The following is a 120895-nucleotide window of genomic DNA, read 5'->3' as shown; positions in this document are numbered from 1 at the left end:
AGAAAAACCTAAAGTAACATTGTTGGTGCAAGGAATAAAAATAAAATTTCTGTGTGACAGGAGCATGTAGATCAGTTCTCAGTAATCCTCAAACTGACTACAAAAGAACACATTTTAATAAAAGCAGCAAATCGAAGACTACATGTTAAATACATGATCCAAAATCAGGACACAGCACACAACATCAGTTTGTACTATCAGACTGGTGTCCAGTTAATCTGTTGGGAAGAGACTTACTCACTGCTTTAAACATAGGGATACATCCTACAGCGAAGGGGTAAGACCTGTCAGGCTACAGAGTGATGTTTTCTTAACTGAAAGTACTCAGCTACCAAAGCATTATTACACCTTATACTCACAGAGGCCCCCATTGAACTTGGGGAAAATGACAGGTGAGGTAGCTGTTACACAGGCCATTAGACAGATGCCAGACAACATGCACTGTGCAATGTACTTCAGACACAAACCAGGGTCAGACAAGATGTATGAAAAACAGTTTTTCAAAAATAAAACTGCTAGGATTGGACTAACCAACCTCTATTGGAACAAAGCAGGATATGTAGGAGCAGCATGCAGACTACAACCTGAGGAAATTCAAATTGTGGGTGAGCCCACACATTTCACTAGCTAAGTCTCCAACAGCTGAATGAAAAGACTTAGGAGCATTTTTAACCAGGACTGAAGAGGTAGGGACCCCCTAGGAGCCAGTCCCAGGTGACCCTCATGTTTTCTACAACCACACTGTAGACACACATAGCAAAAGATTGAGCTGGTGTGCAATTACAACAAAAGCAATTTTATTTCTTAAAGCAAACACATCTAAGTGTAAAAGAATGAGTAGAAGTGTTCACTCTAACAGCAGAGGAAGAAGATGAAATATAGCCGCAAGCGGCGATGATCGGCCCTCGCCTCGAGCGGACCGCCTCCCCCGGCGCGCCGCCCCCGCGAGCGAACCGCGTCCCCCAGCAAACCGCGTCCAGAACGAACCGCCTCCCCCAGCGCACGGCCTCCCCGAACGAAACGCCTCCCCAAGCACCCCCGCCCTCCGAATTGACCGTCCCCCAAGAACCGGCGAACCCCCAAAACCCCACCCCCGAGGAGACCGCACATCCCCAAGTAGACCACGTCATTCAGCGGACCCCCACGGAGATCTGTGCCAAATTCGGTACAGTTCTGACAAAGTAAGTGCAAGAACATAGGGGGCGCCATCCGCCCCCCCCCACACCGCCCCAAGTAGACCATGTCCTCTCCTGGAGCCCCACGGAGGTCTGTGCCAAATTTGATACAGTTCTGACAAAGTAAGTGCAACTGCATAGGGGGCGCTATCCGCCCCCCCCCACACCCCCTCCAAGTAGACCATGCCCTTCACTGGAACCCCACGGAGGTCTGTGCCAAATCTGGTACCGTTCTGACAAAAGCTGGACATTTTGCAAAATTCCCATTGGAAACGAATGGCGAGATCCGGTCACCGCCAAGGCAACCACATGCAAAATAGAGCATGGGTCCGATCGGCTTTTATGATCAGGACGCCCTAAAGGATGTGTGTGCCATATCTGGTACAAATCTGACAAAGTAAATGGTTTGGTTTGAATGGCAATTTTCAAATCGTTATACAGGGGGCGCTATAGGGCCTATTTCGATTTAGTTTAATCAGATGGGTCCAGGGCGGCAGGGACTACAATTCATCAATTGGTCCCATTCCAATCCGACCATGCGTGTGAGAGTTATTACAAGTTGAAGAAACGGCGGCGAGCCAAAAACCTAGGCCAAATTGCAGCGCCCGCCAAAGGAAAACCGTAATACTTATTCAAAGAATTTGGATAACTTTTGCAGCCCCATGGGTCTAGGTGACGCCGGCCAAAAATGAGCTTGATCGGTCAAAGCCCAAGGACGAGTTCGAAAGAATACGAGGTGAGCAAAATCAACGAACTCAATAACCTTGAGATAAACCCCCAGCTGGTGGACTTCCTGTCGGTCACACGACCAGGACACAATAAGCTTTTTTGCCTGGCCTGACATGAAGAAGATGTGTGCCAGGTTTTGCGACTGTACGATGAAAAAAGTGTCACATGACCTCCCATAGGCCCAATGTATCTCGACCTCTGTCGGGGGCGCCGCAGAGCCATTCTTTTGAGGTCGTTTATGAAACCCATAAAATATCAAATTGTGATGCGATTCTGAGGGGGGTGCAAATTTTGGTGAGTTTTCACACACGTTCAGGGGGTCAAATAAGGCTGTAAACGCTTCTTCATCCCTTGCCAATTGAGCGATTATAATAGTCCCTGCGCTGGGACCCCTGGTCCTTGCTCGGGCCTAATTAAAGGAAATTCCCTCATATTTATGGTCTAGAGGAGCAGCAGATGTAGGGGAATCAAAGGAGTAGAATCAGTTAAAAAAAACACCAAAAGGTACTTTCAGGCTCTTTCAAACACAATATCCAAAAAAACCTGAAGATGTTGAGGGGATTAAACCAGTATTTGACTCACTGTTAAAAGCAGGTGTTATCAGAGTGTTCAGATTCACCATGTAACACACCATTATTTCCTGTTAAAAAGGCTGCCCCATCCACCGGATGGGATGTGGATTCTCCACACCGGCTGGAGAATGGTGCAGGACCTACAAGCTCTAAATAGAGCAGTAATACTTAGAGCTCCACTGGTATCAGACCGACACACCCTGCTGAATGACATCAAGACCATTTCAAAGTGGTTACTGTCATTGATGTGGCAAATGCATTTTTCTCAATTGAAGTTAACAAACAATGCCAATTTTGGTTTGCATTTGAGTTTTGGGGCAAAAGATGGACTTAGACACGGATCCTGCAGGGTTATTGTGAGTCTTCTACCATCTTTTCTCAAGTAATGTCTGCTAACTTAGCTAAGTTTTCACCTCCTGCAGGAAGTCAGGAAGTATACTTTTGTATGTAGATGATATTTTGATATGCTCTGAAACAGAAACACAAGAACAATGTAAAACAGACACTCTGCTTAAGTTTCTAGCAGAACAGGGACACAAAGTGAGTAAGAACAAACTGCAGCTGTGGAAAAAGGAAGTTAAATACATATGTTACAACCTCTCACAACAAGGAAGAGCTCTAGACTCATATAGAAAAGAAGCTATACTTAAAGCACCAAACCAAAGCACCAAACCAACCCAAACTAAAAGACAGATGATGATATACCTATGGCAGCTTATGATAACATAAAATGACTGAAATTGCAGAAAAAGCTTTAATGATCTTAAAAAGACCCTGACCAGCACCTCTGTTTTAGGACTGCCTAACTATGAAAAACCTTTTATGCAAACTGTTGATTTTAAAAATGGTCACATGACTTCAGTGTTGACTCAACCTTATGAGGATAAAAACAAGCCTATTGCTTATTATTCTACCCAACTGAATGCAATAGCAAGAGCAATGCCCGTGTGTATCCAAGCTGTTATTGTAGCCTCAATGGCAGGCCAAGCATCAGCAACCATGTTCCGTCCTCTGACACTAAAGGTTCCATATGCAGTCTCTGTCCTGTTGTTGCAGAACAAGATAGTATACATGTCACCGCTAGACATTTATCCTGCATGACTACATTGCTTTCACAACCACATCTTACTATTGAGCAATAGTACAAATCTCAATCCTGCTATATTAATGCCAACAGCTGAGGAAGGTGATCTTACATGATTGTATTGCTGAAAATGAGAATAAAGTGTTGCCCAGGGCTGACTTAACTGACACAGCATATAAAGATACTGAAATGACAATGTTTGTAGATGGATCTTGTAAGAAAAGTCCAGACAGATCTAATGCTACAGGTTATGCCGTTGTAACACTTAAAGAACTGCTTAAAGCTGAACCACTGCCATCACACTTATCAGCTCAAGCCGCAGAACTGATTGCTCTAACAGAAGCTTGTAAATTAGGAGAAGGAAAAGTAGTTAATATCTACACTGAGCAATTATGGAATTTCAACTGTACATGTGTTTGCTCAGCAGTGGAAGAACAGAAGAATGATTAAATCCTCTGGTAGCCCATCACATAAAAATACTTTATTTTACAACTTCTTGATGCTGCACACACAGGAGGAACAGATACAGTTTGCATTGGAAACCGCAACGCTGATGTAGCAGCAAAACAAGCAGCCCATAAACTACTGCCTCTGCAAGCCACTGGTACAGTTGAACATACAGAATAGTGTACCCCAAAATGAAAAAGACTTATGAATGAAAAATGAGTGTCAATTAGATGACAACAACATTTGGAGATGTAAATATAAAGTAGTGTTACCTAAAAGTTTATTTAGATATGCAGCTGTACTGACGCATGCTAATGTGCATACGTTAGCAGGAGGTATGGTAGGATTAGTAAACAAAGTATTTACAACATATGTCTTTATAAACTACTCTAAAAAATTGTGTCAACAATGTGAAATATGTGCAAAAAATAATCCACAGGGACAGATCGTGACAAAAATTGTGGAAAGTTTCCACTACCTGAATATCCTTTTTAACACCTCTGCATGGATTTTATTGAACTAAGTAACTGTGAGGGAAAGAAATACTGTTTTGATGCATTAACCAAATTGACTGAAATGTTTCTAGCAAAGCATCCTGATGCACTAACAGTAGCTAAAGCACTGACAACCACTATTATTCTCAGATTTGGAATTCCAGAAAAAATCTATTGTGATAATTTTGTAAAACAGGTAATTAAACATCTTACTACAGTGTTAGGAATTCAGGTGAAGTACCACTGTTTCTATCACCCGCAGTCAGCAGGGCTAGTGGAAAGAACAAATGGAACAATTAAATCAAAGCTGAGGAAAAGTATGGCAGAGACAGAGAAAACCTGGATGGAATGTTTACCAATAGTGACGTTACACATGCACATACCACCAAGTGTGAACGGACTATCACCATTTGAAATGTTGTATGGCAGACCTTATTATCTTCCAGAGCTAAAACCATTCATTGAGGAGGATGCTCAAATGACTGAGACCATTGCTGATTACATGGCAAAAATGTTAAATAATAAAAATGTATATGTTATTAATGTACAACAGGAGGGCCCTGAGCCTGAACCAGACTCCAGAGTGAAACCAGGAAACTGGGCCTTCACTGAAGTCATAAAAAGGAAGCATTCACCACGCTAGGAAGGACCTTACCAAGTACTGCTGTCCACACCTACGGCTGTGAGAAAGACATTCCTGGATTCATCTAACAATGAAAAAAGGTAAAGGTACGGTCTAAGTAATTTTCTCAAACCAGCAGGGACTCACTCTAAACTCCAACTGAAACTGTGGTGAAGTCTGGCTATTGGTTCCACTCATCTCAAACCAGTGAAGAAACCAACCATTAGTGAGGAGTAGAGTGACCTGGGTAAAGGCCTGCTCAGAAGTACACTTTACCATGGAGAGTCCAACATATTGACCCTGGCACCCCTTTAGACCATTTGGAGGGGTAAGACTGAAAATAATCATCTTGATTGTTATTTTGATGATTTTGCTTCTCTTTGAGAAGGAATTGCAACAGCCAGAGAATGCTACTAACTGTGGTAATGTGCAACAAGAACAGCTAATATGGGCAGACAAGTATATCTGTGTCATTGACATAGGAGCTACTTGGTGTCCAACATGGCTTTATGTGAGATGGAATACAGGAATTACACAGTGGGGATACAGACCATATCGGTCACACAGGAAGTGGAACAAAAGAAGGACTCTATTGCAATGACTTTCAGTAGTCAAGGGCACAACTCTTCCCCATTGCACAAAAGGCTAATGTAACCCATTACTTTTGACCATCAAGGACCCTGTCACCATTGACTCAGACCTCTCTGTGCTAGGGGCCAATATTCCTGGAACTGATCCCCTGGGGCAATTCCGGATCAAGGTATTCTATCACACACATCATGAGACAACTGGGCTAAGAAAGGCTAAGGCTAGAAACCAAGTTGCAGCAGGGTTTGAATCATTCCTATTTTGGTGGTCAACCATTAATAAAAATGTTGACTGCATAAACTATTTGTCTTACAACAAGCAGAGATTCATCAATTACACTAGAGATGCTGTCAGAGGCTTAGCAGAGCAGTTAGGTAAAACTAGTCTTATGACCTGGCAGAATCGGATGGCAGTAGACATGTTGCTGGATAAGGAGGGAGGTGTTTGTAAAATGTTTGGATCTGCCTGTTGTACTTTTATTCCTAACAGCACTACCCCAGATGGATCTGTCACTCGAGCATTAGGACTGCAAGCCTTATCTGAGTAGCTCGCTGAGAATGCTGGTATTGACAACCCCTTCACATCTTGGTTGGAGGGAATCTTTGGTAAATGAAGCGGAGCAGTCTGGTTCAGTCCATGCTCATCTCAATGGCTGTGATGACTGCTATTTTAGTTACCAGTTACCTGTATCAGTCCATTTCACAGGATGACCAGGACCCTGAAACTCCTCCAGAGCCAAGGAAGACATGACTGTGACCTTCACCGACTATGATAGATTTGTCTTAACTTCTGAACTGTAAGACACAACATTGAAAATTCTTACAGCAAGTGATGTGATGATGACTGTTTGCCCATAAAGACAGGAAGTTATGACATTTGTTTCTACGTTATATTTCACCATGATAATCATATTAGATTTGTGATCTTGCATTGTTTTATCATAGTAACTCTGATTTGCGATCCTACTTTGTGTAATACCATAATAGTAATGATTCTGATCTTACTTAATGTGTTTTAGCAAGTTTAGTTTTATTTGTAAGTGTGTTCTGTCACTTTGCATAATCCACAAAATACAGTGGTTTTGGTTTTGTGCTAATTTGCAAATGCAATGTAACACACTAAACTACAATAGTGAACATTATGAAATATGAATATATGTTCATTTACTGCATTTATAGTTAGAGGTGTAACCAATATGAAAACCACAGCGCTGTCTATGGGTGAAAAACAAACACTTGTCGAGGGCTACGTGTGGAGGGTGGTTAGAGTGCCTGACCATGAATGAGGTGACGCTGGTTCGACTCCTGGACCAGGCGTTCTTTGTACTGCCTGTTGTCACTTACTCTCCTTCCTATATTTCCTGTCATCTCTGCACTGTTCTATTTATAATAAAGGCAAAAATGATTAAAAAAAAGCAATTGTGAAGCTGAGAGAAGATGGAAAAGCAATCACAGTCATTGTACAAACATTGGCCATAGACAGTGCAACCATTTGGAATGTCCTGAATAAGAAAGAAACTACTAGTGTACTAAGTAACAGCCAAGGAATACAGCAGCACTTGATAACAGAAACATTGTGAGAGCTGTAAAGAAAGACCCTAAAATAACAGTTAGTGACATCAGCAACAACCTCCAGAGGGCAGGAGTGAAAGTATCATAGCATACTGTTTGCAGAAGACTTCATGAACAAAAGTACAGAGGCTACACCAGATTAAACCACTTATTCACAAGAAGAAAAGGAAGGCCAGGCTGGAATTTTCCAAAAAGACAGAGAAAGTTTTATGAACTGATGAGACAAAGATTAACCTTTACCAAAGTGATGGAAAGGCTAAAGTTTGGAGAAGGAAAAGGATCTGCTCATGATCCCAAATATACAAAGCTCATCTGTGAGACAGTGGAGGTAATGACATGGCTTGGGCTTTCATGGCTTCTTCTGGGATGGGCTCATTAATCTTCATTGGTGCAAAAGGAACTCAGAAGTCTACTGAAACATTATGTCTGCCAATTTAAAGACACAAGCAAACTGATTGGGAGACGATAATGTCATGCAGCACGATAATGACCGAAAACACACTGCCAAAACAACAGAATTCTTGAGGGGCAAAAAATGGAAGGTTTTAGACTGGCCAAGTCAATATCCAGACTTAAACCCTATAGAACATGCATAGTACTAACCAGGCACAGCCCTGCTTAGCTTTCAAGAACAGACGCTATCAGGCACCCACACTCAGCCGCTTATCAATGTAATAACGTTTCAAATGTTGTGAGGCATCTGAGAAACCCTACAACAATAGATTCAGTTGCTAATTGCCATATACAGTAAAACAAAATTCTTCATGCTTAGAGATTATAGCCAATTTGTTATTGGACCCATTGAGTGCACATGCACACTTTTTGGACATTTTTTTTTTCTATTTTGGTTTTACTACTTTTACATTTTAAGTTTGTTTTTCCAACTGTTTTTGCAAACTGTAACTATACCCAACAACTGCATTTGAATTCTAATTCCATGATACTGCTTGCACCCCTGTCCCCTACCCCTTTAACTTCCATGATGTGGCCATCACCCTGCAGAGCCACAATCCTGGCAATGGGTATGTCAGACCATGAAACAATGAAAGAATGTGGCCTGGTCTGATGAACCAGGTTTTTTTTATATCATATAGCAGCAGCTATATATACATAGTCTATGTATAGATAGGTAACTTCATGTTTCATAAACTTTCACTATAACTGGTAGTGAAAGGGATGCCTTTTATCTTGAGCACCTGGCTCCCTGCACAGCCCCATTTCTGTCTGCAAGAGATCAAACATTAAATGTTAGTGTTGCCTTTTAGATAATAAATGTCCAACTGAAAAATTCTATTAATCATTAGGTTGACAGTTGTCAGGACAGTCATAGAACAGTATATCAACTGTTTCAAAATGAGGGAAATTACTAACCCAAAGAAATCACTTGCTGTGTAAGTGTAAATACTGAACAAAGTATAGAAAACTATATTTGGAAGAATAAAGATGTTTGGCAAATTAGGATGCAATGTATTAAACTGATTACAACTGGATAAACTGTTTTTATCCAGTCATTTTTGTGGTTGACCATCTCATAGCTCACAGCCTATTTAACTATAGAGGACTGAGATGCTGTATGTCTTGAAGGAGGGGCTTTGTAAAGCTGGAAGTTGGTTGGTGGTGGAGGGCAGAGTCACTGTCAGGAACTGGGTAGCAACAGCAGCCCAATTCCTCTGGCTTGATGTTGGTAGGAGGAGGCAACAAAGCTCACTAGATGAGATGTAGACAGAGACTAACAGGGCGGCTCAGCATCAGGCCACCTCATATGGAGCACACAAGTCTGATGAGGACAGACAGACACCAGCTTCTGCAGCCCAGCTTTAGGGAGCCTGGATGGCTTAATAATATCACATACGACTGAGCCTGTATTCTGTCATGAGGTGGCACATTACCTCAAATGATATTAAATCACTTAGCTTTTCTGGTCCTAAGCACAGCACCTCAGCCATTCCTGTATTATTTATCTTCAACACAATAAGGCATCACACTGCTGCGATGCATGCTGCAGATAGTAGGATTTGTTCTGAATAATGCTAGCCTTCATTTGATGGCCACTCTGTAAGAGGCTGAGGCAGACAAAAACCACCAGTGCAAGTGAGCTGCGAAAGTCTGGGCCTACAGGAGTCTCTTAGAAATACAGCACCAAGAGCTTATTAGTCTTGGCAGGAATTCTGCGGGCAGCATAACATTTCACAGGCCAGGGAAGTGTAGGTAAAATGAAATGGTAGTCCTGTTGTGCCACTTACCTGCTGTGGGTAGTCTGCAGGACAGACTAAGGTATGGCAGGCGGTCTGTTGCAGGCTACTTGAAATACGGGCTTCAGCGATCCACCTGGCTGTTCCCACGGAAAAATAACTAACCGGAAACAGTTGGTAAATATGAAACATGCAGCACCTAACAATCTACTCCAAGTCCAAATATTTTAAAGGGTAGCCTATTTACGAAAGCCTGCTGTGGACTCTGTGTAACAAACAAAGGGTTTAAAGAAGCCAAAGCTGCGTTTTCTCTTTTTTCTTGTGTATGTCATGTCTCCGTGTTTTCCACACATGCTCGTGCCAGTAAATCCCCAGTCCTAGTGATAGCAAAGAATATGGGTCCATCACTTTTTGCAGAGGGTTTATTAGTAGTCGTATGTCCAGTCGCTTTATAAACCGCAGTCAGTGGTACCCTATTGTAGCACTTGTACATCGATATTTTATCGGACCTTACAGAAAACAGCAGACGCCCTGTGGAACATCTCCTGGTCGTACTTTTCGGCACTTCCTTTCGCTTTATTATAGTCAAAACGGGGCTCACCGCATGTTTATTGTTTAACAAATCCTTTAGCATGTCAAAACAATACTGGGGCTTCTGCTCAGGAAAAGTTTGTTGATACAACAGCCGTGTAGAGGCCTGAAAACCCCGAGCAGGCAGGTTTTGGCTGCAGGATAACACCGACACCAATCCTCATTCTGTCCCGCAGCCCTTCAACGTCCAGAGATCTCACAAGCAGGTGGAAACATTATGGATAGAAATATCCTCAATGAAATGCAGAATTATAGCAAGAAAGGTTAGCGTTAAGCAGGTTTCAGAAATCAGCGCAACATCCATTCGTTGGAACAAGCAAATCCTGCTGGTATTGGCAGTGATTTTAATCCCGTTTGAATGCTCCATGGGCAGGGGCGGCCCAATGTATTCTGGGGAATGCGGGTAGAACGTTCCCACTAACCCCACCAGGAAACCTCTAACGCCGGATTACAATTAATTGTTTGAATATTTCTGTCAGCTCAGTTTGAGTTGGTATGCCTGTCTGTTTTTGTTAATTATTTAAAGTAAACATCAGTTGTGGTAAGAATTAGGGTTTACAGTGGGTACGGAAAGTATTCAGACCCCTTTAAATTTTTCACTCTTTGTGTCATTGCAGCCATTTGCCAAAATCAAAAAAGTTCATTTTATTTCTCATTAATGTACACTCAGCACCCCATCTTGACAGAAGAAAACAGAAATGTAGAAATGTTTGCAAATTTATTAAAAAAGAAAAACTGAAATATCACATGGTCATAAGTATTCAGACCCTTTGCAGTGACACTCATATTTAACTGACATGCTGTCCATTTCTTCTGATCCTCCTTGAGATGGTTCTGCTCCTTCATTGGAGTCCAGCTGTGTTTAATTAAACTGATTGGACTTGATTAGGAAAGGCACACACCTGTCTATATAAGACCTTACAGCTCACAGTGCATGTCAGAGCAAATGAGAATCATGAGGTCAAAGGAACTGCCCAAGCAGCTCAGAGACAGAATTGTGGCAAGGCACAGATCTGGCCAAGGTTACAAAAGAATTTCTGCAGCACTCAAGGTTCCTAAGAGAACAGTGGCCTCCATAATCCTCAAATGGAAAAAGTTTGGGACGACCAGAACTCTTCCTAGACCTGGCCGTCCAGGCAAACTGAGCAATCGTGGGAGAAGAGCCTTCATGAGAGAGGTAAAGAAGAACCCAAAGATCACTGTGGCTGAGCTCCAGAGATGCAGTAGGGAGATGGGAGAAAGTTCCACAAAGTCAACTATCACTGCAGCCCTCCACCAGTCGGGGCTTTATGGCAGAGTACCCCGACGGAAGCCTCTCCTCAATGCAAGACACATGAAAGCCCGCATAGAGTTTGCCAAAAAACACATGAAGGACTGCCAGACTATGAGAAATAAGATTCTCTGGTCTGATGAGACCAAGATTGAACTTTTTGGTGTTAATTCTAAGCAGCATGTGTGGGGAAAACCAGGCACTGCTCATCACCTGCCCAATACAATCCCTACAGTGAAACATGGTGGTGGGAGCATCATGTTGTGGGGGTGTTTTTAAGCTGCAGGGACAGGACGACTGGTTGCAATTGAAGGAAAGATGAATGTGGCCAAGTACAGAGATATCCTGGAAGAAAACCTCTTCCAGAGTGCTCAGGACCTCAGACTGGGCCGAAGGTTCGCCTTTCAACAGGACAATGACCCTAAGCGCACAGCTAAAATAACAAAGGAGTGGCTTTGGAACAACTCTGTGACCGTTCTTGACTGGCCCAGCCAGAGCCCTGACCTAAACCCAATTGAGCATCTCTGGAGAGACCTGAAAATGGCTGTCCACCAACGTTCACCTGACAGAACCTGATAGAACTGGAGAGGATCTGCAAGGAAGAATGGCAGAGGATCCCCAAATCCAGGTGTGAAAAACTTGTTGCATCATTCCCAAGAAGACTCATGGCTGTACTAGCTCAAAAGGGTGCTTCTACTCAATACTGAGCACAGGGTCTGAATACTTATGACCATGTGATATTTCAGTTTTTCTTTTTTAATAAATTTGCACAAATTTCTACATTTCTGTTTTTTTCTGTCAAGATGGGGTGCTGAGTGTACATTAATGAGAAATAAAATGAACTTTTTTGATTTTGGCAAATGGCTGCAATGACACAAAGAGTGAAAAATTTAAAGGGGTCTGAATACTTTCCGTACCCACTGTATAAAAGACTCACCATGTCTTAATCCATACCTATTTCATGTCAGCCCAAGTGTGAACCAGGAGGGACTACACACACACACACACACACACACATATATATATATATATATATAAAATATTAGAGCTGTCAATCGATTAAAATATTTAATTACATGACTGTCATGAGTTAACTCATGATTAATCGCAACTTTTATCTGTTCTAAATGTACCTTAAGTTAATACTTTTCAAGTTTTTAATACTCTAATCAACATGGGCATGGACAAATATGGATGCTTTATGCAAATATATGTTTATTATTAGTGAAACCACCCTAAACATACAGCATAAAGAACATAGACAAAGACAGTAGATATGTTTTTCAAAGAATTTGATAATGTCTATTAAACACATGGAAAAAAGAACATAGAAAAAACACAAGTTCCCATTATTTCTCTTTCTTTGCACTGAGCCAGTTGCTCAGACAAGCCAACTTAATTCACATAGACAATAAACACGGACAACTTTTGTCTTGTCAACAGAGCCATCAGACATCGTTTTGTAAATGAATTTACCGTACAGAAGACCTTTTTCTTTCTTTCTATGGCTGCTTTTTCGATTTCTCTCACTGCGGCCTAGACCATCGGTCAAACAGGAAATGCATGCTGTGTTAATTGCGCGTTAATAAAATTAGTGCCATTAAACTGCATTTGTGTCAACACGTTATTAACATGTTCATAATTGACAGCCATTTTATATATAATATAATATATATATATATATTTATAAATACTATTATACAGTGGGTACGGAAAGTATTCAGACCCCTTTAAATTTTTCACTCTTTGTGTCATTGCAGCCATTTGCCAAAATCAAAAAAGTTCATTTTATTTCTCATTAATGTACACTCAGCACCCCATCTTGACAGAAAAAAACAGAAATGTAGAAATTTTTGCAAATTTATTAAAAAAGAAAAACTGAAATATCACATGGTCATAAGTATTCAGACCCTGTGCTCAGTATTGAGTAGAAGCACCCTTTTGAGCTAGTACAGCCATGAGTCTTCTTGGGAATGATGCAACAAGTTTTTCACACCTGGATTTGGGGATCCTCTGCCATTCTTCCTTGCAGATCCTCTCCAGTTCTGTCAGGTTGGATGGTGAACGTTGGTGGACAGCCATTTTCAGGTCTCTCCAGAGATGCTCAATTGGGTTTAGGTCAGGGCTCTGGCTGGGCCAGTCAAGAACGGTCACAGAGTTGTTCCAAAGCCACTCCTTTGTTATTTTAGCTGTGCGCTTAGGGTCATTGTCCTGTTGAAAGGCGAACCTTCGGCCCAGTCTGAGGTCCTGAGCACTCTGGAAGAGGTTTTCTTCCAGGATATCTCTGTACTTGGCCGCATTCATCTTTCCTTCAATTGCAACCAGTCGTCCTGTCCCTGCAGCTGAAAAACACCCCCACAACATGATGCTCCCACCACCATGTTTCACTGTAGGGATTGTATTGGGCAGGTGATGAGCAGTGCCTGGTTTTCTCCACACATACTGCTTAGAATTAACACCAAAAAGTTCAATCTTGGTCTCATCAGACCAAAGAATCTTATTTCTCATAGTCTGGGAGTCCTTCATGTGGTTTTTGGCAAACTCTATGCAGGCTTTCATGTGTCTTGCACTGAGGAGAGGCTTCCGTCGGGCCCCTCTGCCATAAAGCCCCGACTGGTGGAGGGCTGCAGTGATAGTTGACTTTGTGGAACTTTCTCCCATCTCCCTACTGCATCTCTGGAGCTCAGCCACAGTGATCTTTGGGTTCTTCTTTACCTCTCTCACCAAGGCTCTTCTCCCACGATTGCTCAGTTTGCCTGGACGGCCAGGTCTAGGAAGAGTTCTGGTCGTCCCAAACTTTTTCCATTTGAGGATTATGGAGGCCACTGTGCTCTTAGGAACCTTGAGTGCTGCAGAAATTCTTTTGTAACCTTGGCCAGATCTGTGCCTTTCCACAATTCTGTCTCTGAGCTCCTTGGGCAGTTCCTTCGACCTCATGATTCTCATTTGCTCTGACATGCACTGTGAGCTGTAAGGTCTTATATAGACAGGTGTGTGCCTTTCCTAATCAAGTCCAATCAGTTTAATTAAACACAGCTGGACTCCAATGAAGGAGCAGAACCATCTCAAGGAGGATCAGAAGAAATGGACAGCATGTCAGTTAAATATGAGTGTCACTGCAAAGGGTCTGAATACTTATGACCATGTGATATTTCAGTTTTTCTTTTTTAATAAATTTGCAAAAATTTCTACATTTCTGTTTTTTTCTGTCAAGATGGGGTGCTGAGTGTACATTAATGAGAAATAAAATGAACTTTTTTGATTTTGGCAAATGGCTGCAATGACACAAAGAGTGAAAAATTTAAAGGGGTCTGAATACTTTCCGTACCCACTGTATATACTCATATTTATAAAACACAGCGGTGGACAAAGTACTCAACTTCATTACTTGGATCAAAGTATAGATCCTCCTGGTCAAATATTATTCCAAGTAAAAGTTGCTCTGTCAAAATATTACTTGAATTAAAGTACTGGAGTATGTTCTTTTCAAAAATACTCAAGTACTAAATACTTAGTACAAGTTCTTAAAAAATATGATTTTTTTTTCACAATACATTTTCAAATGAGTGCAGTCAAGAATCTTTCTCACACTGTAGTTATTATTTGCAGTATTTGTACTACTTCAGTGCATTGAATATTACATATAGTTTAGATTAGAATAACTAGAGATGTGTTTGTACAGAATCAGTAAATGTGTAACTGAGGAATCTTTCTTTAGCGTAAATCCATTAATGGACCAAACAGGGACTAAAAGTCTAAAACAGAGGTTGTAAACTAGGACTAAACCTGGTCTAACCCAAGTCTAAACTGAGATGAAACCATGTTAAAATCAGGACTATCCAAACAAAGACTGAAGGTAGCAATAGTAAACAAGTACTGAACTTGGTCTAATCTATCCATCCATTTTCTTTTGCTTATCCTACAGTTTTTAACTGAATTTCCAGACTTCTTATCTGATGTAGTGCTTAGTTCAGATAAAGTCATTATAGTGGGAGATTTTAACACTCATGTAGATGTTGAAAATAGTCTCAGCACTGCATTTAATTCAATATTAGATTCAATTGGTTTCACTTAAAATGTTAATAAACCCACCCACTGTTTCAATCACATTTTTACCACCATGCCGCCATGACGTGGCTCAGGGTCCAGAGGTGCAGGGCACTGGACCTCAACCGGACAGCGCCCAGTTGTTGTCCCTCGGTGTGGGCACCTTTACTCAGACACCAAGGGAGTGGAGCAGGTGGCTGGACCTGGACTGGAGCTGGTGTGGAACCTCAGTGGGGATGACTTCATCAATGCACTGAAGTTCTGGACATTGGTGTGGAACCTCAGCGGGGATGACTTTGCCGGCGCACTGAGGTTCTGAATGATGTGCTGTAACCTCAGCGGGGACGACCTCATCGACGGACAGGTTCTGGATCTTGGGCTGGATCATGCTGCTGGAGAGGCGACTGGGGCTCTGCAGGCTGAAGCTGGGGTCCTGAAGATTGCTTCTTTGGGCCGCGGCGCCATCGCCAAGACTTTAGGCCTGGAGAGCCAGGACTCTGGCTGGGCAGCGCTGAGGGACACTGGCACTCTAGTCGTGGGTTCTGGCAATCTAGTCGTAGGTTGTGGCATTCTAGCCGTGGATCCAGGCGGTACCAAGGGTTGAAGCGAGACCAGGCACCACTGCCTAGCCTTGTGGAGCGGAAACCAAGATGTCTCGCACGTCCTCAGTATTGAGCGAAGGGTGGACAAGAGGGCAGCCATTGTGGCGGCTGTTCCCTGCTTCACATACTGAGGAGGGTGCCGAAACTCCTGCTCAATTTGGGAGCATATGTCCCTTACCTGCTGGTACTCCTCAGAGGTATGCAGGACACTGACAAACAGCCTCTCCTCTGGCGTCCTCCAATCAGCGTCTGCTGGGTCCATTATAGGTCAGAGCATTCTGTTATGAAGTTGGTGTGGTGGGTGAAGGGATGAGGCGCAGGACCCAAGTGCAGAAAACAAAAATAAAAGTCCAAAACCAGAAACAGGCCTTCACTCCATGACACAAAAACTGTATTTAGTACAGTAGTTAAGTAAATTTACTTTGTTACTAACCCTAACCCTAACCCCCCCCCATTTTGCTGTGCTGAAGCCTCCATGTGAAAACATCTACGTACATCATGAAGACACTTGAGAGAGTCATGCTTGATCAACTCATGCCCATGTTCAGACCATGCCCTTCAGTTCACCTACTCGCCCCAACTAGATGTTGAAGATGCCATCATCAATCTGCTCAATCGTGTCGGTACCCACCTGGAAAAGCCAATGGTTACTGTGAGCGTCACGGTTTTTGGCTTATCCAGTATGTTCAACACCATCATTAAAACATCGACCCAACAGTGAAGTACAGTGGACGGAGTTTGGCATTGTGAACAGAACAATTACTAAGTTTACCAAGGTATCCTACAGGATAATGTCAGGGTGGCAGTCCACAAGCTGAAGCTCAGAAGAAGCTGGGTGATGGATCAGAACAGTAACCCTAAAGAGCAAACTGTATCTACTACAGAATGGCTTTGAAGACACAAAATCTGCCTTTTGGAGCAGCCCAGTCAGAGCCCAAATTTTAATCCAACAGGAATACCATGGATTGACCTCAGAGCCGTTCACACCAGTCGTCCTAAGAATATGGTTGAGCTGAAGCAGCTCTGTAAGGAAGAATGAATGGTCCAAAAGTCATCCTGAATGTTTTGCAAGTCTTATCCACAGCTACAAGAAGCTGCTTTAGGTTATTGCTGCCAATGGTGGTTCAGCCAATTATGACATTACTTTTTCAACGATTACTTTGTGTAGTCATCCCAATCTTTGCTTACATTATTATTTAGAGTATACAGTCAGTATGTAGATAAACCTATTAGGGAGATAGAACAACATTGTTTATTTTGAATGACTGATGAATAGACTTGAATGGCTTTCACTGAAACAGCAAAAACTCTGTCATACTCGAGTTTAATTTGTTTTTTAATTCTCGCTGAATGACCCTCTGAATCTGTCTGCCCAAAACATGTCTTTATTGATTCAATATGAACTCCAGTAGGCTCACTACCAAAATGATACCAGCTCCTCACTTTCACATAGTTTCAGTATATTTTATTCTAAGAAGGGAATTTTGACTTGTGAATCATCAACTGTTTTTGTTACTGCAGCACCCACGGGCTTAAATTTGACCCAGAAAATTGATGATTGAGGTCTCACTGAGTAACGCATTAGGCAGCAGGTAGTCCATATACAGAAAATTTCATAACACACGTCTATTGATAAGATCTCATCTCTAATAAGATGAACTCCCCATTATGCGCCAAGCTCCTCACTTCTCGTCTTTCACCTCACCACTCCTCTTTTCATTCTTTTTTCTCTCCTCTCCTCTCTTTCCTCTTCTCTCCATCCTTTCCTCTCCTCTCCTTCCTGGTCCTCTCCTCTCTCACGTAGTTTGTGCTCTTTCTCTCCTGAAATGATTTTATTGTGATCTGGTGCTACATTGTTTACAAATAAACTGAGCTGAAATGAAAATTGAATTGAATTAAATAAACTACATATAGTATTTAGATGTATTTCAGAAAGCAGGTTTTACAAACTGAACTGGAGAGGGAATTGGCATGGGAAAAAGTTGCTGACCTGGTAAATGCATAAGTTTGAAAAACAGTTACATTCTGCAAAGTCCTTTCATTTAACTCTTACAACACTGTGTTTCTATGAACAGTAGGCTACAGATGAAAAAGTGGTGGAAATGTGACAAAATTTTATATTCATTTATGTGTGATCCAATGGGCTAAAGCACCTGGCAGCAGCTCAAAATTAAATGTAAAATCATTGTATAAAGAAACAAAGTCTACTGTATAGGCTCATTATCATAACCTTACAGACACCTTACAGAAAATGAACATTGGAATATTCAGTGGTTTTATTTCAACATGCAGTAGCTTTCATTCCAATCACAATGCAGTTTTAACATGTACAGTATGCTGTTTCACCTGCAAATCACTACAATCCTCTTTGACATAAAGCAATATTTAATCTTTGTTTTCAATATTTCAACTTTATTCTCAACATTTCCACTATATGCTTAACATTTAAAATTTATTCTCCATGTGTAAATAATAAAAAAAAAACTTCTCTTGTGGTTATACTCTATTGTATCTTGAGGCCTGACAGCATGGGATTCGATTAATAACATGACAGTTCAAATCCACTGTGGAGTGGATAAATAAAGGACTGTGTAGCACGTAGACTTAATTCAAAACTGTGGATAAATTCATGCTGAACATGTGAGGAGAGATCTCTGTCGTCCTTTTACTAACTGATTGATGATAAAAACAAACAGTAACAATAAATTATTGGTTACTGTTTAATCTGGATTTTTATCTGATTCGTCCAACACAAACTTCTGAAAATGAATGCACTCTGATCAGTGCTTTAATGTGAACTGTATGAAGAAGGAAATGAAATGGCATGCCTGACAACTTCTGCAGACTCTGCAGGAACGAGAAGACAGAAAGTCTGAGTTTCTTAAAGAAAATCTACCAGAGAGCAGGGTAGTTTCACAGAGTAAGTTACCGCAGTAACTGACTCCGAGTTTAAATGATCTCTGTTTCTGGAACAGAAAACTGAGTTTCCCTTAACTCGGGGTTAAACAACTAAACCCACTTTCTGGAATAGACCCCAGATTTGAATACATAACAGAATTTTGATCAGCAAAATCATGTGGCTCATCTCATACACACTTTTTTCCTCCAACTACAGAACTAAAATTTTCTAGAGAATTATAAATTAAATACAATACTGACAAGCATTATGATTATGAGATTTTAGTGTGGTGGTGTTGTATTTCATGTATAGTACACAAAATGAAAATTAGATGCTTCACAAAGACAAGGTTTACCACGCAGCTGTTGTACTGGATGGCACAAAAAATATTTACAAATAACCACAGAAAAAACGATGCATTTTACTGATACAAGACATGTGTGTATAAAGAAGGTTTCAATGACGAAATGATGAATAAATATGCAGATGAGCCTGATTATATCTAGTCTTTCCATGATTCATTTATTCAAATGAAACATTTTGAAAACCACCTAATCTAACACAGCAACTAAGAAAATATGAGTTGATGTCACCATAAATCATTCTTTCATTATCTATACCAGCTTAGTCCTAATTAGGGTCACGGGAATCTGCTAGAACCTATCCCAGCTCACTTTGGGTGAAAGGCAGGTGTACACCCTGGACAGGTCACCGGTCCATTGCAGGGACTTTTCATTAACATTTTCATAAATATACAAAAAACATGACATTAGAAATATAACATCACTCATATAAAAGTGAAGTGAAGTGAAGTGAAAGTGACTTGTGTAGACAAGTATGGTGACCCATACTTGGAATTTGTGCTCTGCATTTACCCCATCCCAAAGTGCACACACACGGAATTAATTTAAGTAATGTCTTCTCTTGTAATTAAGGGAATGATTAAGGAATGAAAATACATTTCAAGGTTTAGTTAGTACTGCCTAACACAATGGTTTCATATCATCATCGCCAAGCCATGAGTGCATATGTGTAAGGTTGTGTTTTAATGTGCTGGAAGACCCCATCGAAGATCCCAAGGTCTTGAATATGGTCTGTCATGAAATGAGTCATTGTCATCAGAGTCCAAATTATAAGAATACAATTGTGACATTACTCAAGTCACAGTAAAGTTTGTAAAGCATTTTAATAGGAAGCATATAATTATTTATCAACAATAAAACCATTTGAAAATAACATTATGAACAAATATGTTATATTTACATTGTACATTAAAGCTAAAACTCTTTGGCAAGTCACAATGGCTCACAGCCAGTTTATTTTAGTTTAAGTCTTCTGTTTTCATGTCAGTGTGAAGAGATTAACAAAATCATCCATGCAAATGGATTTAGCGCTTCTTGTTTCAACTGCTAAAACATCAAGATTAAGCAAATCATTGTAGATCTCATAATATTTCAACTTATGTTTTGAAAAACTATATTCACAATCTGAAGTAATAATTGGAATATGGACTGCAGTTTTACACGGGAGTACATGAAAGACATTTTAAATGGAAGCTGTTGTAGTAGCTATTGGACCCACAAATTTCATGTAAACTGCCTTATTGCAAGCGTGTCGTGCTGTGTGTGCTGTATAGTTCCTCTACAGATTAGCAACAGACTCGCTTTACTCTAACACACCTAAAAACTAACTAAACTCTCTAATCAATTCATTAACCGCTATACATTCCGGTACTAGTTAAGTACCGGAGCGTTTGTTAGCTAGTAACATGGCTTCTCCCTCTCTGTCTCTTTCCTGCTCGGTGTGCCACGTTTAGTTATTCTTCTGCCTCCTTTAGTGATAATGATACTTATAATAAGTGCAAGGTTCTTCTAGGTTTGGAAGCGAGGCTCCGCACCTTTGAAGAAAAGCCAGGTAGCCTAGCCCCGTTAGCAGGTGTGGAGCCACGGAGCTCAGGCTCAGAGTCTGTCAAGGGCAGCTCCGGAGCAGCCCGGAGAATTAGCCTGGGTGACGAACCGACGGAAACCTACTCCTAAGCAGAAGCTCACGACTCATCACCTGCCTGTTCACCTGTTCAGCGACACACCCGCTGAGAAACCGACTCTGATAATTGGCAATTCCATAGTCAGAAACTAGCTAGAGACACCAGCGACCATAGTCAAATGTATTCCTGGGGCCAGAGCAGGCAACACTGAGTCAAATCTGAAGCTGCTGGCTAAGGCTAAACGTAAATATCGGAAAACATACAAATCAAATAAATGAAATGTTAACAGAAGAGGAGTTATTCATAAAAACGTAAGAAAAATTAAGACCACTCCTCTTATTGAACAGAAAAACAGAACAGGCAGATGTGGACTATTAAATATCAGGTCTCTTTCATCTAAATCTCTGTTAGTAAATGATTTGATAACTGATCACCAAATTGACTTACTCTGTCTTACTGAAACTTGGTTACAGCAGGATGAATATGTCAGTCTGAATGAATCAACCCCCCACAGTCATAAAATTGTCATGTTCCTCGAAGCACAGGTCGAGGTGGAGGAGTAGCTGCAATCTTCCACTCAAACTTATTATTAAACTTTCATTCTCAGAACAGTTATAACTCATTTGAGAGCCTCACTCTTAGTCTCTCACATCCAAACTGGAAAACACAAAAACCAGTTCTACTTGTCATTGTGAACCATCCACCTTCCCTTACTCAGAGTTTTTAACTGAATTTCTAGACTTCCTGTCTGATTTAGTGCTTAGTTCAGATAAAGTCATTATAGTGGGAGATTTTAACATTCATGTAAATGTTGAAAATAACAGTCTCAGCACTGCATTTAATTCTATATTAGATTCAACTGGTTTCATTCAAAATGTTAATAAACCCACCTACTGTTTCAATCACAAACCAGTTAACCAGACTTCAAGCATGTCTAAAGGACATAAAGGCCTGGATGACCAGTAACTTTCTACTTTTAAATTCAGAGAAAAAAGAAGTTATTGTGTTTGGGTCTAAAAACCTCAGAAATAACTTTTCTAAAATTATAGCTACTGTAACTCATTACTATCTGGATGTCCCAGTATCTCCATAAAAAGCCTCCAGTTAATCCAGAATGCTGCAGCCAGGGTCCTGAGAGGAACTAGCAAGAGAGATCATATTTCTCCTATATTAGCTTCTTTTCATTGGCTCCCTGTAAAATACAGAATAGAATTTAAAATCCTTCTTCTCACATACAAATCACTTCATGATCAAGATCCTTCATACCTTAAATACCTCATAGTACCATATTATCCCAATAGACCACTTCGCTCTCAGAGTGCAGGTCTACCTGTGGTTCCCAGAGTTTCCAAAAGCAGAATGGGAGGCAGAGCCTTTAGCTATCAAGCTTCTCTCCTGTGGAACCAGCTCCCAGTCTGGGTTCAGGAGGCAGACACTCTCTGTACTTTTAAGGCTAGACTTAAAACCTTCCTCTTTGACAAAGCGTATGGTTAGGGCTGGCTTCAGGTAACCCTGAACCATCCCTTAGTTATGCTGCTATAGGCCTAGACTGCCCAAGGACTGCACTGAGCTCCCCTATCCTAACCCTCCCCTCCCTTCCCCTCCCCTCTCTTCCTCTCCTCCCCCCTCACATGTATATTCCACCACTGAGTGTCACTAACCTTGTGCTCTATGTCTCCCCTAGTTTGTGCTCTCTCCCCCTCTCTCTCTGTTCTCTCTCTGTACCTTCTGCAGGTGTCCCTGGTCCTGGAGCTGTATATCACTGATGTGCAGTTACTGGCCCCACCAACCTCCAGTGTCTATGTGTTATTTATTGTTGCTGTTCTTTTCTCTCTCCTCTATCCACTCACCCCAACCGGTCGAGGCAGATGGCCGCTCAAACTGCGCCTGATTCTGCTCCCCTTTTTTGTTTTTGTAAAGTGCCTTGAGATGATTTGTATTGTGATTTGGCGCTATACAAATAAAATTGAATTGAATTGAATAGACAAAAATTGATGAGTGTCATTTGCATAGCAATGATAATTAGTGCAGTGCTTTCCAATAACCTGGGGGAAGCATGTATAAGGTGCAGAGAATCAGTCCAAGCAAGAACCTTATGGAACTCCATAACTCACTTTTGTGTGTGTGTTTTTTTTTTCCAGCTTCTCCCATTTGGGGTCACCACAGCAGATCAATTTGTCCTCATGATTGATTTGGTACAAGTTTTACCCTGGATGTCCTTCCTGATCCAACCTCAGTTGCTGATGATAGTGGCCCCTGATCTTCCAAGTTGGTCTCCCATCCAAGTACTAACCAGGCACAGCCCTGTTTAGTTTCCAAGATTGGACGCTATCGGGCACTTGCGCTCCAGTGCAGCTGCACCCATAACTAACTTTTGTGTGTTTATCATAAACATGAAAGAATTGGAATCTTTCTGATAAATAAGATTTAAATCAATTTTGTGCTGTTCCTTTGATCCCAATTATATGCTCCAGTCTCTGTAATAAGATGCTGTGGTCAGTGGTGTCAAATGCAGCATGAAGATTTAGCAGAACAAGTATAGATTGTCACCCACGCCTGCCCTCCCAGCTGCGCAGAAACTGCCTGCGGACAGCTAAGAGGCCCTGTGCTCGGTGACTTTTGTTCAAAGGTGTGGAGCCACATTTCCAATTCTGTGATCCTGACCCCCAGTGCTATAAGAACCTTACACTTATTACAGGTATCATTATCACTAAAGGAGGCAGAGGAGTAACCAGACATGTGCCACACTGAGCAGAAGAGAGCGAGAGAGAGAGAGAAGCCATACTACCAGGTAACAGAGCTAACTGCTAGGCTAGTGAACGTGAAGTAACAAGTTAAGTCATGTAGGAGACTTTAGTTGGTGTGTAGGTAAGTTAAACAAGCTGTATATAGCCATACATCGTAACACTTTAACAAGAAGTGAATTTACTTACCCAGGAAACAGGTAACTGCTCACCAACAGTTTACTGCACATTTACTGACACCAACAGGAGAAACAATGTCTGGAGACACAAGAGCGGAGCTTGTGATAGCTGGTGAGCATGATGATACATTTACATTAATGCAAATTACTAACTGCTTATGTTAATTTTACATTCTAAGATGGCAGCACAGCAGCAGTTCACAGCGGCCACTCAGGACCCAATGGTGGTAAAATCATGTATTAGCCTGACCTGGCGACACATCTTCAGCACATGGATGTCAAAACTATTTACATTCATGTCTAGCATCTCTGTTATGGTAATTTCAGCATACAGTCCACTTGTAAACACTCCAAACTGGTTCTGATGGATGTGAGAACCTGGCCTGCTGGAGCCATCTCTTCTCTTGAGCACACTGACTGGCACCTTTAGGAGGCTGCAACCAAAAGCAACAACATCGACCTGGAAGAGTACATGTCATCGGTGAGCATTTACATCAGCAGGTCACTGTCTCCAGGACCATCACCATACACCCCAACCAGAAGCCATGGATGACTGCAGAGCTGCACAATCTGCTGTGGACCCATGACAGAGCCGTGATGAGCAGTGAGAGGCAAAACACTCTGGGATGGCAATGCTTCCCTTCCAGACATTTTGAACAGCTTCTATGGCTCTCACTCACCTGGGCAATAAAGACAACTGAGTTTGACTACTGTTCATTGACTTAAGTTAAGCATTTCACACAATCATCCCTCAGCATCTAATAGGAAAGCTGAGCGTAAAGGGCCTGAACACCTCCCTCTGCAACTGGATCCTGGACTTCCTAGCGAAAAGATCTCAGTCAGTCAGGATCAGTAACAACATCTCTAGCACCACCACACTGAGCACCAGAGCCCTAGATGTCCAAATACATTGCCAAGTTCACTAATGACACAACCATGGTGGGTCTCATTAGCAAGAATGACAAGTCAACCTACAAAGACGAGGTGCAGTGACTGATGGACTGCTGCAGAGTCAACAACCAGTCTCTGAACATGAGCAAGCCCAAAGAGATGGTTATGGACTTTAGAAGGACACAGGATGGTCCCATCAGCCGCTCCCCCATGGAGATCATAAACAGCACCAAATTCCTCGGTGTCCACCTGGCGGATCCTCTGCTGGTCCCTCAACACCAGCACAATGGCCAAGAAAGCTCAGCAGCAGCTTCACTTCCTGAGGAAGCTGACAAAGTCATGTCTCCCTCCCATCCTCCCAACATTCTATAGGGGAACAATCAAGAGCATCCTGTGCAGCACCACTGCCTGGTTCGGAAATTGCGTCTGGAAAACGGTACCAGAGCATTTGGTCCCTGAGAACCAGGCTGTGCAACAGCTTCTTCCCACAAGCAAAAAGACTATTGAACTTGCAGGGAAAGAGCTGAATCCACACATACACACGCACTCACCCACCCTCAAACACACACACACACACACACACACACTTGCATCCGACATTGCATCTTTGCACACTGAACTTATATTCAACGTTACATCACACACTGTTACTTTTAACATTAACGCTCTCCATTATTTTTCTGCTCTTCATCTGTTGTACTGCCCTTTTACTGCCCTGGTCGGTGGTACTCTTGTGTTCTGTTTCATACTGTCCAATTTGTCTGATGTGACTGCATGTATCCAATGTTTACTGCCCAGAATGCTCTGCTGTTTGCACACTTGAACTTAATGTATAGTGTAGTCTTCTGTTCTTTTATACAGTAGTAGTTTTTTCTGGTACTCTATGTATAGTGTAGTCTTGTGTTTCTTTTATACAGTGGTAGTGTGTATTTTCTCATGTTGTTTTATGTAGCACCTGGGGTTCTGGGGGATGCTGTCTCATTTCACTGTATACTGTACAAATGTATATGGCTGGAATGACAAATAAAAAACCTCTTAACCTCTCCCAACTAATTAGCCATGGTCTGTGACATTCATTGTTAGGCTTAACTAAATTTTCAGTGGGGTAAATCCATTTTTGTTTATCCTAGAACTTCTTTATCATCATGTAGTGCACTTCTCATGTAGAGTGCAAGCTCCTGAGTGCTTGCTCAAAGGGAGATAGTGCAGCTGGTGTTTTCAACACATTTTTAAATGCAACATATGAAAAGTACCTAACTGTAGCGTTTAGCCAGTATGTTCTCTGCCTGACCAGTGAGGGGTAATCAGTTTTGTCTTAAAGATATCTACAGATATTTTTTTTACATAGTCACCTTTCCTCTTTGTATAAGTTACCTTTGCTTTGTCATGTGTCGTGTAATCAAAGCAATGTTAAATTAAATTGTAATTCCACCAAGAACCATAATGTTTAGGTAAAATAACATTTGTAAATACATATTGTATTGCTTGAGTGATGTTTATTAATAAGCTTTATCAAATTCTCTTTGTTATTTTTTGTACCCTGCATCTGATGTGCATAATTTAATTTGTGGCTATAATATTTGCAAAACTGAAAAAAGTGGTGCACAGAAGAGTGCAGCAAGACCATCTGATGAAGTCCTGAAAACAGAGGTTACCTAATAAGGTTAATAATAATGGCAGTGCTTTCTAAAGGAAATTTAGATTTGAAAGGACTCAGGCTTCCGTTGTGCCTCAGTGGCATTCTGTTAAGTAGATGACCTTTGACAACACAAAAAATAACCTCAGAACAAGGTGTTTACACCAGAATGTCATAGTTAGAATGTCATACAGCATGTTACTGGGCTTCCCCTGCTTACTGCAGTTAATGCTTCCTCTTCAAAAATGTATTTTTGCACCATTTGAGGTTGACTGAGATGATGAGTTTACACAGAACAATCTGACACCAGGAAATAATATTTCTGAAGAGTTTTAAGAGTTATAAACAATAATGAGGCATTGTCTCACAAAGTCTGGTCAAATCTATTACAGAAATCTTTAAAGAAGAAAAAAGAGAAGTTCTATAAATATATATGACAATATTAACTGCTGAGAGCTGGGAACATTGGAAGTTGGTTGGTCAGATCATAAGGCAGGTTTTTACTGCAAAACTATGAATAACCAGCATTGGTCTATTTTTATTTCATTAATGTCAATGTCAAATTAATATTTACTTTTTTACAAAACAGACACCAAAAGGTAAGACAAACAATCACAATAAATAGTTACATATAAGAGCATATATGTCACATATTAGGGACATATATATAAAATCTACATTCTTAATAATGGACTGCCTCTGTAAAAAAAAATTTTGCTTTTTTTTATATATTATGAAATACTGGAAGCCACTGTGTTCAAGTTCAGTATTTACTATTCAGGTTCAGTATGTACTGTCTATGGTGAACTTTAGTTCTAATCCTGAGATGTGATAAAATCACAGGTTTAGCAGGAGACATTTTTCAGCAAAATCATGTGTAGGTCTCCACTAGTTATTGATTCATACAGTACACAGGGATGAGTACGGTATATTTCTTCACAGTGGTAAACTGCATTAGGTTTTTGTATGGCTGAAAGAACAGCTTGGAAGTTCAGCCTATTTCCCTTATTAAACACAGTGATTTTGATGTCGTCATAAAATACAATTCACATGCTTACATTTATCAGGGTGTCCTGGATGGACACCCAGGGTCTTTACATGGCCTTTGCACACACATAGAAAAACATTTATAAAATGTCATTGGGAAAGTCCCACTAGTACTGTGGGTACTAATTTAGCAGCACATTACACCCCCAGCATCTACATTTCACTGGTATTTAAAAGAAAAACTGCAAATTCTTTGTGAAAATTAAGACACTGATCCATTGGTCAGTAAAGGTTTGAAGAAAAGTCATGTTGTTGCACATAGTGGTTGTTATGGATTTTATAACAGAAGAAAAATCACAAAACATCTGCAGACCAAAGCCACAAAACATAATTTACATAATATAATGTACATTATTAAAGGTAAAAATAAATAGAGCTATGGCCCATTTGAGATTAGTCCAGTTATGTTCAGTATGCCAAACTGACATGACATGATGATTTGTCATTTGGCAATCAAGGAAGAACAGATCCGGAGTGGGTAAAAATGTTTTGTGTTCACTCATCTAGTTTAAGCAATTGCATAAAGCAGTATATTTAAACCACTGATTGAGTTAATACAAAGAGAAAGCTGACAGAAAGCCTGTTTTCTTTGAAATTTGGAATTCAGGACTTTCACTATAAAATGTCACCAACACTGCTAGAATTTGTCAATGACTGAAACAAATACTCACCCCCATTCTGTGCGGAATCTGCTGAGTAAGCCCTTAGATCCAACACCTATAGCAAGGGAAAGAGTGAATCATCGGTATATCGACAATATGATTTTCAGTCTGAATCATGTAGACTAGAGGGCAACAATACAGTACATATGCACGTCTAACAGAACTTTGTCAGCGAGATTCAAAGCAGTATTGTCGCCCTAATCATGTGCTTGGGGATAGTGTAGGATCAAAAAGTACAGTCATCGAAGTTTTTCTCACACTTGATATTTGCACGAGAATGCAGTTCACACAGTAAGATATAGCATTGACTTTTTGGAAGCTTGTGATCTGCAGCACTGGCTACAAATGCCATAATGTTTCCAGCACACATCAGCATCACTACTGTGTGACAGTTTCTCAGAACTCAAGCCAAACAAATTAAGCTTCTATAAACATCTATAGAGCCCAAATTGAAAATTATTATGAGCCCAAACATTGCCTAGTTCTAGATTAGCATTATGCATAGATAGTAATATCATGCCTAATGAAAATATTATTATATATTATTATATTATTATTCTTTCAAACTCTTTTTGAAGCACTTATTTGTAACACTTACTTATTTTCACTACTTATCCCACATGAATAGTCAGACCAATTTATAAAAACCAAACATTTCAGGATTCTGCTGGCAAAAATTGCAGTGTTCATGTGAGACAAGTCCAAAAATGAATTATGGACACATATTGGACACATATTTACATGATTTAACAGCAGAGCAACCATGTTTCCTACAGAACCAATTTACATCTTTTGAAAAAATGTGTTTATATAATTAATGTTATATAAAGTTATGTAAATATAAATACAAACATAAATGTAAATCTAAATGCCAGTTATAAAATAAAATGAAATCAAAAGCAAAATAACATTTAACAGCAATTAGTGGAAAAGTTTTCCATCCACCTGAACTTCCTCCTAATATAGTATATAACCTATATAGTCCTCCTAAAGTGGACTTTATAAGTTCTATATTCTGTCCTAAATCACCTAGCTTCCTCCTTTCCTTATGGTTGCTGGTTCTTGTAACCTCATGACAAAATATGGATTCAACAGATGTGTTTTGTAGAGTCATTTAGATTGTCATAATGTCCAGTACTTTGTACACCCACCATTCCCCCTCCTAATCTCCCTCTGAGTTCTGTGTGCAGCCAAAATGTTGCTTTTCCTGAAAGAAAATGGTGGGTCGGAACATAAATCAAGCAGTAATTACACTTCTACCACAGGTTATTAGAAAAAATATGTAATGAACAAAAGTCTAAATAGTCATAATGCCACAATGACATTAAACAAATATGTAGCAGTGTTCATGTTGGTTTTAATTGTGAGGGTACTCATTAACATAAGTATATATATATGTTCATGACAGTGGATTAACAAACCTTTAAGGGATCATACAGAGAGTGACCTCGGGACTGAGAATGTTCTGAAGCATCCTCAGTTGGTTTTGAGTTTTTGATATGGTTCGGCAAAACTGCAATGAATGTTGTGAAAGCAGGAAAAAAAAAAAACATTCACATGAAGACAATGACATTTTGTTTAAAATGCTGCAGATAACTAATTTTATTTAAATACATTTCTTTCATTCATGCTTCAACAAAATTCCATTTTATCAGCATATGTGTATGACACATACGCTGATAAACACCTTAATCTGTAACACCTTAATCTGAATGTTGGTAACATTCATGACACAGCATATGTGCATGACACATATGCTGATAAACACCTTAATCTGTAACACCTTAATCTGAATGTTGGTAACTGGAAAATATCTAGACACAATTGCATTAGATCTTAAATTTGAAATGAATAAATATGTGTTAGGATTCGTGTAGTGCTCAGAGTAGTGCACCAAGTTAGTAACCTGTGTGAAATACAGTGTCTACTGAAAGCTTGGCATTGTTGCTAATTAAATAACATTTGGACCAGAACAGATTAAATGTGGCAAAAGATTTTCCTATGGCTGTATGAACTTTTGCGCAGATGGCCTGTTTGTTGTTTTTGCTCAGGTAACTGTTCATTTCCCAACAAACATTTTTTTTTTCGGTTGGCAGAGCGGCCTTTGGAAAGTGTACAAGTTTTTGTTGCTGGCTGTGTTTTGATTTGCTGAGAACATGGGCTTTAACTTTGCCTTATCTCCTGCTGTGTATATAAGTACTGAGTGAATATCTTACAGCTTTAATGTGGCCTCTTACTCCGTCATCAGGTGAGTGTGTGCCTTTGGTCTAGTGATAATAATGAGTACCATAAACATTTTAAAAAATTATTCATGATGAAATATTTCATTTAATACATTAAAAAAAAAAAATTCAAAGAAAATTAAAAGTAAAAATATATATGTTAACTTTTCACAATGCAAACATTATCTATCAATGACTCTTTTTAGTTTTTGTTACTTGTTAGTTTCTTGTGTTTGTAACATAACCATTTTCTAACAACCATGTAAGCTTTTTCACATTGAGCTCAGTATATCATAATCTAAAGTTTTAGAAAACCATATTTCCTGTGGAATAACTCCCCCTCTGAATCATTTCAAAGCATTTCCCTCGAAGAACCTGAGAAAAGGCAGACAAGACAGCAGGAGGTTCTGTATGCAGGTGACACGGTAAGCACAAATCTTGCTGTTTTATTTCACATCAGCTCATTTGTATAAGTACAGTGATTTGGTCACACTGACTAGAAAAGACTTGGTATAAATGGTATTGGATTACTGGTCATGTGAGAGCAGTACAGTCAGTGAAGGAGTAACTTTGTCAGTGTGGTCTGCGTGCAGTTGATATTTTTTAGTATTGTCATGCTAAAACTAGAAAAACACAAAATACCTTATTTAGTTGAAGGAACCAAAGACGTCTTTTTGATTTGTTATTATTATATTATTATCATTTTAAGATTACGATCTATGCTTAGTCGAATAGTCATAGGGAACTCTTGCCGAATCCTTTGCCCCTCGGTAGCAACTCTTTGTTTTTTACAGAAGTCAGATTACACTTCAAAAGTAAATGTTTTGAAACTTTTGATTGGCCAAAATTCCTTTCACACATGTACGCAAAATGATCATTTAAAGCTTTTTTTTTTTTAAATAAACAATTATAATAATGATTTATATGCTGAGTACAGCTACAGTACAAATCAAGATATATATTTGTATTCATCTGTAAAGTACCTTTTGAAAATCTGAAAAAATATTACACATTAGGAAAATGTTTGGTTTGCTATATCATATTTGGTTGTAGTCCTTCATATGTATATTAAATTGTGGGGTAGCAGGAAATGTGAAATGACGTCGTGATTGCATGAGAAACAATAGCAATAAAAGTAAATTTATGCTGCTTGGATTTAAATAACTGCCAAAAGTGAATTTTATAAAGATCAAATAATATATTTATGTAATACAAAACATATTTATATTTTAGGCGAGTCATATTTTATACAACTCAGTATCACAAACCAATTTAACGCAAGGGAGTGACGTAATACAATAGCATACAACAGCATACAACACCCCCTGCCTTTCGACCCTCAAATCTAATCAGGAAATACTGTCCCCCTAATAAGAAAAACAAACCTGCAAGAGGAGGCATCACTCTTGCAGGATCAAAGGCTTTACACATTTAAACACATAGTAGACTTAATATATTTAAAAAATATTAATCATATCAATATATGTAATACGTACAATTTGTACCTGAACTCTAAGATTTGAAAGGAATAATAAATGACACTGATTGATTCCCAGAAGGAATTACAGGATAAGGGTGTTTTTTATGAGCTGACTTTAGTCTTGTGACTTAATCTACAGATAATGACAAAATCTACTATCCTAAAAAACAAAGGGAATTTATTATGCATAAAACTAAATTAATTGTTTTAAAAGTCCCCATTGTAACATAATTCAGGCGTTTATAAATGATATAACCATATTGTTTGAAAACAATTTACTAAATCAATTTAATCCACACAACAGGCCCAGCACAAAGATTGATAACAGGTTGTAATTGCGAGCCTTATGATGACATTTTTGTGATATATACAGTTTATAAACCAGTTCATTAGACTTAAGGATAACATTAATGCAATTTCTAATGCACTTGATGATGATTATGATGATGTCATTGACATACTGAAAATGGTAAGTTAGTAATGGTTTTCATTCATTGTGGGGACATGACATTAACTTTCATTCTTTTCCTTGAGAGTTACCCTAATCTTAATCAGAACCACTTCTTGCCTAACACCATTCTTTCCCTAAACGTAACCTAACCAATTGTTACTCTAAAATTCAATGATTGACACACACACAGCTTTTATTTATGAAGATGACTTAATTGCCCCAACACCATTTATATCATATCAACTCTTATTCAGACCAGAGATGATTTGATCTTGACCATGACACTGGTCATGTTCATAAGATTTTGTTCATCCTCTCTGATGTGTTATTATAGAGCACATATGCATTGTTGGAAAAATGCAGTGAAAGTGAAGATGTGAATAACAATCAGGCACAGAAGTGGGTATTTTTTGCATGCTGTGTAACACCTCAGGAAGTTTTTCTAAAGCTGCAACCATCTTCTCAAAGGAAATGGAGCAGCAGAGGCAAAGAGCTGTCATTTCATCTTTTTAGCTAGGGTACATTGGTAAAACTTCCAAACAGAATATATAAAGCCTTTCCTAATTTACAAAATGTTTTTCTTTCTTTCCTTTCTTATTGTGTTATATTATGAGCTCACTGTTATTCACTCCTCTTGTTTCAAACCACAAATTGTATATGTCAACAAGATGATAAGGAAAGATAAATATAAAAATGTGAATGAAACATGAAACATATACAATGTACATCCAAGATAAGAGCAATACTGTTAGTATAATAACTGTAAATGGCAAGCAGGTTTTGATTTCATGTATGTAGACTAAAGTATATGGAAATACTAAGTTTATGGAAAATATTACATATCCTGTATAAGCTTCAAAGACCATGCAGGTTTTCAAAAGATCTTCAAATTAGCATTTCTACCAATTGAAAAGATCAGGGGGTAAGATTACCTGGGGCTATTTTTTTTTTAAGGAAATAGGCAGTGGTTAGTTGGAGAGGGTATAGCTGCATCTATAAAAAATACTTTCTTTACTAGTGGTTTGTCTTATTATAGCCTAAACATTGTATAGGCCAGGACAGACTCGACCATTTAACGTTATGTTAATTAACAATTGGTTTCCTTTTTATATATGTTCTTGAGTTGCTCAAACAATTTTCCAGTATGTAATTTATTTCATTTTCCACTATTGTTTATTTGTTGCATTTACAGTATATGTAAATATTTATATACATGTCAGGTAAGTTACATCTTACGAGCCTCGAGAGTGATCATCTTCTCAATGCTGTCTCTTGTGGAAAATAATTACTACTCCGTAGTCAGGCTGTGTGCATTCTGAAGGAGTGGCTCTGGAGAGGAGTCAAAACCAAAATCAAACTTCCTCTTGCTGGTTTTTCCAGGATGACTAACTATACCTGTAAGGCTAGACTATGTTTATTGTCATAGTTACCACAATAAACATGTGGTTGGGACTACAGAATAATTCTGGTCATGGCTGAAAGACAACATCTCAGTAGGGAGTAACAACTGTGTATTTTAGAAGGGATATAAATTACTATAAATTACTGGGTACTTAAAAATGTACAGGTATAACAATTAAGCAAAAATTCAGATTAGCCAAATATAATTTGATACAATGTACGCACATCTGCCCACAGCTCAAACATATATACATATACCAGCACAATAGCTTGGCTGATTATGTATATCAAAAATCTGAAAAACAAGATTCTCCGATACATTTATTTCAAAGTGATTGGGATGTGCAATTTGAGATATGGGAGTATGTGAGTAATAAACCCACACACTGATAGTAGTACCAGTATGAGGCATCTACAACTTTCCAAACTGTAATGTGGCTGCTTACAACATCCAAACAGGAAATACTTCTTCAAACCCGTTCGTGGCTGACTCACAGAAATGCCAACCAAATATAAGCCATCAGATCAAATCTCTTTGTGTGCAGTGTCGTGACTAGGCCGCTGCTCACTGACAAAACAGACAGAGACTTTGATGGGCTTTTTCTAGGGGAGACAAAGTGAAGAAGGAAAACCAAAATGAGAGAAGACAATGAAAAGCCACAAACATAATGAGTGCTCTCACTTTCTACTGAATTCCTGTTTCTGTAGGTGTGCATTTGCACAACACATTTAGTGATGCCTCTTTGGTGTATATCTCTGATGTGACAGTGAGATAGCTGAAAGAAAACACTCTGAACGCGTCACAAATACCTACATAACTATTACTTGCTTCATACAGCATGTTATGTCAAAAGCTTTTGTAGTCTACTTGCATACAAGGACTGTCATTCTCAGATATTGAAAATGACTGAATTAATTTATCCATCTGATCAACTAACAAAACATGAACAAGAAAACTTAGAATGAGAAAATGAAGGCAAAAAATGCAGTAAACATTTTTGCTACAATCAACTTATAATTTGCTGTAAAAGGCTCACTGCTTTCATGCTAAGTGTGACATGATCAGATGGATGAAGATATATGTTGTTTATTAATGTATTTGATACACGCAAAATTGATACTGAATATATCATGAATTACCCAATTACCCAAGAATCTAAATCCTTTGGTGCCATAAAACTGAAATTATGAATTATACTTATGGTGATGACTGGAAATGCAGAGGCAGGAGGAGGTTCCACTGAAAAAATTGTTTCTACTGCTCAAAGCACCTAAAAAATAAATAAATAAATAATAACAAATGAAATTAATATGAAATAGTTCATTTTGGGGATTGTGAACTTGAACTATGAACATGAACTAGTTTATTTTATCGTGCTAACTGAGCTTTGAGCTAGCTCTTGTAAAGTATGAACTTGCACAACACTGCTAGCGGTCATAGGTAATTATGACAATAGCAAAGGAGGTTAGGTGATGTGTTTGCAAACTCCTCATTAGAAATTTAACATACATGACAGAACAGAACATTAGATTTTAACAGAACAAACAACTTTTGGTTTTGATCTCTTTTTTGGCACAATGATACCCAACCTGTCAGCGTCACTCTGGGGACAAGATCCAAGAAATTCAAATCACCTGGCTTTGCATCAACATAAACCCTGACTCAAACCATAAAGGTCCATTTTCAGCATTACCTCCAGTAAATGTCACTCCGCTGTTACTGAACAAGAAACCACTAGCAGGAAGTGTGACTCTTCCCCATACTGGTTTTGTTTCACAGTGGTGGAAAGCAACAAAGTACTTTTACTAATGTACAAGGTAAAAAAAAAAAAACAACTAATACTAAATCATGAAATTTTAGGGGTCATTCACATGTTCTGTATACAAACGTGTGGAAAACTACAGCCGCGCAGCGTCTTTTCTTTCGAGGGAGCACTCTGTCTGCAGTTCCAAAGTAACCATGAGCTATTAGTATTATTATCGTTGATAACTGACTAACTTAGATTTTGTTGATAACACAAGTGAAGGCAATCATATTTTGGTGAGTTACTCCAAAAAAGATAGTATCTGATTTGATAAAAAACATCCAGCCATCTTCGAGATACACAACCAGTTGCAGGTGATATACTGTGCTGCAGTACAGCATGTGTGTGTTTGTTTGTTTGTGTATGTGTGTGTGGCTGTATATGTGTGTCACTGCACCTGCTGTGAACAACCACAACCTTTCTGTCAGACGGTTTTGTACAGGAAAGCTTTCAGATCTAATGTTTTGAACTACTAAAGACTTTACATGGCGGCAATGAATGCTGAATGCTGATTGGCTGGAGGGTGTACATTATTTTAAGATAACCACATGCTCTAAGTTAGTCCTTATACTTACATGACTACAGGTTCTTCTACATACAGAAGCAGTAAAATTTTATTAATACCTTGACACAGTTGCGTTGTCCAAAATAAACATTATACATAATTTATCTTAAGATGGCAACAGAGACCTTACCATAGCATAATTAGTGTGCACAAAAATCTGATTTGTGCTTTTATGTAATTGCATTGCTAATGTAATCAGTGTAAAATGTATATTGTATGTATAAATAAAAACGTGACCATGCTCCTTCTAGGCCTCATGAACTGACTAAAAATTTACAATTTTTTGTCCTACACAAACTTCTGAAATACCTGCCATGTGAGAGCAGATAGCGTGTAGGACTTCAGTATTTACCTTCATAACTATTTTTCCTATGCTTCTATTAGTTAAAAATGATATCTTCTCCTTTAATACAATGTTTGGAGTAATAACGCTACACTTTGAATCATCTCATTAACACAAAGATTTTTGAGGATTTTTCTTCGAGAATGTTATTGTGTTCTTGTCGTGTGCAAACCATAAGGAGCACTGACAAAATAAATCCAAAATGTTTTTCTCTTCAAAAAATGTTCATTTTAACTGCGTAGACTTCTGTGACATGCAACAAGGATAATCCACCACAGGGCACCTCCCAACCTGTCTGTAGCAGGTGATCCAAAATGACTAGTTTTGGGAAGTGTAGGCTTGAATGCAAATTAGTCCATACTAACCACAAGGATGGCTAAGCTACAGAGAAGCCATCTTGAGAAGACATGGCTGTTTGTGGAAGCACAACATTGCAATCTACTAATAATTTACCCAGGGTCTGACCCAGAGTCAGACAAGGCTCCTGAACCAGTTCTGTCATCTCTGCTTCAACCAGATGTTTCTACAAGGTTGGTTATAAATTATGTCACATTTATTTTGTGTTTTGTTATGGTATCCAGTGACAGTGCTATTTTATGCTGTTAGAAAACAAGGATAGTTGCATATTAGGAGGAAATCAGCAATAAAGTCAAACATATTAGGACTGACAAAGTAAATAAGGGAGGTTTCTGTGTGCCACTACGTGTTTGAACTATCTGCATGTAAGAAAAATGTCACTCTTTTCATGTCATCAGTCAGAGGTTGTTTGAAGTTACAGAAAACATTTCCTCAAAACATTTACCTCAAAATTTCTGCAGCATAACATCTGACAATTACATTATAATTATATTAATAATGCACCTTTTACTTGTACTGTGCTGTTAACTTACAGTATAAAAGGAAATATGATTATTTTTGCCTTTTTGCATTTAAATGTAATATCACATGATCCCATGAATTAGGTTTTATTACACATAATGGACAATTGCACATGTAGTGAGTATTTTTGTATAAGATGACCTTTCACAGGTTTGAGAAGGTTTGTGTCTGATATTAAGTCCACCCCTTTATAACATATATTTATTGATAAATAGCCTTATACATATTTGGTTTCTGTTTTTAACCTCTACCTTTTGTAGTTGCACCAGATGTTTGACACAACTGATAATTTATGAAGTTATTAGTACACTAAAGTTTACGGAACCAACACTTGCTATGTAACGATTTTGTTGATGATTTCTTTCCTGGCACAGGTGTACGTGTGGAAATTGGGCCACTATGACTACAAATATATCTACAGGAAGGTACCATGGGTATCATGACTACTTATCCTTTCAACATTAAAGTATTTACAGTCATATTATCATCATTACCTTTAGTAAACTTCTACTTCATATTTGTCTCTGCTAGGTCACCAGAAGAACCCAGCCGCATGAGAAGCCAGGATTATGGATGGTGGACAATCCTCAAACTTGTGTGTTTAAATGTCTTCTCTCTGTAGAATGCATTTAATATCTATAGAACTGAACTATGGGCCCTTGTGTCTTTGGGGAATAGAGCAGTATTTCCTATATTATTCTTTTTCAATTAATTGTACATAGACATATTAGTGATGAAATCTAACATTACTAATTCTAAGTTTATGTCATATCAATTAATAGGTAATGTAGATTATAACTAAAGCATACAAGAAAAAAAATAGCAATGACAAATACTTTATTGTAACAAAAATATTAGAGCCACTGCCTGCTGTTTCTCTGGCCTTTCAATACTGAACACAGAGCTTGGGGATGGGGATCTTCATCATTGTCTCTGCATAAGGGGCTGGGTCCAGAAACATCGTCATCCACATACTCAATAAAATGATGTTCAGTATCTAAAAAGGTTACACATTAGTACTATTTCAACTAGTACTTGTGATTGTGTTTATGATAATAAAGTTCTCTGTTTTTTCCATTGTTACATGTGTGTTTGTTACCTTTTAACCTAGTAAAAATTTAAATGTAAGCTGGTGAAACTTACTGAACATTTCTGAAATTCAGTGTAATAGAGGATTTATCAAAATCAGCAATTTCGCAGATGTTAACAGGAGTTTATTCCAAACATTTTCTAAAGATCTTACTAAAGAATGTAATGTACAAGTAATAATGTATGTAAAATAATATACAGTGGGTACGGAAAGTATTCAGACCCCTTTAAATTTTTCACTCTTTGTGTCATTGCAGCCATTTGCCAAAATCAAAAAAGTTCATTTTATTTCTCATTAATGTACACTCAGCACCCCATCTTGACAGAAAAAAACAGAAATGTAGAAATTTTTGCAAATTTATTAAAAAAGAAAAACTGAAATATCACATGGTCATAAGTATTCAGACCCTGTGCTCAGTATTGAGTAGAAGCACCCTTTTGAGCTAGTACAGGCATGAGTCTTCTTGGGAATGATGCAACAAGTTTTTCACACCTGGATTTGGGGATCCTCTGCCATTCCTTCTTGCAGATCCTCTCCAGTTCTGTCAGGTTGGATGGTGAACGTTGGTGGACAGCCATTTTCAGGTCTCTCCAGAGATGCTCAATTGGGTTTAGGTCAGGGCTCTGGCTGGGCCAGTCAAGAACGGTCACAGAGTTGTTCCGAAGCCACTCCTTTGTTATTTTAGCTGTGTGCTTAGGGTCATTGTCCTGTTGAAAGGTGAACCTTCGGCCCAGTCTGAGGTCCTGAGCACTCTGGAAGAGGTTTTCTTCCAGGATATCTCTGTACTTGGCCGCATTCATCTTTCCTTCACTTGCAACCAGTCGTCCTGTCCCTGCAGCTGAAAAACACCCCCACAACATGATGCTCCCACCACCATGTTTCACTGTAGGGATTGTATTGGACAGGTGATGAGCAGTGCCTGGTTTTCTCCACACATACTGCTTAGAATTAACGCCAAAAAGTTCAATCTTGGTCTCATCAGACCAGAGAATCTTATTTCTCATAGTCTGGGAGTCCTTCGTGTGTTTTTTGGCAAACTCTATGCAGGCTTTCATGTGTCTTGCACTGAGGAGAGGCTTCCGTCGGGCCACTCTGCCATAAAGTCCTGACTGGTGGAGGGCTGCAGTGATAGTTGACTTTGTGGAACTTTCTCCCATCTCCCTACTGCATCTCTGGAGCTCAGCCACAGTGATCTTTGGGTTCTTCTTTACCTCTCTCACCAAGGCTCTTCTCCCACGATTGCTCAGTTTGGCTGGACGGCCAGGTCTAGGAAGAGTTCTGGTCGTCCAGAACTTTTTCCATTTGAGGATTATGGAGGCTACTGTGCTCTTAGGAACCTTGAGTGCTGCAGAAATTCTTTTGTAACCTTGGCCAGATCTGTGCCTTGCCACAATTCTGTCTCTGAGCTCCTGGGGCAGTTCCTTCGACCTCGTGATTCTCATTTGCTCTGACATGCACTGTGAGCTGTAAGGTCTTATATAGACAGGTGTGTGCCTTTCCTAATCAAGTCCAATCAGTTTAATTAAACACAGCTGGACTCCATTGAAGGAGCAGAACCATCTCAAGGAGGATCAGAAGAAATGGACAGCATGTGAGTTAAATATGAGTGTCACTGCAAAGGGTCTGAATACTTATGACCATGTGATATTTCAGTTTTTCTTTTTTAATAAATTTGCAAAAATTTCTACATTTGGGTTTTTTTTTTTGTCAAGATGGGGTGCTGAGTGTACATTAATGAGAAATAAAATGAACTTTTTTGATTTTGGCAAATGGCTGCAATGACACAAAGAGTGAAAAATTTAAAGGGGTCTGAATACTTTCCGTACCCACTGTATATGGGCTTATATGGGCATGTAATAATATGGGCTTCATAAAGCATTTTACTTCATTCATTCTAATTGCGTAATTAGCTGGTAGAGGCTAACATTTGGGTCTGAATCTATGACTACAAATTTTCTGCTTGGTTTGTGGTCTTTAACATAAGCGACTGAAGCTGAGCACTGATTTTTCACCCATTTTTTTATTTCATATATATTTTGTATATTTTATATGGTTGTCAGCTGATTATATCACAACAGTGTGTCATAGATATAATTATGGTCAGTCGTTTTGTTGTTTTTTCATAATCTGAGCTAATAGGGGAATGTAAAAGTGGCTCAAAAAATATTAATATAGTTCAAATATTTTCTTTGCACAGAAGTGTAATTTCTGATCTGTGTCCCTACCATGTCTGTCTGTCTAGTCATATATAAATGGATGTTAGACCAGATCAGCCTGAGGCAAACCCAGCTGACATTGGGTGAGAGATGGGGTACACCCTGGACAGATATCAGAGGGCTGATAAATTGAGACAAGCTCACATTTACACCTATGGGCAATTTAGTCACCAATTAGCCTAACTCCAAACTGCCTCTGTTTGGAAGCCAGATTACCCAAAGCGGATCCACGCAGACATGAGGTGAACATACAAATTCTACACATAAAGGGTCAAATAGGATTCAAACCCAGAAACTACTTGGTCTTGCTGGTCTCAGTAATCTGGACTCAGGTATATTTCTGTTTATTCTGCTGCCAGGGGCTACACCAAAAGGTATTTATTCAGTCACAATAAACAAAGACAGCAGCTACATTTCCCCATGCCACAACACAGGATAGCCACATTACAAACTTGTAGCCTGTGTGTGAAATGTACCATGCACCGCTATCAGGCTACATGCCTGTGTAATAATACACCTACGTTAATCTCAACACAAGTTGAACCACCCTGCCTTCTCAAACAGCTAAACAGAATCCAAAAATACTTCAGTTTTTCAGTATTCTATTTTTTTTCCATTGACTATTTCATGGTCAGAAAATTAAAAAACTAAACTGTACACTATTTCTCAAATAAAAAAATTGAAGTGAAGTGTTACATGGATAATGCAGCTAAAGTAATTATTTTAAAATGTTTTCTATCTGAAATTTGATCTTACCCATGCATTCATGTGAAATGGGCTTTTTTTTTATCTCAGAAGAGGAAACACACTACTCAAAAATTTCAGGATACAGTTTTAAAGTCTCTACAGCGAAACATTAATATCTCCCTGTTACTGCAGAAATGCCAGAGACGTCCAGTGAGAGTGTGATATGTGTACAGCACCAAGGTCAACCACATTGTGACAAGATGAAACAGCTGGAGGAGGCAGCCCCCCTTTCTACTCATTCTCCTCCACCTCTTCTTCCTCAAAGGAGGGACAAAGTATCACCACCTCCATCAGGAAGTCAGGTATGTCATAAATGACATCATACAACCTTGCATGAGCAAACTTTACAACTTTCTAAACACAGATATACATAATATACCTTACTCTGTTGAAGGTGGAGGTGGGTTAAGTGTTCAAATTCTCAGCAGGTTATTTATTTGCTGTAAATATAATAAGATTCTTGCTGCCATTTAATGTTAGTATACCTACATGTGACTTTATTTATATTAAAATTAACACTTTAATTTAAATAAAATCATATGTACTAACATTATATGCCATTATATGCTATAGTAAAATTAACATTTTAATATAAAAGTAAAATTTATTTTGCATGTAAAAAAAATGTGATGTTTATTCATACTATAACTGTGGTAGCAGCTAAGTAGAAAAAGCAGAACATTGGTCTGTACTTGTCACAAAGTATCTACTAGTAGAATTAGCATTATCAAGTTTGCGTGGGCAAACCCATGCTTTACATAAATAAATTTTATATCTGTTCAGTGGCAATAAACGTCACACCTTAGACTCACAAATAACGGTGCTATATTCAGGGAAATTTAGATAAACCGTAACATTAATAATGATAAACCACAGGGCTAGGATGACGTACTGACACTTTGTGACAAAACACATATCAGAGAGCCTCTCATAGCAGAACCACTAGCCAACCTGTAACAGAGGTGTCATCCACAGACTGACTCTCTCAAATGCTTCTAGTGACTGTCAAAGCACCACCAGAATCCTTGACTTTTCCACAGAGTCTGGCAGAAGGTTGTCATGGCTGATGAGCTACCGTATTTTCTGGACTATAAGTGGCACTGGAATGTTGGTTGCTTTTAGCAAAAAAGGCCTTATTGAAAAGAAAAAAACATACATAAGTCACTTCGGTGTACAAGTCGCATTTGTAATTAATCTAATTATAGCCTAATTTAGCCTATGAAGAATGTCCGCTAGGCATAACAACAAGCAGAAGTGCATTACAATACATTATTCATTCATCCGTATCAAGTAATGTTGAAGCTGAAGCAGCGTGTCCACCAAATCACTTGGCTTGCCTGAATGCCGACACTCACCCCAAACTTTGTTTCATATGGCGGCAAGCCGTTTGAGCATAAATTAGATATCCTTGATATCAGATGTTTATTTCACATACTAGTTCAGTCTTTGTCAGAACTAGTTCGACGTTTGATTGCACTAGTTGGACATGTGATTGCACTAGTTGAACAAGAACCCTTACTAGTCACGCTTTCTCAGCAACTAGTGGCATTTCTGTCCAGCTAGTTCCATGAAAAGCCCTACTATCAATGCCAGTCACTGCACTAGTAGGACCAAAGTCCCAACTAGTCAGCTTTTTCATGTACTAGTGGCCCTCTGGACGACACTAGTAAGGCTAAAAGTCCTACTAGTTAACTAGTGTGCTGAAAGAAATGTGACAAGTTTACTAGTCAAGCATGAGTTTGGCTCACTAGTGAACTAGTGACCAGTATTTGTCTGCACTAGTTCACTAGTGAGAGCCTAAATCTTCACTAGTTCACTAGTGAGGGCCAACATGCACACTAGTTCACTAGTTAAGACCTCTAGGCCTTACTAGTGAACTAGTGAGGCTAAATAATGCATACTAGTTAACTAGTGAGGTTAAAACCACACTAGTTGTACTAGTGACAGACATTTTCATGTAACTAGTAAGTTTCAAAATGTTGAACTAGTGGAAGCCCAAATGCTCACTAGTGAACTACTCAAAGTTTGTTTTACTTTACTAGTTAACTTCTGGGCGCAAAATCTTTAGTAGTTAACTAGTGAAAGCCAAGTCGATCACTAGTAAAGTAGTTACACTAAATGCTAATGAAGAGGCAGGGAAGTGACATAAACCTAACCTTCCTATTGGCTCTCCTGCAGTTCAATCAAACCAAAATTTAAATTTAACTCTGTAAAGCCTGGCTTGCTCCTCTGCTTCACTGCTTTGTTGAACATTTTTTAAAAGAAATACCAGGAGAGGAAATACCACTCTCCAATTTAAAGTAAACTTTGATGGAGGTGGCAACAGTTAAAACTGAAGTTTGTTTACAAGGAACCATGTATAAAAATGTACTATATTATTGCTGATTAGTGGCAATAATCCATCTAAAATACTATGTAATAATGTTGAAAATTAAGAAAAAAATATAGCCGGAAGCGGCGATGAGCGGCTTTCGCCTCGAGCGGACCGCCGGCGCGAGCGACCCCCGGCCGGCGAGAGGTCGAACCGCTCCTCCCGGGCGAAGTGGCTCACCGGGAGCCCTTCGGACGAGAGCGTATAGCAAGCCGTTTGAGCATAAATTAGATATCCGCCATAGTGTCTGTGCGTTTTTGTGTCTCGGCACATCTGGATATGTGTGCATGTGTTTACAACTGCTGCTTTGATTACCGTGGAGATGTAAAGTATTTCGGTGTCTGTCCGTTAGACGGACATTGACCGGAAAAAATCCCCCGCCTCGGGTTTCCGGCTCTGAGTCCCGCTCTTATGGCAAGCCGTTTGAGCATAAATAGATATCCTTGATATCAGATATCCTTGGTAGGAGATATCCTTGATATCTGATATCAGATATCACTTATTCTTAACCTTGATATCAGATATCAAGGCAGATATTCTTAACCTTGATATCAGATATCAGATATTCTTAACCTTGATATCAGATATCAAGATATTCTTAACCTTGATATCAGATATCAAGGTTAAGAATATCTGCCTTGATATCAGATATCAGATATTCTTAACCTTGATATCTGATATCAAGATATTCTTAACCTTGATATCAGATATCAAGGATATCTCCTACCAAGGATATCTGATATCTGATATCAAGGATATCTAATTTATGCTCAAACGGCTTGCCATAAGAGCGGGACTCAGAGCCGGAAACCCGAGGCGGGGGATTTTTTCCGGTCAATGTCCATCTAACGGACAGACACCGAAACACTTTACATCTCCACGGTAATCAAAGCAGCAGTTGTAAACACATGCACACATATCCAGATGTGCCGAGACACAAAAACGCACAGACACTATGGCGGATATCTAATTTATGCTCAAACGGCTTGCTATATGAGTCCGTTTACTATTTAGTGGGTCTATGAAGGTTAGGAATTAAGTGGTGTATCGTGATTGATATTTTAACTAGGTTAGTGTGATAATCAATAGATCATCATTGTTTTTTGTAAAGTGTCTTGAGATGATTGTATTGTGATTTGGACCTATACAAATAAAATTTAATTGAACTGAATTGAATCATCCTCTAGTGTAAAATTAAATTTATCAAATGGAATCTCTGACAGTAAAAAATGTTACATTTCACTGACAGCTACTTTTTTATTTCTCACAAATACAGATCAACTCAAGAACAGTTTTGTAATTAATACAATAAATTTCATTTTAAAATAACAGCAAACCTAATAACATTGATAACAGAGGAATATTGTTTTAAAATTACTTTGTGTATTAAATTTACAAATTAAATTGCCATTCCATAATAATACAAAATAAAATTATTCAAACACTTCCTGAAATTAGTTTTGCTAAAACCCAAGTTACTATTCAGAGCAGGCACTTTAAGGCTTTTCAGAACACAGTTGACCACTGACCAATCAAAATCTTTGTCCCGTCTGCCTCATTTGCATTTAGTCCACTAGTACAACATTGATTTTAAAGTGCCACTAGTAGCACTAGTGGCTGCATGTTTTACTTTACATGTTAACTAGCGAGGGCCAAATGTCCACTAGTTAGGGGCTTTTGACCTTACAAGTTCACTAGTGACATAGAGACAGAGTCACTAGTTGACTAGTCAACATAAAATGCCAATTAGTCAACTAGTTAATATTTATTGGTTCTTACTAGTTCACTAGTGAGATTCAAATATTTACTAGTTTACTGGTAAATACCAAAATGTCTACTAGTTCCACTAGTGGGGATCATTTTAGCCTTACTTGTTAACTAGTTAAACACACAATCTGTTACTAGTAAGCTAGCAAGGTCCAAATGGAGTAAGTAGTTGACTAGTGGCAATGATGTTCTCCTCACTAGTTAACTAGTGGAAGACATTTTGCCTCACTAGTGAAAGTCTGTTTCAGACATGTTCAGACTATGACTGAACATGTCAGACATTTTTCCTACATGTTAGGCCTTTTCTTTAGCTAGTTTAGCATTTATTGGCACTAGTGAGCGACTATGTGCAACTAGTGAGACATTTGTTTAACATGTTGGTCTTTTTGTTGCACTAGTTAAAGTTTTTGGTATACTAGTGTAAGTTTTCATTTGACTTGTCTGCAAAACCTGCTCACTAGTTGACATTTCTGTGCAACTAGTTAACTAGTGAACAGTTGCAAACATCATACATGTTAACTAGTGACACTTTACAACATTACTAGTTGCACTAGTTGAGCACACAAATCGACTAGTGAGCATTTATATTGGACTGGTAAGATCAAAACGTCAACTAGTGTATTGAAAATATCAACTAGTGCATCAAAAAGACCAACATGTTAAACAAATGTCTCACTAGTTGCACATAGTCGCTCACTAGTGCCAATAAATGCTAAACTAGCTAAAGAAAAGGCCTAACATGTAGGAAAAATGTCTGACATGTTCAGTCATAGTCTGAACATGTCTGATACAGACTTTCACTAGTGAGGCAAAATGTCTTCCACTAGTTAACTAGTGAGGAGAACATCATTGCCACTAGTCAACTACTTACTCCATTTGGACCTTACTAGCTCACTAGTAACAGATTGTGTGTTTAACTAGTTAACAAGTAAGGCCAAAATGATCACCACCTGTGGAACTAGTAGACATTTTGGTATTTACTAGTAAACTAGTAAACATTTGAATCTCACTAGTTCACTAGTGAGCCAAACTCATGCTTGACTAGTAAACTTGTCACATTTCTTTCAGCACACTAGTTAACTAGTAGGACTTTTAGCCTTACTAGTGTCGTCCAGAGGGCCACTAGTACATGAAAAAGCTGACTAGTTGGGACTTTGGTCCTACTAGTGCAGTGACTGGCATTGATAGTAGGGCTTTTCATGGAACTAGCTGGACAGAAATGCCACTAGTTGCTGAGAAAGCGTGACTAGTAAGGGTTCTTGTTCAACTAGTGCAATCACATGTCCAACTAGTGCAATCAAACGTCGAACTAGTTCTGACAAAGACTGAACTAGTATGTGAAATAAACATCTGATATCAAGAATATCTAATTTATGCTCAAACGGCTTGCCATAGTTTCAGCTGCAAACTTTATTACCTGCATCTTGAAATCTGTAGTATAGTTCTTTCTTTGGGAAAGCATTTTTACTTGTTACACTAGGAGTTGAAACGCGTGAAATGTTTATACTGTTTCAGTGGTACGGTATTATCTTCAGTTAAGTCAAAAACTGCCAAGAGTGGCATCTAATGCTAATAACTACTCGATAGAATGAAAGTGCATTAACATATAAATCAATTCGCTAAATAAGCCGCAGGACAAGCCAAAGAACTAAAAAAGCTTATAGTCCGGAAAATATGGTAGCTCTGTCTTGGTCCAAGCTACAGTGAGAGCCATCATCAGTCAGTCTTGCCTGTGCCTCCAGACCCTAAATATCACCTACAAGGCCATGCTTCCTACAGCCACTGTAGCAGTGTATTCATCAGACTGAAACGGTCCAGTTAAGAGGGGTGAATCAATTTGGAACACTTGTCCAAACAAACCTGAAAGAAAAAAGAAAGAGAAGTTAAGAATAAAATGCCTAATTGTTGACTCCATTGTCAGTCACATGCTGTAGCTGACACTGGTGTTTTCCTCTCAGTGTCTGAATAGAATGGAAGGTATAAGGCTAAAGCAGCAGAGGCCATCAGTGCTGTGCCAAGTTTCCCAACCAGCTTCTAGCCAACAACACGGTATGCAGACACACCAACTCACCTCAACACTAGCAACATCAATATTATTTATGTTTGACTGTATATATTTGCACAAACAAGGTTAGCCTTTATATAAAATATGAAACTCAGCTTTAGAGACACAATCACTTACATAGGTGCTTGTTGGTATTTTTACTTATTTTTCTGAATAATTTAAGTAAATGAGGATTTTAAGTAGAGCATTTGGAGCATATTTTTTGCATGTTTCCAATAGATCAAAAAACTAAAATAATGCGTTTTCTTCTGCATTCAGAAACTAGCACAGCTGTCTCCATTTGCAAGGAAGAAGTGGATACAAGCCGTGTTCCCCAGGTTTCTTCACAACAGATGGGTTTCTCGTTCAGACAAAACCATTACTGGCATCCTTTGAGGAGAGACTGCCCAACGCACAGCTCCAATGATGACAGTCTTCATGATGGGTGACTGTCTCACTTCACTGAATGACAATTAATGCTAATGAAACCAAAATTGTTGTGCTGACTAAAATATGCTGCACGGAAAACCTCAATATATATAGTATCTGCATAGTAGAATCAAAGTACAGCAGGCAGTTTTCTGCCCCCTACGTTATATGGGAGGGGGTTCTGCAGGAGTATGGAATCTACTACAAGTGAGAGCTATGGTGCAATCTCATCTTCCTCCTAGACACCTCATCAAACTTGTATGAAACGCTATAGTTGACACAGAACATTCTGGAGTCAGACTCAAGCTGGCCTGAGACCATATCAGGATTGGCCAGAAAGAGCTGGAAGATGTTGCTTAGCTTGCTATCATTGCAACCCAGACCCAGTGAAGTATTCTGAATATATGGATGGATGGAAGAAAAAATGAGTGGTGTGTGTTCCATAATACATATATCCTCCAGTTCCTCCTGGGTGATGCCATAGTGTTCCAAAGCTAGACAACATTCTCTCCAGTGTACTTTCTAATCTGGTGCGCTTATTGGCAGGATACTACTGTTTGTTACTTCATTCCAAAATTATAACTCACCAACAAAAAAATAACACATTTGACTATTTTCACACCTCTGTGGTTAAATGTACACTGTGGTTTCCTACTTCAACTTCATCAGTTTGGGTGATCATTTACATTTGAACTTGGGCTAATCTTTCCAACATGTTTGATCATCAAACAGCCATTGCTTATATTCTCAAAGGTGCTTATTTTCCAGAACCCAGTAATTTAGTTAGGGAGTGTAATGTTACCATACAGTAACCGGTAGTTGTTGACGACAGGCTGTACACAGCAGTCTACTGTTTCAAACTTACCTTGTTGGTCTAGCCATCCACCCTGAACTCCTTGAGAAAGTTATCTGGAGCTATACCAATATGTCCCACTATGCCTTTTAACAAAAAAGTTGTCAAAAAACAGTTAGGAAGCCAATGGTATGAAGTTACAACAACTGAAGCATGAGTCCAGAGACCCTGATACAGTGGGAAACTCATTTTGACTAAATGTAACTCATTCAGATACAATCCAGTGTGTGGGCATTTTGGTTTCCCCTTATGTTTTCCAATAATGGGAATATTGTTGGAAATGTTAATGGGATTTCCAGCTTTGCCAGTCTAACTCTCAATCTCTGCCTACACTACACCTATGTACACTAATTACTAACATTAGGCCTGTTTATCTGCAAAAATACACAGACATAATGGCATGTTGCAGTTAATATTTTTCTGCTCCACACATAGAGCACTCAGAAAATTAGAAGTTAAACCATATACCTCTGTGACCATATGCTCCACATGAACTTACTGTCCTTACAGTGGCAGGCAGGTACAAGAAAAGGATAAGGAGATAGGCAAGCTAGATGGAAAACATAAGGGAAATATTTAAATGTTAAAACACTATCTTCCATGAGATTGCCATGGTCTTGGACCAACCTCAATAACATTATGCCCTACCTTAAAATATGAAGAGTTAAAAACTTGCTGGCACAAATGATACATGGAATTTTTTTTTTTAAGATGACACTGTATTAAACATAACATTTAGTTTGTAAATATGTCTGCAGTAGATCTGCCTGGCTAAAAAAATCACCAGTGAACACAACATAACTTTCATCCATTATTTTTTACTAATTACAGCTAATTTTAAACAAATTCTGCAAGAACAGTGCCAGTTTTGTGAGGAAGCTGAATCATTTTTCTTTGTGCAAATATCTTTTAAGTTTCTGCTCACCACTATGCCAAGAGGTTTTCCATGTGTTCCATTTGAAAGTACTTTCAGTTACATCGATGGTACATGATATCATTAAGACATTTCTTTTCTGTCTAGCATTCCTGAGGGGAACAGTGCTCTCTTTGTGAGTGGCCTATGCCGCTGGCCTGGCTGTGATGCAGTATCTAAAGATTTTGCTAGTTTCTTAAAGTAAGTAATCTGCTGAATATTACATTCATTTGTCTTTAATATGTTGTTGCACTTTGTGACTGTTTGTTTTCAGCCTTCTGGAAGTACTGATTAACCACTCTCAAGTTGAGGTTAATGTAAAGTAATAATAATTTAAGGCACATTTTTAAAAAAAACTACAGACACTATGAAAGCAAGCCACTGCAGATGCTATGTTGTTAGGGGGCACAAAATCTTTAATGCAGCTAGGCTAGCACTTTCCTATATGAAAAGATTTGCTTTGTTGAGAATGCAAAGGATGTTTTGAATGAATCAATGTGACGCAGTAGGTGCACAAAGCACTCTCCAAGGTCCTGTCTTCAGTTTTTGGGCTGAGCTTGGTAAAATGTCTAATGTAAAACTCAGTCAGTAGCTTTTGTCTTTTGAGATAGATAGAAAAGGGTAAAGGGCAACAACGTGTGTGCTTTAGGTGTGCCTAAAAACCCCAAAACACTGTATAGAATTAGATTATATCGGATTCAACTTTATTGCCATTGTGCAAAGTACATGTACTATGGCAATGAAATGCAGTTAGCATCTAACCAGAAGTACATAAGTGGCATATATACAATAAATTACACATAAAGGTAAATCTCATTAGCTGCTACATCTATTATTATGACCTTGTTCTCCTGTTTGTCCACCACTACAATATCCTCTTCGTCAGCCATTACCAATTTGTCAGTCTGTATGTGGAGGTCCCACAGAATCTTAGACTGGTCATTCTCACCCACCTTTTATAAATACCAAGGACTGAAAAAAGAGTTAGAAAAGATGTGGAAGGTGAAGGCAACAGTGGTTTCTGTGGTAACTGGAACACTTGGGGCTGTGACCAACAAACTGGGAGAGTGGTTCCATCAGATCCCATTAACAACATCTGAGATCCCTGTCCAGAAGAATGCAGTCCTAGAAAGAGCTAAGATACTGGGCAGAACCCTCAAGCTCACAGGCTTCTGATAGAGGCCATAAGCTTGAAAGAGAAAAAGACTGCCCACAGGGGTGAGTGGGGAGGTTTATGTTGATGACTTGTTTAATATCAGGCAATGGTTAGGCTGTGATGCCTAGATAGGATGAGGGCCAAGGTCTGGTTGTAGTTCACTTAAGGAGACACAGAGCTCAATAGATGAAAAGAGAACATTTTAGACCTGTCTGTTCAGACAAGAAGTGCTTTTCGTCCGATTTCATTTGAACAAGTGTTTTTAAAAATAAATTAAAACAAAATAAAACATTTGTCTTTTAAATTTATTTTGTCTTCTAGGCACCTCCATTCTGAACACAGTCATGGTGACAAAAGCATTGCTCAGTGGAGAGTCCAACAAGATATTGTGCAGTGCATGGAGAGTCAGGTGGGAACTTAAGAAACTGAAAAAGTATCCAAATACATTATGAATGCTGTTGTATCCCCAACACTAGATTAGTTACTGTAGTATAAGGTGGCATGGCGGTGTGACTGTTAGCACTGTTGCCTTTGTATGGAGTTTCTACCTGCATGTGTTGGGTTTTGTTTGGGTATTATAATTGTATAGAAGACAGCAATAGGTCACTGAAGCTAAATTACCCATAGTTTAGTCTCATACTATGATTTAATTGATTCTACCTTAAGCTATCTTTGCATTAGTTGCTACATGAAAACATTGAAGAAATAGACTATTTCCTGAACATTTTGTATGTCACATTAAGGGAATACGAAGCTTTAACAATTAGAATTTTAGTCATATTGGTAAAGACTTTTCAAATCTTGAACAGAGCCAGGCTAGTTTTTCTACATTGTATAACTTGTATGTTACACTGCCACAGATGCAGTTGAGTTGGTGTTCTATTTGATGAAAGACAAACCCAGTACAAATATGAACTAATTGCAGCTGTGTACATTTTTTGGACTCAAGGCTCCCATTAGGGCTATGCAACAAGCTATTTTCCGGCTTATTTAAAGTCCTCAAGGCATTAAGTATGAACATGACAAAATGTTCTGTTTTTGATTTTTTTCCTCAGGTTTTCAGTGTTTCATCTATTACACGAAATAAAAATAAATAAATACATAAAATGAAATTAGTGACAAAATCTAAAGTGCAAGTTCTGCTGAAAATAGAATGTGCAGCATTCCTTGATGGCAAAATGTATCGCTATCAACATAAAGCAAGTGATGCCCAGATGGCCAGTAAATACTACAGGCATAAATGCACTACATAGTTTTTTAATGGCCTTTTCATACACTTTAACATCACATTATCACACGTTTTGCATCTAAAAAGACATTTTACAATGCATGCACACTTGAACCAAACTCATACACACCTCATTTTGTGTGTATGAATGTATAAAATGTGTGTGCCTGTTTTTTTTTTTTTTTTTTTGAAAAGCCGTTCAGTTGTACAAAGCAGTATACTGCCAAAGAGATGGACATTAAAAACCAGATTTAGATTCATAGATTCTGGCCAATTAATGAAGTTGCGCCATTGGGTGTGCACAACATGCGCTGCTGCCATGTGTCTATGGGACTGTTTCTGCTCTGTTGCCTGCGTAAAAATAATTACATTACCATTGCCAGGACACTGCAAACATACTGCAGTAAAAATGTGTGACACTTTAAATTGCTACATCTGCCTCAAATCAATTTGAGGCATAAACTGTCAGGTGATGAACCATTGGCTTCTGCTTAGTGCTATGCCTCTGTCAGACTGTCACCCAAGGGTGATCAATCCACATATGGGGAGCTCCCAGGGAACAGCTAGCAGAGACTTTGCTAGGTCACTCTGAACCATCTAGTAGGGCTTTTTTTAAAAGGTGTGGAGCTGTGCATCCAATTCAGTGATCATTCTCTCCAATGCTACAAGAACCTTACACTTATTACAGGTATCATTATCAATAAACATGATGCACACAGTAGTCCGGTTTCCTCCCACAGTCCAAAAAATATGCATGTTAGATTGGTGAGAGGAGAGGAGAAGACAGAAGAAGTGGAGAGGGGAGGGAGGAGCTTGATAGCTAAAGGCTCTGCCTCCCATTCTACTTTTGAAACCTCTGTGAACCACAGGTAGACCTGCACTCTGAGTGCAAAATGCTCTATTGGGATCATATGGTAATATGAGGTCTTTAAGGTATGAAGGAGCTAAGCCACTATAGGAGAAAAATGATCTCTCCTGCTAGTTCCTGTCAGAACTCTGGCTGCAGCATTCTGTATTAACTGCAGACTTTTTATGGAGTTACTGGGACATCCATCCTGACAGTAATTTGTTACAATAATGTAGCCTTGAAGTAACAAATCCATGGACTAGATTTTCAGTGTCATTTTTGGACATTTTGAGTCATTTTGTTTCTAATTTTGGCAATATTGTGCAAGCGAAAGAAGGTACTTCTAGAGATTTGTTTTCTGTGTGAATTAAAGGACATGTCTTGGTCAGAAATAATTCCAAAGATTTTCCACAGTAATACTGGAAGCCAAAGCTATGCCATTTAAAGTAGCTACATTGTTAGATAAACAATTTCTGAGGTTTTTAGGTCCAAATACAATAACTTCTCTTTTTAAAAGTATAAAGTCATTGGTCATCCTAGCTTTTATGTCCTTTAGACATGCTTGAATCTCTGTAATGAGATGCTGTGGTCCATGTGTCAAATGCAGCACTAAAGTCAGCAGGACAAGTACAGAGATGAGTCCATTATCTGAGGTTTTGAGGAGATTGTTGGTGACTTGCAATAGTGCTGTTTCTGTACTATGATGTGCTCTAAATCCTCATTGGAAATCTTCAAATTGTTCATTCGTGTGTAAGTGGTCAAATAGCTGCTTAGCAATGGCTTGTGTTGAGTCGTCAGAACAGCTGTGTGTCTGTGTGCTGTTTTTCACTGACAACAGGACAGAGACTGTGTTTAGAAATTTACACCAGGAGAAATATAGACATAAAGCCTGAAAAATATGGAGGTTAAAGGTGGCATGTACGCTGGTGTGAGGAATATGGAGAGATGATGTCACAGACCCAGATGTGGAAAAGACACAGATTTGTAGGTATGCTTCGTGTTATTCCCCCTTGTAGCACATTTCACATATTGACTGAAATTGGGAAGTACATAAGCATGTTAAGCATATGGCCAAGTAAGTGTTAGCATTCAGTGGAATGTAGCGCCCTGGCTTGTGGCTTATTTACAAACATTAAGTTTTCCAATGATGATAACTTCCATATATTGCCCAGAAAAAGTAACCAGTTGCCAAATTTATCCAAGTATAGATAGTAGGGGCGGGACAGCCTGTACAGAAGAGCTACTGTAGACAGACTGTGGTGCTGAGATGGATGGTAGAATTGGAAATTTAGGTTAAGTCACAAGAACTGAAAACAAAGAGCAGTACCAGAGGGAAATAGGAGTTTGGCCAATAAACGACTTGAAAAGAAGGCCTGCACTCTGACCAGGCTGCAAAGTGATATGGATGAAGGTGAAAATAGGCGCTGAGCATTCAGTGAGTGGATGACTGTAGTACAGTTTATGGCATTTTTCAGAGTCCCAGTAAATCTACTTTGTAATAGTAGCAAGATGGATGGATGGATGGATGGATGGATGGATGGATGGATGGATGGATGGATAGATAGATAGATAGGTGAAGATTCTCAGTCGTCCAGGGGAAGTTATCTAGAGGTTGAGTCATGACAATGACAACTGGACTCAATTTTTAAGTCGAAACGTTTCACCACCCATCCAAGTGGCTTCATCAGTCTGAGAAAAAGCTGGTAGGAACTTCCAATTTATCTTCCAGGTTGGTTTCACTCCACCCCTAGTCACTAGGTGAGCTATGTAAATCAGATGAGAGTCAAGCTATTTTATCATGGTGTGGATGGAAAGAGGAATGGAGTAGGAGTTATCCTGAAGGAAGATTTTGCTAGGAATGTTCTGGAGGTGAAGAGAGTGTCAGACAGGGTGATGATTCTGTAGCTGGAAGTTGAAGATGTGATGTTCAATGTTGTCAGTGGTCATACCCCGCAGGTAGGATGTGAGTTAGAAGAGAAGGAGAAATTCTAGAGGGTGATGGATGAGGTGATTCAGGGTATCCCTAGTGGTGAGAGAGTGGTGATTGGGGCAGACTTCAACAGACATGTTGGTGAGGGAAACAGACGTGACGAGGAAGTGATGGGTAAGTTTGGTATGCAGGACAGGAATGCAGGAGGACAGATGGTGGTAGACTTCACAAAAAGGATGGAAATGGCTGTAGTGAACACATTTTTCCAGAAAAGGGAGGAGCATAGGGTGACATATAAGAGTGGAGGCAGGAGCACACAAGTTGATTACATATTGTGCAGACGTTTCAACCTGAAAGAGATCAGTGACTGCAAAGTAGTGGTTGGGGAGGGTGTAGCCAGACAGCATAGGATGACTCTGGTGGTGAGAAAGATGATGTGATTTGCTGTATCAATTTCCAATTTTTCGACCCAAACTTGTTCAGCAATCACTGGGGGACGCACCCCCTCCCCCACATCCCATATTAGCTGAAGAGTGATGCACACCCATACAACACACAGCTCACACAAACATGTATGTTTAGTGTTGTCTGTATTGTATGCTCTTTTGTCTATTTGTCTTTCTTGCTCTATATAGTCCTGTCAAATAAAATAAAATAAATAAAAAATACTATCAATATGGAATTGGTAAATGCAATTGACTATAAATATGGAAGGAATTAGTGGAATCATGGGATTAGGGGCAGTGATTGTGAGGAGTTACTTAAGTAGTCAGCTTAATATTTTTTAGCCAGGAGCCTCAGAGCTGAGAAAAAAAGATGATAAAAAACTCAAAACCCAAAATTAGAAAGAAACTACAGCAATAATCTTTTAACCAAAGATGTAAATATCTAATGTAGTTCAAAATCATTGAAGCTATGGGTAGAGGGTATGCCACACTTGCCAGAGTCAAGCAGGAAATCAGTCCTCGAGATAAAATCTTTTTCGAATTCCTCAGATTGTTGACGAAGAATAGTGGTTAGGCTGACTTGAAGCACAATCATATGGACTGAGCTAGAAGGAGTAGGAAGAATAGAAGGTAGCTTATACTGAATCACTGTAAGAATATCCTCATGGAAAGAATCCAACATTTTTGACAGGAGGGTCATCATTAAGGTGGGGACAGGAGAGGAAGTGGCACAACAGAGTGAGATGAATCCTTGGGAATTATTACACCTGGTGGGTTATGGGGTGAGGATGTAGAGGCAGAGTGACTAACATGAGATTGCAGGGGAGCAGAATGGCATGTAGCAGCCAAATGCTATGGTTTTGGTCGATGGGTGTGCCAGGGGAAAATAGGAGTACAGTCTGAAAGGAATGAATAAAAGATCTTAGAGGGGGAGAACTGAGCAGCAAATGCAGAAAAATAGATATGAGAGATATGACAGAATTAAAACGCAGTGATACATTGATTTTTTTCAGCGGAAGCTGAACAGGGGGCTGCTGTTTTTTCGGCCCAGCCACAGATGCAAATGGAAGATTCTGGCAGTGTGTATGAAATGGTGTCAACAGTCAGGGCAGGACTAGTGTAGGTTACAAAAACAGAAAAGGATATGGGAAGCAGTGTATTAGGGAGATCAACAATTGAGGATTTAGGTGTAACAATATTGCAGTGACTGAATCCAAACCAGGCTGTGGTGATCCATGTTTGGATACTACCCTAACTGCAATAATGCATTTTTGACTTGAGACTAGTCCAACAGAAATTATTCCTAACTTAACTAATGGCTAAGAAACTGTCTGTGGGTGTCAGGTCATGAAATCACTTTGACATAAATTCAGCTTTGGTTTTTCAGCTCATCCTGGAAAAACAGAAACTCACTGCAATGCAAATTCATCTGCGCCTGTTTGAACACAAATACACTGATTGGGTAAGTTAGTGCTAAATGCTCTTAGCATTAATAATTTATTTCAGCTTGTTTTGCTTAAGAATATTTGAGAGGGCTGTCAAAATTAATGCTTTATTAACACAACGAAAAATTCATTTACATTTAATTTTATTAATGCGCGAGTAACGCAGCATGCATTTCCTGTGTGATCCGTGGCCTAGTCTGTAGTAGGAGAAATCAAAAATGCAGCCATAGACAGTAAACAGTGCAGCAGCAAACAGAAATGGAGAAAGAAAAAGGTCTTCTGTACGGTAAATTCATTTACAGAACGATGTCTGATGGTTCTGACGACAAGACAAAAGTTGACTGCATTTATTGTCCATGTGAATTGAGTTGGCTTGTCTTTTTGAGCAAATGGCTCAGTGCAAAGAAAGAGCAATAATGGGAACTTGTGTTTTTTCTGTTTTTTTTCTCCATGTTTAATAGACATGAACAAGTTCTTTGAAAAACATATCTACCGTAAGCCTGAAAGTTAAGTTAAGTTAGATTAAGTTGCAATTAATCGCAGTCACAATCACAATCAAGTTAACTCATGACAATCATGCGATTAATCATGATTAAATATTTTAATTGATTGACAGCCCTAATATTTGAATATTTAGCTGAAATACTTGAATTTCTTATAAGATATTTTCTCTTTAAAGAATGCAAATAAAACTATCTGTGCTTGTCCATCTCCATCTTTGCAAGTAGAAGACAACTACTGAGTGGCCATACAGCCTTCCTCTGTTCCTGTCCCAACCCCAGGTAACAGATGGAAACAGAATGCAGCAGTGGGACATTAAACATCTGGAGTTCTCCCAGCACAACTACAGAACCACTGGCTCTGCCCACCTTCTGCCAGGTAGCAACATTTATATTGAAGTTCATGACAAAATATTTAATAAACAAGAAGTTACACATGAGAGTTGCCAGTGTTATCTGATATAGAAATTAATCTTATAAGTTAAATAATTTGGTCAATTTTTAATTTTTAACTTTTTAAATTGCGACACTGTTTGTAAGAACTCATAAGCTGATGACTTAACTATAATAGAACTATAATAATACCCAAAACAGAAAAAAATGACAGTTCAAAAAATCAAAATTATAAATTCGGTTTATAAGATAACACAGATAGATCCCTTCAGTTTTAAATTATGCTTGAAAATTATGTAGGTATATTGCTGCTTTTCATGATCTGAAAACATGTTCTATGTTACAAAATTTGTCAGCTTCCCACCAACACACTATGCTATTTAAAGCCACTAGGCTCAGAATATGAACTGAATGACCATATGACCATAAATATTTGTGCTTGATGACATGAGTTAATGGCATAATATTGTTCTCATACAGACTTGGTTCCCAGTATTGAATGTTACAAATTCAACAATATCAGGCCCCCGTACACCTACGCCTATTTAATAAGATGGGTAAGTTACTTTTGAAGGAAGCTAATATGGTTTTTTGTTTATTTGTGTGGGGTTTTTTGTGAAAGTGGTCCTTTTATAATTGTTGTTTGCTGATTTCGATTTATACTCTTTAGGAGTGTTTTTACAACTTTTCCATGGCAACTGTTCACTTTATCACAAAAATTTCGTTTACCCAGGGCCAATGATCTGTGAGGCCAAACTTTGCAATAAATAATATACCTGTAAGTCTTTTAGAGAGGGAAATGGTGACTTTTAAATTTAAACAATCATAGTGACACCTCACCACACTAGTGATATCTCAGTTAAAATTTGTTGGATTTAATGTTGTCCACTTTTTACAAGAGTGGTTAATTTTTCCACACATTAGATGACATTTTGCTGCTACCTATCCCTGTGTGCTTCTCACTCTCTGATTTTTGCAGTCTATCCTTGAGTCTCCAGACAAACAACGCACTCTGAATGAGATTTACAACTGGTTCACTACCATGTTCTTCTACTTCAGGCACAACACTGCTACCTGGAAGGTTTGAATTATTGGGCATTTACTTTGATAGCTACATAACAGTATTGGGGTCTAATTACAGTTGTCACGTGGTATATCATCTGTGCACACTAAAAGGCAATTGAACCTTTTTTTCGGCCCTGTCACATTGGAATTATGATACAAATATGTTACAATATATTACGTTTGTTTAATTTGTTTGTAATTTTTTGAATTGTATTGTGTTCCAGCTTGGTTAACTGAAATGTAACGCAGTTGCTTTCTTTATTATTGAAGGATTTTGTAAAGTAACTTTGTAAAGTCCAGTGGTTCCCAAACTGGGAGGCAGCATATCTATGGGGGGAGTGGAGCTATTGTAGGGGGAGGTACGAGGCATGATAACATAAAATAAGGCCTTCTGGAATGGAGGAACTTTTTCATATTTCTTAGAACATTTGAAGGAAATTTGAGTTTTTTGTGTCAGTTCTGCGAATGATAATTCTTAGAAGACTGTTTTGGGGGACTTTTTTAGCTCCTACTTCAGAGTGGGTACTTTTTGGTACAATTGGAACCACGAGTGATGTATATTTGCATTGATTTGTCAAATACTAAGCTAATGCAGCAAGCAGCATTTTTAAAAGTTACTTTTTGTAGCCTAAACAACAGTTTTCACATGTAAAAGAACTCACAATGGACCCACACTGAGGTCCAGGCTGCCCACATGACAGAAAATTCAGAGATCTTGATGAATCAAAGCAAAATGTGAAAATTTTCGCTAGCATTGTTGTTGAATGTCGTGTAGAAGTGACATTGATATATATAACCATCAACTGGCTTACATTGTTTCAACATTCCTACTGACAGTGTGAATGGACAAGTATATGACAGGGCTTCCATCTAAACACAACCTTGTCACTGTCTTGTTAGACTGTTTGTTTGCACAGCACTAAAAGCATTAAAAAAAAAACTTAGCTTCCAAAGCAAAGACGCAGGGTAATGAGGAGAGACAACAGTGTGTTGCTGTATTGTGTGTCTGAAAATACTAACATTAGCTTCTGACATTTTGATAGTGAACAAGTAAAGATGCCATGAATTTATTTGGTTAAATAAAATTTAAAAAGGGGGTTTAGGGGTTCTATAGAGTACAGACTAGGCCAATATATTCTTATCTAAAAAGAGGGGGCCCTGCAGAAAAAGATTGAAAACCCCTGGTAAGGTCAGACAGAAGTGCACAATGATGCAACAATTAATTGCTCATGTCAACATACCATGTTCATCAGGAAAAGCACACTGTGTGTAGTGCTCATTGATGGCTCTCCCCTTAGTTAGACAAACAACTGTCCGAGCAGAACTTTGTTCTGTTGGTGGGATTAAAAATGGGGTAATGGTGTTTCAGCATACTGTCAATAGCTAACTATCTACATGATGTTGTGTTAGTCTGACTAATTGAGTCAGTCTGACTTAAACTAGACTTTTAAAATACTTGCAAATAAGTTAGTCTGACTGAAATCATACTTCAAATTTCTTAAAGCTGGACTAACAGACCCATTTAATGCGTTTGGGATTCAAGCTACTTCTACATAATCAGATTGGTCATCACATGATTGGTCAACTGGGAAAGGGTCCAATACAAACAAGTGTAAGGGAGCATATTGCCACCTTTCATAGCAGAGCCAGATATAATTAGGACATACTGGGACAAGGACAGTAGTCCAATTAAATGGCCTAGTTGTGCTATAACAGCAGCTCAAATTAGCTTTGCATGTAAATGTTAAAATATTCACAACAAAAATATAATATTGAACACAGATCAATTGTTTGCAGCTGCACAGGTCTGCCTAAATTTTATGATGGAGGTTAACCTGGAGGTTGTCTCGCTCATGATTGGTTTTGTGTCAATGTAAATATACATCACTCGTGGTTCCAATTGTACTGAAAAGTACCTACTTAAAAAGAGCTAAAAAAGTCACCCAAAACAGTCTTCTAAGAATTATCGTTCTTAGTTTCTGCAGAACTGACACAAAAAACTGAAACTTCCTTCAAATGTTCTAATTATGTTTATTTTTATCATTGCTTGCATTTACCAATTTAGGCAAATCATACAGAGATAGGGATTAGAATAAAAGGAAAGGTCAAAGAACATTATATTATTTTTGAGTTTGTGCACAAAAGTTGGTTCATTTTCCAGTTAAAAGCTATAATTGTGGGGTTTATCAATATGTAAGTAATACTACAGACAATTCAACATACAAAAAACAATGAATATAAAAACTCAGATTTCTTCCACAAGAACATAAATACAATTTGCCATGCTTCTATTACAATTGAATTTTCCCATTCTATCCAGAATGCAGTGCGTCACAACCTCAGTCTACACAAGTGTTTTGTCCGTGTTGAGGGAGGAAAGGGAGCTGTGTGGACAGTGGATGAAACAGAGTACCAGAGGAGGAAGGGGCAAAAGTATCACAGGTACAAACATTCTCACAACAAACACACAAAGAACCTGCTCTATACTCTATTCAGCATTCAGTATAGTGTCAAGTGTTCTTCATAAGCATAGATTTGACTGTTGGCTTACTATTGAATAGGTGTTATCAGCATATATCAGACATATTTATACAGGTCAGTAGGAGCCTACTCACTTACTGGAGACAATACGAGTCAATGGCGATTAACTGACATTGCTAATACTAATGCTGTACATTTTTGATCATTTTATTGCCTAAACCTAACCAAGACATTTTATTGCCTAAACCTAATTGAGGCATTTTATTTCATAAACCTAATCAGGACATTTATTGCCTAAACCTAACCAAGGCATTTTAATGCCTAACCCTAACTGAGATGTTTTATTGCCGAAACCTAACTAAGACGTTTTATTGCCTAAACTGCTGAATCTATTACTGCTACCTACTGAACCTACCAGTAGGCTCAGTAGGTTCCAGTAGGTGAATAGGGACCTACTGACCTATATAAATAGGACTGATGTACGCTGAAAAACACCTATTCAACAGTAAAACAACAGTCAAACCAGGTGCTTGAGGTATTAAATTTGGCTAAATTCTCCCATACCAGTTAAAGCTTTCTTAGGTTACAAGAGGAAGGTACTAAAATTTATTTCTTTATTACAAAAAATTTAAATGTTTAAGTGAGGAAGAAAAGAATGAATTTGGGAAAATAGAGAGGATGTATCTGTATATTGACAAAAGAAATTAAAGGTGTGGCTGCAGATCAGTTTGTATGTGTGTGTTTTCAGGGACTGTCCTGTAAAGTGGCTCTCGTCCTACTCCAATTACTGTCCAGAAAACCCCTGAACACCAGGAGATCAGCACTGAGCTGCTGGAGTCACATCTCATTTAGTGGTATACAGAACTGCATGAAGAAGAAATTTAAAATGTCTGTTTTCATTTTAAAATCACTTGTTAAATATTACTACTGTATATGTTTGTTACATGAAAAAAATGTTATCTTTGTTTACACCAGTTTTTGTGCTCACTGATTTGTAGTCCTTAATTGTTGCATAATAAAGTCAACATTTGTGGGTGTTTTTCATTCAGCTTGACGTTACTCATTTATAAAATGGTAGCTGCCTTTAATCATTATGTCAGAGATCAGACATCTTTTACAGAAGCTGTCCACAGATGTCAGAGATCAGACATCTTTTACAGAAGCTGACCACAGATATCAGAGATCAGACATATTTTACCTGAATTGTCCATCATTGCTCGTTATTCCACCTTATACCTTAGATGAACAGATAGCATTCTCCTACATCTTGGCATCTGTTGTCTTTAATGTGTGAAATTAATTTTAAGGATTTCCAAATATATATATTATTCAAAAATCTACCATTAAACTCCCTAAAGTTTTTTTCCCCCTTCCCATATTAACTTAAAGATTATGTCATGCTTTTAGCTAAGGTTTGTATGGATCACGACCCCATCAACACAAAACCCCCAGAACTCGAGTATAAAAGTAGAATATGAGTTTATTGGAACACAAGTTAACAGAAATCTGGGAGAGATGGATGACCAAAGGAGATGGTCATCGCTCCTCGAGAGAGATGAGAGACAGTCCACTGCAGATCATGACATACAATACTCCGAATTAGAAAAAGCGTCCCCCTCGTCGAGTCTAATTCCACCTCGCGGGTTCCGCTGTACAGGAATGAAGACTGACTCCTCTTGAGCAGCTTCCAATAGTCAATAATAGTTAGAACGACTGTGGGTATGGTAAGCAGACAACCCGGCGACTTGTGTCAGCACGATCCCTGCTATTTAACTACAAGTCCACAGGTGACACACATCAGTAATCATACAACGTTCAGCTATTTCAGCCCCAACATTTCCCGTTGTCCCTTCACAATAAGACCACGGGACAGGAAATCTAGTTTCCTGAATGTCACAGATTAATTGAATACACATGTGGAACTGAGTCAAAATGAACTACAGTACATGTGCTTAAAGTACAAGGTGGAAGGAACCAGACAACAGTGAAGTTCTAAGACACAGACAAAGACACAGTTTAAATTATTTGACCATAAAAGAGTAGCAGCAGCTAATGTCTTCGGTTTCTTACATCCAACCATTATCTATTCCCACTTATTCCTAACTAGGGTCACAGGGATCTGCTGGAGCCTATCCCAGCTCTACTTGGGTGAAAGGCAGGGGTACACCCTGGTACCCAGTAAAACAGAAAAACATAGTTGATGGTTATTTCGAAAACTTTCAATAGTAGAACTTCATCTAGTTTGAAAGCCCCAGAAAATGCTAGCAATTGGACCCTGAGCTAAGATTTTTGATGTAGGATTTATAATATATTTCCAAAGTTTAAGTTGAACAGACATGTTGTTTTGTTAGAGTTCGGAATAGTAGGCTTCATTGGTGTTAGAGAGTACGCACTGCATTTCACCTTTAATTTTTTTTTAGTCTGTTTTATATTTTTTTATGGATTTGCATAGAACTTTGTCAACTATCAACTTTTGTTTTATTGAACGTCACAGGTGAAACTCCAAGCCAGCAGAGGGCAGTAATGGACTAACAACGCAGTCTTTGCTACCACCCCTGCTTTTCCACAAGAACGACAAGGAAGCGCTTGTTTGTGTAATAAAGACTTTATATACTGACGTGTGTTTTAGCTGTCTTTCTGTTTTCTGTAAATGGTGTTCCATTGTAAGTGACACGGTGAACCAGCTGACGACAGACTGCTGTTAGAACTACGGGCTTCCGTGGACAGAGAATGGCAGACGAAGCTCCTTTCCAGTTTTTACATAACGAAGTGATACAGTACATTTACAAGTCATCTGTAAATGGAGAGACGGTAAGACAGCAAGAAAGTTTTCTCTTCGGTGGAGTTGATGATGATGATCTGAACAGTTAGCGGTTGCGGTGTTTATTGGTTGTCATCTGTCATTCATTCAGGAGAATGGAAGAAAAATCACCAAACTGGAAAACATGGGATTTAGAGTCGGCCAAGGGCTAATAGAGAGGTAACAAGATAACGTGTTCTGTTACTAACGTGTTCCTTTTTCAAATCTGTACAATATAACATTATGACATGCACTCATCTGCTTTTAATATTGTTTTATTTTTTGTTTTCATACGTCAGTGTGGTCATTACTGAAAAACACTCCTCATCTTGCACATTTCTATTTCACCACTACCACACAGACAAAACACAAGCTCTAACATAATAACCTACTGCACTAAACTGATTACTGACACAACAAGTAGGCCTGGACTATATATGTGTGTACATGTGTGCAAATCATTTCAAACACTTTGTGGCCAAAACATTATTCCTGTCGGTGAAATAACAGTCAACTTCAGTCGGTTTTCAGGTGTAGACTAGTTAATTTTTTTAATCTCTTATGTTGTTGGTGGTAAAGAGCTCAAATGCTGTAAAACATGGTGTTAATATTCTGTGATAATACCTGTCACAATACTAGCTGATTTCAACTTACAACTTAATACAAAATGTGTTGAAGTCTGTCTTTGGATAAAACCAACTCAGTAACATTTCAAGAAGTGAGTAACATCAGAATTGAACCCCTGGTTTTTTGAGACAAAATTCAATGTTTAAAACAATTCCATTTTTTTTTTAATTGAATGAAACACTAGAGGCATAGTTGATTTTTTTTTTTTTTAACCAAAAACACTATAATAAAACATGGACCGCTTATTTGGACTAAAAGTGCAAAATGCAAACTTACTTTCACTAACAAGTTTTCTTTCTTTATTTTAGAAAAACAATCAATACAACATGACATGACATGACAACCTCTTTTTGTGACTTTGCAAACATTGAACAGTCTTTTTGCCTGTCAGTTCTGGTTATTCTAGTAAAAAAAGCAATATAACAAAATATGAGGGATTTGTGAAGTGCAAACTGCAGACTTAAATCACTTTTTTATAAAATAAATAGTTGTCACCTGAAAAAAAAATCCCTGAAGAAAAACAATTGTATATTGAACAAAAGTTCAATATGCAACTTGCATGCTAAATAAAATCAGTCAGGTGCCTGACAGCATTTTACGTGTTTTTAGCAAGGAACACAAGCCTGTCCACAGCATCAGGCTTGAGACATGCACTGTGGCATGTTGCAATGGTCCTACCCATGCTAAAGACCCTCTCTGATGGGCACTTGTAGCAGGAATAGAGAGGTACTTCCTGGCCAGATCTGAAAGTTTGCCTCAATATTGCTTTCACCACTGAAATGGATAAGTGTCTTTGTCTGTATCTGGGGACAACAAGTAGGACGTCAGCTCAGTTTCAATTTTATCTGCCTCCGACTGTGAGGAAGGTGCCACTTTCTTTGTGAAGAAGCTTCCTATAGATTTTTCCTCTTCAGCTCAGACTGAGCTTCTTCTTGCTGCAGCATTACACTTGTCCCAGGTCGTGGTGTGGTTTTTTTAGTGGGTAGAGACATCAACTCTGTGATGGATTTTTTATTTTTATTTTTTCAGTCTTGTCAATATCAGTGTAAGCTGTGTGGAAACTAGGGTCCATCAACGAGGCTATGTCCAACAATTCATCAGTAATAGAATGATTGTTTGTAACTGAGGTACACCAGTATGTTTTTTTTTTTTTTGTGAGCTTAGTGTCTTCCTTGATTTGGTGGGTTTGGCAAGTGGCCGCCCAAACTGAGCCCTTTACTGCTGGAGGTTTCTTCTGTTAAAGGGAGTTTTTCCTCTCCACTGTCACCCAGTGTTTGCTCATAAGGGATTTGTTGGGGTTTTTTTTTTGTTTTTGAGATGATTGTATTGTGGCTTGGCGCTATACAAATAAAACTGAATTGAATTGAATTGAATTGATTTCCTGGTTGAAGGTGACTGCTTATGAACACATGGAGCACAGGTTTGATCCACGAAACGCTCACATGTGATCCTCTGCAGACAGAGCATCAGTAAAATCTTGCACTGGTTTTATGGCTTTGTTCACAGACTCCAACACATCTATGTCTTGCCATGTGGGCACAAGATGTCTGCTGTTCTTAACTGACCCCGAGACATGTGCAATGGCTTTCTCTTGTTCCACGTGTGGTAGAAATTTCTTTAAGTTTGAGAGTTGCTAATTCTGAGAAAACAACCACAAGTGTGATGAATCATCTCAGGTTTAATCACGGGTCCGGAGAGGACGTCTTTGCAGAAATCTTCTGACTCTCTGTGTTACAACACCAGGTTTATATACAGTACTGTGGTCTAATCCTGAACAGACCCCCACATTGTTTATTCAGGTATCTATCTTCAGTCTTCTTACCATCAAAGAGACAAATTGTTGGCAGTTATTTACAACCCTCTACCCTAAAACACTAAACCAATAAAGAGACAGAACCACATAGCATCAGAGGGTCAAGCAAACATTCAACCCCCACACTGGTTTAAGTCAGTGACCATTTGCTCTGTTGTAAAATCCTCACACATGACACATTGTATCATTTTTTGCCTTGAACACCACGAGATTGGGATCTCTGATAAGCTGATGAACAGGCAGTCTGAGCTCAGTCTGTGCTTTAGCCAAATCTCTTCTTTTTTCCAAACTGAAGGGAAAAGCACCAACAACTTTCTTACACTTTCAGGATGGATGCGCTGTCCGTTCTTATGGCAACACATTTATTTTCTCTTAAAACAGATAAGAGAAACACAGGTCAATCAAGGAGCATGTCTGTTGCCGAAATTCATCACATACTGAATATTATTTACTTGTTCATGCCAGACACCTTGCCAGAGAATCAGAAACAATAACACGTTATAGTGTAAATGTTTATGCAGATACATGTCACTGGACACATTACTCTTTAAACCACACTAAATTCTCAAGAAATATCTGCTGCAAACCCATAAACATCACCAAATAGATAGTACTTCACAAATGTTCTTTCAATGTAATGGCTGACAGAGCCATGCTGAATGAGGTCTTAACATGTCTGTGAAGAACCTGTCTTCAATTTACCAGGCTGCCCTTTCATCTGTTCCCAGCAAATTAAGGAACAAATCAAATGTCTGCCAGGAGGGACACTCTTGGTGTCAAGGTCTCTTGGTGCATCAGAGGGGTCACATGAGCATACAATTAGATCCTAACGACCCTCACCTGAGCTCACTTCTGTCGTTCACCTAACGAACCTATTCAGGCCACGTGTGAAGTGAAACCAACTCAGGAGTGTGGGTTTAATGACTTTCACCTGATTTACATAGCTCACTTAATGAGCCTACGGGAGTAGGGGTGGAGTGAAACCAACCTGGTAGATAAATTGGAGGTTCCATACCAGCTTTTTTGTTAGACTGATGAAGCCACTTGGATGAGTGGTGAAATGTTTCAATGTAAAAACTGAAAGTCCAGTTGCCATGACTCAACCTCTAGAGGTCTTGACATGTTAATATGTAATCACAAACACGTTATTCTTTAACTTTAAATGCACATCACTATACAGGACTAATCCATGTTTGTACAGATCTAAACAGTTTATCATTATACCTCATCTTGCCTGCTTATTTCAACTATATGTATATTTAGACAATTTCTCACTCGTCACACTGAAAGTTGCTAGTTTTTAACTCTCCATTTTGGGTTTGACACTCTTAAATGCAGTCAAATTCAACATTTTTAATGTCTCAGGCCAGAAATTCGACTCTATAGGAACACAATGCACTGTTGGTTTTTACCAGAGTAATAATTATCAGCTTACCTGTTTCTCATCATGTACTGAATACTATTTCCTTGTTATTCAACTACTGATGCACTGATGAATAAAGTGTGGGTGCCCCCTGCTGACAAACCTGAGTTTAACAAGATTAATTTTACTCTCAACACAGTGTAATCCTGTAATACAAAATAAATAGTCACAGGAATGGCCATTGTTCCTGGATCAGACAAAGTTAAAAATGTAAAGGGCTTTTTTGAATTTGAATCTCTGAATTTCCCCCATGGGGGATGAATAAAGTATCTATTTTTATTTGTCTCTTTTAAGCTACTCAGGGCTCTCCCCCATAACATATGTCTCCTGGCATATCCGGGAACAATTAAAGCATTTCTTTAAACACCTCAGCCATCCATGGCCTCCAGTAACCCATACTCTGGCCCCATACTGTTACCTGAGTCTCTGTTACCTTGCAGTTTCATGGTACCAAGGATGGTTGACCCAGTGTATCATAACTCAGTACCACAGGCTTATGTCTTTGGTGAGCTCAAAGTGTTTTTCTGTGACTGGAGTCCCTCTATTTGTGGTCAGGGGGTAAGAAGTCACAGGGCAGCTGGAGGTTTCTGTGAACCACTTTGTTCCTTCCTTTACTGTTTTTTGGACTGATCTCATAAATGTCCTCAGCTTTTCTCCCCTTCACCTTATATACCTTATCTTCCAAGTAGGTCTGTATTTTCCTGTGGGTCCCTCTGGGGGTGAGGTTTCTGTGGAGAGCTGTGTGTTAACTGGGTAGAGATCTCTTTCCTGAACTTTCCTGTCATAGAAAACTTTTCCCTTGAGTGCAAAGTCATTGAAGACCTTGTCAGCTACAGTTTTGGCTTTGTTCCTAATCACGTAGGCCTGTGAGAATCTTGTAAAATGATCCATGACCACTAATATATACTCATAACTGTGCTTGCATTTATCCCAAAGCAGGAAGTCTATGGAAACTAGCTGGAATGGATAGGTGGTCTGGATTGGCAGTATACAAATCTTTATACTCGGCTTTTTCTTCTTGAGACACTTGCACACTCTTGTGACAAAATGTTCTACATCTTTACTCATCTGTGGCCAGTAAAACTGTTCTCAAGCAAGGTCAAGCATTCTTTCGACTCCAAACTGACCCATATCCTGGTGTAGTTCTTTAAAGACCAATAGATGGTAAGCTTTGGGAAGCAGCAGTTGTTTTTGACGGGAAGTTCTATGGTACAGGACACCATCTTGGCCCACATTAATTTTTAGCCACTGTTTCAGCAGTATGGCCACTGCAGATTCTCTGCTTTCACTTCAGTTCTACTTGGCCTCCTGTTATGTGACTTATACCAGAGGACTCTTGACAAGATTTTATCATCTCCCTGCGCTTTGCATATTTGTTCTGGGGTGAGAGGTGAACTGATTACATCTTGACTGGCCTCAGCTGTGCAGCTGCACAGCTGCGCATGTAGTCCTCAATATCCATGGTATCCGCTACAATCCATCTGCAGCTAATATGTTCTTGCCTGGGCAGTACCGGATAGTGAAGTTATAATCGGCCAACTCCCCCATCCATCTGTGTCCTGTCATGTTGAGTTTTGCAGTGGTGAGCACAAATGTCAGTGAGTTATCTGTATATACAGCAAACGATGGGGCGTTGTACAGATAATCCCAGAAACGCTTGCATATGGCCCATTTTAACACTAAAAGCTCTGCTTTCTGGAGTGCAGATGATACCTATTCTTTGATGGACTCAGGGTGCGAGAGCAATAGGCGATCACTCTCATCTTCCCCTGCTGTCTCTGGTATAACACTGTGCCCAGACCAACTTGGGATGCATCACAAAGTAATACAAATGGCTGGGTGAAATCTTGATATCCGAGGACAGGGGGCTTGGTGAGTATATCTACAAGATGATTCGCTACTTCTTCATGAGAGCTGGTGCACTGTATAGGTGTCTGTCATGGTAAGTTTTTCTTTCGTGTTTTACTGGGCCCCCTCATGGTCGGGTGTGGAGCGTGATTTTTGTGGTTCGAGATGGTGAGAAGGTTGTATAGTGGGTGGGCCACATGGAACAAGTTGGGTATAAAAGATCTGTAATGAGAGAGGAACCCAAGCATTTGGCATACATTACCTACAGTGACAGGTTTCTTCTCTTTTAGAGCTATCACCAGAGCCACCTCGGCAGGGTCCACTGTGTAACCCTCTCCCGTCACCAGTTTGCCAAGAAATCTCACACTCGACTTGAATAGTGCACACTTCTTTGGGGTCAACTTTACACCATGCTACCATTGGCGAACAAGATGGATGTGCTCCAAGTGTTCCTCAAAGCTGTGACTGTGCACTAGATTGCATCAAGGTACAGGAGGCAAATCGTGTCCCTCAGATCAGCCAAACAATGTTCCATGCTCCTCTGGTACTCTGCGGGGGCCCCGAGCTCAGGCCAAAGGGTATGCGGACCCATTCAAAGAGCCCCCATTGTGTGATGAACGGCTCTCCTCATCCAGATACCCCTGTTGGTACGCCTTAGACGCCTGGTGTAAGACGGAGAACCATGAGCTTTCACCCAGTGCTTCCAACATATCCTGAATCCTTGGGATCGGATGGCAGTCGGGGACTGACTTGCGGTTGATTTCCCTAAAGTTAACACAAAGGCGGAGAGTGCCGTCCTTTTTGCGGACACACACCACCAATGACGAATAAGGGACTCTGTAAGGCATGATCCATCCTATTCTCAGTAAATCCTGCAAGTACTCCTTAACTTCATTGGGAAGAGGCTTTGGGACAGACATATAGCTCTTTTGCACTGATATCATGGAGAGTAATATGCATCTTGAAAGACAGTATACAACCCACATTGTCACTATCATAGGCATTCCTGCCGCAACACTGTCCTTCCCGCCTCCTGCTCTCCCTCTGACACATGGGAGAGATCCATAGGCGGGGTCCCATGATGTTGGTCTTCTAGCTTGCTCGTTACTTAGCTGTGGTGTCTCTGTGTTGTCCTTCATTTCAGCTATTGTCTCGTTCTCTTCTGTTTGCACAGGTGCCGTATATATGGCCTTGACGGGTTCCAGGTATCCAATCACTCTCTGACGGTCCAGACAGATGGTGCGATCAGTAGTGTTGGCCATGGACATGGGTATGTATGGGACTCTCTTTTTAGGGATCTGCACCAGTCCATCATTGTAGATCAAGCCTTCTGGTGGAGGATTAAGCATATCCAGTGAAAACATTTGCTGGCCTTAGGCTTGTGAACTTACACGTGCTCTTATGTAGACCGTGGTAACTTAATTAGCTGGTAAGGACACTCTTTTTCCACCAGTATGAACTACACCAGTCTCTGCATCAACTTGACCACATGACAAGCAGTTTTTACTGTTATTGTGAAGACTTTACTCATTTTCTATACCAGCTGCCTTTTCCCACCTTTAGTCACTGGCAACTACTGGGTCACTTGACAATAGTATTGGCACTTGTAAATTTGTTGTGGTGGGGTCATTGCCTAGTCTGAAACTGACTTCAATCCAGCCATTATATGGAATGGGAGTGTTGTTAGCAGCAAGAATTGTCAGTGTCTCATCCTCCAATAACTCTGAAATGGGTCTGACGACAGTGTGAGGAAGGTGGTTTTGTTGCCAGGGTTCATTCACGATGCTGGACTGGGCTCCCGTGTCCCACAGAGCTCTAACTGGGCAATTGTCCATCACACATCTGCTTCCTACAATGCTTACCAACTGTGGCTGGTGTCGAGGTGGTATGTAGTTAACCACATGGTTAACCACATGATGGGGCAATGGCTGCTGTTTTTTCAAAGGCTGTTCCTGGTTGCAAGATTGGGCTAGGTGGTGGCTGCTCATTTTGGGGCACTCGTTCTTGGACTACTGCTGGCCCAGCCTCAGCAGTCCCTGTCCATTTCCTGATGTGGTTCTGTATCCACGAGAGAAGTGGCCTTCCTCCCCACATTTAAAACAATGCCAACACTGCTCGCCTATTTGCTCATCTCTTCAATTCTTGCAGTCTTTCACTCTCTGCTTTTGATCAGGAGGATGGGGGTTTTCTTCGATTACAGCCAAAAATATTTGCTTAATTTCTTTGTGAAGAATATCTGTTGCGTATTCAGGGTGTCAGGCTTCGACTCATTCACTTTCACTGTTTTGATCGCTGCTGATGAGTTGAACTCCTTAGGTTTAGAGGTGCTCTGAGCAGATATGGGTTTTGTGAGTCTGAGTGGAGCCCTTACACTTTGGAAGTTTTACCAGCAGTGGATCTTTTTTGTTTTTCTTGTCTCTCACTTTCAACTTTTGCAGCCTCATCAACTTTCTGTATAGGTTCCTCATCTGTTATGCTCACATCACTGAGATAAGGCAAAATCTGGAACTTCACTGCATCACTCAACAGCCCAGTTTCTATCGAGCGGAGGAACTTATGCAGAATGACGGTTCTGCTGTATTGTTCATCAGTGTCCTCATTTGCTGCTTTCTATAACAGCTTCTCTTTAAGCTCGATTGCATGGAATACAAAGTTGAAAGCAGTTTCTTTGGGTTCTTGTGCGATGTTAAGGAGCTGGTGCTAAAGTTCTGTGGATCTATCTACTCCATATTGGCCTTTCAGAATAGTGAGAAGTGCACGCTTGATCTCTAACATGTCCCTTAAACGCAACCCCGAACTAACAGCCCTTATTACTGCTTCCACCACTTCAGTCTGTAAATGTCTATTTATTTCTATTCCCATCTCAATCTGGCGGACCAAGCTATGACAACTTATTTAATTTTCCATAGGTTAATAAATTTTCCATAGGTTAATAATACACTGTGGGCAAATTCACTACCCTTTTGTTATGTTCGGGATAAAAACATCCACTAAAATAAACTGCTGTAAAAATATATCAGATAAATATTTTTTTCAACTTTATTTGCTTAAATCTATTAATCAACTTCAGTTCTGATCAAAACCACTAAATGTTTAAAAAAAATCCAGGATTTTTACTCTTCAAATGCCAATTTCATAAGTGATGTGAGTGATTTGGGGAAAATACACATATAAACAATGCTATGATAGCCTGAAAACTACTTGAAGAAGAAGAAAAAACGAAAGCAATTTTAAGTAAACTTTCAGAAGAGCACAAAAAACTGATATAGCTAGAATTTTAGTGGTAACTGCTACCCAAAACGTTGCTCAAAGAGGTTACAGGGAGAATATGGATTCAGACACCAAGGGGAACTTTCTGGCTTTACTAGAGACTCTAGGTAACCACAACAAAATCATTAAAAAGAAACTGAAAGGAGTAAGTATACCAACCACCACAGCCAAAATGAAATATTGGACATTTTGTCAGAAATGGTATGCTCCACCATTATCAGTGAGGTCAAGGACAGTCAGGTGTTTGCTCTAATGGCTGAGGAAACCAAAGACATAAAAAATAAAGAACAAATTTCTCTTGTTCTCAGATGTTACTACAGAAGGACTGTAAAGGAGAGCTTCATGCATCAAGATGCCGCAGGACTGACAGACAAGATCATACAGTGGGTACGAAAAGTATTCAGACCCCTTTAAATTTTTCACTCTTTGTGTCATTGCAGCCATTTGCCAAAATCAAAAAAATTCATTTTATTTCTCATTAATCTACACTCAGCACCCCATCTTGGCAGAAAAAAACCCAAATGTAGAAATTTTTGCAAATTTATTAAAAAAGAAAAACTGAAATATCACATGGTCATAAGTATTCAGACCCTTTGCAGTGACACTCATATTTAACTCACATGCTGTCCATTTCTTCTGATCCTCCTTGAGATGATTCTGCTCCTTCATTGGAGTCCAGCTGTGTTTAATTAAACTAATTGGACTTGATTAGGAAAGGCACACAGCTGTCTATATAAGACAGCTCACAGTGCATGTCAGAGCGAATGAGAATCATGAGGTTAAAGGAACTGCCCAAGGAGCTCAGAAACAGAATTGTGGCAAGGTAAAGATCTGGCCAAGGTTACAAAAGAATTTCTGCAGCACTCAAGGTTCCTAAGAGCACAGTGGCCTCCATAATCCTCAAATGGAAAAAGTTTGGGACGACCAGAACTCTTCCTAGACCTGGCCGTCCAGCCAAACTGAGCAATCGTGGGAGAAGAGCCTTGGTGAGAGAGGTAGAGAAGAACCCAAAGATCATTGTGGCTGAGCTCCAGAGATGCAGTAGGGAGATGGGAGAAAGTTCCACAAAGTCAGCTATCACTGCAGCCCTCCACCAGTCGGGGCTTTATGGCAGAGTGGCCCGACGGAAGCCTCTCCTCAGTGCAAGACACATGAAAGCCTGCATAGAGATTGTCAAAAAACACATGAAAAACTCCCAGACTATGAGAAATAAGATTCTCTGGTCTGATGAGACCAAGATTGAACTTTTTGGCGTTAATTCTAAGCGGTATGTGTGGAGAAAACCAGGCACTGCTCATCACCTGCCCAATACAATCCCTACAGTGAAACATGGTGGCCCAGCCAGAGTCCTGACCTAAACCCAACTGAGCATCTCTGGAGAGACCTGGAAATGGCTGTCCACCAATGTTCACCATCCAACCTGACAGAACTGGAGAGGATCTGCAAGGAAGAATGGCAGAGGATCCCCAAATCCAGGTGTGACAAACTTGTTGCATCATTCCCAAGAAGACTCATGGCTGTACTAGCTCAAAAGGATGCTTCTACTCAATACTGAGCACAGGGTCTGAATACTTATGACCATGTGATATTTCAGTTTTTCTTTTTTAATAAATTTGCAAAAATTTCTTCATTAGTGTTTTTTTCTGTCAAGATGGGGTGCTGAGTGTACATTTATGAGAAATAAAATAAAATTTTTGATTTTGGCAAATGGCTGCAATGACACAAAGAGTGAAAAATTTAAAGGGATGTGAATACTTTCCGTGCCCACTGTATGTATCATAGAGAGATATGAACTAGAATATAGGCAGAATTTGGTTGGACGATGGGGCTTCTGTAATGTGCGGAAAGAACTCTGGTGTTCAAGCCAGTCTTAAAGATGTGGCAAAACATGCATTTTATGTCCATTGTAATGCTCATTGCCTCAACTTGATTATTGTTGACACTGTTAGAGCAGACTCAGAGGTTGACTGCTCCTTTTCTCTTGTGCAGAAACGATACGTGTTTATGTCTGGACCGCCACGAAAAAAAGCTAAGTGATACAAGGTGGGCCTGTCAACACATGGCTTGTCAAACTATTATGGATAGGCTGAGCAGAATGAGGAAACTTGTCGCACAAATATATTTTACCCTGTCCTTGATAACATGCTCAGCGAGATCAGTAGACGGTTCTCTAAACCAAACTGTGAAATAATGAAGGGCATTCAAGCCTTAAATCCTACAAGTGCTACATTTTGTGATGAGGAAACTGTTCTTTTGCATTCATTTATGAGAGCAACATTGAAGACCTCAGACATAAATTGCCCTTCATAAATAAAAAAATAAAAAAATATAAAATATATTTCTAGAACTAACTCGACAAATGGTGAAAAAAGTGCAAATATGAAAATATAAAAAAAACGTCACTGTATCTCGGTACTAGTGGCTGCAGTCAGCTGCTTGAAAAATTTGAGTGGCTTACGAACGTGACAGGGGTGTAAGGTCTCTTCAAATTATTAGCTTTCATACTGTCCGCTGCTAGAGTTTTGAGACACAACAGACAGTGATCTTAAGAAAAAATGATCTTTTGATTGACAGTGTTTGTGCAATACTGCAAGACTGCAGAATGTGATCTTACACTGTCTTTTAAAAAATATATGTTTTTCTGAACATTTAAATGTGTTTAATTTCTTCCCTTCCCTTCTTCCCTTGTTCCCTGTGCTTGCGTGGGTTTACTCCAGGTACTTAAATTGCCCATAGGAGTGAGTGTGAGTGTGTGTGGTTGTTTGTCTTTGTGTGTCTATATGTGGCCCTGTGATGGACTGGTGACCTGTCCAGGGTGTACCCCTGCCTTCCACCTGAAAGAGAGCTGGGATAGGCTCCAGCAGATCCCTGTGACCCTGGTTAAGGAATAAGCGGGTATAGATAATGGATGGATTTATATTAACAAATGAATTTAAGTAGTGATACATATGTTTAAGTATGTTTAGTTTAAGATAGTTACTCCAAACAACTTGGGGATGCAAAGAAAATTAGTTAAGTAAACTAATGATTTTTAATAAAGACTAATGATCGTCTATACACGGCCAAACCTGATGAATGCCTGATCCCGTCTGATCTCGGAAGCTAAGCAGGGTCGTTCCTGGTCAGAAACTGGTTGGATAACCAGTGGGTTGTGTCAGGAAGGGCGTTCAGTGTTAAACAAGGAATTCTCCAGAATTCCTCCAGAATTCCATCATTGCCCTGTTATTGGCTATTTAATGTTAAATGAGCAGTGCCATAACTCCTGAATGTAATCTAAATCTGGTAGCTGTGCTAGAAGCAGAGGTAATGTTTTCAGCATTACATGTCAAAAACTATGAAGGTCACAGTTGTAAAATCTGGTAGACAGCTACCTTGTGCTTAACATACTAAAAAATTATAGCTGTCACACCCCCATGTGGCTACCTATGTATCGACGACTGTTGAATCAAGAGCTAGGCTTACTGGTGCAAACATGAATATTTGAGATCAACATTGTTACCACAGACATGGCATTGAGTGTGTGCAAGCAATGCTGAAGCTTGATACTATAGTGCATAGGTCACTAACAGGCGGACCGCCGCCCCATACAGCCCTACAGCCAAAACAGAAGATTGTGATTTAAAACCTAACGGGGCGCTTCTATTTCCACCGGCGCAGCTTTTTTAGACTTTACGGTAGTGGAAACGCACAGACCAATTGCATGCGAGTTGAGCCATCCCACGTGATACCACTCAGCCAATCAAGTCTGTGCATCCCAGGCGGTAAACATTACGACTCTACATTGTAAACAGCGCTAGAGGCAAGTTACACATGAAAAGACAGTACAAAGAAAAAGAAAGATAGCGATACATGTAGAAAACAAAGGGAGAGAAACTGTAAAGTGAGACGGAGAAAGAGAGAGAACTTAGTTAATGAGAGAACATTATACATATCTACAGCCATACATATATGTTCAGTTGTATGTTACATGACAATAAATATTGTCAGAAAGTTTTTGAATTGTACTGAATTCATTTGATTTGACAGTCAGGTATTGATTACATGCAGATGTTGATAAAACTACTAGGCTACTTAAATACATATCACACTAACTAGTTAGACATTATGATCTTCCGGACCTTTGCTTCAAGAAATTTTCTCCAACTGGACCTCTTTAAATTTTAGTTGAATACCCCTGCTATAGTGCCACCAGTTGAAAGAAATTATTTGGCAGACTTTTAAAAAAAATGTCTAAAAAACTCAACTTAGTATAGAGCTATGTGAGGCTCTAGGTCTTCAAATACTGTAAGACAGGTGTGAGCAATCCATGTTCCTCGAGGGCCAATGCCCTGCTTGTTTTCCAACTATCCCTGCACTACCTACTGCTGATTACCTGGATCAGATGTGTTCTGCCAATTACAAGTTGGACTATGGCCCTCAGTGCTGTATTTTCCCTGTGTGAAATTTGTTTTACTTACTTTGTTTTTTGTGAATTAAAACAAATTAAATATTTTTTTAAGTTTAATCAAGTGTTGTTGTTGCAGTACGAGGTATTACTGCAACAACAACACTTGTTTAAGTAAATTGTGTTTTCTCAAGCTCTAGTCTTGATTAAAACAGGTTTTCCTTTTTTCTAGGCTGACAAAAGACACAGTACGGTTCAAAGATGAGCTGGACATAATGAAGTTTATTTGTAAAGACTTTTGGACCTGTGTGTTCAAGAAGCAAATTGACAACCTTCGAACCAATCACCAGGTATCACTGAGTTCTCCATCCCCCTCTCCATCTCTGTTATTATTCATGGACTATTTTTTAAAAAATAGAATATGTTAACAGAATGCACTCTGAGCCAGCAGTACAGAAAAGACTTAGTCCAGTCAGATATTCAGTCAGGGTCAGTCCTATTTAATTTACTGTATTCTGTATATAATATAAAGGCCTGTCTGTATAATGCAGTACAGGTCACCAGCAGAACACAGTAATCATATGCCTCTCTGAAACAGTTTCAACAAAACTACTCATTATCACCTTCATGGAGTATTGACTGCAAGAGTGTTGGATTAGACTTTTTATTTTTGCCTAGTATAGTTTTGCCCAGTCTCCTGTCACCAGCTGTAAATTCTGTGCACTTGATGTCTGTCATTGCCGATGCTGTTTTCATGTGTTTCAGGGCATCTATGTGCTCCAGGACAACAAGTTCCGATTACTAAATCAGCTGTCAGCTGGGAAGCAGTACCTGGAACATGCCCCAGAGGTGCTCTGCCTTTATTTCATTAAGCTTTATGTCTGCTTCTCATTGTATTAAATGTCTTCTTGTTTCCTTCACTAGTGTGTTATCAATGCACCTGGATCTGGGTTCAGTCTGCAGATGTACAACTTTGGGTGCACTGGAGTTTGTTTTCGCGAAAAGGGTGTGATGTACTGTATTTTACTGTATAACAGGCTATTAAAAACTAATGGCATCAGAGTAGTGTAGTGATCTCCTTCACGATGATAAAATTAAATGTAAATTTATTTCCTGTTTTTATGATTTCCTTTAAATCAACAGTGATAACAACTACAGAAATCTCTAGTATAAACTTCAGAGTAAAAACGTTGTTGGTGGAATATCGGAAATATTACACCTCTATCATGTCATGTCTTCCTACTTACAGCAAATAATAATTAGAGCAACTCTCAAATGATCACTTGTTTGATTCTTATTTTATGGTACATAATTTATCTACAGTTCCCATGACACAAATGACTCTTTGTTTCTCTGCAGTATCTGGCCTTCACCTGTGGTCTGGTGAGAGGAGCTCTGTCCAGTCTGGGAGTGAAGAGTATTGTGACAGCTGAAGTGTCCATCATGCCTGCATGTAAGACACTAGAACCCAACTGATATGGGTTTTTTGGGGCAGATGCTGATACTGACATTATGAAGTAAAAAAATATCTGATATCGATATATCGCCCTATATTATTTATGTGTATATTATAGTACAGTACCAGTCAAAAGTTTGGATATGCTTGCACAGGCAAGGGCATTTCAATTCGTGTGTCCAAACTTTTGACTGGCACTGTATATAGAATACAGTATACATAAACAGAATATATATACATAAACGCATTTTAAACGCACATTTAAAAAATCAGTGGCATATCTGTGGGATATTCGCCAATACCAATATATCTGCGATAGGCTTGTATCGGCCGATAAAATTGACAAAGCGATCTATCGGTTGGGCTCTATAAGACACACATCATTTGTTCATTGTACAATAACAGAGATTTTCTCAAAGTTTTGATTTTATTACATTAAAAATGTTCAGCAAGAACAACTTAACAGTAAGAAACCTAGGCTGACCAGGGCCTTTCTGTGTGGAGCTTGCTGTGCCTGTGTGGGCTTTCTCTGGGTGCTCCAGCTTCCTCCTACAGTCCAAAAGACTTGCTGGTTTGTACACCCCAGTTTTCCTTAAGGCTGATACATAATCCGCAAGACGTGTGATGTGTGTCTCTATATGCCTTACAAGATGGGCTATAAAGATTTTCATACCTCTTCACCGCCTCTGCCAGCCATTCCTCAAAAGTATCCATTACTATGACAACCACCAGCAGAGAAAGCGGAAATGAAAACATTTCCTCTTGCCGCATTAATCACAAAAAGACGTCAAAAGACGTCATTCTTTTTGTGCAGCCCTAGGAGAGAGAACAAATTTCTCTTTTTTTGTGGAATTCAATTCAATTTAATTCAATTCAATTTTATTTGTATAGCACAATGCAACCACAAGGCGGCACAATCCAGTGTCTTCATGTGCTGGTCCCAAGTCCGGGTAAATGCCAAGGGTTGTGTCAGGAAGGGCATCCGATGTAAAATTTAAGCCAAATCAAACATGCAAATCACAAATATAACTTCCCATACTGGATCGGTTGCAGCCCGGGTTAACAATGACCGCCACTGGTGCTGAGAGAGAAGAGAGAGAGAAGAGGAAGGGCAGGAGTGTAGGACTTAAGAGTAGGGACTTTCAATGTAGGGACTTTGTCAGGGAAAACTAGAGATTTGGCTGATATGATGGAGAGAAGAAAGGTGGATATCTTGTGTGTTCAGGAGACCAGGTGGAAAGGTAGCAAGGTGTATAGATTAGGAGCAGGGTTCAAGCTGTTTTATCATGGTGTGGATGGAAAGAGGATGGAGTAGGAGTTATCCTGAAGGAGGATTTTGCTAGGAATGTTCTGGAGGTGAAGAGAGTGTCAGATAGGATGATGAGTCTGAAGCTGGAATTTGAAGGTGTGATGTTGAATCTTGTCAGTGGTTATGCCCCACAGGTAGGATGTGAGTTAGAAGAGAAGGAGAAATTCTGGAGGGAGATGGATGAGGTGATTGTGGGTATCAGTGGTGAGAGAGTGGTGATTGGGGCAGACTTCAATGGTGAAAAAGTGATGCGTAAGTTTGGTATGCAGGACAGGAATGCAGGAGGACAGATGGTGGTAGACTTCACAAAAAGGATGGAAATGGCTGTAGTGAACACATTTTTCCAGAAAAGGGAGGAGCATAGGGTGATATATAAAGTGGAGGCAGGAGCACACAAGTTGATTACATCCTGTGCAGATGTTTCAACCTGAAAGAGATCAGTGACTGCAAAGTAGTGGTTGGGGAGAGTGTAGCCAGACAGCATAGGATGGTGGTGTGTAGGATGACTCTGGTGGTGAGGAAGATGAAGAGGACAAGGGCAGAGCAGAGGACCAAGTGTTGGAAGTTGAAAAAGGAAGAGTGTTGTGTGGTTTTCAGGGAGGAGTTGAAACAGGCTCTGGGAGGTCATGAGGTTCTTCTAGATGACTGGATAGCTACAGCTAAAGTGATCAGGGAGACAGGTAGGAGGGTACTTGGTGTGTCATCTGGAAAGAGGAAAGCAGATAAGGAGACTTGGTGGTGGAATGAAGAAGTTCAGGAGTGTGTTACGAGGAAAAGGTTAGGTAAGAAGAAGTGGGACACAGAGGATAGAAGAGAACAGACAGGAGTACAGGGATATGCAGTGTAAAGTGAAGGTAGAGGTGACAAAGGCCAAACAACGGGCATATGAGGATTTGTATGATAGGTTGGATACTAAGGATGGAGAGGTGAATTTGTACAGGTTGGCGAGGCAGAGAGACAGAGATGGGAAGGATGTGCAGCAGGTTAGGGTGATTAAGGACAGGGATGGAAATGTGTTGACAGGTGCCACAAGTGTGATGGAAGGATGGAAGGAATACTTTGAAGAGTTGATGAATGTGGAAAATGTTAGAGAGCACAGAGTAGAAGCAGGAAGTAGCAAAGATCAGTAAGGATGAAGTGAGGAAGGCGTTGAAGAGGATGAAGAGTGGAAAGGCAGTTGGTCCTGACGACATACCTGTGGAGGTATGGAAGTGTTTAGGAGAAGTGGCAGTAGAGTTTTTGACTGGGCTACTTAACAAGATCTTGGAAAGTGAGAGGATGCTTGAGGAATGGAGGAGTAGTGTACTGGTGCCCGAACAATGGAGATGTGCAGAGTTGTGTAAACTACAGAGGAATAAAGCTGATGAGTCACACAATGACGTTATGGGAAAGAGTAGTGGAGGCTAGGCTGAGGTCAGAAGTGAGCATTTGTGAGCAGCAGTATGGTTTCATACCAAGAAAGAGTACCACAGATGCAATATTTGCTTTGAGAATGCTGATGGAGAAGTACAGAGAAGGCCAGAAGGAGCTGCATTGTGTCTTTGTAGATTTGGAAAAAGCATAGGACAGGGTGCCGAGAGAGGAGCTGTGGTTTTGTATGAGGAAGTCAGGACTGGCAGAGAAGTATGTTCGAGTGGTGCAGGACATGTATGAGAGCTGTAAGACAGTGGTGAAGTGTGCTGTAGGGGTGACAGAGGAGTTCAAGGTGGAGGTGGGACTGCACCAAGGATCACCAAGAAATGAAGAGACGTGTGCAAGCAGGTTGCAACGGGTGGAAGAAAGTGTCAGGTGTGATGTGTGACAAAAGAGTGTCAGCAAGAATGAAAGGAAAGGTGTATAAGACAGTGGTGAGACCAGCAATGTTATATGGTTTAGAGACAGTGGCACTGAGAAAAAGACAGGAGGCAGAGATGGAGGTAGCAGAGCTGAAGATGTTGAGGTTCTCTTTGGGAGTGACGAGGATGGATAGGATCACGAATGAGTACATCAGAGGGACAGCTCATGTTAGATGTTTTGGAGAAAAAGCCAGGGAAGCCAGATTGAGATGGTTTGGACATGTTCAGAGGAGGGACAGTGAATACATTGGTAAAAGGATGCTGGGGTTAGAGCTGCCAGGAAGGAGGCCTAGAGGAAGACCAAAGATGAGGTTCTTAGATGTAGTGAAGGAGGACATGAGGATAGTTGGTGTGGGTGAGGAGGATACAGAGGGATAGGGTTAAAAGGGATAGGGATAGGGATAGGCCATCTGCCTCGACTGGTTGGGGTGAGTGGATAGCGGAGAGAGATCTTTGCTTGACCCAGACGTTATTTTGTCCTGCCATCTGGAAGTCCATTTTTTTTCCTGCTCTGAGGATTGAGGAGCGAACAGGCTGCCTGGAGTGAGGATGCAAGAGACGGTCCTTTGAGTGTTTTATGGATCAACAAGCAATGAGGATAGGATGACGAATATCTCTAAAAATGTGTTTCCTCTTTGCATCTTACATGAGTAATACTAAGGTTGGTGGCACACTAGACAATTTTATGCCTGATTTTCCCCCTCCAATAATTGTGGGAGCATGGCCCCATTCGAGGCTTGTCGGAACCAATTATTTGCCTAAACATAGTGTGTGGTGTCATCACAATTATGTTACTGCTCCTGATATCAAATGTATGATATTTACAATTCCTGGTTGGAGAGGCTTTAACAGAACACACACATAAGCCAGTGAGAGTGAGCAGCCCGGAAAACATCACCAACTGGATGTTGCATACTTTTACACCTCACAAATACAGTAATAAAGAAAAATAAAGAAGAAACACAGTAATAAATAATAAATATAGGCTTGTTGAATTATCCCAACAGCGCAGGTTTCTTTTTAACATATTGTGCAAGACATAACATTACTACAATAGGGTCAACAATGAAAAGTCATGCATCACAAAGTGACGTTTGATCACACAAGTTTCTGTGGAATGCCAATGCAAAATCGAAACTACAATCGGCAGGTGTTTGGTCTCCTGCTCTCGTCGAATCGTCTAGTTAGTATGCTCAGAGGATAATAATATTAGAAATTGGTTGAAACAGTCCTTTTGTCTGTGGTGTCCCACTTTTCTAAAATGGGTGATTTTAAAATCGTATAGTGTGTCTCCAGCCTAAAACATAAGAAAAAAGTAAAAGTGAAGATAACATGAATGCAATTAGGGGAACTGAGATGTACCCCATGTATGGCAGTACTGTCATAGGCTGGTGATCTTACCAGGTTGTACCCCAGTGGCAGCCATGTTGTGCCACAATGTTTCTAAAGTAGCCCTAAACAAACAAACCAAACACTGTCTCTAGGCAGGAAATTGTGTTTTAAAGGTGATGGCCCACCATATTCCCTCTCATGCCTGGAAACAGGGTGTGGGGTGTGAGAGGTGCTCAGAAGGTTGCATTCTGCAATATCACCACTAGATGCGGTTAAATCTTTCATATTTTAAACATTGCACCTTCAGGTTTGGGTAGAAGTAATCTTAGAATCACATTTCAGCAGAAAGAAAATTGAATTAGATTTCATTTTGAATGACGATAAAGTGTGGTCTCATGCATTTACTTCCCTTTTTGTTCTTTATCTTTGCAGGTAAATTCCAGGTCATGATCCAGAAAATATAAATTGCCCCCCACAGCAAAACAGTCACTGGACCCTCAGTGAAGGGGTCAACCATTCTGGTTTTTCCATGTATTTATCACCCATCTGTATTTCTATATGTGCAATGGTGAATTGTGCTTATGGAAGTGGTTTGTTAGCATATGGTGTTGCTTGAACTTCAGTGTTGTAAATTATTGCACAATATATGTACTGGTAGGAAATGATTTAACACTGATAGATAAAAACATAAAATATTTATAATTTTAAATTACTTTATTCATATTTATTAGTGCTCCTATTGTCACAGCTCTACTATGTAATCTATGATCACTTGAGCCCAAGTGTGTTTCATAAATCTGTTTTATGTTTAAGCAAGCAAAAAGAGAGATGAAATATATTTAGAAATTTAAACAAAAATTTGGAAGTCAGGCCTTCTGTCTATAACTTTTACTCAACTAAAAATGCAGAATGTCAAAATCATAAGGATTTCACTTGTAGAACACTAAATAACTGTAGACAATTATTGTGAAAGTCTGAACATTTACTGCTGGGATAAGACAACAGTAAAACTGTATGTTAATAGCCATTTTGGCTTTTATATAGAAAGAATGCAGAATAAAGGCTTTTATTTTGAAAGTGAGCATGCTGTGGGGCATTCAAATGACTCTCAATTAAAAGCTGAGTTTGAATCTTTAAAAGTTGCAGTCACTTGCTCTGAATAATTGTAGACTTTTATTGTGAAAGTCTTGGCATGTCCTTCTTGGAGAAGATAACATGGCCAACACTGAAAATGGTCCCCATGTGTAACAGCAGTGGACATTAGGCAGCCAGTCAGCGTAATTACCAACCACAGGCAGCTGTGGTCCCTGCAACTGCTGTGTGAGCAGTTGCTATGGTGACGTGAGCCCAGAGTGGGATAAGGAGTGACAGTGACACAGCACTTCTACACAGGCACAGTACAGATGAACTACAGAAAAACTATCAAAAGACCTATCAAAACAATTCCTTCACTAACAGCACCTATTATGTGAAGATATTCCATATTTGTATTTGTGTTTCATGTGTATCTGTATGTATCTCATGTGTATCTGTATGTGTCTGTGTCAATAAATGTATGTGTTTCTCCATGTGTGAATATGTCTATCTGTGGGTGTGTCTGTGTATGTATCTGTATGCATCAATGGTTGTATCTGTAATCATGTGTGTGCATGTGAGCGATTGTGTGTCCCTGAGTACATCTGTATATTTGCGTGTCTGTCTGTATGTCAGTGTCTGTATATGTCTGTATGTGTGTGTATCTTTGTGCCTCTGTGTGTGAATGTTTGTGTGCATCTGTGCATCATGAATATGCATGTGTGGGATTGTCCATATGTATGAATGTTTGCATTTGTGTCCATCTGGGTGTACGTGTATTCGTGAGTGCATACGTGGGACTGTTAATATGTGTGTGAGTATATTTATGAATGCATGTGTGTCTGTTTTTGTGTCTTGAGTACAACTGCCAATTTGTGACTGTGTTGCTGTATATTCATCTGTATGTTTCTCTATGTATTGATGTTTGTGTAGCGAATATATACCTGTATAGAACATGAATGTGTTTATTTTGTCTGGTTTATGAATTATGAATATCATAAACCATCTTCATAATTTGGGGGCACCAGATCCTTTGATGGCGGAGAAACCACTCAATTAATGAGTAATGCAGGATATCAGTCTCTAATCCCAGTGAGAGTTCACCGATTCAGTGATGAGTTTACTGCATCAATGATGCCAGTCATAGATGCCTTTTAAAGATTTATTCAGTTTAGGAGGAAGCTCTAGGTAACTATGAAGACGAACTGAGATCAATGAGATCAAAATATTTTTAACAGGAGGTCACCTCATATGTTTGTATTGAAAACACTAGAAACACCACACAGCATGTGCAAATAAAAGCAACACTATCATACAGTAAATGAATGTATATGAATGAATAAACAATAAACAACAGTCAGGTCAGCTGTAAACATATTTAAAGTGCATTCCCAAAAGTATTCTTTGGTTGTTTTTGGTCTTTTTAAGGCAAATTTGTTTTGTAGATTTTGTCTTCATTTGCGTTTCAATTCATTGAATTTCTCATTGAGCAATTTTTCCACTTTATCATTTCTGCTTTCTTTTTCTTTCCATAAGCTGTTAGATTTGGCGATTAGTCTTAGCTTGCCTGTTTTCTCTGCCTCGAGAGCCAATTTGTCAGCAGAGGTCTCAAGTGCATCTATGTCATCTTTCAGTTTTTTTTTTTCTTCATTTTAAGTTCTACAATAGTTTCATCCAGCACATATTTTCTCTTAGTGTTTTTTCTGTGTCATCTCTCTTTCTTCTCATATCCTCAAGATGTGTGATGTATCTCTGTCAGGCACCACCAACTGACATCAATAGCGGTTTGTCAATTGTGAAATTCTTGGTGCAAAATGCACCTCTGTACAACATACAACTCTTCTGAAAGGTTATCATGCTCAGCTTAACAACTAATTGAAAATCCATGCTCTACAGAGGCTTGACCATGTGAGAGGAGGAGGAGTTGGCGGCAGAGTCTCCATACCTTTTCATATGGTTTCTGTTTGGACATTCTGTCATGCAAAAATGTGTCAACCCTGTCTGTGTATGGATCAAAGTGGGAAAACTGTGAACTCTGAGGCAGCACAATCTCATCTATGAATTGACTGTAGAGTTGACATGCATAAGGTATGTCAAAGCCTTCCTGAACTTAGTTATTCCGACACCTGCATCTTTGCAGGCCATTTCCCTTGGATCAAGGAAGGACAGGTGAGAAACAAGCAGATATTTGAGGGGGGGCTTCTCGATGAACTTCTATAGAGTTAAAACCAAGCACTTCTTACAAGTGTGTTTGAAGAACATCAGTGTTTTCTGTCCTATTGTCTTCAATGTGGACAAGTCCCTCAAAATTCTCCCTGCAACAAAACCCAAGTCCACCTGTGAGGAGTCAATGTGACAAGCTTGATCTCCCACCTCAATGTCCAGAAATTTATGAGATGTTGCTTCTTTCATGTGTTTTTTGATGAATTTGCACATCAGGCTCTTCAGCAGCTTGAACAGGTCTGTTGAAACAAATGGCATCACGGCCTTATCAGTCTGGTAGCGTGCAAGAAATGGAGTCACTTGCTTGCTCACTGACAAGATGAAATTAAGTGTAGAAGCCATGAGTGGATCTTCAACAGCCTCCTGAACCACCCCAAAGGACTTTGTGCCTGGATTTGGACACCTCTTTTTCCTTACACTATTGACATATGCAGCCATAAGTCCTTTCTAGTATAGGCACATTTTCCAGCCATCTTGTTCTGCAAAACTTTAGTGGTGTTGGAGAATCTGATCCTACTATGTTGAAATAATCTTCTCTACAAGCTGAAGAATCCCTCAGAAGGTGGTGCATGGATTGCAATATGCTGCCAACTTTCCAGTCTGTCCCTTTCATTCCTTTCTGAAAGGCTCCGTGTGCAGTATGGTGACCGCAGCTGCCAATATTGATAAGGTGTACATTATTGAGTATCTTTGGAGGGATTTGTCAACGTTTGAATAAAAAGACCAATTTGCATTTGGTCCATACATGGAGATCTGAACCATGTTTTCTTTTGGCAGATTTTTTAGTACTACTCTCATAGACTGATTGTCTAATGCAAGTGCTGTGTATCATGAATTTTGAGTCATAAAATCTTGACACAACTTTGTTCCCATCCCATAAACAGAAATGAAAGTCACATTGCTTTGATTGTGTTTTTCTGTTAAGGCTGTCAAAGAGAAATAAATAGTCCTCCCTATCAGAAGCACAAGTGTTTGAAATGTGGAGCAACACAAACCATGTGTGCAAATGTACACATTGCTAAACGGGCAAAAGCCTTCGCAATTGCACTGTCAGAGAATATTGCAGAAAATAACAACTAATAACCTAGAACTAAAGAAAAAAAAGAGATTGAAATCAAACCCATTTTTATTTGTGTGGGTATGACTATGTGTGTTTTCAAAGTGCAACCACCACAAAGTCAGATTTCAGCAACTCTAGTATCCTTACCTCACAAAATGTTATTCCCAATTACCTGTCTTCTGTTCCAAAAGTCCTATTACTCCTGTGGTGAAATATAAATATATATATTCTTACCAATCTGTGATCTTCTCTCTGAAGAGGTCCTGTGCTTCACACCATCTCCCACCTGGAATAGAGAAACATAAGTAACAATGCTGTTTTTTGATTACAGCTCAGCATATAACATCAATGTGCCTCATTCAAAAGCTGTGGATCCTGGGACTGAACTCACCCCTTTGCAACTGGGTCCTGGACTTTCTGTGGTGAAGATGGGTAATATATCATCCTCCACACAGACATACTAGTGTCCCTCAGGGCTGTGTTCTAAGCCCCCTTCTCTGTGCCCTGATAACACATTCCTTTGTCATCAGTTTATAGTTCCAATACCATCCAGAAATATACAGATGACATGATCATCCTGGGTCTCATCTCCCAAAAAATCATGAAATCGCTTAGAGAGATAAGGTCCATGTCCTGGAAACATCTGCAAAACTAAAGAGATGTGCATTGATTTCTGCTGTTTAGAGGTGGTAAGGGTTGCATGTTTTAACCTCCTTGTGTAGACATTAAGTGTGGATCTCATGAACCACTCATTTCATTTTAGTGGTCCAACCTGCACAGAAAGGATAGTATATCTTAGGGAGACTCAGGTAATTCAGACTAGGTACCAAAGCCCTAAGCATGTTCTACAGGTGCACCACTGAAAGAGCTCTGATGTGGTTCATCACAACCTCTCCAATGTGTGATGAAGATGGAAGACATCACTAGTTGTGACTTCCCCTCTGTGCAAAGCATCTTCAACACACAATGTCTCAGGAAAGCAGAGGATCATCAAAGGCTCCACTCACCCTAGTCACAGGCTCTTCAGTAAAGTAAATTACCAGAACATCTGTGCCTTTGCACATAAAATTGTACATGTACAAACTGTTTTCATTCGTTTTTATTCTTCCTGTCTATAGAGTATGTTAGCGTGGTCCTCCATATTTACATTTTCTCTTCTGTTTACTTACTCATTGTTTTCCTGCCCTGTCACAAGAATTTCATTGCAGCAGTAAGTAAGCTCAGTCAAATGACTAGATTTTTTTACTTTGGAGTAAATTAACTACAGTGTTTATGAAAACATAAATATAGTTCAACAACCATACAGCACTAGTCAGCACATTTTCAAATTTGTTTAATCTATTTTGTACAGATAGATCATACTGACTGACTGCAGATTTGCTATGGTAGTGGTTAGTGTGATAATTAGTGGATTGCAGAGGTATCCATGATATATAGAAATACAGAAAAGTTCTTCTATTAGTCAAAAGGTCAACAGAACTAACCATGAAATCTTTAACTGGTCATTCCTGTTATGTCATCCTCACACGACAAGCTGAAGAGAGGGAGGTGAATAAAGGGAATAAGGACACACAAACAAGAAACAAGATAAACCAGGACCTCTCATACAGATTTTTAAACGTGTTCATAAAGTCCACATCATACACCTGTGTGTCAAAGCAGAATGAGACATATGCTAAAATTCTGAAATGATGGTTTTGCCTGTAATATGCAATAGATCTATCAGGGAGCTGTCTTTAAATATGTCATTTATGTTACTTTTATCAGCAAAATGTACAGTTTACCACAACACACTTATGCGTCATGCGACACAAAAAAAAATTAGGATTGCAATTTCAACAAAACCCTTCCTTTTCATTTATTAACAGTCCTACTTGTTTGTTTTCTGAAACAAATGCAAAATTCAATTAAGAAAACCAGACATCCAAGTTATTTACAAAATGTTAGCACTGAATTTCTATTTCATTTCTGGAGATCATAACAGTTTACATGCTCGCTTAAAAGACAGCTGAATTGAACATCTAACATAACATACAATCAATATAACATACACCAACCTATATAACAAATACTATCTTTCAACCTACATTAAATTCTACTTGTGTAAAAATATAAAATGTTGGCCCACTCTACAACTCACAATAATAGTGCCCTGCCAGTCATGACTTGTGTGTTCTGATATGTACCCACTGATGGTATAACAGCATAGATAAGATGGGGCATTTGAGCAGGAAAAATATATTTGTATAATATACACACTGAACTTTTCATAATAAAAATAAAAGCAAAATGCTGAATTTCAGCCCACCATTTAACCAAGATTAGACTGCAATGGTTTGGCTAAAACAAAGGTGCACATTTGTAATGCAGCAAGAAAATGATCAAGATGGAAAGTGAAGAACTGCTTCAAAATATTACTTGTATGTATGTATGTATATATATATATATACATACATACACACACACACACACAAGTATATACCGTATAAATATACTGTATTTGCAGGTAATGACAATGAATTTGCGCATAGTTTGGCTAGGGGCATTGAGCAACAGAAAAAAAAGTGTTAGCACTTCAGATGACAATCATTAAAATGGCATTCACTGATATTAACATATAGCGATATTAACATTTCCAAACAAAGGAAGTTTACATTAGTGTTGAGTCATAATCAGTGCACCAATAATAAAATTTCAAACTGTTTAGTTCTTTATTTTTTAAGCCACAATTTTGAATATTTGTTGATTTATGTTGAATGTTGAATGAAACATTTGGTGCCAATCCAGGAAATATTTCTCTAAGCATAACCATATACATAACTGCAGTTGTAATGCTCAGATACTGTGAAGGATGTTGCCAGTAAATATAGTCCAGGATGCTACAATAAAGTCTAATACTGATACTGTTGTTGCATGCATGGATGTCTTACACTTTAAGAGAAGAAACAGCCCTCTCTCTTATTCCTAATTCAGTGTTATGGAAAGATGAACAAACCAAACAAGTCTGTGATGCTGATGAACTGAAAGGGTGACTGTATGTTGGATGGGGAAAGTACAAGCCCATATAAGCTACTAATCTTCCTGAAAATTTCAGTACAAGTACACATTTCAGATCAGCTAAATATATGTCATGTTGAAATCCTACAGCCTGGGTAAAGGAAACGAGTAACAGTACAGTCCTGACTTCTCAGGTGGGATGGAAGATCTGCAGTATGAACTTGCAAACACAAAAGCTGCACCCACTGTATGAGGCTATCATGTTAACCAGGATGTGAACCAGAATCTCTAATCCTGACAAAGAAAGATGTAAGTCATCCTCAAGAATCCTTAAGTTATTCTTAAATGTTCAACAGGTCCAACAGCCACTCAAGCTACTGAATGAGGAAGTGATTCCAACACCTGCTGATACCACCTTTTGAGCATGTGCACTCAACTACATCCACATTCACCAGAAGGCATGATACAAAGAGAAGTATATGGGGGTCTGTGTGAGTTTAGCTATCAATGGCTGAAATTTCTTTAACTTTACATAATTCTATTCTGACATCATACTATCTGAATATCTGAGATGTCTCTACACATACCGGCTGTGATTTGCACTTGCTGTTGATTTGGTATTGAGTGTAATTTCAAATAAAAATACATGTTTGGATCTTATATTACTGTATAAGTAAGAGGATGAAGAGAGAGGTCAGGGAAACAATAAAACTGGCACTGACTTACAAATCCAAACAAACCAGTGAATAACTGTTTTTCATTGTATATGATTCAATATATTAGAACAATCAACAAACGACTGACAGTTAAATAACAAATTAGGCCAGAACCACAACATCTGGTATTGAGTTATATGAGAATTTGTTAAAAGAAAGTAAAGACACAGTTTGAATATGAGTCAAAGGGGTTAATTAAGGAAATTCTGCAAAGTCTTAGAAAAGTAAGACCATAAGCTGATAGACATGGACAAATCAACACAGGTCAACATATACAGAACATTTTTTTTTTACTGGGTTAATCCAATTAATCTATGATGTACCTGAAAAATCTGGAAAAAAGGGTAAGCCAAATATGAAAATAAGGTACAACTCCCACTGGGAGTAACTTGTCAGTGTTAATCATGTTTTCTGTAATGACTACAACTCCACATTTGAGCAGGAGTAAAGCATATCATTACAATTAACAAATGTGTTTCAATGAGAAAACATAGCAGAAACAAGAAATTAGTCATTGCGTACATAATACCAGCATTCCTTTCCTTGGAGAAACTTTAAAAGCTTAACATTCATTTTTGTTAACATAATTCCCAATCACCTTGCATTCTACACCCAGGTGTGCCAAGTAGATATCCTATGAACTTAGCTCTTAAGGAATTAATGGGATAGCTGAAGGTTCTTTAGATTTCAGGCACACACTTCAGGCAACTCAAACATCACCACCAATGTATCACTATATGCCCGGTGGGGGAGGCACAGCAGTGTTCTATCCACATGCTACCACCTGGAGAGTGTGTCTAAGACACAGAGTCTTTACTACCTCTTGGTGGGCTTCCTCCACTCATGACCAAATTACGAAGTAGTTTACGTCGACCAGCCTGGTAGTCCTCCTCATCAACATTGACCAACAGTTTTATAGCCTCATGGCCCACAGCCTGTTTCAGGGAATCTGTGATAAAGACCCCTTTAAGGGCCTCGAGCAATGATCCATTAATGTAGTCCCTCCAAAAAGCATCCAAGTAGGTCAGCTCAGAGAACTTAATATCACAGATAATGGACCCCAAGTCTCTGGATTTGAGGATGGTGTTGGCCTGGTTGAAACGCTCAAACTGTCGCTCAACTGCCTCTTGCTTGTTGGAAAACACATTACCCTGAAGTGCAGACTCATGCTGACAGTATTCAGCACGAACACGGAGGCGAATATCTGAAAGAAGCGAGCACAAAAAGGAAAACAAATTGGCAAATGGCACTGACAGTTTTTAGGACAATTAGACAATTTCCCAGGTTATGCACAACCCTAAAAAGTCAAATTTGAGCAATGCCCAAAATAAGTAGTTTGTACTCCATGTCTTCCAACTACATCTCATGGCAAAAAGTGCTTATAGCTGTTTACAATGATTATACTGAAAGATGGGGCAGAATGCCTGTTGTTGCCTGCTGGCAGTGTTAGATGCTGTGAATGATACAAATTGGCAGAATCAAATTCCAGACAGACCCTCCTCAAAGTCATTCTTGTTTCAACAGCAAAGCAAGTTAAGTTACTGATAAGACAGTTTACGAGAAAAGTCCAAATCACGCCTTTCTTTTCACATCTCAGCACACACTGACTGTGTGAAGTGAGTTTGACTGTACAGTGGAACTGCTGATTTAAAATTAATTTTAACAAAACACTGTGCCCACAATTCAATTTAGGACACTGTTTCAATGATTCACTGTGCAATTTGTTTGAGGTCAACTGATATCTTAACACTAAAACTACAAAAAAAAGATAATACAATCCTATTTCAAAGTAAAAAAAAGTTGTGCTTTTCAAAAACAACACCTTTGGTTGTAAGTGCATAAAAGCGCAGTATTTAAATACAACACAACCTGCATTTTTTGTTACATTAATTTAAAAAAAGAAAAATATTTATTCATCAGGACAAGTATTGTATGGTGCACACGTAACATCATGCAGAGCACGTTGTGTGTATAGAGTTCAACTGAAACAGAAAACTTAGCTTTCCAAGCAATCTTTCAATCACATAAGCACGAACATTTGTACCACTACATTAATCAATCCATTAACATTCCTTAATCTGAACTTGTAAAAACCTGTTAACACTCTAGATGACACAAAAAAGTTACTGAAAGGGCCCAAATGCTCTTTTATAGGCTGTTTAGTAGGCAAGTAAAACTCAGCTGTGGAACAAACATGGAGGAAAAAAAAAAAAAAAAAAAAAAGCTGTACTCATACATGTAATGTTTTTGAGCTGAAAAAATAAGCAAATTATTTTCAACGTATCTTGACTGCGTACTGTAACATAAAATGTGAAAAGTTATATGTTTGGTTCTATTGGTGTCACAGCTGCTGGCATAACAATACTCACTTATTTCAAATAACATGATAAGCAGTATGGATAATGAATGGAAGAATATAAACATGATAACTTGAACAGAGGGGTCCAACAAATCTAGGTCTTTGTTTACACAATGTGATAAAATTAAACGAAACAAATGCACAATGGGATTTAAAGATTTGCTGCTTAGTGTGCAGAAAAAGTCACTTATGTGCCACACATATACACTACGTGCACAATTATTAGGAAAGTGAGTATTTTGACCATACTGTCATTTTAATGCAAATTTTCCAACTCCAAGCTGTATAAACTTGACTGCCTATTGGATTTCAGCATACAAGGTGATGTGTGATTTGTGTATTGAGGGAGGGTGTGGCCCTAGGAGACCAACACCCTATATCAGGTGTGCACAATTATTAGGCAGCTTCTTTTCCTCAGGGAAAATGGGCCAGAAAATGGATTTAACAGACTCTGAAAAGTCAAAAATTATTAAAAATCTTTCAGAGGGATGCAGCACTCTTGAAATTGCCAAGATATTAGGATGTGACCACAGAACCATCAAACATTTTGTTGCAAATCCCCAAAAGGGTCACAAGAAACGTGTTGAGAGAAAAAGATGCCAATTAACTGCCAAAGATTTGAGAAGACTCAAATGTGAAGGTACCAGGAACCCATTATCCTCCAGTGCTGTCCTATTCCAGAACTGTAACCTACCTGGAATATCCCGAAGTACAAGGCGTTCAGTACTCAGAGACATGGCCAAGGTAAGAAAAGCTGAAACCCAACCACCACTGAACAAGACACATAAGTTGAAACGCCAAGACTGGGCAAAGAAATATCTGAAGACTGATTTTATAAAGGTTTTATGGACTGACGAGATGAGAGTGACACTTGATGGACCAGATGGATGGGCCCGCAACTGGATCAGCAATGGGCATAGAGCTCCACTCCGACTCAGACGCCAGCAAGGTGGAGGTGGGGTACTGGTATGGACTGGAATTGTTAAAGATGAGCTTGTTGGACCTTTTCGGGTGGAAGATGGACTCAAACTGAGCTCCCAAACCTACTGTCAGTTTCTAGAAGAAACTCTCTTCAAACAGTGGTACAGGAAAAAGTCTGCATCTTTCAAGAAGACCATGATTTTTATGCAGGACAATGCTCCATCTCATGCATCGAAGTACTCCACTGCATGGCTAGCCAGTAAAGGCCTTAAAGATGAAAGAATAATGACAAAACCTCCTTCCTCACCTGACCTAAACCCTATTGAGAACTTATGGGCCTTTCTTAAACGTGAGATTTACAGTGAAGGAAAACAGTACACCTCTCTGAACGCTGGCTGGGAGGCTGTGGTTGCTGCTGCACAAAAAGTTGATGGTCAAGAAATCAAGAAACTGACAGAGTCAATGGACGGAAGACTTTTGTTATTGAAAAGAAAGGTGGCTATATTGGTCACTGATTTATTTTTTAAAATGATAAAAATGCTTATTTGTAAAGCTTGAGTGGTTTCTTTATTAGTCACATTAACAGATGAAAATGAAAAAGTGAGATGGGAAAATTTTTGTTTTTCTTTGAGTTGCGTAATAATTCTGCACACTAATAGTTGCCTAATTATTGTGCACACACAGATATTCTTGTACAAAAGCCGAATCCTCATTCACTTCTTTAAATATTCAGGTTTGAAGCTTATAAACATTTTGGTTTGACCAAGAGCACTGTTGTTATATAATAAATCTAATCGTCAAAAATGCAACTTGCCTAATAATTGTTCACACAGTGTATGTAAATTATTAATGAATGTGTCCATGCTGTGGACACAATTACATCTATTGAACAAAGTTTGAGAGCTCTGCTAACAAGGTTAGCTAAGTAGGTGGAAAACATAATTAACATAATTGCCAATTGCTTCCATGTTTCACATAGTTTGCTTATTAGGAGTTTTTTTCAGTTATTTTATTGTTAGTATAGTTGCTTTATATGTAAAAGCTGTTATAAATGAACTCTAAATAAATGGGGCAAAGGTCCAGTTTTAGAGGAAGGTAGCAGAACATCTCAGTATGAGTTCTTGGTTTACCCTACAAATTTTATGGACTAGCACTTTTTAATTAATCTGTTTGAACATTTACTTTATACATCAAGCATATCCTTCAGATTTAACATGTTAAATCCAAAATGAAATGAAAATACCAAATTAAATTACAACTTCAGCAGCACAGAGGCAGTAAAAAAAAAAGTATAATTCTAATGTCAATGCACCATTATTTTTAATTGCATTAACTTAAAACTTTCAGAGCTTACAAGTACAGGTACAAGTTTAACTTCTACCTGTACACGTATCATCAGGTCAAGAATTGTCAGCATTGACAAGAATTGCCCCCATTCAAATCAGGAGGATCAAAAATTGAAGGCAATTGATGCATACAAAGCAGGAAAAACTATGAAATTTTTTTAATTTCATTTTATTTTTTTAAATTAATGCATTTTGACTTTGAAATTTCCACTGTCTGAAATGTGGTCAGGAAATGGTACTTAACATTAACTTTAAAAATTTGGGACACTCTAAAATTTACATAAAAACAGAATGCAATGATTTGCAAATCACAAACAATACACCGAACAATTTCAGAACAATGTTCAATCTGGGGAAATCTTTGTACGCAAGGGACAGGGCCGAAATGCAATACTGGATGCCCGTGACCTTCAAGCCCTAATACAGCACTACATCAAAAACAGGCATGATTCGGTGACCAAATCATTGCATGGGCACAGAAATAGTTCCAAAAAATCACTGTGTGACCAGTGTCATCCAAAAATGCAAGTTAAAGTTCTATCATGCAATGAAGAAGAAATATATGAAGATGATCCAGAAACGCTGCCATCTTTTCTGGACCAAAGTGATGGTATGGGGGTGCATTAGTGTCTATGGAATAGGCAGCTTGCATACTGCATCTATGACAATGGCATGGCATTGTATAAAAAAAAGTGTCCAGGTGCTGAACTGGACTGGCTGCAGTCCAGATTGTTCACCAACTTAAAACATTTAGCACATCTCATGTTGAAATGAAAAATACCACAAAGATGACACAGGATTGTTTTTTGAGATGTGTTCCTGCTATCAATTTCATGTTTACCTTATTCTTTTCTTAAAATGGTACATTTTCTCAGTTGAAACATTTGATATGCTTTCTATGTTCTACTGTGAATAAAATATAGGTTTATGAGATTTCCAAATCATTGCATTCTGTTTTTATGTCCCAACATTCTTGGAATTGTGGTTGTAGTTTGGTTTTCAGCAATGGGAATGCAGCAATTAATCAATCAGTCTGACATATAGGGGAGTGAGTTAGATATATCACCCCATGTAATTTGAGCACTGTGTTAAAAAGGCTCTTATTTCACACATTTATTTCAATACTGAAATGAGGCTGCAAATGAGAGTGTGATAACAACTATGGTTATAAGAAACATACAACTGAAATAGTGTGAGGAATATAGTAAAACCAAAAAATGTTATCATTCACCAATTTCAAGAATCAAATACTGTCAGTTCAATTTTTTATATATCAACAAATTAAATCAATCGACTTTTACTTGTGAATAAACTGGTTTCTTTGTGTAAATATGCATTTAGGCATGTCTTGGTTACATAGACACATGTACTGTGAAGTATTTGCCCCTTCCTGATCTTGATTTTTGCATATTAGTCACACAAATCAATCAGATCAAATAAATGTAAATGTCTCTCAAAGTTTTTAAATGATGATAAAATCTTTTGTCTCATCAGCCAACAGCATATTTGCCCAAAAGGAAATATGCTGTTGATAATCAAGGGAATAATCAGGATGATTTTTTTTGGCAAATGTGTAACGAGCCTTTGTGTTCATTTTGGTCAGTAGTGCCTGTTGCCCTGGATGCCATTTTTGCCCAGTCTCTTTCTTATAGTTGAATCATGAACACCAAACTTAACTGAGCAATGTGTGGCCTGTAGTTCTTGCAGTCTGGCCCGCATGTTGTAGATGTTGTTCTGGGTTCTTTTTATGAGCTCTGGGATGGGTCTTGGTATGTTCTTGGGTTAATTTTGGTAGGCCAGCCACTCCTAGGAAGGTTTACCATTGTTCCAAGTTTTCTCCATTTGAGGATAATGGCTCGCACCATGGTTTGCTGGAGTTCTGAAGACTTAGAAATAGCTTTGTAACCATTTCCAGAGTGATAAATGTAACTTACTTTGTTTCTCATCTGTTCTTGTATATCTATAGATTGTGCCATGCTGTGTTGCTTTTTGAGGTCTTTTGTTGTGCTTCACTTTGTCAGACCAGTTCTATTTAAGTGATTTCTTGATTTACGTCACACAGGGCAGATTTGGACAGCTTTTTTCCCTAAATAAATTAAATCATCATTTAAAAACTGCATTGTGTATTTACTCAGATAAAATTAAAATTTATTTGATGATCTAAATCATTTAAGTGTCCAAATATGCAAAAAAAAAAAAAAGTCATACAAATCAGGGAGGGGGCAAATATTTTTTCAGAGCACTGTAAATATATTCCCAGTGTGTTTTTCTTTTTACCGCATGTTTGCTTCTCCCTGCAGTCAGCTGAGGAATGACTTCTCTTTCTTTTGCGGTTTGGTATGGGAGGAGCTGGCTTTGTTCTGGGAGGGCCAACATGGGGTCCTGATGGTGAGCAGCAAATGACTGGCTGAGGACCTAGAGAATGACATTAGTTTTGACATCAGTGAATCTTCTGTATTGTATCGAAAACAAATTTGAACACACACGCACACAAACTTGTTTCCATTCCTTCATACGTTATATTGACTTGCATTCATTTCCTGATTTGTCCTAACCGTAACCATAACCACTAACTGCTTTACCCTAAACTTAACTTTGCCCTAACTTTAAACCAAGTCATCCCAATAAATTCAACAATTTATAGGGTTGAGACCTTGATTTTACCCCCACAAGGAAGCTGAGACCATGTATGTCCCATGTGTAAACATGGCTTTAATCCGCACAATGTAGTAGTAAAACATGGCATGCATACAGACTGACACATACTGACACATACAGACACACAAAAAAAAGCCACCTGTTCTTCTGTTAGGTGTGGTGTCCGTGCTGTGCACTGTTCCTTTTGGTGAAATATAGCGCACTGATGTCTCTTCCAGGTATTTGTCAACTGGATCTGGGCACACTGAAAACAGTTGATTTTTGACATTAAATTTACATCACCCCATTGGCCTATGCGAAGCCTAAAGTACAGCTAAACTGAACTATGAACACTCTTCAAATTAACAGTGGATAGTGTGCATTGGTTTAGGGTATTAAAATGCATATCACAAAAGCAGAATGAAATAAGCACGATCCCACCCCTAGTGAAGACCACAGAATACACTTTTCTATTCTAAACCTTGTGTTCTTTTAAATGTAGATGCACTCTGACATATTGGAAAATGCGTAAAATGCTATAGGTTCACTATATTTTATTGCTGCTATTACTGCGTTTTCATCTTTGTCTTTATTGTTGGACATTGCAAAAACAATCTCAAGCTAAATTTCAAAGCTGAAGTTAAATAAGAACCATTTAATAATTTTGTCATTCATAATTGAAATAGCTGATCTTTGCATAATTGTCGAACAGTTCCAAGTAAATATCAAGTAGCATTTTAGCTTCAAATGCCCATCCCTATTTTCTGACCTTAATGAGCATTGTAAGCATTCAATGAGCATTCTGAGCATTAAATGAGCATTGAATATCTAAAGTCTTTGAGATTACTCCGTAATCCTTTCCAACTACATGCAAATGAACAAGTTTTCTGAGTTCTCCTTTTTTGAGACACAGCCCACACTGGCTGCTTGTGAATAACAACACAGATATTTTTTGGGTGTTTTTATAGGTCAATGTTTTTAAATTGTACCTTCTCATTTCATTGTCTTCGCTCCATGATTGCTGACACCTGACTCCAGCTGACATTTAGTGGTATCAGGAGCCTAGTGTTGTCTTTACTTTTTTGAAAATTATATGTTTTTCATCTTAGAAATATTGTGTTTGTTGATATACTTCGTTGATGATCAGATCACATTTCATTACTAAAACCAGGAAACTGCAGTGCTATTACTTTTTCTTGCAACTGTATATGCATGTTACTGTCCTGTACCATGATTGTTATTTTCTTGTGTCCCTACCAAGGGCATTTACTCACCAGCCTGGCGTTTCCTGAGTGTGACGTAAGGCAACAGGTCATGGCGGGTGATAATTCTTAGAAGCTGGAGAACATGCCGAAAGTTGGTCTCATCACAGCGACCCTGACGCTCTAGGGCTAGGAGAAAATCCCTTCCACTCCTGATACCACCACGCTCATACTCGTCAATCACATCCACAAAAAGGAATGACAGTACCCTGACATCTCGATGCGTCAGTTGGGCTCCAACTATGTCAAACATGCGGTGAAGTGAATACAGTCCATGTGAGTTGTCCACTGCTTCCTCGGGCCATGGATCAAAGCATCTGTCTCTTCTGGACAGGCTACAGTTGGTGCAGGAGGCAGAAACATTTCTATTAGACACCTCCAAGCTAGTTCCCGACACACCAGAGCAGGCTGGTCTCCCCATCAGTGGTCTGTGCTCCAGAGGACCTGCAGCTGCACTACTCTGACTTGAGTCCAGCTGATTGGCCTGAATGTGAGGCCGGGCATGGTGAGAGGAAGAGTTGTGGGCAAGCTGGGGAGGAATAACAGCACTGGGGAGCTGTGGTTGCTGTGATGTCATCTCAGGGTCCAAAGGTTGATAAGAGATGCACAAAACCCTGCCCCTCCTGCTTTCTTCCTACTGATGAGCTATGTACGGAAAATACAGAATAACATATGAATACACATGACAAGGTTAAACCATTGCCCAGCTATGTGATACAACTTGCAACACATGCAATATCCAAAGCTTAGCTCATGAAAATTCCACCCCATAAGTCGATCAGAATTGTCGATCAGAATTGTAAAACAAAGCCTCGACATAACTCGGCCAAGGTAAAATATTTAACAATGGAGGCAACTGTTTGGACTAGGGTTCAGCAAAATCACAATATATACCATAAAATGATATAAATTAAACAGGAGATGTTTTGCCATATCTTTTTGCAAAACCATGACCAGGGCTGTTTACTGGAAATATAAAGAAAATAGCTGTTTTTACATAAATGTAATCAAATACTTGTTTAATTAAGGTGAAGTGCCTGGTTAAGCAGCTGGATTAGCCAGAATCAAGAAAATCAGTTTAATACAACTGTAAGATATATTACACAACATTATGCCTCTGCAATAACTCCTTCCCATCTACTGTAGTGTCAAATATTTCACTCAAATTAAAATTGCAGTGGGAAACAATCTTGCATGACCACAGGTAAGTGAACAGTTTACTTGATGCTCCTAAATTACATAGCTCAGACTTTTTCCATATTCTCTGTGCAGGTACTAGATCTGTACTGGTGCACTATTAATACATAGACCTAATTTGTTAAACGCTAATCCCTGTTTCTGTAGTCAAAAATAAATTAAGATGTGTAGAGATGCACCGATTGCAATTTTCTTGGCCGATTCCAATTTTTCAGTAAGTGTGACCTGCCGGTTCCGATTTTTAAAAAAAAAAAAAAAAAAAGAACTGTAATGAAAGCATATAAAGAAATATTTTTTTCAATGAAAATTTTCATTTCATAATAAAAGAAACTATTAAACATTACAGGATCTTAAAATAAAGTGCTTTGTTCCGTGAAAAATGTATAAAATGAGTTCCTGTATATAACTAACATAGTAGAGTTATACTAACACAAATCCTTCAAAAAGGTGAAAAAGTAGGCTTACTAACAAAAATCGTTGTTCCCCCACATTGTATTTTGGGGAATATTACAAACTGCGATCCTTGTCATCTTCACTCACAGAAAAGTGAATGAACAACATGTTTACACGCAACTGTGAGCGTGGCTGTGAGGTCATTGCCTGCGCCGCTGGCAATAAAAGGATCAGCTCGGAATCGGTAAGACGTAAGACTGACCAGCCAGTCACCAATCCGGGCCGGTCATGCGAAAAATCGGCCAATTCCGATCACTGGCTGGTCAATTGGTGCATCTCTAAAAATGTGACATATTTAATGTGTCATAAAACACTTATAGATACACAGATAAACAAATAAACTTCATTAATCCCCAAAGGCAAATTCAGCGTTGGCTTCATTTGATTAGGTATGGTGAACATTTTTAACCTTCAGAATTTGATGAAAGAAAACTGAGCTGTATTTATCTACAATTGTACTGACCTCTATGACCTTGAACCTGATTAGAACCTCATATAAACCATATTTATCAAGCATCTTAGAATCACAGTGAAAGTTATGCATGCATGACCTCAATGTCTAGCTGGCTTTAGCCATGTGTTGCTGGGCTATTTCACTACATGCCATTAAAAAAAAAAAAAAAAAAGACAGTCAGGGCAACTGATGTCTGAAGATTTTTTAAAAAGCCCAATCATTCTGATGCCATTGATAAACAAGGTGGGGGAAAAAAGTGAATGAGGCAGTAGGGGATGAAGGAAAAGCAAATAATGTTAATGATAAAATTTATCAGAAATTGCCTTTCCGAGGCAAAGATGCAAAACCCCAATGACAATCGCCTTTGCTACAATCTCCCTTGATATGTTTGATTACACACACGCTGGCATGCAGATTAAGTCCATGCAGATCAGGAGGAAGAAATCATTTCAGGCCAGGAAGTCAAGTTAAATACAACTGTACTTATTTATACTTATATATTTATACTTATATTTTACTGTCCTGTGCTGTCACTGCAGGGAAAAAAAATTTATCTATAGGATTAGCACAAAAATTGACCATGCAGTCCACATTAAATGTTTTATTATGATTAGAAATGAAAATGACAGGTAATAATAGATTATTATGGAATTTTACAACCCTATCAGTTATACTGAAAAACTGTGTTTGACTTCATAATAATTTATGAAGCATCCCAATCTCACTTTAAGTAAGGAAAACTCCTATTCCTATGAATAACTGTGATGTTCTTTTACCAAACTCAGAACCGCAAAGCAGACATTATAAGAATATGTAGTTTTCTTTCTGACAATTGGGGTTTGTAGTTATAATGGTGACAAAATGGAAATGCAAAAATGTTAAGTGACACTGTGTATAGGCAAAAATCTGATAACAGAAGATAACCTGTATAGTTACTTGCCAAAAGCACCTAACACTGCTTTTTTCCCCTCATTACTTACTAAGGAGAAGAAGATAAAAATAATGCGAATTAAACAACAAGTAGACAGGGTAAGACAAATGTACGCTGACCTGAAGTAGCATTTAACTTATTTATTTATTGCAATCAAGGCGCGCTGTGATTATGACCCTAAGCTTGCCCTGAAGTTTGGACAGTATGTCATTCTTTTGGATTATAACAGATGTTAGTTTTCATAAAGCAAGCATATTTGACCACTTCCACGTTATTAGAAAATTTTAAAATTTCCTTTTCTTTAAGATACACTTAGAACAGATGAAAAAAATGTATTCATTAATCATGATTTAAATGAAGAAAGACAAAGAGTACTGTCACATTTGTAAAGTAGCATATTTTAAGTAAGAGCACCAAAAATAAAGGAAATTAGCTGACTAATGCCGCATTTAAGTTATTTTGGGAAAGCACATGGAACAAAATTGCACTTCTGAAGTCCGTAAATCACTATTATCATGAGATCGATCAATTCCAAACAAACAACGTTACAAACAGAAACATAACGCTAGTTACTAATTCAGCTTAGCTAGCTAAAGTAGTGTTTAGGTAAACACGGAATCTAGTCATCGGTTTACTAACATCCCCACCGGACAAGGTGACTACTACACAGATTTCTAGCGTAACTGCTGAGCAAACAAACACACTATAACATTTCTAGCGCTAGGTTAGCTCTTTAACTAGATAGTTAAAAAGCTAGCAACTAATGCTAGCTGGGTACCTAACAGAAGTTAGCTACCTAGCTAACGATAGTTACACAATTTAAACCGAGTGAGATATTTTTGTGCGTCCCACTTTGAAATACCGGGAAAGGTCTTCTAAACTGTGTTGTGTTACTTGCCACCAACGTCCAGAATTTTTGCTACTACTTCCGTAAATTTGCAGATACTCATATTCTATATATTTGCGTTTTGGTTTGTTGTGACTGTTCATGGCTAGCGTTAGTCCACGTTTGCTGTCAGCGCTAACGTTACCCTTGCTAACTTAACCAAGGCCAAATAAAGGAAATACTGAAAACTAGATGCATGTCATTAACGTTATATAATGAAAACGTTATGTTACCTACTGTTTTCTGAGTATTCCTGACGAATCCAAGATTATCAAAATCCGATAGGCCGCTACCGCTAAGTTAGCTAGCAACCCAGTATCTGACAGGAGATCTTTTTTCCAGAACCGAAAACACGGTGACGTTTAACCGTTTTGGTCGTCTACACGATGAACGTTGAACACATCATCAACCAGTGTTTTGATATGCGACTCGGTTTCGTACAGGTCAGAAAGGGAAGTTCGTTTAACTGGTTTTAGTGCTCAGACCGACACCATGGATAAATAAGCAGCCCCTATTCGTTCTTCAGCTAAAATGAAAGAACTTCCAGTTTACAGTATAGTTCAGTTCCGGTGTCTGTATTACTGAAGTTAGGGTACTTCTTAAACGGGAGGGTATCCAATATCCATTCCCATAAGTCCTTATGCTGCAATCAATCAGTTTCTGCAAACTGGGGAAAACAAGAACACACTGGAAGAGCTTCCGTTCTACCCAGGGATGTTCACGTGCTAACGTTTTTATTTTTCTTTTATTAGATAAAAAATAACGAAAATACAAACGAAATGTATATACCTCATATATGATTAATTTATAATACTAATACAATTCGAATTGATTTTAATTAACTTGCCTTTAGTGGTGTGTTTCCAGCTTGTTTTGTTTTTATGTTTTAACGTCTAGGTCTTTTCAACGGGTCGGAAGAAATTCCCAGAATCGCTTTTCCCCAGTCAGCTGATTGTAATTTTGAGTTAAACAAAATGACCTTGTACAACACTAAGGAGCTATCAAAATAAATATTACCATGGTATTTAGTCTACTGTACTTTACTATGGACAGTACATAAAGTACTAACAATTCAATTCAATTCAGTTTTTATTTGTATAGCGCCAAATCACAATACAAATCATCTCAAGGCACTTTACAAAAACTAAAACTAAAAACCCAACAATTCCCTTATGAGCAAGCACTTGGCGACAGTGGAGAGGAAAAAACTCCCTTTAACGGAAGAAAAAAAACCCTCCAGCAGAACCGGGCTCAGTTTGGGCGGCCATCTGCCTCGACCGGTTGGGGTGAGTGGATAGAGCAGAGAGAAAAGAACAGCAACAATAAACAACAAATAGACACTGCAAGTTGGTGGGGCCAGTAACTGCACATCAGCGATAAACAGCTCCAGGACCAGGGACACCTGCAGAAGGTACAGAGAGAGAGAGAGAGAGAGAGAGAGAGAGGGAGGGAGAGAGCACAAACTAGGGTAGAGAGAGAGCACAAGGTTAGTAACATTCAATGGTGGAATATACATGAGGTGGGAGGAGAGAAGAGAGAGGAGGGGAAGGGGGGGGGGGGGGGGGTAGGGTAGGGGAGCTCAGTGCACCGATGGTCCTCGGGCAGTCTAGGCCTATAGCAGCATAACTAACTAAGGGATGGTTCAGGGTTGCCTGAAGCCAGCCCTAACTATATGCTTTGTCAAAGAGGAAGGTTTTAAGTCTAGCCTTAAAAGTACAGAGAGTGTCTGCCTCCTGAACCCAGGCTGGGAGCTGGTTCCACAGGAGAGGAGCTTGATAGCTAAAGGCTCTGCCTCCCATTCTGCTTTTGAGAACTCTGGGAACCACAAGTAGGCCTGCACTCTGAGAGCGAAGTGGTCTATTGGGATAATATGGTACTATGAGGTCTTTAAGGTATGAAGGAGCTTGATTATGAAGGGATTTGTATGTGAGAAGAAGGATTTTAAATTCTATTCTATATTTTACAGGGAGCCAATGAAGAGAAGCCAATATAGGAGAAATATGATCTCTCTTGCTAGTTCCTGTCAGGACTCTGGCTGCGGCATTCTGGATTAATTGGAGGCTTTTTATTAAGATATTAGGACATCCAGATAGTAATGAGTTACAGTAATCTAGCCTTGAGGAAACAAACGCATGGACTAGTTTTTCTGCATCATTTTGAGACAGGATGTTCCTAATTTTGGAAATGTTGCGCAGGTGAAAGAATGCAGTTCTAGAAATTTGTTTTATGTGTGAGTTAAAGGACATGTCCTGGTCAAAAATAACTCCAAGGTTATACTCCAAGATACCACAAGATTTGAGTAGCCTACAAATGGAAGGCATGCACTGTGTCAGTGTAGTAATGGTAGTAGTATTAACCGCAATACTTCAGCAAGTATCATGTCATCATCAAAACTTTATTGCGGACATGGATACAGCTAACACGCTAAAAACAAAGTAGCAACAAAACAAAATAACTATATATTATATACTAACTGTTATGCTGTTTCTGTTTATTTAATTGTCTTAGTTAAATATGTAAATAATTTGTGTTTAATAAAAACACAAATTAATGAAACATTTTTTTAACATGAATGTGATTAAGAACACTGGGGCACATGTTTAAGGGAACTCTGTAATATGTTCATACCTGAAGGTATACCAAAGAGGATGCAAGGAAAAGGAACATAGAAATGCATGTAAATTTTAGCAGAGCTGAGGTTAAGAGTATAATCAAAGCAGAACTGAGGAAAATGTGGCAAAAAAGATTGAATGAATATAGCAAGGGATGCTTTTATTACACCATTCAAAGGAAAACAGTTGAAACAAGGTTGTGCATTTATAGAAATAGGAAAGAGGGGGACATCATTACAAAAATGAGGTTTGGACACACAGGGTTAAACAGAACATTGAAGGCAATAGGGAAGAACGAGACAGGGAATTGTGAGCACTGTGGAGTAGAAGAAACAGTAGAGCATGTTGTAGTATATTGTAATAAATATCAGCAAGAAAGGCAAGCATTAAATGGATTTGTGACCCAAAACAAGATTACATTTAACATCAAGGAAACTTTGCAAGAGAGGTCGGAAGAGGTCATTATTAGGGCGCTTGTTAAATTTCTCATAGCCACGGGGTTAGTTAGGAGCAGAGGTGGGAAGTATTTACTTACTTAAGTAGATTTTTCAGATATCTATACTTTACTTCGTATTTATTTTTCTGACGTTAACTAACTAGAGAGGGAAATTGAGTGAGTGCAGAGGTTATGAGTGAGACATGGAGGAAGAAGGGGATCCAGGGAGTTTTGCCGAGTCCGACGACGATGCAGCAGATTTGGAAAAGCCAGATATTCCCCACCCATGTTCGTATTTAAAAGAACTGTTCGATGTTGTTGGTTCCAAGAATGATTCATGGTGAATGTGCTGTGTTTTGGTCCCTGTACCAGCACTGTGTAGGTTCTTAATAAAAGAATTCCCTTTTTTTCGTGTAGAAATTTTTTAGTTTTGTGGAGTATAACTGAGGGCAAAAAAACATTTTTACTTTTTTACTTAAGTACATTTCTGACCCTGTGCTTTCTTACTTTTCCTTGAGTAAAGGAGTTGAGTGTGTACGTCACCTCTTGTTAGCTAGAATTTAATAAGGTGACTGGTAAGGCCATACTGGCCCACACTTCATTCCGGAAGGTGGCGGTAATGCACCTCATAGTTGTTTGCCAACCGCCATAAAACACCACAAGAAGAAGAATGCTTCACGTGAGAGTTTTTGTCGTGTTCAACGGAGAGTAATGTTTTAAACTATGTTGCTCTGTTGTAATATGTTTTTGGAAGATTTGGATTTTGTTAAAACTTTTAAAGCTTGAAGTTCTTTCTTTTCTCCTTACGTTAAGGAGGCCAATGAGGTAATAGGTGCATTCAAGAAGCTAGGCGGACGCGTTTCCGACCGCCACCAATAGCACGCCGGTTAGTTTAGTGACCAATTTGACATCGACTTGCTCTGACGTAACCTGTGCGCCTATCACGGTAATCTCGTCAGAGCAAGGTGGATGCAGTTTTTGAGCCAGACTGGGCCCGCCTGCATGGACTATAAGCACTGAATGCATGATGGGAAATGGAGTCGTCAACACTGCACTGCACTGATAACTGATTGGATGCGAGTTGTTTGATCAGAGACGTGATGCACTGACGACCATGCCCCACTTTTCTGCAGCCCTGCAGTCTACTTTAATGCAGCAACAAAGGTTTCAAATGTGATGGAAACTGTTCAGGTTGTTGTCAAATGTGGAGGATATAATTATCTCATTGAGAACATATTAACCTCTGATCATAGATCTATATAATTTATTTCAACCCAGAAGCTGACAAACTGTGCAACTAAAAGAGTAGGCTTATACACTTTCTCTTACATATGAGATAGACAACAGTGTGTAAAGAAAATGGGAGCATTCATACACTTTGAAAGGGCTTTTACTAACGTAATCAGTTCCTCAATTTTATTTTACTTTTTTCTTATAGCATCTTATAGAAACAACATCCACATCAAGCAGAAAAAACAAGAGACATGGATGAGCCTCAAGATCCACAGAGGAAAAACCTGGTCATTCCCTATGTAGCAGGTGTTTCAGAGAGGCTTAAACGGATTTTTGGGAAACATCAGATACCGGTCCACTTCAAACCCACCAACACATTGAGACAGAAAACATCAGATACCAGTCCACTTCAAACCCACCAACACATTGAGACAGAGACTGGTTCACCCTAAAGACCAGACACCAAAACAAAAGAGGAGCAATGTAGTGTATGCCGTACAGTGTAAGGAAAATGCTCAGAGCTCTACATTGCAGAAACCAAACAACCACTCAACAGGAGGATGGCCCAGCACAGAATGAGCAGCTCCTCGGGACCACAGTCAGCTGTGCACCTCCATTTAATGGAAAGACAAAACTCTTTTGAAGACAGTGATGTACACATTTTGGACAGAGAAGATAGATGGTTTGAGAGAGGGGTCAGGGAATCTATGTCCAAGTGGAAAAACCCTCCCTTAACAGGGGTGGGGGGCTCAGACATAATCTGTCTTCAACCAACCAGGCTGCCCTTTCATCTGTTTCCAGGAAATCAAGGAACAAATCAAATGTTTCCCAGGGAGGATACACTCTGCAGCCAGTTGGTGAATCAGATGGGTCACATGAATCCACCATTAAATCCTAACGACCCTCACTTGAGCTCACGCCTTTGTTCACCTAACAAGTCTATTCAGACTAGGTGTGAAGTGAAACCAACTCAGGGGCGTGGGTTTAACAAGTCTCACCTGATTTACATAGCTCACCTAGTGAGCCTATAGGTCTAGGGGTGGAGTGAAACCAACCTGTGAGATAAATTGGAGGTTCCAGTCCAACTTTCTCTTAGACTAATGAAGCCACCTGGATGGGTGTTGAAACGTTTCGGCCTTAAAACTGAAAGTCCAGTTGCCATGACTCAACCTTTAGATAAGGTATTGCGAAGTGTAATGACATTTAAGGGGAACAATACAGCATAACCATATAATCTGTTTGGTGTTTAGTGTCACCCTTTGCAGGTGAAAACAAGTTCATCTCTATTGTGATAGTGTTTTGTCACTAATTAGATCATCTAACATTTTTTTGAGTAAAATTAAAACTAATAAACTAAGTTAGCTGCATTTTAAATTTTATAATGTAAATATGTCTATGAATAAGAACACTGGACTTCTAGTTTTTAGGTCAAAACTTTTCACTACTCATCCAAGTAGCTTCATCTTCAAATTTATCCTTCAGGTTGGATTAGCCCACGCAAATGGCGTGAGAGTCATTAGACCCACTACTGAGTTGGTTTTACTTCACACCTGGCCTGAATAGGGTCGTTAGGTAAACAATAGAAGTGAACAGGTAGTCCAATCACATGGGTGAGAGGTGTGATTGTCTACCAGTCAAAGGTTTTCCTCAGGGTGGGGGGATGGTCTCCTGTACTTGGTAATGTGCTGCAGGCTACTCCAAACTGTTACAGTCTCTGGCTGATAAGCTGTTTTTTAGTCTCTCACTGTAGATTTTCTTAGCCACCTTGATATATCTTGATACCCGTGTTTCTGGCCTGCTTGATCAGGGCCCAGTTCCCACTTCCTGGCTCCTCCTTAGCTTGGCGCAGTTTCCAGAGGTTGGGTGTGAACCATGCTTTGTTGTTGCTGTATCTACAGGAGGTCTGCAGATATACGTAGTTGTTGTTAACTTAGTAATTAAGAACATGTTTATAGAAGAGTTCCATAATAATAAACTCATTCATTGACAGTTACAAATTAATTACCTGGTGACACCGTTAATTATTTAGCTACATATAACTTGAATGGCGCAAATGCTCATAATCCAGATAGGCTAATATGATTATAACATATTGAATTATACATTGCAATTACATCTGTATACAGATATACATATACATCTGTTTGTGTGTTGCTTTCACATAAGTAATCTCTCCAGTAGGGGTCGTAACAGCTCCATCAGTCCTTCAAGATGGGTCCTGTTAGTGAGCATCAGAATGTTTTATGGCCGGTCTCTGGCTGGCTCTGAGGTCTTTATGTAGAATGTTCTGTTAGGCTGATAAGATTGTCCCTGGGTGTTTGTTTTAAGGCAGTTTTCTTGGTTGGCAATAAAACATTACTCAGGCCTTCCATCGTTTATGATGAGGGTGGGTGCTCTGGAATTCTGGGCCCCAATCTCTCCTTTGTTTTTGAGCAGATTAAGTTTGGTGGTTGGTTGAACCAACTCACTTGAGAGCTTTAACCTGCTTTCTAGAATACACCCCTGTAATGTAAAGATGGGAAATACAAAAGAAAAAAATACAACATACAAACGTTGTTTTTATTTTATTTTATTTTGTTAGGGATTCATTTTCAATTAAGTGCCATAAACTTCCTTTTCTCTCTCACTGAGCTGTTGTGTCTATTTTTGTCGTCTAATCAAAAGTTTAAATACAAAATTGTTGCCTTTCACTTGAGTGTTGCAGTCTAAGGGTTTTACATTTTTATGTCCATTAGGAAAAAGTACTAAAAAATGCACAAAATTAACTTTATGTATTTTCCCAACTTTGATAAAAACCTTTAGGGGTTCTTATATTACCCTAATATCTTTTTGTGATTTTGTTCTTGTTCTCTTACATGTTCCTCTGCGCCACCTCAAAATTTGTTACAGTATTCAATGCTTGCACTACTTAGCATTATTTCCTCTTCTCACTACTTTGCTTCTATATTATCTATCACTTCACTCAACGGCAGTGTTTTATTATACAGCTACACACAACCCTATGCTTACAGTCCTTACTCTTTTCTATTCTCTAATCCAGAGTTTGTTCCTAACCATACTCATATTGTCCTCTTACTGCAGGTGGTAATAGTCTTATGCTCAGGAAAAAAAAACAAAAAAACACTATCACTGCCTGGGCCAGGGGCAGACTGACTCTAGGTCAATGCCTCCAGTATCTGTTTATAGTGTCCAATTTTTTTCTACAGATGGTTCTTTCAAATGGGGTGCCCCTTTAACTCATGATATTTTTGATTGGACTTTTTCTACTGGGAACACACAGTGGTTCTCAGAATGACTCAAACACATGTGTAGGCTACTGATTACACAAAGAATATATGATAGCAAATAAAAATCCCCAAAGTACCATAATCATTTAAAAATAATATTTAAACTAGCATAATATAGAAAGAGGTAGTATAGCCAGGGCATAATTTATTCATAGGTCTCTGGTGAATTTCTGCTATTCACAAAGTCAGCTAATTTCATAAATTGAAATGCATAAGAAGATGGCTCATGTGGAATCATCTTGAGCAGCTTCTTTGGAGCTGACAATATTGCTGAAGGTTGTTGTTGTGGAATCATCTTGAGCAGCTTCTTTGGAGCTGACAATATTGCTGAAGGTTGTGGTGGTTGCTGAATCATCTTGAGCCTCTTTGGAGCTGAGAATATTGCTGAAGGTTGTGGTGGTTGCGGAATCATCTTGAGCAGCTTCTTTGGAGCTGACAATATTGCTGAAGGTTGTGGTTGCCTCCAAACACTCTACATTCTTGCGTCTTAGAGGGATCTATAGGAGGAATAATAGAATAAGTATCTTAGAGATCAATAATGATCAGGAAGCTCTTAATACATTTTAGTCCAGTTGAAATGGCTCATTATAGGTATTACTATTAATGATCCAAAGATACAAATTCCGTAACCCTGTATGTTTTCTCTCAATATTCCTTAACTTTCCCTATGGGGATGAATAAAGTAAGTTTTATCTTATTTTATTAATTTGTGAATTTATAACACTGTCATATCAGGATATAATTTAATTGGGCATAATAATAAATACTGTTAAACAGAAAAAATAATGAGAAAGACTGCAGTATATTAGTTTTGCAGTACCTGGTTACACACAGCTTTTCCGTAGCGTACGAATGTGGCAAAGTGCTCACAGTTGAAATTGAAAAGATGATATGGGAATTCATGACCAATTAGGGCATTGCAGCGTAGCTTCATTTCCTGAGATGCTGATGGAGTGAAGGCATGGCGGTTGTTACTGATAAACACATGGGCTCCTTTGGGGATATTTACATCACGAAGAGGCACTCTGCGAATCCTGGTTTCCCCAAGAAGAAGGTCCCCACATACAGGGAACATTTGTTGGAGGGAATTACGTACGCTGCTTAGCAGTTGCCCCTGATCTGAGAGACAGGACAGTTTACTTTCAGGATGTTGAACAATTTGACTAATAATGTCATTAACATTGAATAAATATGTATCATTTGGCTTTCTACACCAGTGTGAAATCATCAATAAGGGGCAGACAACCCATGTTCCTTCCACCGCTGATTAAATCTGTATCATTAAGGCCGTATCACATGTGTTCAATCACTATAGCTGTCTTGCAGCTCTAATTTGTCTCTTCACCTACTGTGACAGTTGAGTGAAAAACTGAAAAATTAAACCCTAATCAAGTGACAAATATCAGTGCAATCAAGTTCTGGCTGAAGGCTTGCACACAAATTGCATTTATCTAATCCATAAGCAGGACTATTTTTAGGTGTGAACCTATCGTGTTAATTCAGAGCTTTTTCTTTTTTTGTCTTTACAGAAACTGTTGTGCCAATGTAGGTTTTTAATCATAGGAATAACGATTTTATTACATAAGGTGAATATAGTCACATCACATGAATCCACATTTGAGACTTGGTGTTTTTTGCAGTAAGATGGTAGTTGTGGGATTATATCAAATTAAAATACATTGTCATTTTTTTAGCTCCTTAGTTATGCTCTCCAATAGATAACTACATACTAGAACACTTGAACCAAAATTAACTTGATAGATATGCATATCCATTACTAAAGATTTAACATGTATAATAGATAACTTTTATTTTTCCTAATATATTAATTTAAAACAACAGAAACATGGTGTTCTTTATTACTCCATTAACGTTGCTCTTGTGTGCTTGCATCAACTTGTGTGCTGTCACTCCTGCCTAACTTATAACTTTTCTATTTGCTTTTTATTTTCCTACTTTTAATGTTCTTTTTTCTAGATGTATATTTAGTATCAGATCCCTGCTGACATCTGAAGGAAAACACACCAGGGATGCAGAGGAGGAAGGAAACAGAGGAGGATGAAGGACGGGTTGAGGCAGTGGAGGTTGACATACAAGCCATGTCTCTCATCCCTGGCAAACAAAATTGATAAGCTGCACTAGCCCGGGGTCAGAGAGTATGTAGCTTGTATGTAGTATCTAGAGTTAGAGGACTGTAGCTGAATGTGCTTTACTGAGACATTGCAGCACCTTGATATTCCAGATGACAATGTTTTCGTCGAGGGCTTTCAAGCTGTAAGGACTGACAGAGACTACACCAAGAGCGCTAAGGGTTAACGGCGAGGTCTTACCATTCTCTAGTCAACAACAGATGGCATGATCCTGCTCACATCACCATCAAGGAATTACAGCCTGGGCGAATGAATTGAATCTGTTTTTTAACAGATTTGATACTGCGTTTCCTGCCCACCCATCCCTCTTTCTCTTCTGCTGCTAGCCTGCAACCAGCACCCACTACACAATCCCTCTTCCTCTCCTATCTACCTGACCTCCTGTGATGGGGTCAGTGGGTCTCTGTTCTGTGGAAGATGTGACATCTCATTTCTGTGCCACATGTCCATGTCCCAGTGACTCCAAAGACTACAAACTTGTAGCATTGACATCACACATCATGAAGACTTTGGAAAAACTCATCCTAAATACTCCAGCATTCCTGCTGTACATAACTTCAATCTGCTCAGTCAATCTGGATTAATAAAAATATCTCATTTTATTGATTAATGATTTATCCTTACCTACACTTTTAAGACAACTCAAAGCCTCATCATATAGAGGGAACTCAAAATCTAGGTGTGCAATACATGGTGAATATTCTTTTCTACTTACAAACACACAAAAAAACTATCCATCCATTATCTATAACATACTTAAACATATGTATCACTACTTAAATTAATTTGTTAATATAAATCCATCCATCCATCCATTTTCTATACCTGCTTATTCCTTAACCAGGGTCACAGAGATCTGCTGGAGCCTATCCCAACTCTCTTTTGGGTAAAAGGCAGCAGTACACACTGGACAGGTCACTGGTCCACATACATGGCCACATACAGACACACAAAGACAAACAACCACTCCTGTGGGCAATTTTAGGGTCACCAATCAACCTAACCATGCATGTTTTTGTTCTGTGGGAGGAAACCAGAGTACCTGCAGTAAACCCACGCAAGCACAGGGAGAACATGCAAACTCCACACAGAAAGGCTGGGTTTCAAACCCAGGACCTTCTTGCTGTGAGGCAATGGTGCTAACCACTCATCCACCATGCTGCCCACAAAAAAACTAAATATACTATATTATACTATATATAGATTAGTACTAATGTTTGTAAGCTTTGAGGAGGGAAACTGGCCTTTCTTGGCCAATTACATTTTCATTTCAGAAACAAAACCATGCCATTTTCATGGTATTAAAATAACTGACACAATATAAGTGCCCTACACAGCAAGAAAATGGGATTAAGTGTACTGAATGAATGTTGTTCTCACCTGTAACAGCAAAATGTACTACATTTCCATCGCCATCATAGACTCCCCAGTGTGAATATCCAATAGGGTAGGAAAATTCTATTAAGTCTCCAAATTTGCCAGAAGATACAATTTCATCAACCTGTTTCATTACAAAACACATGACAGTAAATAATAACAACAGAGGCAGTTTCTGACAGTCTGACTCCACCCTGCTCCACTCCCGATCCAGTCTGAAATCAGGTTTTGTTGCATTACATTCAGTTCTGGGCAGAGTTGCTGCTATATGTTTAATAATGATAAATACTGGGCAACATCTTAGCTGAAAGTGGTCAACAGGATCACCATTGTTGTCTGCTGACAATTTCAGTGATATCTAGCGTCTATTTATCTATTGATTGTCTTGACAGATGTAGCTTCGGAATGGAACCAAAGTAATATAATGTAATAATGCAGTGTTTGTATACTTTATAGTATATATCCCTTCAGTAGATAGTTAAACGCAGTTTTATTGACTGAAGTTAAGTCAAGTCAAATTTATTTCTAAAGCACATTTAACACAACTTAGTTGACCAAAGTGCTGTACAAATCTATACTAGCTGCAAACATAGTCAGCACATTCCATTATACACATTCACATACACTTTTAAATTTACATTATTCCAACTACAGAATAACAAAGTTGGACTTATAATATTGATGCAGTTCTCCTTTCATAAATTTACTTAAATAATTTTACTTCACGTCTCACTAAAACGCTGCCATTGTAAGATAATTTAAAGCTGTTCATTGTTTTTGGTGCTTACCTGCTGTTGATAATTCATAGCTGACTCCTGTCCTAGCAATTGGTATGTAAACTGTGGCAACCCCAGTGTGCTTTTACAGGGCGTGTTTTGAGAATCTCGTTTGGATTGCTTGAAAGTTATTTAAGGGGAAAGGCAACTGATTGGCTGGTGTACTCAACAAATACTTGCACAAAAAATATACATAAAAAATATCTTTCTTTTTTTTGTATTGATTTTAATGCATTTAATACAACAAAGGATAACACACAGAACATCCCCAAAAAGAAAACACACACAAGGGAGAAAACACCAAAACATCTACATGTGACATTACAATCTACACAGACTGACATTGGGAAACAGTGTTCATTAGTCATCTAAGTTTGTCCAACAGACTGGTGAGTGGTTGCCAGATCTTGTAACATACTCTCTTGCCTCTTATAACATACTCTCCTGGTTTGACAAAGTGAGTCTGATTTTCTCCAAGTGGATCACTTTCCCAAATTCTCTCTTCTCTTTGCCACATTTCAAAGGTAGGAGGTTTATCAGACTGCCAACGCAGTATGCCAAAGCAATATCACCTTCCTGGCCAGGAGAGTGATCAATTTGTGCCTCATTCTTGTCTTTCACCCAACATAGTTCTGTCACTGGGAACACTACTACAAGAGGATTGCTAGGAACAATTGTTTAGCCCCTGCCAAGAGCTTTAGTAAGGAAGTAAAACAGCTAATATAAAAAAAGTTGTAATTTTCAGCATTGGAAGAAAAGGTGAGATAAAGTTCCCTAGTCCCTTGAACATTTAACACCAAAAGCTGAAACGTCCTTATATATTATTTTCAACTTAGTGTGGAAGAAATGTAGCCTATGCACAACTTCAAATTGAATCAGATTATGCCTGGCATTTATGGAACTACAGTAGATATTTTTGGTGCAGTCTTGACACACTTCATCTTTAAATTCCATCCCCAGTTCCTCCTACCACTGCTCCTTGAAAATATTTAATGATGAGCTGTGTATATTCTGTAGAACATTATAAAGGTGGGAGACTGCACCTCTAGTTCATGGTTCAACAGACACAAAGCTGTCAAGTGCTGAATGCTGTGGAATGACCTTGTAGCGTAGGTTATAAGCTCTAAGAAAGTGTCGCAACTCTAAAAATCTGAAAAAATGTGAATTAGGAAAATGAAATATCACCCGCAGTTGTTTAGATGCGAGGTGCCCATTAATGTACATATCCTTGAGAGGAAATGCATCTTTCACGCCAATTGATAAATATGGTGTCTTCCAGCCCAGCCCTGAAGGCATGATTGTCACATATGTGGACATCCAAATACATTTTAAATGCCTCTAGTGTCCCAAATTGCTGGTTCCTGACTTTCAGTGAATTCTGTATACAGTAAACCCCTGAAATTCGTGGCATGATCCTAGAGCACCTGTGAATTGTGAAAAACTACAAACTTTGGATGTGGTCAAAAAAATAAATAAATAAAAGGTTTAAACCCTAAATATGCTCCTAAATATGCTCCCAAAACACTTTAATTTCATTTCAAACTCAGCTTAATACTTTAGTAAATAAATTAGTGACCTAAATTGGTAAATTATATTGTTCTTAATCATTTTGCGTTAAAACGCATGAAAAATTATATATGTATATATATGCCACGAAAAAAGCCATAGAAAATTGTGGATGGTATTTGCGGTTTCTGCAAACAATTATTAGTTAGGTTCTAAGGAAAAATCCTTGAACGACTGAGGCCACAAACTCTGAACCAAAACTTTGCGGGGGTACACTGTAATAGGATTTTTGCCATATTGTACATTTTTCAAAATTCTCTCTTCATGTTAATGTAATGATTTTCAGGTGGTGACCTCAACTTGTAATCCAAGGAAATTAGCTGATTGGATCCCGATAATGCTGGGGTAGGCCAAGCAGGGCAGTGAGACAGCAGGTCCTGCCTTCCCTCTCCCTTGGTTAATTTAGAAGAAGAAGTACTTTATTAATCCCCAAGGGGAAATTCAATTGTTACAGGGCAGAATTGTCCAGTATGGAGTTGATTTTGTCCAACATCCTCCTCTCTGCCACAGCCTCCAGACTGTGCAATTCCAGTCCAACAACAGATTTTGCCTTCCTGATCAACTTGTTTAGTCTGTTGGCCTCACCAGCCTTGATGCCACCTCCCTAGCACACAACTGCAAAGAACAGTGCACTCGCTACTACAGACTGATAGAACATCTTCAGTAGCTTGTTGCACACACTAAAGGAACAGAGTCTCCTGAGGAAGAACATTCTGCTCTGTCCTTTCTTGTAGAGTGCATCTGTATTGTTTGACTAGTCCAGTTTGTTGTTAATGTGGACTCCAAGGTATTTGTAGGAGTCCATAATCTCTATTTGGAGATCTTCCTGCTCCTCCTAAAGTCCACCACCAGTTCTCTGGTTTTCTTGATATTGATATCTTTGATCCACTGCACCATGTCTGCGGGAATTTCCATATCCTGCATATTTGCACTTAGAGGGGGGGGGCTGAATACACTTGAAAAGTCAAAGAACATGATTGTCACAGTGTTGCCCTGCCTCTCCAGATAGGGGTATGCTCTGTGCATTAAGAAGATGATGGCATCTTCCACTCCGATGTGTTCTTGATATGCAAACTGCAGGGGTTCCAGAAATTCAGACAGATGAGCCCTCAGGTGTTGCAGGACCAGTCTCTCAAACACTTTCATGACATGCGATGTTAACGCTACTGGTCTGAAGTCACTAAGGGTACTGAGATGACCTCTTTTTGGTAATGGGACAATACAGGAAGTTTTCCATAACTTAGGCACCTTCTTAAGCCTCAGAGAGAGGTTGAAGAGTTGTTGAAAAGCCTCTGCAAGCTATCCAGCACACACCTTAAGTACTTTAGGGCTGATCTCATCTGGTCCTTTTGCTTTGTTGGTCTTTAGTTTGTTCTGTGACAAAGGCTGGGCCTGTGTATTTGAGACTTCTTGTCTGATTTAGTGCTTAGATCAGATAAAGTCATTATAGTGGGAGATTTTAACATTCATGTAGATGTTGAAAATAACAGCCTCAGCATTGCATTTAACTCATTAGATTCAATTGGTTTTATTCAAAATGTTAATAAACCCACCCATTGTTTTAATCACACCCTTGATCTTGTTCTGACCTATGGCATCAAAATTCAACATCTAATAGTTTTTGCCCAAAATCCTGGTTTGTCAGATCATTCTTTAATAACTTTTGAATTTAAAATGATGGATCATGCAGCGTTTGGATGAAAATTCCACTACAGCAGATGTTTATCCAACAATAAATTTAACTGTTAATAAATTTAAGAAAATGATTCCATCTTTATTTACATCTATGCCAAGTATAAACATAGTGGAGGGCAGCTGCTTCAATCCCACTCCCTACCAAACTGATCATATTGTTGACAGTGCTGTAACCTCACTGCGTGAAACGCTTAATTCTGTGGCCCCTCTGAAAAAGAAGCTAGTGAATCAAAGACTAGCCCCATGGTATAATTTACATATTCGTACCTTAAAGCAGGCATCACGAAGGCTGGAAAGGAAGTGGCGTTCCACAAACTTAAAGGAAATTTTTCTAGCCTAAAAAAACAGTCTACTAATATATAAAAAAGCTCTCCGTAAAGCCAGAACTGCATAGTATTCATCACTAATAGAGGAAAATAAGAACAATCCCAGCTTTCTTTTTAGCACTGTAGCCAGGCTGACAAAAAGTCACAGCTCTGTTGAGCCCAGTATTCCCTTAGCTCTCAGCAGTAATGAATTTATGAGTTTCTTTACAAATAAAATCACAACTATTAGAGATAAAATTCAGCAGATGCTTCCTATACCTGCAATAAATGAATCTTCTACTACAGTAGCTCTTGAATCATCTGTAGGACCTCAGTTATGTTTAGACTGCTTCTCTCCCATAGATCTCTTTGAATTCACATCAGCAGTTGCTTCATCAAAATCATCAACGTGTCTCTTAGACCCCATCCCGACTAGACTGCTTAAAAACACCCTGCCATTAATGAACTCATCTTTATTAGACTTGGTAAATTTATCTCTAGTATCAGGCTATGTACCACAGGCCTTTAAGACTGCAGTAATCAAACCTTTACTCAAAAAGCCTAGTCTTGATCCAGGAGTCTTGGCTAATTATAGACCAATATCCAACCTGCCATTTATTTCTAAAATCCTAGAAAAAGCTGTTGCTAAGCAGCTATCAGACCACTTACACAGCTCCCAGCCTGGGTTCAGGAGGCAGACACTCGCTGTACTTTTAAGGCTAGACTTAAAACTGCCTTGAGATGATTTGTATTTGGCGCTATACAAATAAAATTGAATTGAATTGAATTGGTATTGGAGGTGAGGTATACTTCAATGTTGTATGGCTGCTGATAGAGGAGATGGCATCAGTGGGCAATGGGGAGGCAGCATTGGCAGAGATGTTGGGTGGAGGGATGTGAAGAGACCCCAAGGCATCAGTTAAGGTGGTGGAGGGAGGAGGGATGGTGTGTGAGGACGCTGGGTCAGAGTAAGAATCAGAATAGTCAAATCTATTAAAGAACAGGTTAAGTTCATTAGCAAACTTCGAGTCTCCTTCCACAGCAGTGTGTGACTTCTTATAGCCAGTCATTATTTTCATCCCATTCCACACCTCTTTGATATTATTCTGTGTCAACTTGTGCTCTACTCTGTCTCTATAGAGCTGCTTTGCCTCCCTCAGCTTCCTCTTGAGTTCTTTCTGCACAGCCTGGAGTTCCTTCTTGTCTCTTGCCATGAATGCCCTCTTCTTCTTGTTGAGGAGACCTTTAATGTCCTTATTTATCCATGGCTTATTATTGGGGAAACAACATTATCCTCACGGAAGCAGATGTAGTCTGTGATACAGTGAACGATGCCTTCGATGTCCTCACCATGAGCATCCATGAAAAGTCCCAATTTTTAACCCTGAAGCACTCCTGCAGGGCCTCCTCAGCATCCTTTGACCAAACTTTCACATACCTCTTGGTAGCAGACTGTTGTCTTACTATGGGCTTGTATGTTGGTACTAGATATATTAAGTTGTGGTCTGATCCACCAAGTGGGGGGAGGGCTGAAGAGCTGTATGCCTCCTTCACATTGGCATTAAGGAGATCAAGAATCTTATAATCTCGTGTTGCACAGTCCACATACTGTTTGAAGATGGTCAAAGGTCCCAAAATACTGACATGGTTAAAATCCTTGTTAATTAGAAAAAGGGCACTGGGGTGTTTTGTCTGGAGACCAGCGACAACTGTGTGGATGATGTCACATGCACTCTGTGCTGCAGCTAATGG

The 120895-nt window shown here is 39.0% G+C and overlaps 4 protein-coding genes across 12 annotated transcripts; 2 read left to right on the top strand and 2 right to left on the bottom strand.

The window, feature by feature from the left end:
* Positions 1-30181: 30181 nt before the first annotated feature.
* Positions 30182-62029, top strand: LOC113146287 (forkhead box protein P3-like). 3 transcript variants are annotated; one of them, XM_026333686.1, is made up of 13 exons: positions 30182-30274; positions 30607-30673; positions 41358-41527; positions 47322-47412; positions 47687-47852; positions 49711-49803; positions 51080-51167; positions 56597-56671; positions 57437-57533; positions 58028-58104; positions 58527-58628; positions 60933-61054; positions 61842-62029. In XM_026333686.1, the coding sequence occupies exons 3-13, from the start codon at positions 41360-41362 to the stop codon at positions 61897-61899; spliced, it is 1137 nt and encodes a 378-aa protein (XP_026189471.1). In that variant the 5' UTR covers positions 30182-30274; positions 30607-30673; positions 41358-41359; the 3' UTR covers positions 61900-62029. The 3 variants fall into 3 exon arrangements, with proteins under 3 accessions (XP_026189471.1, XP_026189470.1, XP_026189469.1); XM_026333685.1 differs by having other exon boundaries at positions 30183-30274; positions 57386-57533; XM_026333684.1 differs by having other exon boundaries at positions 30186-30274; positions 57383-57533.
* Positions 62030-63652: 1623 nt separating this feature from the next.
* trappc6b (trafficking protein particle complex subunit 6B) lies at positions 63653-84271 on the top strand. 2 transcript variants are annotated; one of them, XM_026333360.1, is made up of 7 exons: positions 63653-63904; positions 64006-64073; positions 70779-70874; positions 77491-77608; positions 78024-78107; positions 78618-78711; positions 83623-84271. In XM_026333360.1, the coding sequence occupies exons 1-7, from the start codon at positions 63824-63826 to the stop codon at positions 83652-83654; spliced, it is 573 nt and encodes a 190-aa protein (XP_026189145.1). In that variant the 5' UTR covers positions 63653-63823; the 3' UTR covers positions 83655-84271. The 2 variants fall into 2 exon arrangements, with proteins under 2 accessions (XP_026189145.1, XP_026189146.1); XM_026333361.1 differs by lacking the exon at positions 70779-70874.
* A 4876-nt stretch (positions 84272-89147) lies between these two features.
* dedd (death effector domain containing) lies at positions 89148-104394 on the bottom strand. 5 transcript variants are annotated; one of them, XM_026332569.1, is made up of 6 exons: positions 103940-104384; positions 101638-101713; positions 99798-100430; positions 98684-98788; positions 98164-98301; positions 89148-92464 (listed from the first exon to the last, which is right to left on the bottom strand). In XM_026332569.1, exons 3-6 carry the CDS (start codon positions 100360-100362, stop codon positions 92058-92060), a joined length of 1215 nt encoding a protein of 404 aa, XP_026188354.1. In that variant the 5' UTR covers positions 100363-100430; positions 101638-101713; positions 103940-104384; the 3' UTR covers positions 89148-92057. The 5 variants fall into 5 exon arrangements, with proteins under 5 accessions (XP_026188354.1, XP_026188353.1, XP_026188352.1 ...); XM_026332568.1 differs by having other exon boundaries at positions 103944-104384; XM_026332567.2 differs by lacking the exon at positions 101638-101713 and having other exon boundaries at positions 103940-104383.
* Positions 104395-110631: 6237 nt separating this feature from the next.
* On the bottom strand, positions 110632-115620 carry LOC113145874 (phospholipase A and acyltransferase 2-like). Of its 2 annotated transcripts, XM_026333011.1 has the most exons (4): positions 115590-115620; positions 114805-114925; positions 112095-112393; positions 110632-111771 (listed from the first exon to the last, which is right to left on the bottom strand). In XM_026333011.1, the coding sequence occupies exons 1-4, from the start codon at positions 115605-115607 to the stop codon at positions 111499-111501; spliced, it is 711 nt and encodes a 236-aa protein (XP_026188796.1). In that variant the 5' UTR covers positions 115608-115620; the 3' UTR covers positions 110632-111498. The 2 variants fall into 2 exon arrangements, with proteins under 2 accessions (XP_026188796.1, XP_026188794.1); XM_026333009.1 differs by lacking the exon at positions 115590-115620 and having other exon boundaries at positions 114805-115184.
* Between the last annotated feature and the right edge of the window lie 5275 nt (positions 115621-120895).

The sequence above is a fragment of the Mastacembelus armatus genome, chromosome 7, assembly GCF_900324485.2.
Source record: "Mastacembelus armatus chromosome 7, fMasArm1.2, whole genome shotgun sequence".
Classification (NCBI taxonomy): domain Eukaryota; kingdom Metazoa; phylum Chordata; class Actinopteri; order Synbranchiformes; family Mastacembelidae; genus Mastacembelus; species Mastacembelus armatus.
Note: the sequence above shows the minus strand (reverse complement) of the source record. Positions and strands in the feature narration are given on the sequence as shown.

Excerpts from the sequence above, each read along its gene's own strand:
- trappc6b (XM_026333360.1), top strand. The coding sequence starts at position 63,824 with ATGGCAGACGAAGCTCCTTTCCAGTTTTTACATAACGAAGTGATACAG. Across the intron at positions 64,074-70,778 it reads GGCCAAGGGCTAATAGAGAG|GTGCCGTATATATGGCCTTG; the intron begins GTAACAAGATAA and ends CTGTTTGCACAG. Across the intron at positions 77,609-78,023 it reads ACCTTCGAACCAATCACCAG|GGCATCTATGTGCTCCAGGA; the intron begins GTATCACTGAGT and ends CATGTGTTTCAG.
- LOC113146287 (XM_026333684.1), top strand. The coding sequence starts at position 41,360 with ATGCCAGAGACGTCCAGTGAGAGTGTGATATGTGTACAGCACCAAGGT. Across the intron at positions 49,804-51,079 it reads GATTTTGCTAGTTTCTTAAA|GCACCTCCATTCTGAACACA; the intron begins GTAAGTAATCTG and ends TTTGTCTTCTAG. Across the intron at positions 58,629-60,932 it reads ACAACACTGCTACCTGGAAG|AATGCAGTGCGTCACAACCT; the intron begins GTTTGAATTATT and ends CATTCTATCCAG.
- LOC113145874 (XM_026333009.1), bottom strand. The coding sequence starts at position 114,946 with ATGTGTTTTGTAATGAAACAGGTTGATGAAATTGTATCTTCTGGCAAA. Across the intron at positions 112,394-114,804 it reads AGTACATTTTGCTGTTACAG|ATCAGGGGCAACTGCTAAGC; the intron begins GTGAGAACAACA and ends CCTGTCTCTCAG. Across the intron at positions 111,772-112,094 it reads GAAAAGCTGTGTGTAACCAG|ATCCCTCTAAGACGCAAGAA; the intron begins GTACTGCAAAAC and ends TTCCTCCTATAG.
- dedd (XM_026332569.1), bottom strand. The coding sequence starts at position 100,362 with ATGACATCACAGCAACCACAGCTCCCCAGTGCTGTTATTCCTCCCCAG. Across the intron at positions 98,789-99,797 it reads ACTCAGGAAACGCCAGGCTG|TGTGCCCAGATCCAGTTGAC; the intron begins GTGAGTAAATGC and ends AACTGTTTTCAG. Across the intron at positions 92,465-98,163 it reads CAGGGAGAAGCAAACATGCG|ATATTCGCCTCCGTGTTCGT; the intron begins GTAAAAAGAAAA and ends CGCTTCTTTCAG.